Source organism: Psittacula echo (genome assembly GCF_963264785.1).
Source record: "Psittacula echo genome assembly, chromosome: Z".
Lineage (NCBI taxonomy): Eukaryota > Metazoa > Chordata > Aves > Psittaciformes > Psittacidae > Psittacula > Psittacula echo.
The window spans coordinates 16,788,040-16,924,167 of NC_137742.1; the positions used below are offsets into that span (position 1 = coordinate 16,788,040).

General features: G+C 40.3%; 3 protein-coding genes across 3 annotated transcripts; 2 read left to right on the forward strand and 1 right to left on the reverse strand.

Moving 5' to 3' along the window:
- Window positions 1-10,506: 10,506 nt before the first annotated feature.
- Window positions 10,507-88,401, forward strand: GHR (growth hormone receptor; the record flags this gene model as incomplete). The annotated part of the gene is made up of 8 exons (XM_080637660.1): window positions 10,507-10,576; window positions 74,888-75,017; window positions 76,969-77,129; window positions 78,143-78,321; window positions 82,059-82,230; window positions 84,313-84,403; window positions 87,116-87,185; window positions 87,445-88,401. 8 exons carry the CDS (start codon window positions 10,507-10,509, stop codon window positions 88,399-88,401), a joined length of 1,830 nt encoding a protein of 609 aa, XP_080493786.1.
- Window positions 88,402-106,954: 18,553 nt separating this feature from the next.
- On the forward strand, window positions 106,955-122,141 carry CCDC152 (coiled-coil domain containing 152; the record flags this gene model as incomplete). Its single annotated transcript, XM_080638268.1, has 6 exons — window positions 106,955-107,017; window positions 108,525-108,630; window positions 117,149-117,217; window positions 118,208-118,272; window positions 119,759-119,861; window positions 120,510-122,141. The coding sequence occupies 6 exons, from the start codon at window positions 106,955-106,957 to the stop codon at window positions 120,698-120,700; spliced, it is 597 nt and encodes a 198-aa protein (XP_080494394.1). The 3' UTR covers window positions 120,701-122,141.
- A 204-nt stretch (window positions 122,142-122,345) lies between these two features.
- On the reverse strand, window positions 122,346-130,332 carry SELENOP (selenoprotein P). Its single transcript, XM_080638721.1, has 5 exons — window positions 130,290-130,332; window positions 128,648-128,851; window positions 126,568-126,780; window positions 125,009-125,126; window positions 122,346-124,125 (listed from the first exon to the last, which is right to left on the reverse strand). Exons 2-5 carry the CDS (start codon window positions 128,836-128,838, stop codon window positions 123,526-123,528), a joined length of 1,122 nt encoding a protein of 373 aa, XP_080494847.1. The 5' UTR covers window positions 128,839-128,851; window positions 130,290-130,332; the 3' UTR covers window positions 122,346-123,525.
- Window positions 130,333-136,128: the final 5,796 nt, after the last annotated feature.

The following is a 136,128-nucleotide window of genomic DNA, read 5'->3' on the forward strand; positions in this document are numbered from 1 at the left end:
AGAGAAGGACTCGGGGGTGTTGGTCGACGAGAAAATGAACATGAGCCGGCTTCAGTGTGTGCTCGCAGCCCAGAAAGCCAATTGTGTCCTGGGCTGCATCAAGAGGAGCGTGACCAGCAGGTCGAAGGAGGTGATCCTGCCCCTCTACTCTGCTCTCGTGAGACCTCACTTGAAGTATTGTGTGCAGTTCTGGTGTCCTCAGCGTAAGAAGGACATGGAACTGTTGGAACGAAGTCCAGAGGAGGGCCACAAGGATGATCAGGGGGCTGGAGCACCTCCCGTATGGAGAGAGGCTGAGAAAGTTGGGGCTGTTCAGCCTGGAGAAGAGAAGGCTGTGTGGAGACCTCATAGCAGCCTTCCAGTATCTGAAGGGTGCCTATAAGGATGCTGGGGAGGGACTATTCATCAGGGACTGTAGTGACAGAACAAGGGGTAAAGGGTTAAAACTTAAACAGGGGAAGTTTAGATTGGATATAAGGAGGAAGGGTTTTACTGAGAGGGTGGTGAGGCACTGGAATGGGTTGTCCACGGAAGTTGTGAATGCTCCATCCTTGGTGGTGTTCAAGGCCAGGTTGGATGAGGGCTTGGGTAGCGTGGTTTATTGTGAGATGTCCCTGCCCATGGCAGGGGGGTTGGAACTAGATGATCTTAAGGTCCTTTCCAACTCTTAACTATTCTATGATTCTAATTAAAACAACAACTTAACAGCATCTCTCCTATGGCTCTTGATGTAAAAGTATCAACAGCTGTATCATAAAAATGTGTATCAGAAGTGATTGGTTCAGTATAAAGGTTCTAGAGTTCCTGTTTGGAAGATACCTAAAAATGCTGATATGCTTTTAAGTCACGCTTTGTTAAGTGTGGACATTGTCTACTTTTGTATGTGAAGTGCTTCATCAAAACATACTGTAAGCTTAAAAGTTGGGTGTTTCCAGGTCTTACCAAGTGGAGAGAGAAGTTAACTGCCTTCTTAAGATTTTATGAAAGGTTTGAACAGAGATCAGCTTTTCTTCACAAGCTATTCCTTACCTCATGAAAACTTGTTTTGGTAACGCTGCATTTAAAAATACTGAATAATCTGCTACTGGTCTAATTTAGTATCTCTTTCAATTTAGCACTGATTCACATTAATAAATATCAACCTCAAGTTCTTTGTCTATGGCTATATAAAGTGGTTTGCAGTTGCTGAATGCAATACAGTACTTTTTAGTAGGTGTCCACAGGTTTTATATTCAGATTTATACAGACTTAAAGCATCAAATCAGCAGAGAAACAGCACCAGGTATGATCGTACAGAGGGCATAGAAAAAGCAATTGCAGTCTCATTGTTTCTTATTAACAGAGACCTTCTTAGAAAGAGATACTTGCAATTATTCTGAAAAATTGTTTTATTGAGTAGACATGCTACTCTACATTGGTTGGAATGAGATTAAAATTAACATCAATCTGTAAGTTACAGATGCAAATTAAATCAGTATAGTTCATATTTTAAACTGAACTGAGCTTCAGGACATGTAAAATTGCACCTATTTAAAATGTACTGTTTACTCTTATATCTTCTGTCTAGCTAATTGATCTTTGTATGCTGATCAAATGATAGTAAATACGTGAGTACTTTGAGTCATGAGTGGCTGTCCAGAAATGCTGTGCAAGTCCTTTGTCTGTCATTTACCAGCTTTCACGTAATGACTTCGTACATGCCATACAGGCTTTGTTATGTAGTCTTTAGTCTGATTAGGAGCACAGGAATAATTTAGCATGCAGTTAAACCATGTAATTAATTTGGCCCATAGTAGTGGACCATTAAGTGCTTCCATTAGTCTAAGCTAAATACCAGAGTCTTGAACTTAAATTTACAGCTTCTTGAAAGTGTTTTTCCGTGAATAAATATTTTTTTTTGTATATAAAATATTGTTTAAAATTAAAACCCTGCTTCCCCCTGATTTCCTGAAATTGCTCTTCAAGGTCTGAAAAGCAGATTTGGCTTCAAGGTGAAGAAGAATCTGAGGATGCTTTGTTCAAAACACTGGTCTATAACCTAATGCTGTTTCAAAATGACAAAGCTCCTGCTGAGCTCCTGTAAAACAGGATTTGGTTGTAGCCCAGCATTTTGAACAAGTTAACAATTTCAGGGAATCATGGGGTGCAGATCTTTCATGTTACAGAAAAGCTCCAAGAGATCAGATGCAGATTTATGGTGTGTACAGAAATGTAACTGACTATATTTGCCCAAGTTACTAGGTAGTATGCTTTTTTAGTTTGAGTGATACACAGGTACTAGCACACAGGAGAAGGCTTGCAAAGAAAGTGCCAGTTGGAACAGTAGCAATCCAGCAGCACATGTAAGAAGGCTATGTAATACTACGTATGTGAAAACTCGTGTTTGTTTTCCATTGTGTTCTAGCATTACTCCCAGTAATGTCACATAGGTGGCTTTCCACCACAATTTCTGTGCTTCATCATTTCTTCTTAGTTTCTGCAAGGTGCTAAGGACCCTGGCTGTGCTAGGGTTATTACTTGGCCATGTCCTCATGTTAAATATTTAACCTTGCCTGCTCAAAATCGAATGTCTTTAACTGCTTTGCTGGCTCTGGTACCACACTGCTGAGTCCTGATAGGATTTAAACTTTAATGCTAGAAAGACATTGAAGAGTTTTTTGGTTTTGATCTTTTGGGTTGTGAGGCTTGGGTTTTTTTTGGTGGTGGTGGTGCTGGTTTTGTTGGGGTTTTGGGGGGGGGGGGTTGATGGTTTGGTTGTTGGTTTTTTTTTTACACTGGCACAGAAATGTTTTACAGCACTGGAAATATTTAATCATAAAGTGTGAATAAATGTGTCAGTGAAATCTTTTTCTTCGAGTAAGAACACATTTTTAGTACAGATTACGATGGGGTAGGTTTGTTTTTTTTTTCCTTTTTTGTCATGATACTTGACATTAAGTTAATGTATTATACTTCTTCAGACAAATTGGAGTATGCTTTTTGCTTCTATAGAGAAATTCGCTTACTTTCCTTTGCAATTTAATTGTGAAAATAACAAAGAGCTATTTCTTTTTCTTTTGGATGACTTAGCTAAGTATTAATCATAATTAAAAAAAAAAAAAAAAAAAGGTAGCTTAGGAAAAATTGCTACTAAAAGTGAGAGAAGTGTTTATAGCCTGAAAAAATTACCAGTCTGATAAACAGGCTTGCATCCTCTTCCTTAATCATACAAGTACATGTAAAGCTGAGTGTCAGCTCAGCAGTTCACATCTGCATGATAGCAGCTAAATGTTGCAGTTTCTTTCAGGTGAGATGCATGTATTTTACTGCTTCAATGTGTTTGGGGGGCTAAAGGCAAACAAGTGTTTTCCAATTTAAAATTTATCTATGCAGAAGACAAAAACTTAAGATGATAACTTCAATTCTCTTTTAGCAATTTTCTTCTCATGGAGGTGATCTACTAGTCTTACAGCTAAAGTCCTCACTCTGTTTACCTAGTCACTTATGTTACTGCTGTCAAAGCATAACAGATTTTATTGTGAATAAAGAATTGATATGCCATATGCCACAACCATCCTTGGACTTTATAGCCCAGTTCTGGAGTATGACTTTATAGCTGGTTTAACCTAGAACAGCTTTTTGTACAACCCCAGAGCAACATCCAAACTCAGGATTCGTTGTCGGGCTCCTTAGCTACATCCAAGAACTGATAACTATTTTGCCTGTTACTGGTTTAAGTGCAGTTTAAAACAGAGTACTTAGCTGACACATCTATCTGCGAGGAAAAAGAAATCAGCTCTGGTAAAAGTACTGAATGTGTCTGTTACAGTGGGAATACAAATAAATTCAGTGTTAAAATGAAGCTTTCATTTAGTCTCTCTTCCAAAACTAAAAGGTTGTTCAGGTGTAAAGCAACCGAGTTTTCTAAATCCAAAGTGAGCAATTATTTTATTAGCTTCAGTTTTCAATTTTAACAATTGAAACTATTGTAAATTATTTAGCTTAAATAGAGCTTTAATTAATAACATAAAATTGCCTTTTCCATAGTTTTAGTTTGTCAGAATGATGTACCTTTTAATAAACTTGAAATTTGCATCAAACCATGCATAAGAAATGCAGCTTTATGCCAGCATCCTTCATTCTGTTCCAGTGATGCTGTGTTTCATTGTTAAGCTTTGGTTGGTTGCTTGGGGTTTTTTTGGGGTTTTTTTTTCTATTTTCCATGAAATGTGCCCTTTGTAAGATCTGGGGTTTTTTAATTTACCACACATCATTTCTTCTTCTGTGGTATTATTCCTTGTTCTTTTCATATCCTAGCTAACCTCACGCACTAGGTGAATAGTGTGTTATTCATGCCAACTGAGACAATTTGTTATTTCTCTTTCTTAGCAAGGCTGAGTGTATAGCACTGACAAGAGTTCTATAAAAACAGGCGTTCATCCAACTGCCACTGATGACTCAATCAAGCTGTAATATCAGCAAGCAGAGGAAGAAGTCTTTAGGTCCATGGCAGTTTTAGATTGTGTTGATTGGAAGGGCTGTAACTCATTTCGTCTGCAGAATGACTCTGTCCTGTTGGCATTCAGGGGGGTGAGGGTAAGCAGGCAAAATTACTTCAGCTATGTATGATTAGTCAAACCGGTGTGCGTGTTTTTATGCAAGCACAGAAAGGTATTTCGTCTTAGTGTCACTAATCATGCTATGAAATAGCTGATAAGGAATATCCATGCTGAAAAATAAAGGCCTTTCACCCAGAAAAGTTCAGCCAGGGTATGTATGTATATATGTCTGTAATGGTAGATGTATAAACAAGATTCAGGACAGATCTGGAGAGCTTGCAGTTAAATTCCCTTCTCAGAACTTGTTCTTACTTTGTAGTGGATGCATGTATTGGTATGTATTCACCTGCATTGCAGTCTCCTGTGTTCTTGTCTGTGATCTGATGGAATGATGAAATGTAGCAATGTACAGAAAAGCTCCTCGGATTAATGCTTCCCTCATTAATTTTGTGGTTTGGTTTGCAGGAGGGAGGCCACTTTTGGTTCTGGACTAGCTGCATTTGTTCCGCTTTGGCAAGCAGTGCTAAACTGGGGGTGGTTACTGGGGAAAAAACTCTCTCTCGTATTTGGAGTACAGCAAGTTAATAGAGATGGCGAAAGCAGAAGTCCCTTCACAGGCTCAGTTTAACAAGGTATAATGTCCTTGTCCTTTCTTTAGGTCCTTTCAGGTTAAGCAGCTATTTAAATGTCAAGATCTCACTTCAAACAACAGTTTATGAACAAAACTTCCGATGGTTTACTTTGAGTGTTAGCATTGTTACCTGACCAGAGTAGATGCAAACTGTTCAGCATGCTGTGACTAAACTATTTCTTTTCTCAGGGATTTTCTTAGCCCGGTTTCCCCTATTTATGCTGACTATGTTCATGTCCCACTGGAGAAATGTCGTGTTTAAAATCACTTGTGATTGGCCTTACTCCAGCATTGCTGTAGAAAAGGGCCAAGAATTTTTTTTATCCTTTTTATAACTCCTGGCTCCCTTTCTGTTCTGAAGCAATTAGCCTGAGCTGACCCCTAGCCAAATGTTCCTGTGGTCAAGTTTCAGCTGGCTTGAGGACAGTCAGCTGCTGTATTTTTTATTTTTTTTCCTGGTTTTAGCTCTCTTCATTCTGACAAACTGCTGGAGTTGGTAAGATACAGAACATTATTCTTTAGAATAGTGCATTTCAGACACTGAATTTTTTTCCTGCTAAATAACAGGGACTTCATTAGTGGCATGTGTCTTTCATTTGCATACAGGAATAGTGTTGGAAGGTAAATATGACTAGATAGTAAAAGGTCAGTTTTGTCTTAGAGCTGATAGAAAAGCTGTTTCTTGCTAAATTAACAGTGCAGCTTCTGAACAATACTGTTCTTGTTGGCAGCAAGCTTGCAAGCGCCTAAGAGGAACAGCAGTGGATAGTGACAAGACAGACTTGTAAGAACTGTGCAAGGCAGTAGTCGGCTGGTGGTGAGGCATGTGGCACTTCAGAGAGCTCTTCTTTCAGAAGTTTTATTCTGTACCACCAGAAGTGGTACATGCTGGAACAGCTCCTGCTTTGTGCTAGGTTTTCTTCCATGATGGAGCTGTGGCTTTGTAGCTCTCCCTTGGCCTCCAGTACCTCTGGATGCGTAAGTTCTACCCGCAGCTCAGCCATGCGTTTGATGCAGAGCAGTCACAAAGTCCCTGGTGCTTCACAGCCCCTGTAGAGTGAGAAAGACCTTGCATATGAGCACTACCCTAGGGCCTGTGGGTTTGAGCTCAAGGAGACTAGCTCAGCTTGCACTTTCCAGAGGCTGTTTTGCAAAGGGTGAAGCGTGGCCCATCCATATTTTCAAAGGAGAGCAGTTACCATTTTTGACCTCAGTCCTGTCTCTGTTGGCAGGTTAAAAGTACACCTGTTGGATTTTTCTCACATGTGCAACTTGTCTGGATGGATAACTCAGTAGAAGATGCCATGTGGATTTAGACTGAGCAAAGACACTGTTTCTTTGCCTTGCTAAGTGTCGTGGTTTAAACTCTGTCAGCTGCGCAGTCTCGCTCGCTCACTCCCCCCCCTTCTTCCCCCACCACTCCCAGAGGGATGGGGAGGAAAATCGAAACAATGTAACTCCCACGGCTTGAGATGAGAACAGTCCGGTAACTACTGTATAACGCAAATCACTACTGCTGCCACCAATAGTCATAATGATAAGGGAAATAACAAGGGAAGAGAATACAATACCACCCACCGACTGATAAGATCAAGCCCGACCGAGCGGTGAGTCAGCCCTTCTGGGTAATCCCAGTTATGTCCCGGGCATGACGTGCTGTGGTATGGAATACCTCTTTGATTGGTTTGGGTCAGGTGTCCTGTCTCTGCTTCCTCCCAGCTTCCCTTCCTCCCTGGCAGAGCATGAGGCTCAGAAACTCCTTGGTTAGGTTAAACATTTGAGCAGTAACTAAAAACATCAGTGTTACCAGCACTGTTCCCAGGCTGAAAGTCAAAACCACAGCACTGCACCAGCTACTAAGAAGCAGAAAAAATGACTGCTACTGCTGAACCCAGGACACTAAGGTAGTGCATTTGTGAGAATCCGCAAAAGTATGATTTGTTTCTATACCACATTTTACTAGTAAAAAGGCCAGGAATTAAGCAACAATTTCGATCGTCTTTGAGGTCTAGGAACACAAACTAATCCTGTGCCCTGTTTCAGAGACCTATGTGTTTTAATCAAAGTCTGGCTCAGCAGGGACTTGTGCATAATTACAGAATCCCTCTTAAACAAGTAGTAGGCAGCTGGCAGAGTGCTGTGTCCTCCCCTCCAACCTGACTGCTCACTCTCATGCCTTTGCTGCTCCTGATGTGCATCTTTGTGGACTCCTGATAAAGCTGGTGAGCAAACAGATTTGTTACAATAAATGTTTATGGATTAATTTCAGCTGGACCAATTTTGTGACAGAGTTCAGTGCGTGCAGGCATGTAAACAAGTCTGCCGGTGCAAGGGGAAGAGCAGTACTGTAATGAGATTGTTTTTATCTGCACCAGCAACACCTTTTCGGAGTTCAGACATGATTTTTGACCGCTGGGATGTATTTCCAGGCTCTTGGGTTGGTGTTCCAGCTGTCAAACCACTCTTCCTGGGAGGAAGACGAGATGGCTGCTAGTCACAGTGCAGGGACAAAGGGCATAGCCATGCTGTGACAGCTGTACATGGGGGCTCATCCTGGTCCCACCACAGAATTGCTTGATGCTGTTATGAAGAAGGAGACAGTGTTCACAGATGTGCTTTGAATGATCGACTCTGTTGATGACATTTTTTCCTCACGGGGGAATTCCTGTGAAGGTTTGGTCTTTTCTTGTGGATGTTGTTAGGCAGGAAAAAGTAGGAAAGCTTGGAGAAGACCGGTAGGAAGATCAGCAGAGGCTGCTGAACTTGGAGAACAGGGACATGTGAATATGGACCAGCAGGGGATGCTTGGGTATTGATACAGGAAGGGAGCAGGAGAGCTGTAGATAAAGTGACCTTGTGCTTAGGCCTGTGAAAGAATAAACAAAACTGTAAGGAAAAAGTAGAAGGGCTGAAGGAGAGGGGGAGACTGTGTGATGGGTTAGAATCGTGTAAGAGGGGGGAATTGGCAAATACAGGTGATCATTTCAGTGATTTATTAATAAGAGACAATAAGAATATTTCAGACAAAAGTACAGATGGATCAGGAGAAGGATTGAGCTAGCTGAAAGTTTAGCTGATCTCAGGTGAACCTCATGCTGTGTGAGTGTAGCTGCTCTCTGAAAGCATTGTTGGCCTGTGATTGCTTTATTAACTCTTCCCAGCGGCTGCAGGCTTCACTGCTCCCGGTCCTGCTCCTCAGGCTGCCTCTCTCTCACACTTCCCCAGATCCTCCCTAACATGCCTTCAGCCTCACCATATCCTTCCCTTCTTCCCCGTCCACTTGAGATTGTCACCTCTGGAGATACCCATGCACTGCTTGGCCAGGGAGAGCCCTGCCCAAAGCCTGACAGGTTCTCAGTGCTCCCTCAGCTCTTCTGTCCATGCAGCGGGCCTGTGTCTGCTCACACTGGCCGCAGGGTGCAGTGGGAACATCCCCTGGCTTCCCTTAGCAGGTCTTGGTTAGACTCTGCCAGCCTTGAGCAGCTTCAGTAAATGCCTCCTGTGCTGGGCCTGAAACTCAAGAATTATTGAACAGCTGCAGTAATGAGAATGTGAGAAATACCTTCTGATTTTCCAGTTTTGTACTAAACAGCATGAATGAGAAATCTAGTAACAGCTTTGGGTTTTTTCGGTAGTGTGATTCAATCTGTTCTCTTGGGGTAAGAAAACGAAGGGGGAAATTATCTTTTAAATGCAGTGTTAGCATAGTTTTACATACTCGGTGTGCACATGTTTTACATTTTCTGACTAAATTCAAACTTTGCTGGTTCTATGAGGAGACTGACTTGTTTTTGATACCCAGATTTGACAGCACCAGTTGTTAATCAATATAGATTGTTACTCATTCGTGGGCTTTGTTATTTGAACACTTGTGATTTAGTCTCCTGTTAGATGGAGAAAGAAATGTCCAACCGAAAACACTCCAGTGTCATACCAAGTTTGCCATACCAATGTATTGTCAAATGTGAAAGTGGAGCTATTAGACTCACTCTTTGCTGCCTCACTGAGCTGGGGTGTACCTTGGCAGTTCTGTGCCACAGAAGAAGAAACTGCTGCCTGACCTGCTTCAGCGTTTGTGTTCATTTTGGTGTTGTAGCTTTGTTTTTTGAAAGTCTCCAGTGGTCTCTGTGCTCCACTGGCATTGCTGTAAAGTGATCTATGCCATGTATGTTTTCCCCTACTACATAGGGTGACTTGGTGAGCTTTTGGAGGCATGGTGAAATTCTGTGCAGAAGGCTGTACTGTCCACAAGTCCAGTGTATCCCAGCTTCTACCCTTCCCTGTTGTTATCAGATGCTGGTGATGATAGCAGGAGCAAAGTAGTGATGGGGTTGTAGACTATGTGTGTGTCGTCCAGGTAAATTAGGGAGGAGTGTGGGGAACCTGTAAGGGCCTGTTGGGTTATGCTTGGGTTGCAAAAGTTTGTATGGATGTGCTCACATCCATGAGAAGGTGCTGTCCAGGAAGTATCTCAGGTAAAAGCTTCCAGCATGAGACAGCCTCCATGGCAGCCCCCAGAGAGCATCCAGGCCAATGTTCCAGGTTCTGCAGCGTGCCACTAGGGAACAAACCAGAGAATTAGCCTGGGTAGCTCTTATTCTTGCAGTACCATAGCTTCTGCTGCCCTCCCCACTCCTGGCATGCTGCCTGCCATGAGCAGTGATTGTAGGTACTAAGCCAGTGTTTTGCTGCTAGCACCCACTTGGCTTTCTGGTGTGGCAGCTGGCTTATTAAACTGACATCATTCCTCTCAGCTTTGCTGCATGTAGTTAGTTCTAGATCCAGGAAGGATTATACATAGCATAAAAGATGAATACAGCTTCAGAAGAACATGTGCTAGAAACACAGTCATCATATCATAGAACCATAAAATGGCATGGGTTGGAAGGAATCTTTAAAGGTTATCTAGTCCAGCCCCCCTGCAATGAGCAGGGATATCTCTGAAGGAGATACTGCCCTTTTCCTACTTTGACATTTACCCTAGCTCAGTCATTGGAATCCATCCTCCAAAGACTGCTGGGGGAGAGTGTGGCTACTGCTTGGAAGCAGGCTAGAGATCAGCAGTACTTGGATTTTTTTCTCTCTGTATATTAAATGAACTAGAAACTCATAAAGCTTGTTCTCTTATAAAAATAGTATTTACTCTCTGTCCTAGACTGCAAGATGACTTACAACTTCATGTGGCAGTAAACTGTAAACTAAATACCGTTCTGGTTTAAATCCAGTCAGAAATTCAATAAAACTAGATCATACTTTAAATGTCATGTTATATTATTTAGTAATATTGGTATATAAAGAAACTCTCTTACTGTCTTCTTTCATTACAGAATTAGAGGTATGGATCTTCGGCATCTGCTGTTTGCTTTAGCACTGGTCTGTGCAAATGACTTACTTTTTGCAAGCGATGGTAAGTTCTATCATACCTTTTTGTGCCTTTGTGTGTGTACATATATATGTTTCTATAAAGAGTATTTTTATACTGTATGTGTCACGACTATGCAGGTTCCTTGATTTCAGCAACTTGGGTACATAATGTTGAAATGTGAAACATACATCAGTTGATCTTGTAAAGATAGTGGCTGCGATTGAAATATGTTGCAGAACAAAGCTGAATTTCATAGTGTTAGATGTGTAATGTGTGAGCAGGCTGGATCAACGTGGTGTTAGATACCTGGGTTTTCTTTGATCAGGTACTGAAGTAATGAACGAGTTGTACCAGGTTAATTTTTTTTTTCTTTTTTTAATTGAAACTGGTGGGGGTTTACCTTAAGTCTTTTTAGTACATTCGTATGTTAAGTATAGAATTATTTGGGTGTACAGAGGAAGCATTTTAAGTCTGTACACTTTGGTTCTGAGGCCAGTATGAACAGGTTTCGTAAGAAATACACTTAGAAATTCTTGAGGAGAGGTTATAGAAGGGATTTGAAAAGAACATGTAGCCTCAACCAGCCAGCTGGCTGTGGGTAGCCAGCAGAAGCCTTTTTAGCAAGAAGCTCTGAAGGCACGTCCTGTCGTGTCCATGATTCAATAGATCTGCTCAGAGTTCACATCCACTGGACATTTCTCTGGTTTTCCACAGTTGTTCTTCGATCCTTATTCACCTCAGTTCTTCTATCTTCTGAATTAAATGCCAGGCTAGAAAGTACTTGGTTCAGCTGAGCTTTCTCTGATGTTTTTTCTTGTAAACAGCAATGATTTAAAACCATTTCAGTATCATCCTGAGTCTGGTGGGTCCTCTGGGACTGGTCTTTTACTCATTTAACAAAAAATACCCATTAACTCTGGCAGGAGTTTTAGGTTGTGTTAAACTGATCTGCTTATGCTGGTTATGATCCGCTCTATAAGCAAATGCAACTTAAGTCGGTCTGCTCTGCCTTGTTCTGGCCTATGGAGAGCAGTAACAGTTTCCCATAGTTACTAATTTTATGCAAACGTGTCACTGCTTCTTCCAGAGCTACGGAGCAGAAAAGTGGCTCCTTAAGCCCTTCCTCACTTTCTAGCCAAAATCAGTGTGAGCAGAAAGGCAGTTTGACAAGTAATTTTTTGGGAAACTGGATTGGAAACAGCTTCCATAACAAACTGTAAGTCAGTGAGGATTTCTGACATCTCTCAGTGTTTGTTGGTGGAGTTTTTTTCTTTAGTTCCATACTTTATATGTAACTGAATGAAAATTAAATACCTGTAGAGTTACAAACCATGTTTCATTAGCATTTTTAGTGATAGTTTTAGAATATGTTACTAAACCAAACAGCTATGGCATAGTGGCCTGTAGGCATAACTGTACTAGAGTTTAAAGGTATAATTGCCCTCCTTTGCACTGGTACAGTCCTATATTTTCTTGGAGTTGTGTATTTAAAACTTCTGGATGCCGATATTTGGAGAAGCGCTGGAGAGATAAAAGGGGTATTACCTCATGGTTAATGGAGACATTAAGGTGAAATAAGATATAATTAGAACTAAAATGATCAGTTTTCAGACAATTCTTCCATAAAGGTAATTTTGTTTATTAAAAAAGGGGCTTGGATAGGGAAAACACAAGTTTCTGTTACTTACTTCTATGTTATGTGGCTCAGAGACCTGTCTACTGTGTTACCAGGAAGAGATTCCCTTCTACCTTGAAGGCTTTTTCCTTAACATTTACCAAATTTGATTTTAGTTTCTAGTGTATCCAGCCATTGAAGGCAATGAATGAATCAAGTTTTCTCTTTTGTTCCCTACTTTCATTTCTTACTTGCAGCAGCACTTCATTCTGGGAAATAAGAGTGCCTGTTTAAGAAGTGCCTAAGGAAGTGTGTGGCAGTGTTTATTTTCATATTGTAATCGGGATGAAACAATATGGGGCCTTTAATGTGTTTTGAATCCTTCTATGCCTTCTGGTAAGGTTAAAAGAAGAAGAATTTTCAGATAGTAATTTGCAGAATTAAGCTTTTTCTCCCTTTGTGTAACCAATCTCTTTAGTTAGACCTGTCAACTGAAATAAAATTTGCTAATTCTTCCTTGGTTCTGCTCAAATGTGGAAAGTCAGTATTTCACAGTGAAATATGATACGTGTACCAGCTTCTATTCATTGCCTCGTACAGAATGGTTAGCAGAACAAAAACGCATGTGTTCCATCTTGCTGCTTACCCCACAGCATCTGCATTTTACAGTACATTCATTCAATAGACAAAAATAATCCCTGCCCAGACGTAGTGTGCTGGACCAATTGATTTCTCTCTTGAGGATTAGGAGCACATGAGGATTTTTTGATCATTGGCAGATGAGGTGTGGTCCAGATGTCCTGCGTTCAGTAAAAATCTGTGTTATGAATAAAACTTAACCACAGCGTCGCCTTTGTGTGACAGTGTTTATACTGATGAAACAGTAATTTCCATGAGCTTACCTTCAGAAACGAAAATTGATGAATATTTCAGTTGTGTTCTGTGATTAAATCTAAGACACAATACTAAATATATATGTCCTGTTTTGTTTCATTGTTAAAGAACTGTGTGTGTTGAAGGGAACTGAGGTTTGTTGTCCCAAGAATAAATTTCTAACCACTAAACTGCTTGTAATACTAGAACACATTTATTCTGAGTAGCAGAAATGCTCCACTGAAAAAGTCAGACAAAAAAGTGTAAGTTGAACAGAAATATTTGAGAGAACATCCATTTGCCATTCTTGCATGATTTAGAACAGTGTATTATATGAGATCTGTTTATTAGATGTTTTGTTCTTTTTATCCTCCATGTGAATGTGCTTTTACCTGCAAAAGTTCTTAAGAGCATCCAGCCTCACTCAGGTGATGTATTCTGGCAATCTTACAGAGCTCTGCCCAGCTTAGTATTGCGGAGGCCTTCCCATAAACTTAATTAGATGTGCTCCATACCTTCATGATATCTGATATGTTGCCTGAGGGACTGATCTACAGTCTTGTGGTTCCCTAAAAAATCCACTTCAGTAATTGCATTCCTTCTGGCAGCACATGAAAAAATTAGATATACTTGCTAATCTTGCACCAAAGCATGTTACTGAGACAGTGTAATACTGACTTGTACATGAAGGCTTTTATGTCTCAAAGGTAAGTAAAGCTTACATGCAGCCTTACGAGAGCCTGTGCTTTAAGCTGTCTGGCTACTGTGGGGCTGGATCCACCCCTGGCAGACAGTGAAATCCCATACGTGTTTCCTCCTGGCGGGATAGAATGTGCGAGGCTAGCAGTTGGCCAGGCAACGGCACAGCATTTGAGACCAGATACTGCAGATTTAGTCATCTATTTGCTGTTTCCAGGCTTGTGCCAAGTTCTGCTGGAGGCTTTCCATAGATTTAGCTCATTTTCATGCTCTCATTTTGCAAAAAGCTTGACTTGACAGCTTCTGAAACTGAGGCTGTGGCTAGCATGAACTGACAGGGGTACCCCTCATCTCTGAGGTGACGATCCTAAATGTGTCTGGTGCGTGTCTACTTCAGGTCCTTTGTAATTCAGAGCTGATCAAGTCTGGGACTTCCAGCGTCCTACCAAGGCACACTGGCCCACACACTGTCCATGTCCTCAAGGTGCATGCTGCACAATGGTTAAGAGAAGAACAGAGGCAGTGGTAGAAATCAAGTGTAAAGGCCACAATAACAGGTAATTTGTAATAGGTTTGTATTACTGTAGGTAAATGGAGTTTGTGCCCTAGGGGTTCAAAAGCCCTAAGGCCCATGTTCACAGCTAATGAAGACATTTTTGTTAAATCAACAGCATTTATTCTTCTAGAGAGTTTAGGTTGCTTTGAGGATGCAGAATTGTGTGATTGTGAAATTTCATTTAATTTAGTTAATTAGGTACATGAACAAGAAAGAGTACTGCTTCAAGACAGATTACCTGCATCTATGCAGTATTGGTGGTTCGAAGAAAGAAAAAGCTTATATTCATGTACACGTACACAATTTCTATGTGAGCTATTTGTATTAGTTTAACTGTGGTGTTTCAAGTACACACCCAGCATACACCTAGGTATTTTGGTTTACTGTACCTGCTGACCTCAAAAGTATTTGAGAGGAATTGCTTAGGAAACAATTTTTGTCTGCTTGTTCCTTCTCTACAACTTATGAGTGTAGGTCACATAAGGACATAGAGGAATGATCTGGGAATTCGTCCCAGTTAATAAAACAATACATAAGCTCACACAGTTCCAAAACTAATTTTTTCCCAGTGAAAAGTGGGAAATGTCTTTTATCATTTTTTTTATACTAGATCAAAGTTAATTCCAGACTGTTACAGCTATGCTAATGCAGCCTCTGAAGCAGGTTTAGAGAGACATTCATATTTAATATAGCACAATGAAAATATTTGAGTGAACTGGTTTTGTGCAATGATTATTTTAAGAGCTACAAGCTTGAATTTATTTTTCACTTTATCTGATTTTAGAAATGTATTTATTTTTTCCATCACAACTTTTTTTAAATTATTGTACAAAACTTGATTTCTGTTATGCTCGAATGTTCTATTTTCCTTCCTTTTACATAAGAAGTAGGATTAATAATTTTCCCTTCTGAGACATATCAAAATATAATTTTTTACTTCCATAAAAATGTTCTTCTGTTATGCTAGTGTCTGCTCACTTCTCGAACTTGAATTCTTTTCATGCATTATACGTCCAGGTTAAACCATCTAAGTGTAGGTGTGCAGTGGATATCAAGGCTCCCACTTACAGAGCTCCAGATGGAATCCATATCCCGTGTATAAGACTTCAGTGTCATTAGAAATACCACAGGGGAAGACATCTGCATGGGGCTCACAGCGATGGCACAGGACCTGCAAGATACCTACATCCTTCTGTAATGGCCAGAAGCTTAAAGAACTCCATAAAAACCTTAAGGCTCAGCATCTCATGTGTACCCAAACATCTGTTTTCAGGCAATTCAGTGAATGCTATTGGCTGTTCTTTGTTCCAGAGACTGTATTGACTAGCTCTCCATTGACTATTGAGTGCTTGGACACCCATGTATGAATCATATGGATATTCTCTAGGTACTCAAAAAATCTACATGAGACTTGTAGTCAGGATATCTGTGCCTTTTGAAGCAGACACTTGAAAGCAGGAAAGATATCCTAGGCTGTCTGAAATACCTTCAGCTATTTAGGCAACTGATTTTTGCCCCATTTTGCGTAGAGAGAGCTAAATATAGTTGTTTTCATTTTGAACTAAACCTCACACCTTTAGCTGCCTTGTTTGAATATGCACAATTCTGCATTCTTTTTTCTGTGTAGTATCATAGAATAGTAAGGGATTCCAACCCCCCTGCCATGGGCAGGGACACCTCACACTAAACCATGTCACCCAAGGCTCTGTCCTGCCTGGCCTTGAACACCACCAGGGATGGAGCATTCACAACTTCCTTGGGCAACACATTCCAGTGCCTCACCAGTGTTACAGTAAAAACCTTCCTCCTTATATCCAATCTAAACTTCCCCTGTTTAAGTTTTAACCCATTACCCCTTGTCCTATCACTACAGTCCCTAATGAATAGTCCTTCCCCAGCATCCTTATAGGCCCCAACTGCTCAGCCACAAGCTGTAGGCTTGTACAGCTTGTACAGCTGGAGGCTGTAGCTTCAGCTACAGCCAAGGTGAGGGGTCTTCTCACTGGATTTATAGGATAGCAGTGGGATGAAGTGACAGAGGGGAGTTATGTAAAGTCATAGATTTGACTTTTGTGATACATGGAGAAATTCTTAGTCTAAGCAGGTAGGTTCCTTTGAATTGCAGCATATTATCTGCTGACAAAGGGGAATTTGTCCTTCTCTTCGTGGAGTCAGGAGGTACGAGGGCCTTTGTGGCTTGGCTTGAAATATTCAGAAGAAAGATCAATAGCTGTGTGGAGTCTGAGCTGACAAAATGTTTTATGATTTAGAACTCAAGTTCTATAGATTGGAGTCCGTGTAATGGCAAACTGTTTCTCACACATGAAGAGCATTCTTTTATTTTTAATTATTTTTTGATGATCAGGAAGACTAGACATACCTGCGTATGGAACAATTCTAATCTTGTTAGGAAGGGACAAAAGATGATGAAAAAGAGCAGAATCTTTCTTAGCTTAAGCTGCGAACTCTCTTACATCCTCTCAAATAGTAGTGCCATAATATGGTTGGTAGTAATTTTTTTATTGTGGTCATTCACTCATCTTAATTCTTCTAACTGGTGTGTCTTTGCTGTGGCCTTTCTCTGCGTTACGTATTTTCTCAAGCATAGTCAACTGTCTAGGTATGAAACACAAGCCAAAGCGGAGCTGGCGTAAAACCTGAAAAGCTCAAAACTGTGATCCAGCATAGTGCATCCTGGTTTACGTGGATGGGGTGGAACTGTCGAGAATGTAAATTCAAAACTTGTACCTGCAGACAAGGCCTTCAGAATAGCTGCCTTATTTCCAGAGGTTTCAAGTGTTTCTGAGCAAGAAATATGTTTCATAATGTAGAAGAAATTGCTATAGAGTCATTCCAGGAGCCAGGATCAGAAAGCTTGGCACAAGGAGGTGTAAGTTATACCACTCTCTTCTGGCTAAGCCATTTCGGCTGGAGTGAAGATTCATTTTGGCAGAAAGCAGAGTAGTATTTCCGTCATCACTTTCCACTGTGATTAGGCATGGCTTTGATGGCTAGCAGAAAAATCCAAGGGAAAGCCTTAAATCTGTGCTCTTCTGAGTTTTCACCACTCTTGCTTCCTAGCCAATTGTATATATTTCAAATAAGCCATTTGTCAGACCTCTGTGATAGTATGGGTGCTCTCATATTGGTAAGAAAGGATTTCACTTTTCTTTCTTCTCTGTTGGGAGCATACATAGACTTTAACAGGAAGGGATTTGGGATTTCTGAGAGTGGAAGACACATACTGGAAATTAATTACAGACAGGCCTATATTTTGTAAGAAAACACAGAAAAAACCATAGTGCTGAAATTTTCAGGTATAGTAATCTTAAATTATGCTCCCAAAAATCTGTACTTAGGCTTGTAACTGAGTGGATCCAATGTTTCAAATGCTAACCTGTGTTGCCAGAGACTTCTCTCTTTTTGTCAGTTCCTCCAAACTACATCTGTGACTCCAGCATCTACCGAAGTTTCAAGCCTCTGGATATCTTCACCCACAAGCCTGCCAAAAGCACTTCATGAACAATCAGCTTTAGTCAGACACGCTGCAAAATAATGTTACTTGCCATAGTTATCCCATTCACTTATCTCTGCTATTGTGTTTATTTCCTTCATTGCTCTATAGTTGCCATTGTTATTTTTTTCTTTTTTGAACACAAACTTGCCAATTTGCTGTCTTTTGATTGCTAAGTTTTGAGGCCATCTGCAAGAATTGGCCACACCTCTGTGGTTAGTGCCAGATGAAGTAAAGTTAGTCTTTCTGCCTCTCAACTGCAATATTTGTAATCCCAGTGTACATCTTCACTCTCCCAGACTGACCTATAGAATGCAGCCAAGCCACCAACATACATACTGTTCCTCCTGTGAAACAGAACTGTTCCTACTTTACCAGTGATGAGCTGTACTGAAAACTGCTGGCTGGCAGTGGCCACTTGTGTCTTGATTTTTGAGAAGAAGCAGTGAGGCTAGTTTGAAACATGAACTTTTGCCCATTGTCTAAGAAGCTAACAAGTGGGAAAAATCCTAGTTTCAGTTTTTGCTTTAACTTGTTTTCATTTTTAAAATGTCGTTGTATGTTTAACTGATGGTCAGGGGTAGAGCAGTTGATGTCATCTACTGGACTTGTGCAAAGCCTTCGACACTGTCCCACACGGCATCCTTGTCTCTAAATTGGAGAGACATCGATTTGATGGGTGGACCACTCAGTGGATAAAGAACTGGCTGGATGGCCGCACGCAAAGAGTTGTGGTCAATGGCTCGATGTCCGGCTGGAGACCGGTAATGAGTGGTGTCCCTCAGGGATTAGTGTTGGGACCGGTCTTGTTCAACATCTTTGTTGGTGACATGGACAGTGGGATTGAGTGCGCCCTCAGCAAGTTTGCCAATGACACCAAGCTGTGTGGTTCGGTTGATACACTGGAGGGAAGGGATGCCATCCAGAGGCACCTTGACACACTTGTGAGGTGGGCTGATGCCAACCTTATGAAGTTTAACCATGCCAAGTGCAAGGTCCTACACCTGGGTTGGAGCAATCCCAGGCACAGCTACAGATTGGGCAGAGAAGAGATTCAGAGCAGCCCTGCAGAGAAGGACTTGGGGGTGTTGGTTGATGAGAAAATGAACATGAGCCGGCTTCAGTGTGCGCTCGCAGCCCAGAAAGCCAACCGTATCCTGGGCTGCATCAAGAGGAGCGTGACCAGCAGGTCGAAGGAGGTGATCCTGCCCCTCTACTCTGCTTTCAAGAGGCCTCACTTGAAGTATTGTGTGCAGTTCTGGTGTCCTCAACATAAAAAGATCATGGAACTGTTGCAACAAAGTCCAGAGGAGGGCCACGAGGACGATCAGGGGACTGGAGCACCTCCCGTATGAAGACAGGCTGAGAAAGTTGGGGCTGTTCAGCCTGGAGAAGAGAAGGCTGCATGCAGACCTCATAGCAGCCTTCCAGTATCTGAAGGGGCACTATAGGGATGCTGGGGATGGACCATACATCAGGGCCTGTAGTGACAGGACAAGGGGTAACGGGTTCAAACTTAAACAGGGGAAGTTTAGATTGGATCTAAGGAAGAAATTCTTTACTGAGAGGGTGGTGAGGCACTGGAATGGGTTGCCCAAGGAAGTTGTGAATGCTCCATCCCTGGCAGTGTTCAAGGCCAGGATGGACAGAGCCTTGGGTGACATGGTTTAGTGTGAGGTGTCCCTGCCCATGGCAGGGGGTTTGGAACTAGATGATCTTAAGGTCTTTTCCAACTCTAACTATTCTATGATTCTAAGATTCTATTGCATGTGAATTATTTGAACAGTTTGTACTGCACTAGCCAAATGAACTTGGTTAATAAAGAGACTGTGCAGCAGAAGAAGGAAAAGTAGCTCAAGCAAACACTAATCCATATTATAAAAGCATATTGCATAGGTTAGAATGAATCATTCCATGCGGCAAAGCACACACAGAGCAAATTGCTTTCAGTACACCCATCTGTACCAGGAAAAAGAAATCCTTGTTACTACACGTTCATGGCATACAATGAAGTAACCATGGGAAGGGGTAGCATTTTTTCATTCATTTAAACAATGATGCAGTTATTGTGCAGTAACTTGCAGGTTTTTAGAGACTTTTAGAACCAAGAGGCTGTCTGCAGCATTGCACCTTTTCTTTCCATGCTGTGCTGTTCAAAAGTGGCATTGTGACTAGGAATTGGAGAGCCATCATCGAGCAGACCTGGTTCCCACCAGTATAAATGAGGGACTGTTGTGTGCATCTCAGCAATATTTTGGCATACCTGGGTTCTCTTAAGGTATTCCAAGGGATCAGACGTCAAAGGGAAACATTTTAGCGTAGGAGTTCACAAGATGCCATCCTTGAAACACACAGAGCGTCCCTGAAAGCTTTGTGCTGGTCACCACCCCCATCAGAAACAGGATTCTCAGGGCTGCAGCAGCACTTCCAGTGTAGTTGGATACTTCATGAACTGGAGCTGCCATTTAGAGGATGCCTGGGTCCAGCCTTGCAGAACATTTTGTCAGCCTGGCTCCACGGAGTTCCCTAGTTGCTTGTTTCCAACCTCGGCTACTACCCAAGTTTTCACTGTTGCACTCCAGCAGAGTACAGGTACCCAGGTGTTTGTCTGCTTCTGAGGGTAACAGAAATGAGAACGGTAATGAGATAGTGCTGGGAACTTGGCTGTTGTGTTTCTCTCCACAGTGGCAAGGTTCCCTGCGGGGAGTAAAAATACTTGACCTAGGCTGTTTTCTTTTTCTGTTGTTGTTGAAGTGCTGAAATAAGCTATGATGCTGCAGGTGGGAAGCAGAGCTGCAGACTACCCATAAGGACTCTCCAGACTCTCTGCTTTGTTTTCTGCAAATTAGAGATTTCTCTACTTAGCAGAGAACATTCCCACCTATTGCAGAAGCATGCTGTAAAATTAAGTAGTAACAGCAATGGTTAGTTTTCTGCAGAACTTCTAGAAAACTCTCATGCTGTTAGGGATTTTGAATTTTTCTTGCATAATGTGGTGAAGACTCTTTCTCAGAGAGAATTATTTTATTATAGATAGTTTAAAACCTTCTACAAAGTAGGAAATTCCATGCTAAAGGATATAGAATACACATAAAGTAGGGTGATTGGTCTATTATCTAAAGAGCCATGCATTATGTCAATTTAGTCCCATATTTCATTCTCATTAAGTTGTTCAAGGAGATCTTCCTGGGATTTTCAAAGAAAGCAACAGGAAACTATTAAATATTGTGTAGCTAGGAATTTATATTGTATCAGCCTTGCACCAAAGAAGTGAGATGCAGCAAACTTCACACCAACTTTAAAAAAGGACTCAAGGAAATCACACATCACAAAATTTGTACTCTGGGCAAGGCAAGTTGGAAGAAACTTGAAAAAACCTTATATTGGTAAATTAATTGATAAATATTATATATTTGGGAGTCTGTGTAAGTGATGGTTCTTTCAAAAGACACTTAGTGTCTGTCACCTGTAGCTACTGACTTAAAAAGAGATTTCAACATTCACACAGAAGGTGGTGGTTCAATCCCTCCAATGTGGATTTTCAGAGAGCCTTTGATACAACACTGTAGTAAAGGTTCCTTAAAAAAATGCCAGGGGATAAAATGGAAGGATTTCCATGGATTAAAAATTAATCAAAAGGGGAAACAAAGACCAAATTATGAACTCCCACTGCAGAAACATGGAAGCATGTTCCACCTCAGTAGACCATACAAGCAGAAACTAAATCAGCAGGACCTCTGCTGCTGGGAAAGCTCCCTGGCAGAATGGAGCAAAAAACAGTGCAGTCCTGCGTGGCGGCCAGGGAAGAGAAGAATGTGAGTGAGCAGGAGCCCTCTGGTGCTGCTGGAGCGGTGCACGCACACATGCAAACTGCAGCACTGCACTACAGGAGCAATGGAGTGCAGCCTGGCTGGGGACATGCAAAAAATCCACCAGATTGAGAGGTGTGTCTTTTGTGGGCTATCCCTAACTGTTACCCAGAACATATTCAGAGAAAGACCCTGAGAAGAGATCTGTTTATTCTGTATTTGGTCTGTGATTTTGTTTGTGTTTTATTCCCCTAGCAATGTATAGTCATGGCATTAGGGCTGACACAGAAATTTCAGAAGAAAATTTGAATCCAGAGTTCTCTCTTGACTCTCTGCTAGGACTCATGGTTTTTACTTTTTAAAGACAAAATAATCAGAACAATTGCATGCCTGCCTGGCAAACACCTTGTGCTTCAAGTTTCTTTTAAGAGGCACTTAGTGTTTGCCACCCATGCCTACTCTAAAGCAGAAAATATGTTAACATTTCATAAATACAGAATCTTAAACAAGATCATGTACAAAATAAAATAATGTCATTATGCCCTTTAAATTTGTGTTCTGTCTCTTCATCACTGAAGCACAAAACAAAGAATAATGTGATAATTTGACCACAGATAGGAAATTGCAAATGTTAGGGAAGCAAATGTAGGTAATATGTATAAATCTTAACATGGGTCTACTTATTATTTGCTGTTAATAATAGATAATACTCAAATAGTTAATAATGCAATTCATTTAAAATGCTGATGCCAACTACAGTTACTGTTGTAGAGGATTTTATTCAAACCATCTGTTTTAATCCACTTGCGTATATCCCGGGTTGATCTTTGCTTGCAGTGGAGTGTTTTTCTGGAAGCTAAAATAGTAATTATTAAAGGAATGGAAATTATTAGTGGTTCATGGTTTGGCAAGAAAAAGAAATGCCTTTTTAAGTTCTTAGTGTCTGTTTTAGAAGGCTTCTACACCAGAAATCATAGAATCATAGAATGGCTTGGGTTGGAAAGGACTTTAAGGTCATCTAGTTACAGCTGTGCTGCCATGGGCAGGGACATCTCACAATAGACCATGTCACCCAACGCTCTGTCCAACCTGGCCTTGAACACTGCCAGGGATGGAGAATTTGCCATTTCTTTGGGCAACCTGTTCCATTGCCTCACCACCCTCACAATAAAGACCATCTTCCTTATAGCTAACCTAAACTTCCCCTGTTTAAGTTTTAACCCATTGCCCCTTGTCCTGTTGCTACAGATGAAGAGTCCCTCTTCAGCATCCTTGTAGGCCCCTCCCTTCAGATACTGGAAGGCTGCTATGAGGTCTCCACGCAGCCTTCTCTTCTCCAGGCTGAACATCCCCAACTTTCTCAGCCTGTCTTCATGTGGGAGGTGATCCAGCCCCCTGATCATCCTCATGGCCTCCTCTGGACTTGTTCCAACAGTTCCATGTCCTTTTTATGTTGAGGACAACTGAACTGTGCACGTTACTCCAAGTGAGGTCTCACGAGAGCAGAGGGGCAGGATCACCTCCTTAGACCTGCTGGTCACGCTCCTTTCAATGCAGCCCAGGACCTGGTTGGTTTCTGGGCTGCGAGCACACACTGAAGCCAGTTCGTGTAAAGTTTCTGATCGACCAACACCCCCAAGTCCTTCTCCGCAGGGCTGCCCTGAATCTCTTCTCCACCCAACCTGTAGCTGTGCCTGGGATTGCCCCCAACAGGAACATGTTGAACAGAATCAGTCCCAACACCAGGCCCTGAGGGACACTGTTTATTATTGGTCTCCAGTTGGACATTGGGCCGTTGACCACAACTCTGCATGCAGCCATCCAGATAGTTCTTCATGCACCAAGTAGTCCATCCATCAAATTGATTATGTCCAATTTAGAGACAAGGATGTTGTGCAGGACAGTGTCAAACACTTCGTACAAGTCCAGGTAGACAACATCAACTGCTCTGCCCCTGTCCATCAGTTCTGTAGCCCCATCATAGAAGGCCACCAGATGGATCAGGCATGATCTGCCATTAGTGAAGCCATGTAGGCTGTCAGCAACTACTTTGTTGATTTTTGTGTGCCCTAGCATGGTTTTCAGGAGAATGTGCTCCATGGTCCTGCCAGGCATAGAGATGAGAATGACTGGTCTGTAGTTTCCTGGGTCTTCCATTTTCCCCTTCTTGAAAATGGTTGAAGATGGGGTGTAAAGCTATCATAATCTATGTATTGATATTTAGGGTTCATCCCAGTGAGGTGTTCGGAAGTATAACTTACTGCTCTGATTATTCTCCTACACTTAATTAAGTCTGTTTATTTCACAAGGGAAAGGAAATATGAGTGGTTTATTAAAAAGGGGGTATAAAATACATGGTGAACAATGTGGAGAAAGAATTTATCTTCTAGTGAACTATTTCATTTTCCAGTGTGTTCTGCAGTGGATTTGTAGGGAATATTTCATCTTGCTAACTAGTTGAGTTAGCTTTGAATGCAACTGACTTAACTATTTTAGTCAGAAATTTCCCTCTTATCCAGGGATGCCTCCACTTGGCTCCAGAGCTCAGCTCTTCATGCTGTGAAGATCTATCAAGCCATTTCACAAGAAAAACACTTGCATCTAGAGCATTTCCACAAAAAATGAAATGGATGTGAAATCAATAACTTATTATCTTTCCTTTCTGACTCTGTAGCATTTGCACTATAGGAAGCTGTAGAAGTTAATCAAAAAAACCCAAGGTATCTCTTCTTACTCTTGGCTCATGCCTTTCAACACACTTAGGGCCTTTGAGAACTAAATTAAAGTCCTGGCTGGACTATGCTATTCTTTACAGAGGTAGAAGGCAAAACTTGGCTCTTGAAATGATGCACTGGGAACCCTCCATGATATCCAGCCGCCACAGCTGAGACTGTTTAACCTACCATTCCTGAGCAATCCAGTTAAGTAGTTACATCCTTGTCTACAAAACTCCTTACAATAATATTGCAGAACCCTTCCTACCAACACTTCGTGTTAAGAGAGGTAGCAACGACAAAGCCAGCGAAAGTTAATGTAGTTGCCCAAAATATCCAACTGCTATTACCTACTTTTCCAAGGCCAGGAACACTTGTTCATTGAGGTAGGTTTTTCTCTGGCTTGCACTTTCTTTCCTCCCCAGATCAAGAAACATTTTTTTTTTTTAAGAGGAGGAACAGGCGTTACAGAATTTGGCACGTTTGCATGTGGTGCAATCTTGTGAATGTTTTGTTAAGATAAGTGAGTGACAGCTTCCAGTTGTTGTTCTGCAGAAGGTGAAGGCTTCTTTCCAGAAGTGCACACCATCTCAATATAACCAAAATAACCATATTGTCCTTGCAGAGCTCCCAGCCTGACATGTTATCTTATCCCCTCAGTACAGCAGGTTTGATATTCTGCCATGCCAGTTTATCTAGCTAATAGACTTAAGTAGCAGTTCTAGTTGCAGGAAAGACTGTGCAAGGATTACATCTATCGGAGTTAGTGGTTGGTCTGTGTTGTCCAACCTTTTAACAGAAGACTTGATTGTAGATTATTGTTAAACGCTGTTTTTCAGTTGAGATCTTCTTACCACTGGAATTCAGCAGAGGTTTTTTTTCTTCCAATTTATTAAGCCAAAAGTGCAATTTTTCTTAGGAGAATGAGGTTGTTTTCTTGTTTAGAGAAGTATCAACAGTTAAAGTCTATTTAATTTCATTATATCCCCTTGAAATCCCTTAAGAAATCCCTTAAGAAACATGATCTATGACCATGTCAGTGATTCATGGTTTTTACATCTCAGCAACTTGCGAAGATGCGTGAAATACAATTAAGATCTCCAGTAATCCCAAAATACTAGTATATACGCAATGGCTTTCTAGAAACAGCGTAATTTTTCCCAAAGTCGTAGCTATCCCTAAAGGAAATAGAATATTAAACTTAGTATGTGACTCAACCCTGTTTAATGACAGAAGTGTCCAATAAAAATCAATAAAAATAATATATGTCTTACATTGATAGGATTCCTGGATTTCATGAGAAATGGTCTCTATATGTTGTTCTACTTGTCTGTGGCAATCCCATCATGCATTCAGTTGCTGTTTATGAAAAGCTTCTGTAGTGCTCTTCCAAATTACTTTTAGAAAAGCACTGAATCCATCATGTATCTGCTATACTGGGGGTAAAGTAGAGGTAAGCTGCCCTGACTTCTTATACTGATGGGAAAGTCCCATAGCATTTCCTTGTTGTCAGCATAATACACTGTAGCTTTTAAATGCAGCACGTTAGAAAGATACCTTCCTTTAAATCAGGGCAAGGCTTAGGTCATAGATAAGGAATAAAAATTGTTCCATATTTGGTATGACTGCAGAATGGACATGTCCCTAAAAGGAACAGAGCTGGCATATTCAAATCCTTGCAGCCCAACATATGGGATGTGTCAGGAGAGCTGCTGTATGGAGTGCTTTGGCTGTGCTCAGTTCTCAAGTGCTTTTTTTGGTGCTGAAACTTGAAATTTGTTCTACTGATTAAGCCTATTTTGTTTGGGATTCTTTTTATTTCCCACACAAGTGGTATGAAATTGACATTTTCATTCTTTTTGTTTCCTAGAGGAAGCATGCCCCAGTTACCTGAGTTGTCAGTAGCACTCATACCCGTCATGGGTCTCAGCAGAAAGGCAAAGGGGTGGCAATAAGCTGAGCCCTTGAATTGAGTCTGAGGCATGTTGACAGGAATGAGTGAGCTTCCAAAGCCACTTACTTGTTCTAAAGTAGGAAAAATTTCTGTGACTTCAGGAAGGGTAATAGTTCTGTAATAACGACACTGGTCTGAAACAAGCTTTTAGCATCTGGCTGTGCCACAGAAATTCCTCTGTGTCCTTGAAAAATTGATTAATATTTGTGTCCTTAGCTGTAAAGTGAGAAGGCGCTTTAAGGATAAACTCCTTAATCAGTTTGAGTTGATTAGATATTATGGTGATGAAATTGCTGCGGTTGTGCAATATCCTCTGTCAACAAATTGCATTTATTGTGCAGAGCAAAACGATAGAAAAATACCTGTTCTTCCAGAGCTCACAAAGCTGGCACAGTGCCTCCAAGGCAATGGAAGGTGTCAGTGTGGTTCTCATGAGGCAGGGAACACCACCAGCAAGCAGAGAAAACACTCACATTTGATCAGCACATATTTTTCTGTGTAAATCTGCATACTTGAAGAAATTGTGAGTTTCTTCCAACAGGCAAGAACGTGTGCTAAAGTGGGCCCATAGCTGATTGTTGCCATGGAAAACTCTGAAACAACCACCCACACACTTTATATCTGAATGGAGCTTGTGTTCAGACATAGTCTTCAATCTGTGTGTCAACAAATGCATGTAATGTGTGTGTTTGTGAGTGTGTGTACATTTCTTCCCTGGTGTAGCATGGCTGAGTTACAAAAGGTTGCTTTTGATGTTGAAGATTTTGGTAGTGTCAGCAGCACCTGGAACACTGTGGGGCTGCTCAAGTGGCTGAGATGCCCTCAGTACCGTTTTGTGTTGCATCAATTTATTGATGTGCTTTTAGCATATGGAAAGGCACAGCCAGTTATAAGAATTTCATTTTTCTTTTTTCAGTTGTGTCCTGGGTGGTTGTACATGTGACCCTGCAGTCCTTTTCCCCACAGAATAACATGATCCAAAAAACTGGAAAGATGGAGCTTTTCAAAGAACAGAGTATTTTATTATGAATTATGAGCCTATTTTCCCCTTGTCTTGTAGTCAGAAAGGCTGTATTGTCTTCTGTGATGTTTTCTAAAATACTTCTGTCATGAGACATCCACCTGATTTAGAAAATCTCAGCTCAGGTTGCTAACACTTGGAGAAGCTGTGAGCAGCCCAGTTGCCCACAGCAGCAGGTAGTGACTGAGATATCTCTGCTGGGACAGGAGAAGGGGTGTCACAGGTCTGTGGTTTCTGCTAGCTACGAGTTGGTGCTTGTCAAAGCTGCTTGTACAAGAAGGTGGTGCCTGTATCAATTCTAGATACCCTTTCTGACATGTTAAATTCTACTTATTTTTAAGCTGCTTGTTTATGAAAGTTTTTAGATATGCTGTTGAAGCTAAGCTGCTTGCTAATAAGCCACATTGGAAAATCACTGGGGTCAAGAAATGTAGTTGTTTCAGTATTATGTGTCAGCAGAGCAAGGACTTCTCTAAGTCCTGTCAGGATCTGTGTGAAGCACATTAAAATGTATTGATGAAATGTTGTGGAAAAGACTGCATTGTCACTGGCTGAGCTGCACATTTGTTTTGGACTGTGGGTTTGGCACCATTTATTGAGACGAAAGAAACACCAGCACTAGAGTACAATGCTTGGCTTCCTTCCTGCCTTCAAAACAGTCTAACCTGCCAATTCCTTCTGCATACCAAGATACTGACTGGATTAATATAAATGTCATCATTTAGGATAGCAAGCAAACGCTTGTTCCTTCCTGACACTTCTGTGGTGTGTGTGAGCCCCTTTAGCACCAGCAGGTCCTTTGCTAAATAGAGGATGAGCAGTTGTCACACAAGCATAGACATTAGTGATCTCATAACTGTGTGGCTTTATGCCTTTTATTAGGTTGTTCCGCTCCTCTCTTCCCTTTTTTATTTTGAGGGGGTATTTTTACTATGAAAGGATGGAGACTGTACACATTATTAATCTGATAGCCTTTGATTTTTAAAGATGAGAAGATAACTACAGATTACCAGATGCTAAGTGGGATTTTGAGAAGTCACAGATATGTAACTGTCATCTAATGGTTTGTGTGCTTATATTTCAAAGAATCATAGAAAAGCATGGATTGGAAGGGACCTTCAAAGGTCATCTAGTCCAACCCCCCTGCAATGAGCAAGGACATCTTCACCTAGATCAGGTTGCCCAGAACTACATCCAGCCTGACCTTGAATGTCTCCAGGGATGGCACATCCACCACCTCTCTGGGCAGCATGTTCCAGTGTTCTACCACCCGCATTGTAAAGGATTCTTTCCTCACATCCAGCCTGAATGTCTCCTCTTTTAGTTTAAAATGATCACCCTTCATCCTGTCTCAACAGCCCCTGCTGTCTCTTCCCATCTTTCTTAAAGGCCCCTTTTAAGAACTGAAAGTTCACAATAAGTCTCCCCAGAGTCTTATCTTCTCCAGGCTGAATGAGGAGATCTCACGTTGGACTAAAATTCTTTACATATCATTGTGAAAGTAACGTCTAACAATATTGAAAGTGAAAGTAAGAAATTAAACATTTCGTTATGAAGCTGCCTGTTACATATTACCTCACTTTCTTAGTCTGAGTAGTTTACTAATGAAGAAAAGATATTACTAAAAGCATGTGAATATGAAATATTTTATTGAAGTTTTACACTTTTTAAATCGTCTTAAAGAATTTTGAGAATTTGTTAAGCTAAATTGCTTAAATTCAGGCAGAAGACAGTTCAAGTTACAAAAGATTTTAATGATCCTAGAAAGTATCTTTCTCAGTGAAAAATCAATATTGTAGCTTTTGAAGGAGAATAATTTTAGTTGTCTTTTCCACTCTCAAGGTAACTGTAGTAGTAACAGTTATTGTGACTGTTATCTGTGTTTTGATGTTACTTTAATATTTTGTATGTGCTATGTGAGCCACTTGAAACACTTCTTTTTATAGATCTCTGAGTAGGTAAATCTCTGCTTTCAGTTCCTTGAAATTACATAAGAGTATCCACGTATCTGTCATCTTATAGTTGTGATTGTAGAACTGTGGGCAAAATGGGATTTTCTAATAGACTCCATTTTACTCTCACATTGTAAAATACCTTCATGAAGAAGATGGATTCTTAGGAGCATAGTTTACTTTAAGCATTAAATGTAATACATAAGAACATTTTCTAGATGTCATATTTGATACTTTTGCCAAACTTATCTTTTGAAAAATGAAGAAAACTTTGTAATCACAGAATTATAGAGTCATAGAATAGTTAGGGTTGGAAAGGATCTGAAGATCATATAGGTACAACCCCCTGCCATGGGCAGGGACATCTCACACTAGACCATGTCACCCAAGGTTCTGTCCAACTTGACCTTGAATACTGCCATGGATGGAGAATTTGCCACTTCTGGGCAACCTGTTCCATTGCCTCACCACCCTCACAATAAAGACCATCTTCCTTGTATCTATCTAATCTAAACTTCATCTGCTTAAGTTTTAACCCATTGCCCCTTGTCCTATCACTACAGTCCTTAGTGAAGAGTCCCTCCCCAGCATCCTTGTAGGCCCCCTTCAGATGCTGGAAGTCTGCTATGAGGTCTCCACGCAGCCTTCTCTTCTCCAGGCTGAACAGCCCCAACTTTCTCAGCCTGTCTTCATATGGGAGGTGCTCCAGGCCCCTGCTAATCTTCGTGGCCCTCCTCTGGACTTGTTCCAACAGTTCCATGTTCTTCTTATGTTGAGGACACCAGAACTGCACACAATACTCCAAGTGAGGTCTCATGGGAGAGGGGCAGGATCACCTCCTTCGACCTGCCGGTCACACTCCTCTTGATGCAGCTCAGGACCTGGTTGGTTTCTGGGCTGCGAGCACACACTAAAGCCAGCTTGTGTTAAATTTCTCATCAACCAACACCCTGAAGTCCTTCTCGGCAAGGCTGCTCTGAATCTTTTCTCCACCCAACCTGTAGCTATGGAAACCAGTCCTTTTTAATATGAGAAAATTGTACTTAGTTGTGTTTTCAACAACAAAATTCTGCAGATTTACAGGTTTGGAAAACAGTTTGAAATTTTTGTTGTGTCACGTTCTGTTTGGTTTAGGGTTTGTTTTCTTTTCATCCTTTACTCTGAACTTTAATTGTGTTGAGCTTAGCCCAAAGGTTTCCTTGTTCCAGCTTTTTAAGCTGCCTAACCTGTGTAAATACATTAGGGCAGTTCTAAACCATTAAAAACAAGAGGAGATGGATGTGTACAAAGTTCAAATGTGTTCTGCTGGCTTTTATCATCAGTGTGAATCATGTGGCAATTTAGATGCTTAAAATAGTTTGTTGTTCATAAAACACAGCAAAATACAGCAGGTGAAATTTCTGTAAGAGAGACAGAAATGTATATTGGAAAAAAAAATATATATGGTGTTGTGGAAGGTTTCTTACTGGAAGGGAGCAGGGTTTTTACCATTTTTGTGTTTTCATTTATATTTAAAATGGCTTTTGGGGTACTTGATATGGTGTGTGTTGAAAGCTATGGAAACTGAAATCCCTCTTTTGTCCTCAAAAATGAAATAGTGTGGGAAGTTTAGAATATATTTTTCCAGGACAAGGTTAAGTCACAACCATTTCACGAAACAGGATTCAGTATTCCTGCTGAATAGGTTTCTCACCTCTCTCTGTTATTTCCCTGTTATTTCTATATGTTCTCTGTTATTTCTACATTGCATGCAGAACTGGTGAATAAAAATGTTTAGAAAAATTACATTTCTTGGGCCAGACACACAGCCTCCTCCCTGGATGCAGCCTGACAGCCCGTGCTTAAATACTGCAGGCAAAACCAGTAAAGTCTTACGGGAGAGTACAAGTTCAGGTAAGTAGATAGATTTTAGTTGATTGACTGTGATTAACTGGAATTTTTTTCATCTTGAATTATCATTAGGGTGCAGACATAAAACAATAGGTACTTAAGAAGCAAGCATAGTAAGGTGGAATCCATCCAAATCCATGTAAGGAAAAATTAATCCCTAGACAGAGTAGGCAGTGCTTGCATGGACAAGCAGGCTAGGAGACAGCTGGAGGCATTTGTCCTGGAATCTGTTCTTGTCTGCGTATTCAGAAGCAACTCTGCAAAGGAGCTGAATGCTGAGGTTTAGAAAATAAGAAGTTTGCTGATGCTCCACTAAACCATGAAGGGCTAGCTGAAGAGCTGCAGAAAAGCCTGACAAGGCAAGTGCCTGTGTAGTAAATCAGGAAATGATATTCTGTGTCAATAAAATAATAAAATAAGAGAAAGCTCAGGGGAGACCTTACAACAGCCTTCCTACTCTAGGATCCTACAGGAAATCTCGAGAGGGACTTTTTACAAGGACATATAGTGATGAGACAAGGGGTAATGGCTTTAAACGGAAAGAGGAGAGATTTAGATTAGATACTAGGAAAATAATTCTTCACTATGAGGGTGGTGAGGCACTGTAACAGGTTGTCCAGAGATGTTGTGGCTGCCCCATCCCTGGCAGTGTTCAGGCCTGGTTGGATGGAGCTTTAAGCAACCTGGTCTAGTGGAAGGTGTCCCTGCCTGTGGCAGGGGATTTGGAACTAGGTGATCTTTAAGGTTCCTTCCAACCTCAGCCATTCTGTGATTCTGTGAAATGTAGAACAATGCTTGTAATCAAAATATAACCCTAACTTGCCATGTAAATCCACAGGCTCCGAAAGTTGCATCTCAGAGCTGGGATTTTGCCATTGTGGCACCCTGTCTCCTGAGGTCAGCTCGCTGCTTGTCGCAGCTCTGCTCATCCCCACCCCAAAAACGTGCAGCAGAACTGGAAAAATGCAGAGAAGGTCATCAAGGATGATCAAAGCTGTGGAACAGGTTCTGTGGAGGTCTCCCTCTACATGACCTTCCCTGAGCTGTTACTGCTCAGATGCCGCTGTAATTGATGTCCTGACACGAAGAACCAACAGCCTCAACAACAAAGGTGTCTCTCACATGCACTCTGCTGGACTGCAGCTGGGATGCTGAGTGCAGATGCTACCTGATGGCAGCACTGAGGCTGCATCAAGCCATACCCTGGAGGGAAGAAGCCCACTGGTGTAGTTAATTTTACACTGTGGTTCCAGTCTGAAAGTAGTTCTGGTTGGATCTAGTCTGCTTTATACTAACTATTGCATCAGATACAAGGTTTTTGGAGTAACACATTTAAAAATAGTTTTAATTCAGATAAAGACTTCACAGCAAGTTTTTAAAAGAAAGCAATAAGAGCATAAGGGTCTCAAAAGTCTTACTTTTCCATGGATCTTTCCTTTGTCTGCCAACCTTGTGCTAGAGTTTACAGACATTATGCCTAAATGAAGGTTCAGTTGTTGAGCAGAAGTAATAGAAATGCAGTGCAGAGTAAGGGCAGCTCCTGTGTTGGTATGTCTTCCTGTGTTCTGGTATTCGTGCTATTTCCACAGAAAATACTGGAAGTAGTTGGGTCTGTAGTCAGCATGAGGGAGTCCTTGGCTCCTTTTCTTCTTTTGGTATGAGATGAGTGCCATTCCAGTTGGAGTAAAAAAAAAAAAAAAAAAAGGGACAAAACAAAACAAAAGGGGGACAAGGGGAAAAACAGCACAAGAAAAGCTTCAGAACATTTCAGAACAAGGATGGGCAGCACTCAGTCACTCTTCTGGTAGATCCTTCTGCAGCCAGATTTTTCCAGCTGAGGAGGCTTTATCCCTCCTCGGGAATTGCAGACTCGTCCAAGAACACATGCTCTTGGCAGTGAGCTGATGCTATCTGATGTAGCCGGAGAACTGAAAATAATTTAAGGGAAAAACTTCAGACATAAAAGATGTCAGGCATGGTTATCCAATGCTATTAGGTTTTAGTATATTTTGTGTGATTAAGGGAATTGGAGGCTGAGAGTGGGGTTTTGTTTTGGGTGGTTTTTTTTTCTTTCCTCTCAGAAATAAGCAGCTGAACAGTTTGCCCACAAATATAATACAGGGCATAGGGAATTGTATCCAACCTGATGTCACTTGTGAAATCCAGATTCTCTCTCTGCCTTTTTGAATTACATGGAAAAAAATCAGTCATTGTAAGAAATGTTCGGTCTTTGTTTTGTACTTCTTTGTAAGTGCAATTAGCTTATTTTCCAGTTTCTTCATTTGTGTTAAAAGCAGAGTTGTACAGCTAACCCTAATGTTGGATAAAACATTATCAGTAAAGCTTTAGCACATCTGGCACAGGGAGAAAAAATGTAATTGTGAGGTTTGAATCACCACATTATTTTAATAGGGAGAGCTGCTTTCAAATAATTGTTTGCAGTGCCCATTAATTTAAGGCAATCTCACCAGCTGCCGCTCTGGGAGGATTATGACCTGGTCACCCCTCTGAGGCAAGTGCAATATAATTTGAAAACAAAAAATCCCTAGCCTATACTAGTGTTAAAATTTGATTTAAAATAAGTGAAATCATTTAGCAGCAGCAGCAGCAGTACTAGTATAGCATATTATGGTAAATGATCTTTAGAAAGCTCTTGATGCCTTCATATACAGTGCAGATTTGGAAACAGAACCATACATATAAATTAAAATATCCATGGTGTATGCTGCTTGTGTTTGAGAATATCAAAATACTTAATGGAGATTTAAGATAGAATCACAACATGTTTCACAGTATTATTTTCATTTAACTGCTGAGGGGAACAGAGATACAGAGAAACAGTAATTTTACATAAATCATGAGGAGAATGTGGTGGAGAAAAAAAAAAAAATCCTAATAGTGAGCAAGCTTTTTCATTTTATTGGGTTTTGCATTTTCTATTATATTAGTAATAAAGGTGATGTTTTTATAGTATGCATTATCCTGATAGATTGTAATCCAGTAATACTGCGAACAACCTTACTTGACATTTCAGTTATTGAAAGGGAAGATCAATAGAACCTTGTGTATACAAGTCAAATCTGGTGTTCTGGGAAGGGGTGGAAGAAAATTTCTCATGTGTTTGTTTTTATTTTATGTTTTACTTAACTACACATGCTATTCCCCTCACTGAAAGCATGAAATAGATTTTGTGTGCAGTGCTGGTCACTCTTCAGATTTTATTAGCTCTTAGTTCACTGAGATCAGAAATTCCTGGCAAGTAATACCTTGACAATTTCACTTAGTTACCATATATAATTTATGAGAATACTTTGGCACTTCTGAGAGAGATGTGTTTATGAAATTATGTGAAGGATGTCTGAAACCTGAAAAAAAAAAAAAAACATGCAAAATGTGCAAAGAAAAAAGTATTATGGTACAGATCATGCTGTATATTTTCAATATTGGCTTGGGAAGGGCCTTAGCAGCCTGATCTAACTTCAGAGTTGGCTTTGAAGGTGAACTAGATAGCCACTAAAGAGACTTAACATTTTAATTATTCTGTACTTGTGTGATCCCAGATGGGCTGAGCTGGAGAGTGGTCGGAGGTGACCTCTGTTGAGTATCAGATACCCAGCCATTCTGTAAACAGCAAGCAAGCCCATTGTATAAAGTGGTCTTGTATGTAGGTATGCCCAGGTTGCAGTACTCTTTTACTAATTAGACAAATACATCATCTTATATATATTGCATTGAAAGCTAGGAACAGCGTATCTGTGTCCTGAGAGAACAACTTTCAGAGTTTACTGAGTTTCAATTGCATTAGCATGTAAATACTTGTAGGAGCAAGGCTTCACCAGCGCTCTCTACTGCAGTTTGGAGTCCTATAAAGGTAATTTATTAATCTCAGACAGAACATTTACATTTCAAAGGACTAAGTATGACTGTCAGGCCCTAATTTCACTCAACAGGGAGCTGAGAACCCTTTGCACCCAACAACACTCAAAAATTAAGGGTTCTTCCTGGATTTATTTTCTTGTGTGGGAGGAAATTGCAAGGATTGCTAAGTGACTCAGGGGAGCTAATGCTAGAAAATGGTAAGTTGTGCTGAAGGACAGCTATTCTGCCAGATCCATGGTTCTGAGTGCTCCCTGGGCAAAACATGGAAATGCAAACAGATAAAAGACTGGAAGGCCAGAGCAGTTTAAAAAGGTGAACTGAGTATGGAACTTTCTGGAAAAGGGAGGAATACATGAAGAACAGTGATACTGGGTTTTCCTGCATATGAATGGCAAAAATGGGTTTGGCAAAAATGGGTTTAGCAAAAGCTATTTTAGGCTTTTTCTTTTCTAGTGGAAAAAAAGGAATCTGTAGCAACTGCATCTTTTTAACTTAAGTCAAGATGACAAGGTAAGCAATATTTTCAGTTGGTGAACATCCAAAGCTCTATATATGAGCTTCATTCATACCACAGTCAGCATAGGTACCCATTTCTGTGCTTCTGAAATTTGGGTTGCAAGACTTGAAATGCATTGATGCGTCGAGTTAGGTTGGCTCCAGAAACAAGCAAACGAATTCTGTTCAGGTTTAGGAAATAGTAAGTTTCTCACCACGCTGAGTGATTTGATCTTTCTGCCTGCAGTCACAAGCTGGATAGTCTTGTTTACAGTTTGGAGAATGATTAAGCATCTTTATTAAGATGATTCTCTAAAAAGTAGACATTCTACTCTAAGACCAAATCATGGCTTAAGTCCATCAGGCTCATGATGCTTTAACGTGATCTTAATGAGCAGACACAACTGGAATCTACATGCAGCATTGTCATGGAAATTGGAGATGTTTGTTCCTGTGTCAGACTAGTGAACCTTAAACCTCTGCCTGTCATAACTAACTGTTAATTTATCACATTTGTCCTGAACATGACAAGATGTTCCATTTGTCAACAGGACTTAGTTCTCCTAATTATGGCCTTTCCTTCTTAATGAATGGCACCACTTTTTACTGACTGAGGCAAAAGCATTTAAAGTAATGTTTTCCAGATTTGTTTTCTTTTGCAAAGAATAGCAAGATGTTCCAGAGGCACAGCTAAGTTTTACTGTTGGAAACACTCCTCATGGGTTTAGAGATATGCAACTATCATTTTCCCAGTCTTGCTGCCAGATGTCTAAGGAGACTGTTTCTAAATGTTAGAATGGTGAAAAACCTGCAGTGAATCACCAGAATTTTGTACACTGTTACACAAATACCCTTTTCTAACTCTGTTGTGAACTGTGTAAAACTCTTTGGAATAAGACAAAAAGTAGACCGGTGTATGGAAGATGAGGAAAAAACCAAGTATCATTTGGCCACTAGATGGAAACAGAAGGAGCAAGTGTGTGTATATGTGAGTGTTAACTATATGGTTTTGCATTTCACCTGGATATTTTAATATCTTCACATGAATATAGAGAGAGTAAGTAAAGTCATTTTTAGTATTGCTGTTCAAGTCAAGAATAAACTGGACAGCAAAGTATAGCTGGAGTAGATTAAAAATGTGTAAGGTTGAGAGCTGAAGTAGGAAGGGTAAGAATACTGATCTGAGAGAAATCAAACTCAGGGAAGCTCTAAAAAAATATTGTATTCCATGAGAGCTACATAATGCTGGCTCATCAAGAGGGGCAGAGTCTGCAAGATTGCCTTCTCCTTTTTTTCTTTTTTCTTTAGAGTTTTACCAATTTTGTGTTCCTTCGCAGCAGCAGCGAAGAAATCACCTTGGATCTTCAAATATTTCAGGAGTGACTTTCTGTGAGGAAACCTTGCCCTTTGAGAAAAGCCCTACAAGTTCTCACTGTGTCTCCAAATACTACTGTTTCCATTCAAAGTTGAATCTCTGAACCCTGCATTATTAAACTGTGGAACCACAGCCTGCTTAGTTTACAGTTAAGCAACTGCTCTGCATGGTCCGTATTGAGTCACAGAATTATTTGATCACAGAATAACTTAGATCGAAGAAAACTCTCCAGGTCTCTAGTTCAACTGAATGCTGAAAGCAGGGCTGATTTTGAAGTTACACCAGGTTGCTCAGGGTTTTGTCAAGTTTTGAATGTCTCCAACAATGGAAACTCCACAAACTCCTGGCAAACTTGTTGCTGTCCTTGACCACCCCCACTGTGGGCTAAAAATCAGTCTTTATGTCTAACCAGAACTTCACTTAACACAATTTCTATCACCTCCACCAGCTCTGATGCTGCTGTAGAACTTCACATTTCCTATGAGCAATTCCGTAATTGCAGGCATTGCAAAGCATTTCCTTCAGTTGGCCTTGTCCAGTGTCTGCAGTAATAAGTTGTCACATTGGGAGTCAGTTTGTCTGGATTTTGAAAGTAATGTTCCTTCTTCAACATTTCTGGGCAAATTTGAGACATCTGTAGCTAGAAATGCTTTAAAAGATAGATTAACAGCAACACAAGAATGATGGGCATGCTTCAACCCTGTTTCAATTCATCCTGAAGTAGATGTCCATAAAATGCTATGTGAACTGCAACTGTTTCTCTCCACTGATCTAAAGGCTGCTGACTTTGCTCTGTACATTGTGGGTGTCTAAAACTGGATTAAATGAATCTCACCTTTGCTAACTTCAATAGATGACCACATCTTTCTGCTACTTGTGGATATTGAGATCCATTCTGCAAGTCAGGGTGCAAACTTCATGAATATGATAGATGCTGTATTTAGAAGTACCTCTCCAAGAGGGGAATGTTATCGTGGCATTAACAGCACCATATTTATCAATTTAACATTCACATTAATTTAACATTCAGTAGAATGTACTCTAATGTAGCACAACACTTTTATTGGCACTAAATATCCCGTTCCTTTGCTCCAAAATATTTGCAAAGCCTTTTAAATTAATGTAGGTTATGAGGGCTTTCTCTTTTGTTTTGCACATTTTCTGACGCATTGGTAACTTTGTGTCCTGTTTCTGTTCCACAGTGACATTCTATAATTTTTGGCTGGGTTAGGCAGGATGAATTTGTTTTTCAGTCTGTGCAAGCCTAGACAGAGTTTTAACAACTGTTGACAGAAAAGGTCCATCATGGACAGGTATGTGGAAAAATGCCAGTATGACTGGGAGTTTGAAGGAAAACGAAAGAATTCACTTCCTAGCATCTTGGGAAGAAACCTGAATCTTTGCACAGATGCTCTGGCCTTGTGGAAGAGGTTCATGGGTGCTTTTTATTGTTTCAGCATGTATAAAAATTCATAGAATGGAGTGAGAAGTTTTTTCTAACTTGCAAGCTTCCTTTTCCTGCTGAAGAGCCCCATTCTCAAACCAGCTAAATATCTCTCCCTAATCAGTAGCAGATGCAGCAGTACGTGCACAAGCGTGTGTCAAGAGGACATTTGGAAATCATAGCAGAAGGTACCATGCCAGATAGGAAAGGAATATGCAAAGCTGAGACAGGCATTTGTTAGGAGAGTTTAACAGTTGTTTTGTGAAGATAGACAGGAAAGGGGAAGAGCAGTTATGGGCTTTTAGGTAACCTAAGCACATAACCCACACTCCTCTTCAGCAGTAGTCTTCTGTTATTTAGATAAGTCAGAAATGCATAGAAGAGACAACTCCAGAATTCATCCTCAAAAATATGTTTTAAACATTTACAAATTTTCCTCCTATCCCCAAATCCAGAAGCCTTATAGCAGTGTATTGTTCACATTTTCATTTTCCTTTCTTGCTATCACGTTGTGGTGTAAAAGGCAGACCAACTGCGAAGATACTAAACATCTGTCTTGGTATGACTGTACCAAGACAGACACGTAAACTTCCTGCTACAAAGAACAGAGAGGAACACAGAATTAAGGAGAAAAGAGTTTTGTGTCACCTCTTTTAGCAGTGCTAAAACTGTTGTTATTTTTGTTACTTCTAATGTTGTTAGAAGTGATTTTCATTACTTCTGATGCTGTTAAAGATAAACTAATACAGTATATATTTGATTGAAATTGTTATTGAACCCTTAAATGTAGCTGCTCCAATCTCAGCATACATAGCCCTTCAATTTCAAATACATCATAATGCTAATTCTTATAAGTTGGTTTTCTTTTTTTTTTCTTTTGGTGGGGTTTATTTTTGTTTTAGGATCGTACCGCCAGTAAATATTTGGAGTTACATTGCAAGGATTCTATTAGTCTCACTCAACACCATGACTATAGTCCTTTACATACCAGATAGACTGTGATTTACAAATACGGGTGTTTTCAGTGCATTTTTTACCAGCCTTTGTAGCCTTATCTAAAATAGCTTAATTTCAGTATCTGAAAAGGAGATTAAAAACATATTTTTAAATAGAGTTGGAGAAGTAGGATCCATCCTACTCTATCCGTGGGTGATACAGTTGTGGAGGTCTATTATAGACCTCCTGATCAGGATGAAGGAGTTGATGAGGCTTTCTACAGGCAACTGAAAGCAGCCTCGCAACTACATGCTTTGGTCCTCATGGGGGATTTTAACTACCCCGATATTTGCTGGAAGACTCACACAGCCAATCATTCACAGTCTAGGAGGTTCCTCCAATGCATTGATGATAACTTCTTAATGCAAATGGTGGACAGACCAACTAGGAGAGGAGCGCTGCTGGATCTAGTACTCACCAACAAGAAGGGTCTCATTGAAGTGGTGATGGTCAATGGCAACCTTGGCTGCAGTGACCATGAGATTGTGGAGTTTAGGATCCTGTGTGGGAGGAATAGAATACCTAGCAAGGCCACAATTCTGGATTTCCGAAGGGCCAACTTTGGCCTCTTCAATCAATTGCTAAGGGAAGTCTCATGGGAAAGGGTACTAGGTGGTAAAGGAGCTCAAGATAGTTGGTCAGCATTCAAGGACCATTTCTTCCAAGCTCAGGATCAGAGCGTCCCAATGGATAGGAAATCAAGTAAGGGAGCCAGGAGACCAGCATGGTTAAACAAGGAACTGCTGGGCAAACTCATGTGGAAAAAGAGAATCTATGGATTATGGAAGGAGGGGCTGGCCACTTGGGAGGAATATAGGACAGTTGTTAGAGGATGTAGGGAGGCAATTAGGACAGCTAAGGCCTCCTTGGAACTTAATCTTGCAAGTCGAGTTAAGGACAATAGAAAGGGCTTCTTCAAATACATAGCGGATAAAACTAACACAAGAGGCAATATAGGCCCACTGCTGAACAAGGTGGGTGCCCTGGAGACAGAGGATATAAAGAAGGCAGAGGTGCTGAATGCCTTCTTTGCCTCTGTCTTTACTCCTACAGACTCTCCCCAGGGGCCCCAGATTCCTATAGCCCCAGAAGGAGTCAGGATAAAGGAGGAGTTTGCTTTGGTAGATGAGGATTGGGTTAGGGATCAGTTAAGCAATCTGGACATCTATAAATTGATAGGTCCGGATGGAATACACCCATGGGTGCTGAGGGAGCTGGCGGAGGTCATTGCTAGGCCACTCTCCATCATCTTTGGTAAGTTGTGGGAAACAGGAGAGGTGCCTGAGGATTGGAGGATGGCAAATGTCATGCCAGTCTATAAGAAGGGCAAGAAGGAGGACCCGGGTAGTTATAGACTGGTCAGCCTTACCTCCATCTCTGGAAAGGTGATGGAACAACTTATTCTTGACACCATCTCTAGACATATCAAGGATGAGGGGGTCATTAAGAGTAGCCAACATGGTTTTACCAAGGAGAAGTCATGTTTGACCAACTTTATAGCCTTCTATGAGGAAGTAACTAGGTGGATGGATGATGGTAGAGCGGTAGATGTGGTTTTTGTTGATTTCAGTAAGGCATTTGATACTGTCTCCGACAGCATCCTCATAGATAAGCTAAGGAAGTGTGGGCTTGATGAACAGGTAGTGAGGTGGATCAAGAACTGTTTGAAAGGAAGAAGGCAGAGAGTTGTGGTCAATGGGGCAGAATCTAGCTGGAAGTCTGTGACTAGTGGAGTCCCTCAGGGGTCGGTGCTGGGACCAGTGCTGTTTAATATTTTCATCAACGACCTGGATGAGGGAACTGAATGTACCCTCAGCAAGTTCGCTGATGACACTAAGCTGGGAGGAGTGGCTGACACGCCAGAAGGCTGTGCTGCCATCCAGCGTGACCTGGACAGGCTGGAGAGTTGGGCAGGGAGAAACTTGATGAAATTCAACAAGGGCAAGTGTAGAGTCTTGCATCTGGGGAGGAACAACCCCATGTACCAGTACAGGTTGGGGTTGACCTGCTGGAAAGTAGTGAAGGGGAAAGGGACCTGGGGGTCCCGGAGGATAGGAGGATGACCATGAGCCAGCAATGTGCCCTTGTGGCCAAGAAGGCCAATGGCATCCTAGGGTGCGTTAGAAAGGGTGTGGTTAGTAGGTCAAGAGAGGTTCTCCTCCCCCTCTGCCTTGGTGAGGCCGCATCTGGAATATTGTGTCCAGTTCTGGGCCCCTCAGTTCAAGAAGGACAGGGAATTGCTTGAGAGAGTCCAGCGCAGAGCCACAAAGATGATTAAGGGAGTGGAACATCTCCCTTATGAGAAGAGGCTGAAGGGAGCTGGGTCTCTTTAGCTTGGAGAAGAGGAGACTGAGGGGTGACCTCCTCAATGTTTACAAATATGTAAAGGGTGAGGGTCAGGATGATGGAGCTAGGCTTTTCTCAGTGATGTCCAGTGATAGGACATGGGGTAATGGGTGTAAACTGGAGCATAAGAGGTTCCATGTGAACATCAGGAAAAACCTCTTTACTGTGAGAGTGACAGAGCACTGGAACAGGTTGCCCAGGGGGTTGTGGAGTCTCCTGCGTTGGAGATATTCAAGGCCCAGCTGGACAAGTTCCTGTGTGATGTACTCTAGGTTACCCTGCTCTTGCAGGGGGATTGGACTAGATGATCTTTTGAGGTCCCTTCCAGCCCTCGGGATTCTGGGATTCTGTGATTCTATGGGTCATGAATGAAAATCACAGAGCAGAGCATTTGATGGGCACTTGACCCACACAGCATGACGAAGAGTGTCACCTGTGGTGTCATGTAGATAAGTAGCATCAAGCAGTACTGATGTCAGCTTCCCTTTCTGAAGTGCTCTGTGGAGGAAGGATGCTTGCAGGAAACCTGGTCTTGCATTTCCCCAAACGCTCTAACACAGTTTTGGTGTTAAGCATACAGAATCATAGAATAGTTAGAGTTAGAAAGGACCTTAAGATCATCTAGTTCCAACCCCTATGCCATGGGCAGGGACACCTCACACTAAACCATGTCACCCAAGTCTCTGTCCAACCTGGCCTTGAACACTGCCAGGGATGGAGCATTCACAACTTCCGTGGACAACCCATTCCAGTGCCTCACCACCCTCTCAGTAAAGAATTTCTTCCTTAGATCCAATCTAAACTTCCCCTGTTTAAGTTTGAACCCGTTACCCCTTGTCCTGTCACTACAGGCCCTGATGTATGGTCCATCCCCAGCATCCCTATAGCCCCCCTTCAGATACTGGAAGGCTGCTATGAGGTCTGCATGCAGCCTTCTCTTCTCCAGGCTGAACAGCCCCAACTTTCTCAGCCTGTCTTCATACGGGAGGTGCTCCAGTCCCGTGATCATCCTCGTGGCCCTCCTCTGGACTTCGTTCCAACAGTTCCATGTCCTTCTTACGCTGAGGACACCAGAACTGCACACAATACTCCAAGTGAGGTCTCTTGAGAGCAGAGTAGAGGGACAGGATCACCTCCTTCAACCTGCTGGTCACGCTGCTTTTGATGCAGCCCAGGATACGGTTGGCTTTCTGGGCTGCGAGCACATGCTGAAGCCAGCTCATTTTAAGTTTCTCATCAACCAACGCCCCCAAGTCCTTCTCCACAGGGCTGCTCTGAACCTCTTTGCCCAGCCTGTAGCTGTGCCTGGGATTGCTCCAACCCAGGTGTAGGACCTTGCACTTGGCACGGTTAAACTTCATAAGGTTGGCATCAGCCCACCTCACAAGCGTGTCGAGGTCCCTCTGGATGGCATCCCTTCCTTCCAGTGTATCAACCAAACCACACAGCTTGGTGTCATTGGCAAACTTGCTGAGGGCGCACTCAATCCCACTGTCCATGTCACCGACAAAGATGTTGAACAAGACCAGTCCCAACACCAGTCCCTGAAGGACACCACTCGTTACCGGTCTCCAGCCGGACATTGAGCCATTGACCACAACTCTTTGCGTGCAGCCATCCAGCCAGTTCTTAATCCACCGGCTAGTCCACCCATCAAGTTGATGTCTCTCGAATTCGGAGACAAGGACGTCATGAGGTACAGTGTTGAACGCTTTGCACAAGTCCAGTAGATGACATCAGCTGCTCTACCCCTGTCCATCAGTTCCATAGCCCCATCATAGAAGGCCACCAAATTGGTCAGGCAGGATTTCACAGTATCACAGTTTCACAGTATGATAGAGATTGGAAGGGACCTCAAAAGATCATCTAATCCGATCCCCCTGCCAGAGCAGGAGCACCTAGATAAGGTTACACAGGAATGTGTCCAGGCGGGTTTTGAATGTCTCCAGAGAAGGAGACTGCACAACCCCCCTGGGCAGCCTGTTCCAGTGTTCCGTCACCCTCACTGAGAAGAAGTTTCTTCTCAAGTTTAAGTGGAACCTCTTGTGTTCCAGTTTGTACCCATTACCCCTTGTCCTATCATCGTTTGCCACTAAGAAGAGCCTGGCTCCATCCTCGTGACACTCCCCCTTTATATATTTGTATACACTAATAAGGTCACCCCTCAGTCTCCTCTTCTCCAAACTATAGAGACCCAGCTCCCTCAGCCTTTCTTCATAAGGGAGATGCTCCACTCCCTTAATCATCTTAGTTGCCCTGCGCTGGACTCTCTCCAGCAGGTCCCTGTCCTTCTTGAACTGAGGGGCCCAGAACTAGACACAATATTCCAGATGCGGTCTCACCAGGGCAGAGTAGAGGGGAAGGAGGACCTCTCTCGACCTACTGACCACCCCCCTTCTAATACACCCCAGGATGCCATTGGCCTTCTTGGCCACAAGGGCACAGTGTTGGCTCATGGTCATCCTGCCGTCCACTAGGACTCCCAGGTCCCTCTCCCCTACACTACTCTAACAGGTCGTTCCCCAACCTATACTGGAACCTGGGGTTGTTCCTGCCCAGATGCAGGACTCTACACTTTCCCTTATTATATTTCATCAAGTTACTCCCTGCCCAACTCTCCAGCCTGTCCAGGTCTCGCTGGATGGCAGCACAGCCTTCTGGTGTGTCAGCCACTCCTCCCAGCTTAGTGTCATCAGCAAACTTGCTGACAGTACACTCAATTCCCTCATCTAAATCATTGATGAATATATTAAATAATACTGGTCCCAGTACTGACCCTTGAGGCACTCCACTAGATACAGGCCTCCAACTAGACTCCGCCCCATAGACTACAACTCTCTGGCTTCTCTCCTTCAGCCAGTTCACGGTCCACCTCAGTACCTGATCATCCAGGCCACACTTCCTCAGTTTAGGTATGAGGATGCTGTGGGAGACTGTGTCAAATGCTTTGCTGAAGTCAAGGTAGACCACATCCACCGCTCTGCCATCATCCATCCACCGTGTTATTTCCTCATAAAAGGCTATGAGGTTGGTCAAGCATGACTTCCCCTTGGTAAAGCCATGCTGACTGCCCCTCATAACCCTCTTATCCTTGACATGCCTTAAGATGGCATCAAGGATAAGGTGTTCCATCACTTTCCCAGGGATGGAGGTGAGGCTGACCGGTCTATAGTTACCCGGGTCCTCCTTCTTGCCCTTTTTGAAGACTGGAGTGACATTTGCTTTCCTCCAGTCCTCAGGCACCTCTCCCGTTTCCCAAGACTTGGTAAAGATGATGGAGAGTGGTCTAGCAATGACTTCCGCCAGTTCCCTCAGCACCCGCGGGTGCATCCCATCTGGACCCATGGATTTATGGATGTCCAGATTGCTCAACTGGTCCCTAACCCATTCCTCATCGACTAAGGCAAACTGCTCCAGTGACCTGGCTTCATCTGAGGTCTCAGGAGTACAGGGCTCTTCAGGACTGCCTCCGGCAGAGTAGACTGACACAAAGAAGGCATTCAATGACTCTGCCATCTCTGTATCTTCTGTCACCAGGGCACCCATCCCGTTCACCAGTGGGCCTACCTTGCCTCTGGTGTTAGTTTTATCAGCCATGTATTTGGAAAAGCTCTTTCTGCTGTCCTTGACCCCTCTTGCCAGATTTAATTCTAAGGAGGCCTTAGCCATCCTAGCTGCCTTCCTACATCCTCTAGCAGCAGCCTTATATTCCTCCCGAGTGGCCAGCCCCTCCTTCCATGACCTGTAAACTCTCCTCTTCCACTTGAGCATACCCAGCAGCTCCTTATTTAGCCACACAGGTCTCCTGGCCCTCTTCCTTGACTTCCTATGTGTCGGGATGCTCAGCTTTTGAGCTTGGAATAAGCAATTCTTGAATGTCAACCAACTATCTTGGGCCCCTTTACCTTCAAGCAGCCTTGCCCATGGGATTTCCCCTAGCAATTGCTTGAAAAGGCCAAAGTTTGCCCTGCTGAAGTCCAGGATTGCAATTCTACTTGCTATTGTACTGGTCCTACCACACAAGATCCTGGATTCCACCATCTCGTGGTCGCTGCAACCAAGGCAGCCCTCAACCTTTACTGCTTCTACCAGACCCTCCTTGTTAGTGAGGATGAGAACCAGCAGCGCTCCTCTCCTGGTTGGCTCATCCACCATTTGCATGAGGAAGTTATCATCCATACACTGGAGGAACCTCCTGGACTGTGGCTGGGTTGCTGTGTAGTCCTTCCAGCAAACATCAGGGAAGTTAAAATCCCCCACGATGACCACGTCCTGTGACTGTGAGGCCGCTCTCAGCTGCCTGTAGAAGGCCTCGTCAACTTCCTCACCCTGATCTGGTGGCCTGTAACAGACACCCACAACAGTATCGCCCCTGCCAGCCTGCCCCTTAATTCTCACCCACAGACTCTCAACTCGCTCATCCCCTGTCCCTGGACAGAACTCAGTACATTGCAGCTGCTCTCGCACATAAAGAGCAACCCCACCACCCCGCCTGGCTGGCCTGTCTTTCCTGAAAAGGACATAGCCCTCCATGAATATATTCCAGTCATGCGAGCTGTCCCACCACGTCTCTGTAATTGCCACCAGATCATAATCTGCTGACTTAACACAGGTTTCTAACTCCTCCTGCTTATTTCCCATGCTGCACGCATTGGTCTACAGGCATTTCAAGGAGGGAGCTGAGCTCACCGATTTCACCCTAGGATTATAGGAGGCCTCCCAGTCTTCATCAATTCTAGAGTGCTGCCCCACTGGGGCAAGCCCAGTTACAACCCCATCCCCCTTCGAATCTAGTTTAAAGCTCTCCAAATGAGCCCTGCTAATTCATGCCCCAGCATCCTTTTGCCTCTGTGACATAAACCTTTCCCACGTGCCATTATCCGGACTGGAGCCTTAAAAAACCAGCTGTTATCAAAGAATCCAAAGCCCTGCCTGCAGCACCAGTCTTGTAGCCAATTGTTTACGGGCTGAATTTCCCCATTCAGTCCCACATCATCACCGGAAGATGGAAGAAGTGAGGAGAAGATTTCCCCTTAGTGAAGCTGTTCTGGCTGTCACCAAGCTGCTTGTTGTTTTCATGTGCCTTAGCATGCTTTCCAGGAGAATCTGGTCCAAGATTTTTCAAGGCACGGAGGTGAGACTGACTGGTCTGTAGCTCCCTGGATCATCCATTTTCCCCTTCTTGAAAATGGGGATTATATTTCCCTTTTTCCAGTCGTCGGGAACTTCACCTGACTGCCATGATTTTTCAAATATGATGGCCAGTGGCTTAGCAACTTCATTCACCAGCTGCTTCAGGACCTGCGGATGGATTTCATCAGGTCCCATGGACTTGTGGATGTTCAGGTTCTTAAGATGGTCTCAAACCAGATCCTCTCCTACAGTGGGCCCAAGGTCTTCATTCTCACAGTCGCTGCGTCTGCCTTCTGAGACTTGGGTGGTGTGCTCAGAGCATTTGCCAGTGAAGACTGAGGCAAAGAAGTCATTAAAAACCTGAGCCTTCTCCAAATCCAGGGTAGCCAGTTCTCCTGATAGCTTCTGGAGAGGGCCCACGTTGTCCCTACTCTGTCTTTTGTTCGCAATGTACCCACAGAATCCCTTCCCGTTATCTTTCACTTCCCTAGCCAAGTTTAATTCTAACTGGTCCTTAGCTTTCCTAACCTGCTCCCTAGCTTCCCGGACAACATCCCTGTATTCTTCCCAGACCACCCGTCCTTGCTTCCACCTTTCATAAGCCTCTAATTTCCTTCTTAAGTTTCCTCAGCAGCTCCTTATCCATCCAAGGAGGTCTCCTGGCCCTCCTGCTGCATTTCCTTCTAGTCGGGACACAACACTGCTGAGCTTGTAGCAGGTGATCCTTGAATATTAACCAACAGTCTTGGGCCCCCCTGCCCTCTAGGGCTATATCCCATGGAACCTTACTAAGCAGGCTCCTGAAGAGGCCAAAGTCTGCTCTCTTGAAGTCCGGGGCAGTGAGCTTGCTGCATGCTCTTCTCACTGTCCTGAGGATCTCGAACTCAGATATGAAAGGGATGTTGGTGGCCTTGCTACTTGCAGTGGCAAGTATTGTCAGAAATACATCATTTTTATTCTCCATGGGGAATATCATAACTGCTGCTACATGGTCCGTGCTTTCCCCATCATTTCTTTGCATAATGAAAAGAGAGACAGGCTTTGTGATGGCAAGAAAAACTGAACTGTGGCCTGGCCAATCCATAAAACCATGTGTGAGTGCTACAAAATAATGCCGTAGGATAAGCTAACTGCCCTCCCTGTACTAGAAGAGTTTTCATCAGTTGCTGTTTCCCAAGGTTGAGGATTGAATAACAGAAAGGAATTGAAACTGAAAATGTGTAACCTGTCCTTACACCAAATGTACTGTCAGTTACTCATTTTTAAAGTTCCCAAACTCCTCAGTGTATTTTCTAACTAATATTTATATTCTGACAAAAGCTTTATTTTTTAACCTTTTTGTAGAACATACCTGCAGAAACTGCTCTGAGCTCTGCTGGAATTACTACCCAGATCTACTTTGCTACCAACTGTTTTCTTTAATGAATCATGAAGGATCCATAATACATATCATAATACTTATTTTACTGCTGTTAAGTCAGTGTGTTCTTATGGGACTGTGCCATCTGGAGAGCTTTATAAATACTTGCAAATATTGCTCACAAGCTGGAGGCAGTCCAGCGGAAGGCCACTGGGTTGGATAGAGGGCAGGAGCACACAATACACAAGGGGAAACTGAAGAAACTGGGTTTGTTTTGCATTACCTACAGGGGCTTCTTGAACAAACTGGTTTCTTCTGAGATGTACACACAAAAAGTAGCGAGATGCAGACTGAAACAGAAGATGACCCATTTGAACATAAGGAAGAGAATTCTCCCCCTGCAAGTGGAGCAGGTTTTGCTTGAGAGACCGCAGGATCTCCATCTTTTGTCAAGGCAATCAGCAGCTTGATCTAATTTTGAAGATGGCCTTGTTTTGACTACGGGATTGGAATAGATGAGGTCCCTTCTAACCTAAATTATTCTGTCATTCTCATAAGTAAATGCATCATACTGTCCTGGGTTCAGCAGTAGCAGTCATTTTTCTCAGTCTTAGTAGCTGGTGCAGTGCTGTGGTTTTGACTTTCAGCCTGGGAACAGCGCTGGTAACACCGATGTTTTTAGTTGCTGCTCAGTAATGTTTACTCTGACCAAGGACTTTGTGAGTCTCATGCTCTGCCAGGGAGGAGGGGAAGCCGAGAGGAAGCAGAGGGGAAGCAGGGACACCTGACCCAAACTAACCAAAGAGGTATTCCATACCACAGCACGTCATGCCCAGTATATGAACTGGGGGGAGTTACCCGGAAGAGCTAGATCACTGCTCGGGTCGGGCTGGGTATTGGTTGGCGGGTGGTGAGCAGTTGTATTCTCTTCCCTTGTTATTTCCCTTCTCATTATTATTATTGGTGGTAGCAGTAGTGGTTTGTGTTATACCTTAGTTACTGGACTGTTCTTATCTCAACCCATGGGAGTTACATTCTTTCAATTCTCCTCCCCATCCCTCTGGGAGTGGGGGGAGGAAGGGGGCGGGGGGGAGTGAGCGAGCGGCTACATGGTTCTGGATTGCCAGCTGGGCTTAAACCACAACACATACATAAGCACAGCTTTATGTGCATCTCAGTGCTTCCAAGCTCACTGATGATAGAATGACTGCAGGCAGTGTTGCTAACGCTTTGTGTGATAATGATTACCTAAGTCATCCTACTGAAATGTTCCCGCTTGCCTGTAGCTCACCAGGGAATTTTTTTACTGTGTTTGTGAAAATGTGTTCAGATTTTGGTACTCCCACAGGAATTCTCAGGCTTGTGTGTGTGCACAGTAGAAACTTGTTTGTATTTAGTAACTGAAATCTCCAAAGACCCTGACATCACGGTTTGCTTAGGCTGTCCTAGCAATTAGCGCTGATGAGGCTGCGTGCGCTGCAGATGGAGGGTGTCTGAGCACACGCTGTCCCAGGGCTGCAGAAATGAAGCAGAGTTTCTCTCAGTGGCCACAGCCAGCTGCTGCAGGCTGGGTTGTAGCTAAGCCCTTGAAGCGAAAGCAGGAAGTCCGTGTCTTGTGTGCGTTCAGTGACCCCCTTGTTGGTGCCAAGGCAGTGTGGAGGAGGGAATAGGTTCAAATTTAGTAGGGACAAGAACCAAACTGGGGGAAAGGGATATAGGCAAGGGTTGTTTATGCAGCTGTTTACACATGAGCTGATGGAGTCCCAGTGGTCCTGTAGATGCCTGTCTGCATTATTTACCTGGTTGCATGCCTCTTGCATGGACTTCTGGAGTGACTCTCTGCATACTGCAGGGGAAGCTTCCTGAAAGTATTGAAATTTTGTTTGGATAAGCTTTAGAGTAAGCTTACCTGCCGTGCAGTTGGATCCAGCTCTCTGTACAGTCTCTACCTGAGTTACCTGTTGCTGGCTTGTTGGCATCATGCAGATAGTCCCTAAAGGTGATCTAGCGTTGTGAAACTTACAGGCAGATGAGATAAGAAGCAGACAGGGTCTAAGTTTTACTATTAACAAGAGACATCCAGTACTCTACCCAGGGGCAGTACAGGACAGCAAGTGTGAAGGATATGCACCCAAGGAGCTAGGCTGGACTAGTTTAGATGGGGTGGGAAAGAAGGCACCTGTACAGCATCTTGCTGTGTGTTGGAGGACCACTGTGGCAAGCAAAGAAAAGATTAGGGTTGTTGGAATGGAAAAAGTGGGGCTGAGCACAAGAGCTTGAAGACTGGGTCCTGTGGTAAAGACAAGTCAGAAGCAAATGAGAGATTTGTGATACTGAGACACAAGGGATCACACTGGCAAAGTGCCGTGGTTTAAGTCCAGTCAGTAACTCAGAACCATGTAGTCGCTCACTCCCTCCCCTTCCTTCCCCCCCTGCTCCCAGAGGGATGAGGAGGAGAATCGAAAGAATGTAACTCCCACAGGTTGAGATGAGAACAGTCCAGTAACTAAGGTATAACACAAACCACTACTGCTACCACCAATAATAATAACGATAAGGGGAATAACAAGGGAAGAGAATACAACTGCTCACCACCCGCCAACCAATACCCAGCCCGACTCGAGCAGTGATCCAGCTCTTCCGGGTAACTCCCCCCAGTTCATATACTGGGCATGACGTGCTGTGGTATGGAATACCTCTTTGGTCAGTTTGGGTCTGGTGTCCTGTCTCTGCTTCTTCCCAGCTTCTCTTCCTCCCTGGCAGAGCATGAGACTCAGAAAGTCCTTGGTCAGACTAAACATGACTTAGCAGCAACTAAAAACATCGGTGTTATCAGCGCTGTTCCCAGGCCAAAAGTCGAAACGACAGCACTACACGAGCTACTAAGACTGAGAAAAATGACTGCTACTGCTGAACCCAGGACACAAAGAAATGCACAGAAATGCTCTGCATAAGCCCTACAGCCTACTTTCTTCCAGAGCCTGAATTAGAACTGGATTTCTTTGTCTTATCAGTCTGCTGCTTCATACCAAATTGATGCAAATTTCACTGGCAAAGCATATGTCCAAGTCAGCTATGGAGCACCAGCAATTAGTCCTTTCCCATCCAGGCAGTGTTGCTGCAGTTGACGTTCAGGAAGACTGGCTCATATTTACTACCTGTTTTCTTCCTCTGTGCGTACTTCTCTTTTCCACTGTGCACTAGAGCTGCAGGAAAAAAAAAAAAAAACATAAATCTGCTGGTGACTGAGATTCATGTAGGCACAGCACTAGACATGCACCAGTTTGGTCTCATTAGAAGTAACAGATTAGCATTTTAAGGCATTAAAAAGGGAACATTTTATTACAGTTATTTTTTCAATTTAATCTGAACAGGCCTGTACTACATTTTGCAGGAGGGTGCCCTGAGGGAATTGTCTAGGTACACCCTGTTCAGCATGAGTAAGCATGGTAAAGCCAGTCCCACCCGCTGTTCATTTCATCATGAATTAGTGTCTTTATTAGTGTGAGTGCTAGGACTTAAATTGCTCAGAAGTCACTGTGATCCTGGCATTTTTAATTTATAAGCCAGCTTTCTAAAAAGCTGTTGAAATGTTAATGGCCATTCAGTGTTATCATTGATGTGAACTTAAAAGGTGGTTTACACAGAAGAAATTTGCCATTGTCTGTGTCAACAGGAGGTTTCTCACTAGAATGTATCAAAAGGTAAATCCATTTGTAAATTCTGTAACAAATGGCTAAATGCTCTGAGGGCTGCATTGTACAAGGCTTTTAGAAAGGATGACAAGGATTCTGTGGCAGCTGCTTGGAGAGAGCGGTGCAGAATTTTAGGGACTTGGTGCCTTTTCACTTACGTTATTTGTGAGATTCATTTGATGTTTTTAGTGTTGTGCTCTTTAAGCAGGCTTCAGTAAGTGCTCATGGTCACGTAGCAGAGCTGTAGTCCTCATGGGCCCTTCTGGACTTCAGAATGCACAATAAAGTTCACACAAATGTTCACCAAAATTCTGACTTTTTAGGAATTGAGTTTTGTTGACTTGATAGTAAAGCTCAGTGGTTTCTGTGGATAAGGCAACACAGTTGTCAAATGCACCCTAATTGTACTGCGTCAAGATGCCAAGATAGATCCCTTCAAAAATCTTTGGGTTTGGTTGGGTGTTTTGTTTCCCTCTAGATTGAGCTGAACTAGCCTATTTCCATCCTCCCTCTTCACGAAGTTTGCTGGGAACTTTTTGGCCCTGAACAGAAAACAGATCTGCTGCATGGTAGGGTCCCAGAATCTATCCCTTGGCAGCAGCCTGCTCTCCTGGGCATTCAGCAGTGGTACATCACGCGCTATCAGGGGTGAAAATCAACTCAGAATCACAGTCAGGAAGTGTGGGATATCGAAGAGAAAAGGAAAAAAAATAAATATAAAGGGAAGGCATCTTGGGAAAAGAGGCAGGGAATTCATTGGTGGAAGCAAAGAACTCAGGGAGGGAAAGAGGGAACAAGAGAAGACAAAAAGGAGGAAATGTGAAGTGCAGAATGATTTCTGTCACTAGGTTAAGTGATCAAATCTGAGATCTTCACTGCTCTGGAACAGCATGAAAGGGAATTTGTTCTCTGATCTTCCCATCGTATGAATGTTTGTTACTCATTTTTTGAAAACTGGACTTAAAAAATGCCAATGTTGCCTTTCCTTTGAGTCTCGCACTCCTAGGAGACTGGCACAAAGTGTGCTCAGTTTCAACTTAAATGCATAAAAAGTAATCGAGTACTTGGATTAGATTATTCCACTAATCACATTTCCTTACTCGTGTGTGCTTGGCCCTACTGCACTATCACACATCACTCATAAACAATACCACATATTTGATTCTTCAGAGCTTGAAAACAAGAGGTATTTCTGGCTCTTCTCAGTTTACAGACTTACAAGCCAGGTTGGCCCCTTCCCTTTGTTAAGCTCTCCTGTTCATCTCTCAGACTGATCGTGGTGTATCATGAGTGACTGGATCCCCAAAGCTATGCATCCTTTGCCTTACCTTCACATGTAGTGTTGAAGCCACAGAGAGAGTTAATGCTGCGTGAACTGCTCCACAAGATTTACAAGGAGGCTGGGAAGGAAAGACCATAACCTGCAATAAATCTTTTTCTGTTTTTCTCTGGTGCAGCCTCAGCAGCAGAATCAGTGCATGGCAAAGTCAGGAAATACTCTGTTACTTCAGTTCTTCCAGTTGGTTTTGCTTTTCACAGTTCTGCATAGGGAGCAAGCTGAAAACCACCATGAATGCTGTATGAATTCTGGTAAGCTGACAAATCAGGTTCTTTTTTTTTCACAGCATCAGGAATACCAGTCTTGTCAGTGCTAAATTACTAGATGTTGAAGGGCTTTATTAAACTGCCTGTCTGTACAGTTTGGTATGTCATCCCATTTGACATTCTTCCTTTTTTTATAAAAAAGACCGAAGAAATTACTTTGCCGATGGGGTGAACATGGGGATGTGGCTTAGAATGCCCCATGCTTGGCTACACTGCCAGAGCAATGCTTATATGGTAACTTGGAAGCAAGCCTGAGGAGACAAGGTATAGTTCAAGAGAGAGAACAGGACTTCACATCTTTCTAAACCCTTAATTTCACACTATCATTGCCATACTGCTCCTTGTCAGCTCTCTATATATACATTATACATAACTCAGGTTTCCTAGCAGCAGTAAAATTGTACAGCAGGTTTTGGCAGGGAAGTATGAATGGACCTGAGCTTGCCCAGTAGTTCTTAATGAAAGTAGAAAAGTAAGTTTGTATCATGTTGGTGCTACATAACAGATGTTACAAGTTTGTTACTAACTGATGAGGGATGTCGAAACTAGGCTGATTGATGAATGTGTAATTTATTTTGTACCAGAAAAAATATTTTAAACCACTATATACACATCTGTCTTCCTGGCAGGCTTCTCTTTTCAAAAGCATTGTAAAACAGTAATATCTGAGCCAAGGAAGACCTAAAATTCCTTCTGCCTTGTAACCCATCTCCTGTATCTTCAGTGGTTGCTTACCAAATGCACACTGAAGAGCAGAAGAATAGATCAGGCACTGAATATTCTGCCTTCTGTGTTGTGTGTTCAGGTAGAGGAGGCTGGAACCAGAGGTGGTGCCTTGATATTTATCACCCACCACCTGTGAGGTTTCTTCCTGCAAACTTAACAATTGTCCTCTTGAGCATGCAGATGTATAAAATTTTAGTATCCTAAATGCCATGTCATAAGGACTTCCACAACTCAACTACAAGTTGAGTGGAGGAATGTGTCCTTTTTTCCTTTGAATCTGCTACTTAAAAAATGCATTAGCATTTGCCCTTTTTTTATTTATTTCAAGAAACAGTGAATAGTCAATCCCGGGTCATCTCTTCTGTTCTTTCTAAAACTAGAAAGATCTCCCTACTAAGCTATCTCTTTTCCAGGCTGGAAAGTCCTAGCTCATTTAATCATAAAAAAATCTCTTCCTTAGCTTTTTTGATCGCCTTGTCTGAAAACAATTCAGGATAGGAAATCATTTTCCTTTCCAGCAGTGCTGAAGGGAGGAAAAAGAAATATGTCTATGTAACCATGCATGTGTACATACACTCCTGCCCTCTGCACCGTGGTGGTTGTATACTCACAGGTAACACCATTGCAGGACTGGCACAGCGCAAGTGGGTGAGGGCAGCCCAGAGCACAGAGTCGAATCATGCAAATCCACTCTTAAATACAATGGCAGCTGTTTGGAAGAAGTTTACAGGCTTTCTTCAGTCAGAATGGGTAATGGCTGTTTGTCTTATCTTCTGGAAGGCAACATTAGAGACACTCCTTTGTAGTGCTGCCTCTCTTAAGTGCTTAAGCAACTGATACTTTAATCTGCTCATCAGTTAACAGGTTTTGAAAAGGGCTTGGCACTTTTATGAGAAAAAGGATCCTGATTCGAGCTCAAAATATTTGCTGAGTGATTTCTAAAAGAAGAAAACTTGTAAAAACGTATTTCATTTATAGCTTGGTGAAACTTACTAGGTATGTTTGGGGCCAGGTGTAGATTAATCTGTCAGCATTTTGCCACTGTTATAGGAATTTCTGACATGTGCCACCATGTTCTGTGCCCTCAGGGCTCAAAAGGGATCATTCCTGGGCTTGGTTTCCCAGCTCAGATAACAACACAAACATCTCACCAAGAGACTGAGACCTATGCTGACCTGCAGTAGCATTATATAAGCAGTCACTTTAATAAAAGTAATAGGTATGTCTGTGCCTGTTGTGATAAACCTATGCCCTGTACAAGGAGAAAGTGCAAATCTAGGCACAGTATGAAGCCCTCACTGTGGTGAATAATGGAGTTGGGTTTCCACCAGATGATGGTGTGTTCCAAATTGAAAAGCTGTTTTCGAAATTAAGAACACCTAAATATTTCGCATGAGCAAACCGCTTTGTCTGATCTGTTTAGGATTTCCATAAAAACCAGGTGTCTGATACTGAAATTGTCATCTCAAATGAATAAATTATAGCAAAACATCAAGCAGTTGAATACCAGATTTTGTAGTGGGATGTGTAAGGAAGACTTAGGAGATGGCGTTCTGCTACTCATACATATTTTAATATGTTTCTGGCCTCTCACATCTGCTCTGTCATGTGGACGCTATGTCTACCCACACTACTATAACTGCTCTTCCCATCTTCCTGTTACTACTCTAACTACTCTTCCCATCTTCCCATTTTTCTCTGTTATGCTAAGATAAAAGTCCAAAACCTATGGAGTTTGAGGTTTTTTTACAATTACAGCTACAGTCTCTTGACTACCATAATTCTTTTTTCTCCTTTGAAGTGTTGTGATTTAATTTGGAAGCTTACCTCGTAGTCATCTAGAAATAAACCCGTTTTATAATACATCAGTATTTCACATGTATTTCCCATGTTCTTTGTCTTTGTTGGAGCAATTTACACTTTGTTATGTATCTTCTTAATGATAATTTGACATTTCCATTTATTCGTCCTTGTATAGCTAGAAAGTGTAGTTAAAGAGTAAGAAAAACTGTAAGAGTGAAAATAAAACCCTTCAGTTTTTCAGATTTCAAACAAAGCAAAGCTGGGTGGCAAGCTTATATAGAACTTCATGCTGTTGTTATTTCCTAAACTGACTTGCTTATTCCTCTTTAATATACATGTTTCTCAAATTTGTTGAAGCCAGAATTGCTGGAGCTGGTTATATTGTCAACACAGACCTGTTACCCAAAATTTCAGGTTCATTTAATCAATATAAATTGCAGTCCGTAAGTCCATGTGTGGCAAGTGCAAACCATGCAAGCTGATTTCTTTTATCTTTTTTGCTCATTCCTGCTGCTGGAGTCACACCATTAGTCAGGACAAGGGACCAAATGGATTTCTGCTTGAGCCTCTTACTCCATACCACATGCCCTCACATCATTTTTAAGCTCGCACTCAGCTTAAGGCACATCATAAGGAGCAAGGATGGTTGTTGACTTTTTCTCCCAAAATGAGCCAGTGAAAAAACTGGGCTCATATGTGCCTGGCTGCTCCTTACCAAACCTTCACTGGTTCCTCACACACATGCTGGCACAAGCCTTTTTGCAGTCACATTGAGGAACTGATTTGGCTGAAAAATATTCTTTTTTTCCCCCTTAGTCTTAGCTGTCACCTGCTTCCCTTCCCTGGTTTAATGTACCACCTGGTCATACAGGCTCTCGAAGCAAGAGAGAGTGAATGGCCCTGGAGCCTTCTTATTCCAGCCTTCTTTCCACAGCCAGCCATGCCTGCTGCAGGAGTTGACTGAAGTCAGGAGGAGAGATCAGTATCTCCCTATGGCAGATCAGAGCGCCTCAGCTCCTTCCTTAGGGGTATGAATTATGGTCTTTGAAGTTACAAGGCAAGAATCCATGTCTTCGCACCCAGAAAGCATGCTTAGAAGCCTAGGGAGAAGAAAGGTGGTAGATCCCACCCTGAACAAGGAAGGCTTTGGGACAACATTCATGGCATGTGTCCATAACACCCTGGGAGGCATTTGATTGAGGGAGTTTTCACAACACTGTGCTGGGGTTGTTAAAGAAGAAATGCCAGGCTTGTTTGTAGAGATCAGACACAACAGATTGGAGCCTGGAAAGACTCCCTGCACTCTTTTGCTTTGATACTAGCAGGGAACCCACAAAGAGATTGCGTAGCCTGTAGCTGTTGTATATACTATTCCTCCTACTTAGTGGAAATACATTATTTTAGGTCATGATTTAGTTTACTGTTCAGGTTTCTTGTCTTCGTATGTTCAAGAAAATACATGGTAGCATTGGATCCCAATCAAGGGACCAAACTGAGCTAGGTCTGCATAAATGAGGTTCTTGGGAGCTTGACATAATGATTAAACTGCATCAGACAGTTGTATCAAAAGGCATTGCTGGTCCTGTAAGCACGAAGAAGAGCTTTGTGAGCTGTGGGTTGTAATTGCACCATTAATTTTAAGTTTACACTGCCCGGGAGCAGCAGCATTTACTCAGAAATCCCTTGCAGAGCCGATCCTGGCCACCCATGCTGCAGCACGGGGAACACTGCTCCTGATCACTATCATCAGGATCACAACCCTTCGCAGCTCAGTTGTCCTCTCATCTCGCAAATGTTGTCATTTCTTTTCCACTGTAACATCTGGAGACTTTCACCAGGACAAAGGATATGAAGAGTGAGCTGTGTGATTGCCTGGACACTGCCAGATAAGATCCATGGTTTTGCTTACTTTTTCTAAGAGCAGCTGTAGAAAGGAAGATTTTCATGTTTCTTAAATTATCAACAGTTTTTTCGTATTTTATAAGTAAAATAGTATTCTTTGTATTTTTATTGTCTTGGGCCTGACTCTGCTGTGCTAGGTCTACACAGAGTTGGTAATCGTACATCCTAATACCATATTCTATACAGATATAACAGAAGTGGTTTGCATTTTATTTCAGGAGTAACTATCAGAATGTGATGGCTTATGTCATTCACTGTAGTGTTGTCTTGGTCACGGAGATAAACAGGCTGACAGAAACATTGACATCTCTCATAAACTCAAAACTTTGCAGATTTTGGTGCTCTTTTGAACCTCAAACAGCCCTTGTACAGTTTGCATATTGCCTCAGGACATTGATCTTTATATGTGGCATGGTGCTGAGTGTTTCAGAGTAGGTAGAAGCAATCAATATAGCCTCCCTAGGCATAATTATTTTTTCCAAAACATAAATGCATTCCTGGTTCTAGCATTACTTTTAGCCCAGCTATAAAAGGAGGGTGATGGAAGTCACAGGAGGGGCCTTGCTCAGGGACTTCCAACTCAGCTTTTGCAGGCCATGGGGCAAATCCTCTTACACTTGTGTCGCTAAAAGCAGCAGGATTGCAAGCTGAAGAAGAATTTGCCTCTAGAGAGAAGGCATCCAAGTTTGAAGTGCTGAGCTCAGCTTTCCTGACATTAGTCCATCACTGTGAGCGGCATTTAACACTAGTGAACATCTGTTGAAGAAGGACTTTTTAGTGGAAATAGTGTTTTTCTTTTGGTAAAGTCTCTACTGCAGTGTTTCAGGAGACAAAGCCATGTTTTTCACAGTCTGCAGGGTTCAGTATTAATGGTTGATGTAAACCTGTCTGACTGTCCAGGATCATTCTAGCCTCACAATCAATGATGAAGAGCAAACATTACGGGCTTTTATTGATGAGTTCACTTTTCAGACATGCCAGTAAGTACAAGTGGGTCTGAAATGTTGCAGCATATACAGACTGTTTATTAGCTTTTACCATCTACTTTGTGTCCTAAGCTTTTTGAGATCTAATCTTTGCTGTAGCTAATCTGTTTGTGTTGTGCTTCTTGAATATCAGCCTTCCACAGAAATACTTTGCTCTTTCTTTTTTTCTGTTTTCATTGAAAAATAGTGCTGTAGCTACTCGGCATAGAAAAGATTGAATTTTCTGAAGGAACCAGCATTTGTTTCAGATGAGGATTTTTTTGTCTGTTAATGACAGCTTGTGCATGAGCTTTGGCTGGCTCTTAAGGCAAACACCAATTTGTGCAGTTTTTACTTTCTGACTTTTTTGGAAAAAGCAGACTAAGTATTTCCTGTGGCTGTAATACAGAAGAATTGGTATCACTGTCAAGTTCAGTTGAATAACCATATGTGCATATTTGTGCATGGGCTTTCTGTCCACAGGCAGGTGTATGTCACTGAAATCTTACCTTCTTCTCTTCTTATGTAAAATTATTTAGCCAATCTCCTTTTATAGCTTCTGGCTCTCTGATGTTTACTGAAGCACTCAGCCAAGTGTTTGTTTCACCAAGTAAGGCAGCAGGAAGAGCTGGCCTCCTTCGTGCCATCGAGTTTGTATGAGGCTCTCTTGCTGTCCACAGTTGTAAGTGGCTTCAAATCTCCTACCCTTGAAGTCGGCTTGGCACCAGGCAGCCATTCTCCACTGGCTGAGAAGCATCACCTCGCCCTGCTCTGCTGCCGTGTGTGGTGAGAGACAGCAGAATTGCGCACAGAGCTGCAGCTTGGTGCCTGGGGCAGGTGGTATTCACCCAAATGACAGGGTCAGGGAGCAGGGAGACTGCACAGACAAGCAAACAGCCTTCTAGTGCAGGGATGGGCAGCAATGACCCCTCCAGCAGGCAGAAGCAAACCTCTTATTGCAAATACAGCCCTTTGGGATACAAAGAATCACAAAATTTACATTCACTTTTAGCAGTTGCTTTCTATAGCATACATTTAAAAACAAGCAGCTTCAAAGTATAGGTGTCAGGATTTATAGCTCATGGTTGCAATTTTTTTGTCTTGCTTCTAAGTGCCTTTTTTCTTTCTCTGCCTTTTTCCACCTACTTATTCTGTGCTGTTTGTAGCTCAATGTAACCTCTAAAGTAACTGAAAATACAGAGTTATTTAAAGGTTAGATGAGGAATTCAGCACTATAATTCTGAAGGTAGAGGTTCTGCAACTGTCTCTGACCAATTCTGGTGAAACATGGCCCATAATGTATAAATAATGTCACCTTTCCAAACTTGTGCTGGCCCTGCAGAGCCACCAAGTTTAGCATTTGCTTAAATAAACTGAGGCAGTATGATTTTAGTGTATAATTAAGAATTGTATTTAAGTAAAAGGGTGACATTTTACAAGGTCACTCTTTTAACAAAAGCAGATGTATGTATAGTGTGAGAACAGCAATAAAGAAGAAGACTTTTTGAACCCAGTTAAAATTGCAATCAAGAAACGTAGTATAATGCAGAAAATATACTGGGTTAGACATCATAAATGTTAGTTTTCCCCTCTTCAGGTACTGCTTTATCCTTAAAATCTGAACAATGAACATATGCTTATTGCAGATTTTTAAAACTCTACCCTTTAAAATTTTGGAAAATATCGCTATCAAAATCTTCCTGTTGAAAAAGAAGATAACATCCTTCTTTATTGAGGTCCATTGCATTTGGACCTACGAGGACTAATGTGAAAGATCTGTGACTTCGTGGCATCATGATGACATCTATGAAACTTCCTTACAGACACATTCTGGGGCAATTTTTTAGAGAAATTTAAAGATCCTGAGCAAAATTGGTAAATCACATGGGATATTAAATAAGGCTGCCAAAATTAAATCTAGTAGAGTAGCCTTCTACCCAAAAATAAACTATCTCAGTTTTGTCTCTGTTTGTCTTTGTTTCCGCAAGTGTAAAACACTCATGTAAATCCATTTTACCTGCTGATGTTGATTCATACAATTGTAAATCCAGCGCCTGTTAGAGAGGAATCTTCCACCAAAGTGGAACAGTTTCCTAAAGCAAAACCTAATAGCATCGCTCAAGGATGGTCTCACATGAATTATCCTTATAGCTACTTCCATTTATTGTTTTAAAGACTAAACCTCTTGCACCCATCATGTGTTGCTGCTCACCTGTAGAGGGGGTGAATCAATCACTTAATCTCATGTGCCTCAGTGTGCAAAAAATGTAGTTTTGGTCATTTTGTGTAACTACAGCTTGCAGTTGTTGTTGAGGAAATAGTGTGATTATAACTTTTTTCTTGAGACCTGTCTGAGTAGCAAAGTCTTTCTCTTACTGTGCAGGGAATGTAGATGGAATTACACTTGCTGAGGCCATAGTCAAGATACCGAAATCTGGCTAAATGCCAGATTTAGGGGATTGTGGGCTGATGTAAGCTCAATTTTCTCTTACTAAGGCATTGGAGCAAAATCAACAGAAAGACTGCCAGCTTAAATGGTTCATTTGTTAACACTTACAGAATAGCAGAGGGATACCAAAAGAAAAATTAAGAGAACAAGGAAAGTTGGGACAGAAGTGAAGTGGCATAGTCACTGTGGGAGGTGAGTCTGCAGTACTTGCCCTCAGGCTTTCTGAAGCTACAGGGTCTCCAGAGCAGAAAAGGTGTAGCTCATAGTAGTAATACCTCATGCCAATCTATAGCACATATATCAGTGATTAACATACGGACTTAGAAACCTGAATGTAAATGGAGCTTCCTAACTGATTGGCAATGCAGTTCTAACACACCAAAGTAACTTGTTGGTGCCAGGATTTTCTGAGTAATCATTTTGGCTTTGGCAATGGTTCTTTCATCCCACTTTCTAAGCTCAGTTTGGATTCATATAATGAACTTCTCTTCTTCTTCCTTTTTCCCACTGCAAAAAAACAGAGAAATGCATATGTCACAATAATTTTAGGGAGATTATGTGTGATTATTTAAATGACAGCTTGAATGAGGACATGTACAAAGCTCTTAATGTATTGTGTATTGAATGTCCAGAACCTGCTGACTTCAAGTGTGTACTGGAAAGCTCCTAGAGGATAACTATTCTATGATTCTGTGATAAGCAAGTACTATTATAGGTGGTATGTAAGATGATATTTTGACTCACCTATATTTCTTTGATTGCTTGAAACAATCATTAGTTGTACCCTTATTGACAGTGCCTATTAGTCTTTTGCTAATTTAAATAAACTGTGAAAACTGTGTTGCTTCTGCATAAATGTCACTCAGGTGAATGAACATAATATCCTTTAAGTCTGTGCTTTAATATCCTTTAAGTCTGTGCTTTTGTCAGAAGTGGAGTCTTCTTGGGCGTGCTAAAGACTAATATAACAGTAATTCTAGAGACCTAGGTTGGTTGTTAGTTAACTTGAATGTTTGCTCTTTATTTTGTCCAGTAAGGAAATGGCTGTTTTTTCAAATGAAAATCAGGTCTTTTCTCTACACTCCTACAGTTATTTGAGAAGACTAGTTTATGAAAAGACACTGGAAGAAAATGAGAAACAAATCAAATGAGAAATGCTCATTTTTTAATAGTGATAAAACTTCAAATCTGTCCCTGGAGCCTCTGTTTCAAGTACTGAGAAGGAAAGCCCACACCACCTCTGCCAGTGACTCTTCCCTCACTAATCTCTGAAGCCCAGGACTGACAGCACTGGGTTCTCACCAAAAGGGAGTGGGTGTTCGAGAAAGTCAGGCTCAGCTGAGGGTACATACAACTTAAATCACTTTTGGCAGTTTGTCAGAAAAAAAATAGTATTTTCTTTATAGATCACTGTGCTTTTGAATATGATTGTTTTGTCCAAATCTCCTCTGCGATAGTGAAATGAGTCTGGAGGCTTACTTCAGGGCACTCAGCACCATACAGATGATCAGAAGATTCTTTTAGACTTATAGTCGGATCATAGAAATAAAAGCTGAAGGAAAATACTTATTATTCTGTTAAGCTCAACTCCCTTCTGAGTCATGAATCCCCTCCCCATTTGCATTTTCTCTAGTGCTTTGTTCATCCTGGAGCTGAATCGCCAATACTTTGGGGAAGGAGGGATGAGTGTTGTTTTTCCACTGCTAACTTAATTCCATCAGTCTAATATCATTGGCATGGTTTCTCTCTCATTTGGTATTTACATCATCCTGGATTTCAGAGTAAGTTAAAATGTATCCAGCTCAGCAACTTTCCCATTTTGGGAAGAAGGTCGAATACTCCCTGTTTGTAACTTTAAATGTGTCAAATACATTTCCTTTCATGTGCATGAGTCCAGCTGGGATCCAAAGTCATGGCCAAGAACTGATTGGTACTCTGGTTGGTTGGGTTTTTCCTAGTTTGTAAATTAGCAAGATTTTTACATGATATACCACAATACCGGCTTAATTTCTAACAATTAAGAATGGAGATTGTGCTTTATAAATAATGTTAAAAGGACAATCTGGTCCCTTCCAACCCAAACCATTTTATGATTCTGTAAGTCTGTTTAAACAGGGGACAGAACTGTTGTGACAATCATTTTCCTTTTGAAACCCAACTAGGCAGGATGCTCTTACAAGAACACTGCAAAATGCAAAGAGGATAAATAAAGTGGAGAACAATGCTTTTGTTCTTCTCTAGAGTGTTTCTAAAATTTCACTGGACAACTGGCAAAAGGGAAATATAACCCCCGTTTTCAAGAAGGGGAAAGTGGATGACCCAGAGAACTACAGACCAGTCAGTCTCACCTCTGTGCCTTGGAACAGATTCTCCTGGAAGGCATGCTAAGGCACATGAAAAACAAGGAGGTTGGTGACAGCCAGCATGGCTTCACTAAGGGGAAATCCTGCCTGACCAATTTGGTGGCCTTCTATGATGGGGCTACGAAACTGATGGACATGGGTAGAGCGGTTGACATCATCTACCTGGACTTGTGCAAAGCTTGTAAGGATCCTGAGGAGGGATTCTTCATTAGTGACTGTAGTAACAGGACAAGGGGTAACGGGTTAAAACTTAAACGGGAAGTTTAGATTGGATATAAGGAAGAAATTCTTTACTGAGAGGGTGGTGAGGCACTGGAATGGGTTGCCCACGAAAGTTGTGAATGCTGCATCCCTGGCGGTGTTTAAGTCCAGGTTAGACAGAGCCTTGGGAGGCATGGTTTAGTGTGGGGTGTCCCTGCCCATGGCAGGGGGTTTGGAACTAGATGATCTTAAGGTCCTTTCCAACCCTATTTTATGATTCTACAATTCCTTGAAGCTGGTAATTTATAGTTCATGATCTATTGCAATAATAAAGCTATGAATTACTGAATGAGTAAATATCCTGGCTACAGTAATAAAACAAGACACTTTAAAAAGCACAGGAGAAATACTGCATGCCAGAATGCTCTAAAATATTAAAATCAATTAAGTTTTATTTGGGATCAAAGAAAAGTTATTATGGTCCAGACATGCAAAACCAGTGAAAATACCATATAAGCACCTGTACACTTCACTGTCTCTGCAAAGATTAAGTTGAATGGTTCTTATAATGAAGAATTTTAAAGATTCAGCATGACTTTCAGTCTTCAGGTATTCAAAGCGAGATAATTTTCAGTTGTCACTGTCACTGATCAGAGTATGGGAAGGAGCTCCTCTGATTGCTTTGGAGGTTCAACTTTCATTCAGTGCACATGCCCTTGTTGTAAGCAGGACTTCTCAGAGGAATCTCTGAATGACAAGTCAGTGATGTCTTTTGGAGTTTCACTGCACGTTTGGAAGGTAACAAATGATCCTCCTGATAACAGCTCCTGAATGTTTTTTGCCTCCTTAGTTTCTATATTGACTGTATGTATGTGGTGACTGTAACAGGGAACTTAACATCTAGACTGAAGAACAAGATAGCTGTTGACTTTTGGGAGAATCCTTCAAAGACATCGGGTAGTTGTTCTGTGGGTAAAACTGGCATTTTTCCTTCACTTATTTCACTTGACTAAAAAACATACCAAATTGTACTACTTCATATTTCAAATGGAGATTGATGATTTGTACTCCATGACAGTCTCTGTAGAGTACTAGGTACGATTCTTCTGTTGTGTGTTATTGCACATAATTCAGCAGCCATTATTGAAGACTGGTTAAAATCTGCAAAAGCGAGAAGTAGCTTGAAAGTTCAGCAATGGGAAGTACAAAAATCTACAGCTTTATACCGCTCTTTCAAAAGCAGCATGAATTAAAAGACCAAATGTCAAGAATGAGACCGGATTGAGGGCCAATATCTTTGTGAGTTACTTAATTCAAATGTAACGGGGGGGGGGGGAGGGGATGATAAATAACCAGAAACATCAGTATGCATTTGTACATAACCAGCATTGTTTCAGTGATAAAATAGAGGGTTTGGGATGTGGTGTCATTGTAATTTACAATACACAGCTCCATCTGTCTAATGAAACCTGGCTAGTTCATGGCCCTGCTTTTGTGGAGCACTGATTATAGGGCACCTAGTTATTGAAAATTTGTTAGATTTGTGAGGAAAACCTCAGTGTTTCTGTCACACTGCCATTATTCTGAAGGTGTCCTTAAATGGCAGTACACTGCGTCATTGCTCGCGTGTTTCTTTTCACATTGTTGTTACAGCCACCTGCTTTCTCCTCATCTCTTACCTCAGAATCAATTTTCGGTGATCCCAGATACATGCAATTTATTCTCTGTGCTATCAGAATATGTATGTGCCAGACCAAGAAACTGTCATCTTCACTGTTCAAGCTGACAACTGTGATAGCAAGCTTGCGTCACTTTACACGTTTCAGTTGCATTTTGTCAATATTAAGTTTCTTCTGCTTTTACTTAAAGTCTTTCGCTACCCTTTTCTGTCTCCCCCTTACACACACTGACGTGTCCTCTCACACTTTTCTTTCCAAACATATAGTCTTGTTTTCTCACCCTTTTTTCTGTCTGTGCCTTTGTTCTTCTTTACCTTGTGCTCTCTGCTTTTGCTCCCTTTGTCCACTCCCACCACAGATGTTATTTGTGCTGTAACTTTTCCTTTGTAAAAACACCTTCTGTACAGCTGTGCCATTGGCAGCACCAGGGCTTGGTACTGTATTGTACTGTACTCAAGCCGGGCTTGGAGCTGTCTTGTCCTAGGTCAGACTGGAGCATGGCTGTCCTGTGCAAGCACTCACACCAGTGCTGTTGAAGCCCCCTCTCTGCGTAGTGTCTTGTTGATGGCACATGGAGTAATGTTAAAACAAGGGAGCTGAGTTGTCTGATTTAGCCAGGATCATCAAGAAGTGCCCTAGCATGACTTTTCCGTGAAGGTGGTTGTAAAGCTGCTGTTCTTAACCTGTTTTCGTACCTAACGATCTCCCTCCACCCCCCGAGTCTGGGGTGGTGAGTATCAGCTTGGAGCCCAATTTGGGGATGCTGGATTATACTTTGGCTTGTCTTTCTGGAAGAAGGCAGTCCTGGTTCCAAGCACCCATACCTGGCAGCTTTAGAGGGCCTGTGTCTCAGCTAGGACATCCCTTCACCACTGCGTAGAGGCTTCACTGTGGTGAGCAGTGGGTTGGCTTTTAGGCAGCTGTTAGCTTTGAACTGGGCTTCAGACTGGGAATGCTAGTACATGTGCAGAAGAAAGAAGGTTGCTGGATATGTTTGTCAGTACTGTAGTATTTGTTTGCTATGAGAAGGGCATGGAAGACCTTTGTGATGTTTGCTTATTGCACATACTGTTTGCCTGCAGGACCTCATTTGTGCTTCTGTATTTTCTCATATGCCCTACTACATAATGTGAGTCAGTACTGAAGAGCAATGGCCATAACAGATAAAATCATTATTCATTATTATTTTCATACACACTTTATTGAAAATGTAATTTCAATTTGAGTTACAACTATATAAGCAATTAAGAGATAATTGGAAATGGGGTTGTTACATTAACTGCCTTCCATTTACAAATACTGTGACCTCCAGTTCTACTCCTCTTTATATGTTATACATCAGGGCAGGCCAGTTGATACAGCTTGCCTGTGACAGAAATCATGTGATTCCACTACTGCACATGGGAAGGCATGATTTGGAAGCACACATACAAGACCATGGAACATGGCGCATGTTTATTCACATCCTCGCTTATTCATGTACTGTCTTATGGGCAATACTACTGAACAATACTGCATGGTTGCTTTCACCCTACTCCTGAGTCTTACTTATTTTTGTGTATACCCTTATGGACACCACATCCATGAACCACATTGATGGCTGATCCGTGGACACAGAAAGTGTGGGAAACCAGTAGTGTAGCCACTGAGCTTTGATGCTGTGGAAAAGTTCTGCTTCGGCAAGGTTTTTATTTTTTAACTGTATCAGTCTCACTCGACCAGAAAAAAAAAAGAAAAGGGAGAATTTTGTTCTGAAAGAGAGCAACATGATATAGAAGAGCCATTGCCTCTTCATTCAGTGTTACCAAGCTCCGTGGTTGTTTTTTTATTCTTTTGTTCATGGATTATGTTGCAAACTTGCTAAAAAAGTCTTCCTGGCTTTCCCCAAAACATTGTGCACACCCCCATCTGTTAAGTGGGGATGCCCGCATATTATTGCTCAAGGTAGCTGTCATCAAATTAATCTTCAGCGCACAGGTGACAACATACTCCTCTTTCATGTTCCTTAGCAAAACACCTGTATTTATCAAGAAGTATTATAATATTTAGACCTACTCCATAGTCAAAATATTCCCTTGTGCAGCGTTTCTCTTCACTTTGGACTCCCATATAGCGTCTTAGAGTTGCAAAACTTTGCTTTGTTTCTGTTGAGTACTTTCTGGTACTGATGTGAGAAAAAAATACCTCCTTCTCCCCAAGTTTTTCCAGTACTTTACTGTTGGCCCTCCAAGAACAGGTTGTACCTAGAGCAAAAGCAGAGTTGGACTAGCAAGCAGCATGATGAAGAATTGGCCTGGCTGTTGTCTCCACTTACTGCATCCCACTCTCTCTGTATATGTGATGTCTGATAATTTATTACTACTAGAATGTACCTATTCAAAATATCATCCCTTGACAACAAATGTTCATTTTGCTGCGCAGCTTGAAAGACTCAGAATTTCCTGGTACCAGAGAAATCCACCTGCCCTTATTAAAGTAAATTGCCTAACATTTGTTGAGCTTGGTGAATTCAGGAGAAAAACCTAGTTGATGGAGCATTCACTTTCAATGTACAAATATGAGCTACAGTAAATAACATTCCAGGTCTTTGTTTCCCATTTTAAATGTTGCTAATTACCCTGCTTACATTTCCATTTCCATCTTTTTCTATTATGCTGTATGAATGATGAGTTGTGTATGCTTTGAGAGTGCGTATACACTGTTGTCTAAAGGTCATTTTGCCATTGATTTGCACATTGGAACATGTTATTCTTCTGTAAGTTTAAGTTTGCACTAGGTTTGATAGGTATCCTACATTATGATAACTGATAATTCTACAGAAACCTTCTACGATTACCAAAACCTTTTGTTTTGATTCTGCCTTTTTTTTGGTACTGCCTTTGTACTGCCTTTTGTTCAGGAAAAAAAATTATCCTCTTTTTTAATTTTCTGTTTAGTTAGCTTGATTATTTTGGGATCATTCATATACTCATTATTGTCTCAACTAAGTGCCATAGTAATAGACATTTCCGTACAACTTGCATACTGCTCCACTATTGCTCCCGCAGAAGTACTAGAGCCTTGGTGACAGTAGGACTTTCCTCAAGATAATGATAACCTATTTTGTTACACCCTGGTTATAAATTTCAGTTCCTTACTCTTCCACACTCAAGGCTAGCTCCCTCTGAAGTTAAATTTTACTAGAGGGACTTTAAGAAAAAAAGACTAAGGGAACTTAATCTCTACAGGAATTAGCCTTCTGACACCTCTAGATTATAGGGGTTTTTTTGTCTTGAAGTCCCTCTCTATATAACTTCCAGTAAGCTACAGTTAAATACCGTATTCTTTTTTTAAAAAACGATAAAGAATATATAGCATTGAAACTATGCTAAATGGAAAACTGCAGTCTGGTGACCCACAAATTAATGTAAGTAGAAGAGATGGCACATCTGCGTTGCTGATTCTTTCCGTAAACTGCACTATTGTCTTAGCTACTGTTTTGGCAAAGTTTCTTCTGACTGAGCAAGTATTCAGACCATGGCTAATCTGTGGTCATAACATAATGAGAGCAGAATGTGAAGAGATTTTACTCTTTTGCAGCACAGTTGGGGCAGCTGAACATTTACTTCCAGCCAAACTGAGGCGCAGGACTAGGAACCTTTCTACTTGTCCTGGTTTCAGCTGAGATAGAGTTGATTTTCTTCCTAGTAGCTGGTACAGTACAGTGCTTTGTTTTGCATTTATTATGAAAAAAATGTTGAGTAAAGCCAAGAAGGAGCACAGCCAGGACAGCTGACACAAAGTAGCCGAAGAGATAGTACAGCACGTCAAGCCCAGTATATAAACTGGGGGGTAGCTGGCCAGAAGCCACTGATGACTGCTTGGGTACAAGCTTGACGTGGGTCAGTGGGTGGTGAGCAATTGTATTGTGAGTCACCTGTTTTTCTTAGGGTTTATTCCTCTCACTCTTTTTCATTATTATTGTCATTATTGTTGCTATTATTATTATGTCTTAATTTATTTCATTATTAAGCTGTTCTTTTCTCAACCCACGGGTTTTACCTTTTTCCAGTTCTCCTCCCCATCCCACCACAGTCAGGGGGGGAGTGAGTGTGCAGCTGCATGGTGCTTAGTTGCCAGCTGGGCTTAAACCACAACAGTACCAATCCTTCATTGTAGTCACAGCTAAAACCACAGGTTTTCCCATGTGTTCTACTACTGAATCTGTATATTCTGCAAAGCTATTATCTTGATTAAAATGAGTGGTCTTATTCATGACAATTTGACCAGAACTTATTGGATCAGGTAGGAAAAGAGCAATTGTGTATCCATGTTTTGTTTTGTTTTTCTAGCCTATTTAAAATCTCAGTTTGACAGCCTTTACTTTCCGTACCCTGCTGCCTTTATGTCTGAATGCATTCTAGCTGTGTGCTATTGTGTTCATTTATCACATTCTGGCACAGTTTGCTCAGGAGATGGAGCTCACACAGAGTCCTGTACAATGTTGGTAATTTACTTGGATGAGAAACAAGGAATTCAGGAGATCTATCCCAAAAGTGCCAAGTGTTACATAAGTCAATATGACAAAAGGTTTCTCCAGTCAGTCACAAAAGCCTGATGTTTTGGAGGGTAGAAACTTGACATGGAAACAAGCCATCAGAAGATAATTTTTCTTACAAATGCAACTTGTCCTAAATATATATGAATACATATAAAAAAACAGTAGACCAAGAGTATTTGAATCCCAGGCAAACTGCTTCCTGCTCAGAAACTCTTGTGCCTGTTGAAGGAATACTTGTGAGACAAGGAAAAGTCCTGTCATGAGGAAGTGGAAAAGAGATACATTCCTCTGAATTTAAAGTGTAAGAGAACAAGTCTTGATCTGTATACTGTATGCATTGCTAATCCTCCCCATTGTAACTGATGCCACTTCTGGCTGTGTTATGATTCATTTTCCTAGAAGCGTTTGTACATCTTGCAGTCCCTAACTTGAGTATGAAGCTGATGAATTCAACAGAATTCAGTATTAAGACATTGTAGAGCTTATGTCTGAGATCCTGCTGAACCTCTCAAAATGTAAGAGAAGTTTTATTCTATTCAGTTCATTTCATTGTATAAAAAAGTGACAGTGTAACATTATTGATCCCTGGAGATGAGGACATGGTCTTCATGGGCTTTACATATTTTACGTTCTAGCTATAATATGGTGCAGGCATCAACAGAAATATTCTAATTTAGGATGGTTTTCCAGTGTATCATTTTCTTAAATACTTAACCTGTTTCAGTAAAAATAGCTATATTTGTTCTTGATGCATGTAGCTGAGGATAGAAACAGGAAAAGCTGTGACATGTACTTATTTGCACCCTATCTATTTATAGAAAAAGGGAGAGACTCCTCTTTTGTTGATTATAGGTATTATGCAGTTGAGGCAATTTTACTTATGTTCTCAAAGTAAAGGCACAAAAATTAGTTTATTTTCCTTTGTTTTGTTTTTAAACAATGATTTTGTTTTCAATTAAACAGAAAAAAAACTTTAAGTTTGAAAGCTGAACATATTTTAAAAGTTATAATACTGTTCTTGAATCTTTTATTCTGTTTTATTTTGGATGTATGTCATGACAGTTTGTAATTTCATGGTCACGTTCTGGTTTTAACAAAGATATCTATCACATGAAAACTGTTTAATAAATGACTTAAAAATGTGTAAAAGCTCAAATCCAGGTCAGTCAAAAGCATTTTGGGATTTAGGCCAAAGCTGTTAAATACTGAATTCCATACCAAACAAAATCACATGTAATTGTAAAAATTGTCACAATATTTTCTGAAAAAGAACTGTAATATTTTCAATTTGCTGCAACACTTCATTTCAAAATTTGTTTCAATTCCAAAAATTTATTTAAAGTTCAGTGAAGTGGAACATGCTGGCTAAGAAAGAGAAAGAAAATTACTGTTTAAATCTTTCCAAGCAAATATCAGTTATTTTAGGTTGGCAAGAAGTATTCTTAAGGCTTTGGGGGTGGAGGTGAGGGATATAAGCTGCCGCCCAACTCATGAAATCTGTTATTAACGTGTATGTTCAGGCCTTGTGAAATGTCCAAAGTGTGAAATGAGGCAATAATATGGGATGAGCAAAACAGAAATTCCTAATATTCATATATTTTTGGATGCTTGGGAGCGTATAATTTAAAGCACACCATTTCAACCACTTAGCGCAAGAAATGCAGATTGCTCTGGTGTGGAGTGGCTGTGTCTGTCTGAGCTGTAAATAAAGGACTTGACATGCAGGAAGGCTACAAAATCCTTACGTGTAGGAGGAAGCCTCTGGTGTGGATGTCTGAACCTTAATACTTTTTCCAACTCTGAGTGTAAATATTTTGAACCAAATATAGAATCATAGAATAGTTAGGGTTGGAAAGGAAATTAAGATCATCTAGTTCCAACCCCCCTGCCATGGGCAGGGACACCCCACACTAAACCATGCCACCCAAGGCCTCATCCAACCTGGCCTTGAACACCACCAAGGATGGAGCATTCACAACTTCCGTGGACAACCCATTCCAGTGCCTCACCACCCTCTCAGTAAAGAATTTCTCCCTTATATCCAATCTAAACTTCCCCTGTTTAAGTTTGAACCCGTTAACCCCTGTCCTGTCACTACAGTCCCTGATGAATAGTCCCTCCCCAGCATCCTTGTAGGCCCCCTTCAGATACTGGAAGGCTGCTATGAGGTCTCCACGCAGCCTTCTCTTCTCCAGGCTGAACAGCCCCAACTTTCTCAGCCTATCTTCATGTGGGAGGTGCTCCAGTCCCCTGATTGTCCTCGTGGCCCTCCTCTGGACTTTGTTCCAACAGTTCCATGATCTTTTTATGTTGAGGACACCAGAACTGCACACAATGCTCCAAGTGAGGTCTCTTGAGAGCAGAGTAGAGGGGCAGGATCACCTCCTTCGACCTGCTGGTCACGCTCCTTTTGATGCAGCCCAGGATACGGTTGGCTTTGTGAGCTGCAAGCGCACACTGAAGCCAGCTCATGTTCATCTTCTCATCAACCAACACCCCCAAGTCCTTCTCTGCAGGGCTGCTCTGAATCTCTTCTCTGCCCAACCTGTAGCTGTGCCTGGGATTGCTCCAGCCCAGGTGTAGGACCTTGCACTTGGCACGGTTAAACTTCATCAGGTTGGCATCAGCCCACCTCACAAGCGTGTCAAGGTCCCTCTATATGGCATCCCTTCCCTCCAGTGTATCAACCGAACCACACAGCTTGGTGTCATCGGCAAACTTGCTGAGGGCGCACTCAATCCCACTGTCCATGTCACTGACAAAGATGTTGAGCAAGACCTGTTCCAACACCGATCCCTGAGGGATGCCACTCGTTACTGATCTCCAGCTGGACATGGAGCCATTGACCACAACTCTTTGTGTGCAGCCATCCAGCCAGATCTTTATCCACCGAGTGGTCCACCCATCAAATTGATGTCTCTCCAATTTAGAGACAAGGATGTCGTGTGGGACAGTGTCAAACTCTTTGCACAAGTCCAGATAGATGACGTCAACTGCTCCACCACGTCCGTCAGTTTCGTAGCCCCATCATAGAAGGCCACCAAATTGGTCAGGCAGGATTTCCCCTTAGTGAAGCCATGCTGGCTGTCACCAAGCACCTCCTTGTTTTCATTGTGCCTTAGCATGCCTTCCAGGAGAATCTGCTCCAAGATTTTGCCAGGCACGGAGGTGAGACTGACTGGTCTGTAATTCCCTGGGTCATCCATTTTCCCCTTCTTGAAAATGGGGGTTACATTTCCCTTTTTCCAGTTGTTGGGAACTTCACCTGACTGCCATGATTTTCCAAATATGATGGCCAGTGGCTTAGCAACTTCATTCGCCAGCTCCTTCAGGACCCACGGATGGATTTCATCAGGTCCCATGGACTTGTGGGCTTTTAGGTTTTTAAGATGGTCTCGAACTAGATCCTCTCCTACAATAGGCCTAGGGTCTTCATTCTTACAGTCCCTGCATCCACCTTCCATGACTTGGGTGGTACAAATATTATCAAAATATAACCAAATAGAGCCAGAAAATTGTTTAAACCACGACAGGGTTGACACTTGTATGTATGTGATCTCTATCTCATCTATCATCTATCTCTGTGCACGTGATCTCTATCTCATCTTCTATGCATGTGATGCCAAATAGCATCAGTCACTTCATGGCTCTCCATCACTGCAGTTCTGACAAACAGGAATTGTGAATATAGAAGTGACATGTGGCAGAACAAGCACACGCTTAGAGCTTCCCTTGTCACACTCAGAGCAAGGTTGTATCTACACAATGTCATATACACAAATCTAAACTCAGTTCAAGGTAGCTACTCTAATGAGTAGACACACTGCAAACTGCTCAGCTGTGTAAATACTAAGCTGTGGTTAGTCTAATGCCAAACTCTGCAGTACTACAGTTAAATCAAGTGCAGGGCTAATTCAGGTTTATCTGTACTGAACTAATCAGACACAGCATCACCAGCTGATCAACAGAGGTGATTCTGCCACAGTGTTCAGTGTTGGTGCAGCCTCCCCTGGAGCACTGTGGGCAGTGCTGGGCCCCACCATTTGAGAAGGATGTGTAGGTCCTTGAATGTATCCAGAGGAGGCAGCAGAGCTGGTGACAGGGCTGGAAGGAACGTCCTGTGAGGAGTGGCCAGTGGCTCTGGGCTTGCCTAGTTTGGAGAGAAGGAGGCTGAGGGGTGACCTCCTTGATCTCTTACAGCTTTCTGAGGAGGCAAAGTGGAGAGGGAGGTGCTGAGCCCTGCTCCTTGGTATCCAGGGACAGGATGCATGGGAATTGTTCAAAGCTGTACAGGGGAGGTTCAGACTGGACATCAGGAAGCATTTCTTTACCAAGAGGATGGTCAAACTTCCTAGAGAGGTGGTTGACGCCCCAGGCCTGTCAGTGTTAAGAGGCCTATGGAAAATGCCGTTAACAAAGGCTTTAACCAGAAGCTGTCAGGCAGCTGGACTAGATGATCGTTGCAGGTCCCTTTCGTTTGAAATAGTCTATGCTATTCCATTCAACTACAGCGATGGGGTTGGCAGATCGCCATGCTGTGTGTCAGGTTGTGATACTAACACTTCTACACTGCACAATAAAGAGCTTGCCCCATCTTTCAAATATGGCTTCCTACAGGTATAGTCATTTACATATATGAATGTAAGAAGAATTTAAGTCCCGACTCACTGTACGTATAAAATTTGGAAAAAATGTTAATTATTCATAAAAAATGCTGAGTTTAATTTTAACAACATGTTAGTCAGGCTTACGGATTTGTTTAATGTGTCTGCTTCTGTCCCCTGCCGTTTTTCCTGACAGACCTTTCGCAGTGGCCACAAATCAGCAAGTGCAGATCACCTGAACTGGAGACATTTTCATGTTATTGGACTGATGGCAGCTTTTATAACCTCACTGCTCCAGGAACAATACAACTGTTGTACATGAAAAGGTAATGATATGGAAACAACAAAAGAAGGAGAAAAAGAGAGAGAAGTCATACATTTTGCTATGCTTGTTAGCTCATTGCTGTTAATTTTTTGCTATGACATGAGCCATACTTTTCTAAGGGCATTAAGCTGTGTTTTAAGTGCATATTTTTCAATGTCAAAATTTGTTGTTAAGTATGAAATTATTTGTGGCAACAAGCATTACTTGGAAGATAATTACGAGCATGATCTTACTACACTTAGGTCCAGGTTGCAGAATCCAAAACTGAACACTGTATGGCTTTGGGAATTGAGATTTTAATAGGGAGCTTCAGTTTATTCCTCATCAGCCTGATGTAGGACTGTGAAATTTGTTGTATCTGTGCACAGAAATGGAGTTTCAATACAAGCCCATTCCAAATTTTTATTAAAGCTTTTTAAAGCTCCTATTGATCAGTTGCCGGGGTTAAAGTCTATGTGTGTAGGTCCAGGTGAAAAGGGTGCTTTGAGACTGGGGATTGTCTTTCATTGAGCTCTGTTCAACTCTGATCCACATTCTACTTAAGTTCTTGCAATTTTCAGGTTGTTATAATGATTAAACTGAGAGAGGACATTGATGTTACCAATAATGGCTATTTAGGAAAACAGGCTTTTTGTTTACAGAAATAGCAGGATGTAAGTTTTTGTTCCCTCTAATGGGAGAGTTTCAGGCTGTTGTATCTACAGGCACAGACTACTAGTTATGATAAGTTTGCATGGCAGACTTAAGCCTAAAGGCAAGGATGACCTTCTTACTTTTCTGGAATCTCTGAGAGATAATAAAGATCCAAGTCAGAACCACTATTTAAATGCAGATGTTTAGCTGACTGTTGTCAGTGCATGTACTATGAGGGTTCAGACTTCAAAAATTAACTAAACTCCATGATAGAGCAGTACCACGTACACTGAGCAGACCACATATTTCATCTTTGTACTAGAAATTAGGCTAGTGCAATGAAAGATGTGAATAGAGAATCCACATTAAAAGTATTTACATTTCAATGTGTGAGCAACATTTAAGGCTCAGGACTGAAGTCTGTCACCTAACCCAGTCTCCTACTCAACACAAGCCATAGTATCTAACCACTTACACCGTTACTAAGTCCTGATTCTGCAGAGCATTCCCTTTAAAAAAAGTGTCTGGTCTCATCAGCTAAGCACAGGATCGGTGCTTACTGGCAGAAATGCTTCTTACTCAATTTATGTAGCATCTGCCTTTTTACTCCTTAAGCACTCACTCCACTACTGAAGGCTGCACTTGGCATAATTGATTTAGCTTAATCCTCCTCCTGTACAGCTTCAATTGCTCTTGATAAGAAAAGGCATTTACAGTATATTTTAACAAACCAAGACTGAAGTTTTAGAAGGTTCCTGTTAAGTCTGTATTTCAGCTGATAGTATCAAGGTAAAGAACAGCAACAGCAGATCTGTTTCCTACTAGATCTGTTTTTCTAAAGTGACTTTAGAAATACTGAATAAATATCTGTCACTTTTCCTATAGACTTATTTCTAACAATTTGGTCATTCCCATTTTGCTTTATCTGAAGACATTTTTGGTTTTGGACCTGCTGAGTAGTTTCAGCTTGGCTGCATTAAAATGACCCTACGCAAGTAGCAGTTTTTCTCAGTCTGAGAGTTCATGCCACTGCTTATACCTTTGGTATCTGCAAGATACGCTTTCTGACTGTTTTTTGGAAGCAGCATCCAAAGCAGAGAAGTGCCACTTACAGCACATGAGAACCTAAACACATTTATGCAAGTTGCTTACATAGTGGTTTGGTTTCATTGTAAACTATAATCAATATTGATGTGTTTTTCTCACTTCCGTGGAAGTTGCGAGTTATAAACAATGTGTCTTGTGACATCTATAATTTGTGTTTTGTAAGATCTCAAAGTCCCGCTTTCACATGTGTTACATTTTTGTTGTCATTCTAGGAATGATGAAGACTGGAAAGAATGCCCTGATTATATCACTGCAGGAGAAAATAGCTGTTATTTCAACACATCCTACACCTCTATTTGGATACCGTATTGTGTTAAGCTTGCCAATAAAGATGAAGTATTTGATGAAAAATGTTTCAGCGTTGATGAAATAGGTATAATTCCATTATGCATTTCACCTTTATATTTTTATATTGCAATAGGTGTGATGCTGTAAGCTTTTATATTATTTAATTTAAATTTTCCATTGCAGAAAGGTTAGTTTCTAAAAAATACATCTAGGAAGGGATTTGAGTTTTTAACAAATGTAAGGTGACCCACCCCAGAAAATACTGCCCAAATCAGAAGAAAGCTGAAACGATAAAAGCAAATACATGGTTTCTCTTTCTGAACACCAGTGATCTCTCAAATGTGCGCATAGGAGCTTGCGTTTGTTGTCACTCTGAGCCATTTCTAAAGGATGCTACATACCCTTCTTCAGTTTGAGCAAGGGTAGCATGAAAATCTTGATTCTGCAAAGTTCTGGAGCTAAACAGGTTTTTGTTCCTGAATCAACACTAATCTACAGAATCAGGATGTTTAGCATGTATAAGCTAGAATTTATATTTATTGCAATATGAATTGTAACTGGCTGGCACTTTACAAATGTTACTGCTTTTTCAGAGCGGTGGTGTACGTATTTGCAATTGATTTGTTCCTGCACATGACTAGAATACCCACTGCTCTCTTCAGTTGAGCAAATTTAGATTAATTTTTCAGATGCAAGTGTACATCTATATTAGTTACTAAATATTTAATTTATCTTACTGTGTTACTCCAATTACTGTTTTTATTTCTAGTGAGAACCCTAAATTTAAATTTTTATGAAGAATTGTTTATGTCTTAGTGTTTTATAAGCTGCTATTAGGAAATGTGGCCTAACATTCTTAGTCTTCTTTATTAGTCACTAAAGTATGATTTATGCAGAGCGACTCTACCACCAGTAGCAGGGTGCCTTCTTGTTATCAAACCTGTAGTGACTTGTCATTGACTCATAGCTTTAGATTTTAATCAGCAAATACATGCTTAGCATGCTTTTTTAGTCTTGGAATCATTTAACAGTTTATAGTAAAATGATCATTTCACGTTGAAAACTGGCTGTTTTATTCCAAATACTCTGTTTAAACAGTACTACCTGATCCCCCTGTCCACCTTAACTGGACTCTGCTAAATACTAGTCAGACTGGGATCCATGGGGATATCCAGGTAAGATGGGATCCACCGCCAACTGCAGATGTTCAGAAAGGATGGATTACTCTGGAGTATGAATTGCAGTACAAAGAAGTTAATGAGACAAAATGGAAGGAGGTATGAAGCAAATATTTATTATGCAATAGTCCTAGTACAGTGAAGGCTCGTTCTGTCCCTAACACTTCTGTACTACTATGAAAAGTCAAAAGCTTTGTAATTGCTAATTAGATGATAACCTTAAGTCTTACACAATAGACCCATGTTCCTCTGAAGTTTTCTAGCAAAAATTATAACTTCATGTGTCAAGATAGTTGGCATACAGGATAATAACAACAAACCCTGAAATCCCTGTGTCGGATTAGAAATTATAGTAGCAATAGTCAGATATCTACAAGTTTTTTGATAAATTGTTTTTTCTGAATCTCAGTTGTTTGAAACTGTGCTTGGTAATTTTAGTAGTTGGAACAGGAATATTTTGCTTGGAAAATGTCACCATGTCAGTCCAGATTCTTTGGGATACCTGTAAAGTTCTAGTATTTATAATGATCATTTAGGTAGATTAAAAAAAAAAAAAAAAAAAAAAAAAGCTTTGGGTTATAATTTAAAATTTAATGCAATAATCAAATAAAAATAAAGCAACATGGATCAGATAAACAGATTTCATACCAGATACCAATGGGAAATTTCTGACTATATAGATAGTCCATGAAAATATAAAATGTATATACCCCAAATCTTTTCAGTTTTCTTTTTGAAAATCTCTTTGCTTTTTATATAGTCAGTTTTTCTATATGGGGAAGAAATTGCACCCAGCAATTTCAGGCCATGCGCCAGAGTGTCATGGCATATTTGCACATGGATAATTCTTCCTGAATACCAGTTCAATGCAATAAGTACATCATTTCAGAACAGAGCCCTTCCTTTGCTTTTTTAGCAATATGAGCTAACTGACAGAAGGCAGGCAGATAATACTGTTATGAATTTGTCATAATCTACAAAAGGTAAATTTACCAGTTGAAACATAAACTGGTTTGCTTGCATTCATCTCTGAAAGACCTTGGACATCTCCTTATTTCTGATCCATCTCGATGTTAGCACTTTCTGTGCCAACTATTCCTTCTTAGCAAGTCTGCAGCCAAATTGCCTATAATGTCTATAACTTTTTCCTAATACTTGTCTGAATTTCTCTATATACTGGTTTAAGCTTCACTTACTCTATCGCCTCTGTATTTTAAACCCTATAAAATCAGTTAAGTTTAGGCAGCAAATCAATACTCCTTAAGAACTTCAAAATCTGCAGAATATTTATAGGATTTACAAAAGCAAGTGGTAATATGGAATACCTCTTAAAAAATGCACACTTTTTACTTTTTTATAAGGCTTTAGGTATCAGTTGCATAAATACCCTAATAAAGCTTTGTTCTTGCTCCTGTACCATCAATAATTCCAGCATGCCTTGAGAATAGCTCTTCTCAGGAGAGCGAAGGTTTGAAGTTCAGTGTTTTTCTTTCAGAAAACAGATAATGAATTGCTGAGTACTGTACTTGCCTCAAGAAGAATAGTACTGTAGATTAGGTTATGCTGCAGCTGTATATATTGTACGTTATTGTGCCTTTCAGTTTAAAAGCATAAACATGGCATAATTGCCTTAGACACTATCAGAGCCCAAAAGAAATTTCTGAACAAAAACTTGGCCTGGCATAAGACAATACCAGAACTCACTCAACTCTGCACTTTTTGCTACAAATATCTTCTGCAATGAGAATTGAAACAGCAAAGAGATGTCCAGTTATACTCTTATTACTAGTTTTTCACAGAAATTATAATCTTTGCTTAAAGACACCATAATGCTTTGTACATATAACTGATAAAAATTATAGTACTTAAAATTGTACTAAGCCTCATAATCACTGAGAGTTGATTGCAGTTCTTTTAGATGTTTTGGAATGTCCCTGTTTGATTTTTCATTTATAGCATTCATATCTTTCAATCTATTTACTAATTGAAAATAACTTATGAATTGAAAGTAAAGTATTGTAACACTAAGTTATAGTGATAAGAAGATCTACCTACCCAGGGTACTTCTGAACCTTTCTGTGGTAGTGCTCATCTCCCAGTTTTCCACATTTTTCTGTTAAAACTGATGAAAGCCATTACCTTTGGCTGCTGTGTTGCATGTCATGCCTAGGTCAGCCTCTGCCTCTCATGCTCCCATCCCAGTGGGCACTGTCAGCATCCCAGGGGCTCCAGGTGACTAGTGGCAAAAAGCTGTGCTGCAGTCTGCCTTAAACACCCTCTTGCAGGGCTAGTCTCACACAAGCAGGGCAGGCACGCAGCTCAGCTTGGTATCAGGTTTGTCACACATTTCTTCAGTACAGCTATCACAAGCCATGCACACTGACTGAACAGCCTGCATTAAGTCCAGCAACCCAGCGGTCTGGTTCCAGGCTCCCCTTCACATACTTTAAATGAGTTTGCTATTTGCGGTCATGCATTTTTATTAGTTATCAGTTATCTTTTAGCATGTCTCTCTCATACGGCTTTTAGTTGATTTAATCCATATGACAGACACCATTAATGATTCAGTTCATGGGGAACCTTCCCCAGTCTGTGCAGCTTATTTCGTCCAGGTGTCTTACATGAAGTTTTGCAAGTTCATTGATGGTCTAAGGACATCCTGCCCATTAATCAATCATCTGTTCTTTAGCAACACTTGCAATTCCAGATAAGCAGCTACAATAGTTTTACCTCATATTCTTCGGGGCTCTAAATTAGCTTGCATACTGCTTTTTCAAAGTGCTGCCATTATTTGGGGTACATAAAATTTTGTATTGTCCAGCATCCCTAAGAACCCCCACTAATGGTCTCAGGGAAAAAAAAAAAAAAAAAAAAAAAGAAAAGAGAGAAAAAGAAACAAATTAAACACAAAAAACTACCTGTAAAACTTTAGGTTTTGTACCATTTCTTTGGGGCTTCATAGCACGAAATATGAAACATTTTTAATTCTCAGCCTATGACAAGTTTCACCAGTATCATCCTTGATTCAGAAGTAAAAGTAGAATATAACATCTGCCACATGCATTTCTATTTTAAGCACATTTATTTTTACATATATTTGCTTGGCTGTTGGAGCTAAAATACACGTTATCAGAGGAGTAATAGAAGAAGAGAGGTTTCACAAAATAAGACCTCTAATGTAACTTCCTGTATAGTTTGATATGTGGCAGTGTCTAAGTATGTTGCAGTTAATACTTAATATAGAAGTCTTAAAACTGACAATTGGATGCCAGAAACTCTCACAGAGTTTCCATTATCACATTTTATTTATATTTGAAGTTTCTGGGAGCTAGGCAGTGTTCCCAAATGAACACATTTGTAAGATGCAGTACATCTGATTAGAAGGCCTTTCAATCATTCTTCTTTAGTTCAGTAGTTGAGATTGCACTAGTTTTAAGACTCCCATGTTATTTTAACCATGATCTTGGCATTGTGAAGTCAGTAGTGTTGTATTACAACAGTAAAAGGGATTTACAACTTGGTAAGTGAGAGAGGTTCACACCAACTACTAAGGGCAAGTAACTAAGTGGGGGCTGCTTGCTTTCTTCAGTATTTACAGGGAGCTTGGATTTTCCACTCATGGTCCCCTGAATCAAAGCAAAGTCTGATGGCTAGTAAGTCAAAAGTAAAGGGTATGAATTTTCTCTGAACTCTTCTTGTAATATACGTACAGTTCAAAGTAGCAAAAACACCTTCAAATGGTTATTTATGAGGTGAGGAAGCAGTGAAAAATTGACAGTACAACTCAAACAAATAAAACTTCTCTAATAATAAAACTCAAACTTGGTTTTTTACAGTTAGAACCCAGGCTCTCAACAATGGTTCCACTGTATTCTTTGAAGATTGGAAGAGATTATGAGATACGAGTCCGATCAAGACAGCGTACCTCTGAAAAATTTGGGGAGTTCAGTGAAATCCTTTTCGTATCTTTTTCTCAAACAGGCCTTGAACTTGTTCAATGTGCTGAAGGTAAATAAGCGAAGTGCTGCAACTGTTCTTACAACAGTGCTGTCCTTTTGTCTTTCTGGTGGTGTTGCTTTTCTTCTTACTGTTGATGTTGTATGCTTGAATAGGTTGATAATTCAGCCTATTATGTGAAAATCATTTGGCGAGATTGAGAATGTCCAAGTTCACAAGTAAACTCAGCAAGACTGTTTCACAGCTCATCAGAGAGCAAAAATAAAGATGGCTTTAAGTATCAGAAATAATAACTGTTGTTGCACATCTTGCAGCTAAATCTCATACTTCATTTAAAACAAGTACTCTGATAGTGAAGAGAGCAGTCACTTCTAATTAAGTGCTGTACTCCTGACTAAGTTTGTTACCAGAATGTTGTGCTTTTCTGATCTGACCAATGCTATCAAAGACAGTGTTTTTCTGATTTTTATTTCTGTCTTGCACTTGTTTTTAAAGTGCTCTTCAACACAGAAGAAGCAGCCATTGAGCACCACATTTTTTTCTTTTAAAAGAGTGAGATGGTGCCTTTTCATAAAGCATTCTCAGGTCTGAGTAACTAAATTAATTAATTAAAATATGAGGTCTTCAGCAAATTATTTTAACAAGCTGCTTCATTTCATTTTCCAGGGTATTAGTCAAGGTGTTAAATAAAACCATTCGTAAGCCTTATCTTTATAAATCTCTTTAGAGTCCCCTTTTTTAACTCTTCTTATTACGAGTTATCATTCCTAATGTATCTGAACAGCTAATGTTCTGGACATGTGGCATTATTTTATTAACCCCAGCTGCATTAAGTTGTCACGGTTTTCGTATGAACAAAATTAAAATACTATGAAAATCTAAGACCATCAAACAAGCGCAGTTTTCTTCAGTTTCTACAACCCAGATTCTGCAAGTTGGTCCATATCCATCCATCTCACACAGCAACAGTGATGTAATTTGGTTGAAACTTTATTCTTACTTGGTTTGTATATCACCTTTAGGGACACATAATTAAAGTTTAAATTTTCTATGTATTAAAAATTTAAAGTAGTTAAATGCAGTATTCTGACCTTTTGAAGCAGCTGGCCGTTCACAGGTCTCACATGGCAAGGTGTTAATGGTTCTCCATTAAGATAGGGACCTGTCTAACAGAGACACATGCAGATAGGATTTTACTCATGCCTGAAAACATGTCCAGTCAAAATCTGAGCTGGGAGCACAGGTATAAAACTGGTACCTAAATTTTATTTAATTTTTTTCCCAAAAAATTACATATATTAATGTTCATGTATACAATTCTAAAGCTTTCTGTCCAGTATTCTTTGGCCCCAAAAACCAAGTGAAATGTTAATGGAAAATTTAAAATTGGAAACAAATGAGAAGAATCTAAGTCTACAGCCAGAATAAATTTCTCTATACATTGTATTCTACAGTGTCAGCTTAAGTATCTTGGAATTGCCAGTGTTTTAAAAGATAAAATACTTAATTTATCAGCATTGTTCTTCATACCTACCAGACTGGATTTCTCAATGACTTAAACTCTTTGTAACCACCTGCAAGGTAAATAAAAGGAGAAATCTGTATTTTTTTACTTGGTAGTTCATAACATAATTCATGTTCAGCCTTTATAAGGAGGAGTAGTATGCTTTTTGACATAACCATATTTTAGACATTTTAGTTTCTGTGAGAAAACAGTAGTTTCCCTATGATTCAGTAGGCTATTAATAATGTTCTCTCAGCTTGGGCGAACAAGCACTAACATGGTCTGCAGCATTATATGCCAACAGGATTGCATGTTCCAAGCAGGCAGAATGTTCTTCATGGTGGTTTTGCTACATATATTGTCTGTACTAAGATCTTGTTTATATTTAAAATCTCATTCTGGTTTTGCAAGGAGTTTGAGTGGACTCTCAAGTGCAGTATGGAAACTGTTAAGATCAAAATGGCATTTTTATTTCTTCTTAAATCAGATTTTTCACAATTAAGTGACCAAAAGTTCTCCTATCAGTTTTTACCACTTTGGAATCGTCAAGTGGTGAAAGAGGAGGTTGAGATAAAAGGTGCAACAGAGATGTAAATTCCTGCTAACATGATTTTGTTCTGTTGTTTCAGAAATTGAATTTCCATGGTTCTTAGTTGTTATCTTTGGAACATGTGGGCTGGCCATAACAGTGATCTTGATCCTGCTGTCTAAACAACCAAGGTAGAGAGGTTTTATTTGTCAGAATTTATGTACTTGTAGCCTGAAAAATAGGAGGCTTCAGTTGTTTCAAATCTGGGGGACTAGAAGCTATTTTGAGCATTGTAGTCCACTCTCCTAAACTACATGGATGCTGGTATATATACATTCTGGGCCTTAAGTGGTGGGAATCTGATTACCATTGACATCTGCTTTCTGGGTTACAGAACATTTTCTTCTACAGCATTTATGTAGTTAATTTACTTAGGCTTTGAAGGGGATTGGTTTTTTAGCCCATTCAAGTTTTGTAAATACTATTTTGTCCACATACTATTCAAAAGTTTCACACAAACGTATGTCTATATATTTCTTTTTTGTTCCTAGACTATTCTACTAATCTCTATTTCTTCATTGAGCATAGGAGAAGAGCTTGAGGCATAGGGAATATTTGGTCTCTGTGGATAGACTGCAGCTTCTACAAAATCAAAGGAATAAAATAAAAGCACAGGATTGTGTCATTTATGAAAATTACTAAATTGTATCATTTATAAAAATGAAACAATGTCACATATGTAAAAATTACAAAATGGTCTCAAAGTTAATTCATCCTGTAATAAGTGTGTTCAGGGATAGGTTTTGGCTGAATAATTCAGCTTGGATGTCATCCCAGGACTGTCCCAGACTATGGAGCAACACCATGGTCAAGTCCCAGTGCATACATTCTTCTTGTCAGTGGTCTTGTATATACACTTCAAAAATTAACACTAAGGTGGTCTGCACATACCAGCATCAGGACAAGTCATTGAAGAGAAAACAATACGGTACAATTGGAGCAGCTAAAAATAATTCAGGCAAGCAGCACTATGCTTCAGCAGAGCTTCATTTCAGGAAGCCGCTCCCTGCAAAGGCATCCCAGTCCCAGAGTTAAGACCAAGGCTTCTGATACAATGCATGACAAAATCTTGATGTGTCAGAATAGAATAAGAACAACCAGCACATGGGACCAGGAGCTCACTAAGGTCAGCACACTGAGCTTACAGTGTGTCACAGAGATCGTGAGGGCTGAAGCATGTCTGTGATCAGGGTTTATTAATACATACCATGCTAATCACGTCTGCTGGAGAAGGCTTTCCTCCACTAAGGACGCTTCACGTCAAAAGTTTTTCTGGACCTGTGGGCCTGCACCCTTTCCTTCAAACTGGTGCACATGGTGGTGGGAGTGGCAATGTCTTCTGCAGATGAGTGGGCTGTGTGGGTTTCCCATCATGGAAAATACTCAGGTTCAGTTTCCTCCTGTACCTCAAAAGATATTAATTCATATTTTCCTCAATTCAGATCTCACAAGATCTGAACAAGGCTCTGTAGAACAGATGCCGTAGAGTTAGGTCATCCTCTTTTAGATTTGAGACGCAGGCTTGAATTATGCAAAGCTAAGAAGGGAGCAGAGCCTATTTCTCCCTCCTGACTGATTTCTCCAGGCAGCAAGTGATAAAATCCTGTGTCTGTTTCATTAGAAGCAGTACCCAGTCCTGTCAGAATAGCTGGTTTGTGGATTCAACTGTAAGTGCAAGTCTTCAACTGATACCCCGAGAGCCCAGCCAGTGCACAGCTAGCACAGTGCCTCCAGGAATTAGGTGAAAAATTACTGGATTTCTGGCTCTCATTGAGGCTTGCTGGGCAGACCTTCAAGGGTCTGCCAAAAACAGAAACAGATGGGGAATGTGAATCTGCCATAGTTATGCAGAACCTGTCCAAATTCCTCTCTAGCACTCTTTTAAGACTTTTCTGATCCTCTCTGGACCTTGCCAAGGTCACTAACAATGCAGCAAAACTAAAACTTGGATTTGGATCTACCATTCCCACAGCTTACTTTCTAATATAAGCTAGTAATCCACTATAAAGAGACTGTTGAATTTTCCTTTTAGGAACTACTGTTTATCAGTTTGCAAAAGAAGCAGAGAGGTAAAATGGAGGAGATAGGCATGACTTGCTAGTGTTGGATTATTATTTAATGGAAAATCATCCTTCCATTTGGGCTTTTTTTTTTCCCTCAGAGAATTAGAAATTCACTTCATGAAGAGTTAGGACAATATGTATTTCCACAGTACGCAAATGCATAAGCAGGTTACTAGTCCTTGCTCCCCAAGGATAAAACCCTATCATTATTATATATTACTTGTTATGCTAATAATTCAGAAAACAGAAATGTTATAAAGATGGCAAAATACTAGCTTAAAGTTTTGCAGTTGTGTTTCTGTTTTATATATTATTTCTAAGGTAATTCACTCTTTTCTCCCAACTCTCTTTTTCTAACCCCTTGTTTAAATTTATTTGGTTTATGCAACAATATACTACGTCACTGAAAAAATAATTGGCAGAGTCAGTCTGCACAGTGAGTATCAGGTTCCCCTCAAAATTATGTGAAAACGGAAACTATTGGCAGAGCTCTAGGAGTTTGCTGTCTTCCTATGAAACATTAAAATATCAAAGACTGGACTACAAAATGGATTCTCACATAAATGTATGTGTTTTCAACAAAGAAGGTTGCAGAAAACATGGTTTCTTATTTGCAATGAGATAAAACAGTCATTCTTTTCCTTAGGACTATTTGAAATTGAATCTGCAAACATGTCAGTTTTGAAGAAATTCAGTATAAATGCAGATATAAAGCTGTCTTTCTCTAACTTTCTCAAAAAGGACCTCTGTCAATTAAAAGCTGTCATTTATTTTTTCCAGGTTGAAAATGCTTATTTTTCCTCCTGTGCCAGTTCCAAAGATTAAAGGGATTGACCCAGACCTCTTGAAGGTAATATTGTGCTCTGAAGTCTACAATGGAGATCATTGTAGTGGCAGCAGGTGACAATTGTTACCTCAGGCAGAACAATTTTTTTTGTAGGAAAAAGTTATGGGAGGAGTTGCCACAGAACTTGTTTTCATTAAATAATAAAAAAAACCCTTGCAATTATTACATCAGCTGCAGTTACCTTTCCTTAAGTTATCATCATAAAAAGCATAAGCATTTTTACTATTTCCTTTATAATACTAATTTTTTTCTTGCTTTGTAGAAAGGAAAGCTAGATGAAGTGAACTCCATCTTAGCCAGCCATGGCAACTACAAGACACAGCTTTACAATGACGACTTGTGGGTTGAGTTTATTGAGTTGGACATAGAAGACCCTGATGAAAAGAACAGAGCCTCAGATACTGATAGGCTCCTGAGTGAAGATCATCTGAAATCACACAGTTGCTTGGGAGCAAAGGATGATGATTCCGGACGGGCCAGTTGTTGTGAACCAGATATTCCAGAGACAGACTTCAGTGCAAGCGACACATGTGATGGCGTCTCTGATACTGATCAGTTCAAAAAGGTAACTGAAAAAGAAGATGATCTCTTGTGCCTTGATAGAAAAGATGAGTCATTTGCAAGCCTTGCCGACACAGACACTGGACATCTGCATATGAGTGCCCAGTCCGAAAATAGCCTGCCATGGTCACCTTTTGCAGACAGCATTGATTCAGCTAGTCCATCGGTCCATATCCAGCTAAGTAACCAGAATTCACTGACAAGTACTGACTTTTACGCTCAAGTGAGTGATATTACTCCAGCAGGCAGAGTTGTACTTTCACCAGGCCAGAAATACAAGATGGGGAGAGCACAGTGTGAAGGCTGCACAGAACAAAACTTCACCATGGACAATACCTACTTCTGTGAGGCAGATGTGAAAAAATGTATTGCCGTGACTTCCCAGGAAGAGGATGAGCCACGTGTTCAGGAGCAAAGCTATAATGAGGATGCTTACTTCACCACAGAGAGCCTTACCACTACTGGTGTAAATCTTGGAGCTTCAGCAGCAGAAAACCCAAGTTCAGAGCTGCCTGTCCCAGACTATACATCTATTCATATCGTTCACTCTCCACAAGGCCTTGTGCTCAATGCAACTGCACTGCCTGTGCCAGAAAAGGAATTCAACATGTCTTGTGGCTATGTGAGCACAGACCAGCTGAACAAAATCATGCCGTAACTCTTCTTCAACTAGATGTGCGCAGTATTTCACAGCAGAGAGTCAGCTCGGGCTTCTGTGCTGAAACCAAAATGAAGTCTAAAAGTTTCTCGTCGTTCTTATAATTTTACCTGAAATGTTGCAACATAAAATAGTCATCAAAATATTCCTATTGTGCTCTGTAAATATCATCTGTGAATTTGTCTTGAGACTGTTTTACTAGCAGTGACTGTCTTGTTCTTGTGGGTGTTGATTTTTGTGATACTAAACATTGAAATCACTATGTTTGATGTACAGTAAATCATGCATTTTGATAAAGCTAAAATTCAGGTGGTTTAAAGTCTAAGAACTTAGTAAAAACCATGCTGTTGGCGGAGATCTTTGTATCAGTAATTGGGAACTGAACATACAGGTGAAAAACACAAAAGTAGCTTGAATAAATAACACATCTATTTTGATTTATATAAATTAATAAAATATATTTTAATATTTTAGTCATAAAACAAATGCTTTCTATTACACTACACACCGTAATCCAATTATGATAGCCCATCTAAGGAATGCAGCTGCTGCAATCTTAAGGAGTTTTCTGTTTTATAAAAGCTTCTTTTGCAGCAAAAAAAAAAAAAAAAAAAGAAAAAAAAAAGATTTTTACAGAGCCATTTTATACCTCCAAAGAATTCTGTAGAGAAATTTTGAAATATTGTAGAAACAAAGTAACTGATTCTATTACTTTATTATAACTAAGATGGAAATACACATTCAATTTAAAGTTTTGTGGAAAACTTTAAAATACACAAAAAGTTGGCAGATTATTCTGTTCTTCATCAGATTCTGATTAATGCTACTAATATACCTTTTTATAAGCAAAATCTTGTCGACCACAGCATTAAACAGTGTGCAACTGTATTTTCACTGAAAATTTTTGAGAATACATAAATAAGCTCCAGCAACTTAGCAGCATAACCTCTTCACATTTCAGCAACTTGTGAACCCCTACTACAGCCAAAGGTATCACTACACTTACTAGTTTGTGCCACATAAAGACTTGATTAAAAAAATAAAATAAGGACTTCAGGACTTAGCCAGCAGTTCATTTTTAAAGATACAGCAGGATTAAAATACTTCAGTGGAACAAGGGGATTGAATACAGTATTGTTCAAAAATGTTTGTTTTTGCAGCCTAACTGCATCTTCTCTGACAGCGTTAGGCAGACTTGCAGAAGGACAGGAGAGAAAACTGAAACTCAGTGGGAAAACTCCCTTTGTTCTTGTGTTTATAAAGAACTTAATGGAGCTTTGCAATGAGCTATTACTGCTTCAAAAGTTGCCTTCCTAGGCCGTGTCTTCATCGTAGTAGGGTTCTTACTAGACAGTAAATAAGGACGTTGATTTCCTTTCCCTAACCCTAACAGAAGTGTATGAAGTGCAGCATATGCAGGTCTTGCTCATGATGTCTCCCACTGAACTCACTCATGCTCTCTTTGTGACCAACCGCTACAGGACTGGGCCCAACCATTGGGTGGGGTTTTTAAGTTTAGCACAAACTTTATGGTAAATGTGCATTAGTCTGCTAATTTGCTGCTATATTTTTCTAACAGCTACATTATTTAGTTTCATATAAAATTTCATAGATGATAGACACTAATGCAAGTAATGCCTATGTGTGTGTTTGGAAGAAGTTTCTTACTCTGTTTCTATTGCCAAAAATAGTTAAATACCTCAGTCAAACTCAGAATGTCATTTTGGTACTTACTGGTCACACAAGCCATTATACGCCGGTCAGAAGATGTATCTTTCAGTTTCTATTTAACTTCCCTTATGTCAGTGTTTTGTTTGTTTTTCTCAAAGTTTAATAAATGTATTGTCTTTGATTTGTCCTGACACAGTGTGTTTTATTGCACATAAGTTGTTTGTTTCTTTTTTTAATGGAAAATAGATATTTTACTAGGAGACATCAAGTATTTCTCATTAAATAAAGTAAAATGCAGCTGTGCTTGGAATAGAAGCAATGCCTAATGAGATCAGTGTTTTCACTGATTGATATGTATACTGTTAAAAATAGAAACACAACCTAAATCTGTAGATGGAGATAGGACATGCTGTACCCAGAACTGGCCAAGGCATGTGTTACTAACTTAGCGGACCAGTTTACCTTTGCCTAGAACAGCCTGAGGTTGCAAATATATAAGCCACACTAGTTCAAGATCTACACGTACAGTTCAATCCACAAATCACATACTCTCACAAAACTTGGTAGTATCTTGCATTGAGCATGAGCATCTTGGTCCCATTCAGACACCAAATATATGTGTTAATTAAGGCATCTTGATGGAAATTTCACCTTAACTGTTGGACAAGATAAGTCAGAGAGGGGTGCTGGTGTTCTTTTATGGTTTATAATGTCTGTAGAAACAACTTTGTAGAACTCAGTGCAAATGAGCAATTACTATGAATATGTATGCTTGCTTATACCTGCTGCTTGCAAAATTAAGCTTCAGAAGGCTTATGCCTTTAATAAGGCTCGAAAAATACCTCAGCTCGAGTGGGAGTTGGAGGATTCACAGTTGGACTCAAAGAAATGGCAGGAACACCAACTCTATGTGGGGAACTCCTGCGCCCACTAGTCTCACCTGTGCCAGTTCCAGTGCTCTCTGCCAGTGCCCTTCCATGAGCTGATCCAGTTTCATAGAATCATAGAATATTTAGGGTTGGAAAGGAACTTAAGATCATCTAGTTCCAGCCCCCCCACCATGGGCAGGGACACCCCACACTAAACCATGCCACCCAACTTCCTAAAGCCTGCGAAAGTTGGGACAGTATCAGACGTTACCTGCTGTTGAACAATGAGTTAAACTGATGGAGCAAAGTGTCCAATGAGCATCAGGGAAGAAAGGCAGGACTACATAGCCAGGAGCAAGAGAACAGAGAGCCAGAGTGATCTTGCCAGGAGTATCTTCTTGGTGAAAACAGCTCTGTCATGCAGCTCACACATGCAGACAAGAAACAGGAAGAATACGCAGCTCAAGGTAGGTGTGTGTTTGCAGGGACATAGTGTAATGACCTCTTTTGATAGTAACTATCACCTAGCTCAGCTTAAAGGGACTTTGGAAAGCCAGCTTGAGCTCTCTCCCGCCTTCAGCAGCAGCACAGCTCAAGTAATCACAAGCCTAATGACTGCAGTCTCTGTACAGTTCATATGTGGGTGCTTAGAAGAGAAATCCAACTGTCAACCTCCAGTTGTCTGTGAACTTTAAATTTTATGCCGGCAATCTACTGTTCTCCTACAGAACACAGCAACCTATTATTTCAAGATACGATGCACTCACCAGACACAGAAAAGCTTGAATTAATGTTCCAAAAAGCTTGAATTAATGTGGTTCCAAAACAACCTATTTACTTTCACCTTTTCTTTGAAGTGGGCGAATATATAGCTGCTCTACAGAAAGAGACCCTGGACCAGTAATTTTTTATCTTCTCTCTTATTCACACTTTTAAATAATGCTGTATGTTGTCTCACTACCACACATGTAAGTCAATGTAAAAATGACAGAATTCATTATTTTAGAAATGCCTACTAAAACAGTACTTTCAAAGTTGAATCAATGATTAGAATGTACAAGGTGAAAAGAAATAGACATCACAGAAGGACGCTGAGTTTTTTGGGGGTAAACCTAGCAACTAACTGAATTGAAGCTTTTCACACATAAACCGGACACACTTCTTCCCATTCTTGGAACAACATTTTATTCATGTATCACCTGGCAGAGGCTAGCGTGCCTGGCGATATATACAAATATACATATTCTGCCTATAGAGATGTAGGTATATCTCCATATACAGGAGATACCTACATATACGTATATCTCTATATGCAGATCTGTATTTGGAAACCATGTTGGTTCTGAAAAGCAAGGAGGACTCAAGTTGCTCTACTCTTTGCCTTTTTGTGTCATCAAGAAGGACGGCCAGTTTGGAAGAGCCTCTTTTGGCTTTGAACTTCTTCTTTCCATCAAAGAAAATGTGCATTTCCAAGGCTTCAAGTTACTGTTAAAAGAGCATGAAATAGCAACATTTAGACCAGTTTCCATTAAGATAAACAATTTTGTCAAACATAGTGACTTATACTTTACTACTCTGAGTTGAAATATTTTTCCTGACTGATGACATAGGAGGTGAGATCAACAGATTATGAGAGCTGTTAACTTTTTCTGCCTCAAAATTAGCATTATCAAAGGTATGTTTTGTGTTTCAAAATAGCAGGAGTATTAAAGAAGTGATGAATGTACGTTTTTAGAAATGCTTCAAGTTAATGATGGCAATCTGTGTTGGGAACACTACTGCCATTCATTGCGCATGCACCAGCACAGTTGTAAGAACTGGAAATAATGCTCTGCTTCAAAGAGAAACTTAAAACCATTTGACATGCAGCCACAGGCAAACATTTTTCTTGCACTGAGATGCGCTGTCTCAGGGTTTTGTTACCAGATAACACTATAAAAAAGGAGTGCCTGATCTGAGATAAAATGGGAGAAAACATTTAGAGCATGTTCTTGTTTTTATTAAAGAAGCAATGCAAACCTGGGGGCGAGCAAAGAGGTAAACACTACAGAAAATTACTTTTTCATGACCCATTTTTCAGTTCTAATTCAGAATATCCTGGTTCACCAGAACAGTGTTATTGGTAAGAATTTAACTAGCTTTTATAGCAAGTTGACTTTGAGGAAATATCAGTGGATGTATTTCTCTCTTGGAACTGCTTCTGTTTAAATGTAATTTTACAGTACAAATTCTTCTTTCTGACTAATCACTATTAATTTCACATGGTGCTTTAACTGCCATAGAAAACATGCCCTCATGCCACACAGAACCAAGATGCAGCCCAAATCTGTTTCCATGATTTGCATATTACTTAAACACTCTGGCATAACTCTCTTGAGCAAGCATTTCCCCACCTTCTCTATTCAGGGCTTTTAGAGAGAGCAGACGACATTCAGAAACAGATGGAAAAGAAGAGAAACAGCAACAGTGGTTGCAGAATCCGGTGCAGTGGAGTAGCTGCCAGGACTCACAGCTCACAGAGTAAGTAGCTGTAGGTGGAGCTGTAGGAGTGCTGTGGATGACAACTGTGGCCAGCAGCTGTAGTGAAAAGCAGATGTACCTGCTAAAATCGATGCATCTCGTAAATCGACACAACTTTCTGACAGATTTAATCTTTTTCACTACAGGCTTTGGCATTTCTTTTGTGTAACATGAACTTCCTTATCCTAATATACGAAATTTAGATGACTAATGATACATTATCTCCCTGAAATTAGTCAAGAGAAAGCAGAGGATCCTTACACATTGTGCTACACATTGTTTTGAGAGAACCTAGCTGAACATCCCTCCTCCAAACTGGAAGGAATAAAAGTCTACAGAAGGTTTAGTGGGAGTAAAAGCAAAGTTGAAGAGCTGACAACTTTGTGTAGCTTCCCATCACAGATGCTATAAAAGATACTTCCACTACTGTCCTTGCTCTGCTTTCAAGCTCATGCTGAAAGAAATAAAAATTTGTACCAAAAGAGACACCTGAGTCCTAGGCATGCCAGGAAACTGATTCCTCACACCTGTTTTTTCAGTAGTAAAATTAATAGAACATATATTTTCCTTTTCCATTTTTTTTTTTTTTCACTTGCATCTGAAATCTTAGGACATTATACCACAAAGACATAAAGTATAGAACCATGCAGTGTCAGGTAATTTTCTCATACTAAGAAAGAAGTTAAATTTTCTGATCTGTTTCACAGCAGCTGTCTGTGTAGTACGTACAATGCTACAGTCTTGAGTTACAAACAAAGGAAATGCCAATTCTTTCTGAATGGAAAACTTCAGTAACTAATCCTCTGAGCCAACTGAATATACTTCACTTAGAAGAGTAAGCACAAGCTTGGAAAGTTAAAAAAGACAACATGATTCCTCACAAAACTGTGCTACCAAATGAGTGAGTCCAACCCTTCCTCATATGCTTGTTACCCAGAGATGTTTCAATCATTATGAGCATCCTGACCTCCATCTGTAGCCTAGCTGTCTAGGATTCCTTAGGCTAAGTTTTTAACTATATGTTGGGATTCTTGCTTTGTCATCTAATATTTTTGCATGGAATCAGAAAGATTTGCAAGTGCCTTGAAATGCCATGAAAACTTTCAAGTGAAATATCCTGAGCCAAACTAACAATGAAAGAATGTAAAACTCTGGGCAAGGACCAGTGTTGACTGAAATTACATTTGTAAACCTAGAGTATTTAAAAATGCAAGATTTTACTCAAGTGTGGCTCACACAATTTGTACTATAGTCAGGCTACAAGAACAGACTAGCTGAAGAATGACCTATACAATAGTGTTCATAAACCATGTAGACAAGGCCCTCAGTGACATGGGTTAGTGGTGGCCTTGGCAGTGCTGGGAAATGGTTGGACTTAGAATCATAGAATCAAAGAATAGTCGGGGTTGGAAAGGACCTTAAGATCATCTAGTTCCAACCCCCCTGCCATGGGCAGGGACGCCCCACACTAAACCATGGGCACTCAAGGCTCTGTCCAACCTGGCCTTGAGCACCGCCAGGGATGGAGCATTCACAACTTCCTTGGCCTACCCATTCCAGTGCCTCACTACCCTTACAGTAAAGAACTTCTTCCTTACATCCGATCTAAACTTCCCCTGTTTAAGTTTTAACCCATTACCCCTTGTCCTATCACTACAGTCCCTAATGAAGAGTCTCTCCCCAGCATCCTTATAAGCCCCCTTCAGATACTGAAACACTGCTATGAGGTCTCCACACAGCCTTCTCTTCTCCAGATTGAACAGCCCCAACTTTCTCAGCCTATCCTCATACGGGAGGTGCTCCAGTCCCCTGATCACCTCGTGGCCCTCCTCTGGACTTGTTCCAATAGTTCCATGTCCTTTTTATGTTGAGGACGCCAGAACTGCACACAATACTCCAAGTGAGGTCTCACGAGAGCAGAGTAGAGGAGCAGGATCACCTCCTTGATGACTTGATGAACTGAAAGGTCCTTTCCAACTTGCTTGATTCTATTTCATGAAAAGCTGTAATGATATAAAGTCTTCTGCTTTCATGGTGTAATGGCAAAGTTGTATCACTTTCTTCAGAATGTGATTAGGTTTAATGATCTGGTTTCTACCAATCAGCAATCAATCAATTATAACAACCTTTTGAGTTCACTTCATCAAGTGTCCTGGTTTAGCAGTAGCAGTCATTTTTTCTACCTCTTAGTAGCTGGTGCAGCGCTGTGGTTTTGACTTTCGGCCTGGGAATAATACTGATAAAGCCAATGTTTTCAGCTGCTGGTCAGAATGTTTACTCTGACCAAGGACTTTGTGAGTCTCATGCTCTGCCAGGGAGGAGGGGAAGCCGGGAGGAAGCAGAGATAGGACACCTGACCCAAACTAGCCAAAGAGGTATGCCATACCACAGCACGTCATGCCCAGGATGTAGAACAGAGAGTACTCCGAAGGGCTGGATCACGGTGGGGTGGGGGCGAGTTATTGGTCGGTGAGGTGTTGTATTCTCTTCCCTTGTTATTTCCTTTATCATTATTATTATTGGTGGTAGCAGTAGTGATTTGTGTTATACCTTAGTTACTGGACTGTTCTTATCTCAACCTGTGGGAGTTGCATTCTTTCGATTCTCCTCCCCGTCCCTCCAGGAGCAGGGGGAAAGAAGGTGGGGGGGGAAGTGGACTGCGTGGTTCTGATGTACAGCCTGGGCTTAAACCACAACAATCAAGGAATGTATTAAATTACTATCTGGATGTAAAATACATGCTTTAACCTGGCACTGATAGTTGAGCACTGCCACAAATACAACAAACCGGAAGCACATGTGTATTACAAATTGTCATCCGGCTTCCTTAGTGTAGCAAACGATGCTTTAAACACAAGAATTCCTTTCTCACAAGACTACCCCCAGCTGTGTAGCTTCCATAAAAGAAGCGCTAGGAAGAAATTAATGGAGAGAAATGTAAAAAACAAAAAAACAAACAAACAAACAAACAAAAATCCAAAGGAAAGTAAACAAAATACTGTCCAAATGGACTCCTTAATATAGGATTAATTAGACCAGATTTCCTGATGTTTTGAAAATGTAGTGCCTAACACAGAAGTATGTTCTTGTGATGTATTAGATGTATTTAAGAAAACTTGCTCCTTGCCAGTCTGACACATATGCACACATTTGTGTGGTTCAAACCCTCACTACCATTGTGATATTTTTTTAGGAGGACAAGAAAATTAGGTCAGAATTTCACCATTATTTTAAAAGTACAAGAGATCCACAATTACAAGTAAATTATAAAATTGTAACTATAATAATTGTGCTTAAAAATGAAATTACAATAGTTTGACCCATCGGTATGTCAACAGAAAAATAAATCTGATGCAAATGGGAAAGCAAAGGAATTCTAGCTAGGCTACTTAGGAAGCCAGTGGAAGCAATATAATTACAGTATCACAGTATCACAGTATGTTAGAGATTGGAAGGGACCTCAAAAGATCATCTAGTCCAATCCCCCTGCCGGAGCAGGAATACCTAGATAAGGTTACACAGGAATGTGTCCAGGCGGGTTTTGAATGCCTCCAGAGAAGGAGAATCCACAACCCCCCTGGGCAGCCTGTTCCAGTGTTCCGTCACCCTCACTGAGAAGAAGTTTCTTCTCAAGTTTAAGTGGAACCTCTTGTGTTCCAGTTTGTACCCATTACCCCTTGTCCTATCATCGTTTGCCACTGAGAAGAGCCTGGCTCCATCCTCATGACACTCACCCTTTATATATTTATATACACTAATAAGGTCACCCCTCAGTCTCCTCTTCTCCAAACCATAGAGACCCAGCTCCCTCAGCCTTTCCTCATAAGGGAGATGCTCCACTCCCTTAATCATCTTAGTTGCCCTGCGCTGAACTCTCTCCAGCAGGTCCCTGTCCTTCTTGAACTGAGGGGCCCAGAACTGGACACAGTATTCCAGATGTGGTCTCACCAGGGCAGAGTAGAGGGGAAGGAGGACCTCTCTCGACCTACTGACCACCCTCCTTCTAATACATCCCAGGATGCCACTGGCCTTCTTGGCCACAAGGGCACAGTGTTGGCTCATGGTCATCCTGCCATCCACTAGGACCCCCAGGTCCCTCTCCCCTACACTACTCTCTAACAGGTCGTTCCCCAACCTATACTGGAACCTGGGGTTGTTCCTGCCCAGATGCAGGACTCTACACTTTCCCTTGTTATATTCCATCAAGTTTCTCCCTGCCCAAATCTCCAGCCTGTCCAGGTCTCGCTGGATGGCAGCACAGCCTTCTGGCATGTCAGCCACTCCTCCCAGCTTAGTGTCATCAGCAAACTTGCTGATAGTACACTCAATTCCCTCATCTAAATCATTGATGAATATATTAAATAATACTGGTCCCAGTACTGACCCTTGAGGCACTCCACTAGATACAGGCCTCCAACTAGACTCCGCCCCATAGACTACAACTCTCTGGCTTCTCTCCTTCAGCCAGTTTGCAGACCACCTCACTACCTGATCATCCAGGCCACACTTCCTCAATTTAGCTATGAGGATGCTGTGGGAGACTGTGTCAAATGCTTTGCTGAAGTCAAGGTAGGCCACATCCACCGCTCTGCCATCATCCATCCACCGTGTTATTCCCTCATAAAAGGCTATGAGGTTGGTCAAGCATGACTTCCCCTTGGTAAAGCCATGTTAACTGCCCCTCATAACCCTCTTATCCTTGACATGCCTTAAGATGGCATCAAGGATAAGGTGTTCCATCACTTTCCCAGGGATGGAGGTAAGGCTGACCGGTCTATAGTTACCCAGGTCCTCCTTCTTGCCCTTTTTGAAGACTGGAGTGACATTTGCTTTCCTCCAGTCCTCAGGCACCTCTCCCGTTTCCCAAGACTTGGTAAAGATGATGGAGAGTGGTCTAGCAATGACTTCCGCCAGTTCCCTCAGCACCCGCGGGTGCATCCCATCTGGACCCATGGATTTATGGATGTCCAGATTGATCAACTGGTCTCTAACCCATTCCTCATCGACTAAGGCAAACTGCTCCAGTGACCTGACTTCATCTGAGGTCTCAGGAGTACAGGGCTCTTCAGGACTGCCTCCGGCAGAGTAGACAGAGACAAAGAAGGCATTCAATAACTCTGCCATCTCTGTATCTTCTGTCACCAGGGCACCCATCCCGTTCACCAGTGGGCCTACCTTGCCTCTGGTGTTAGTTTTATTAGCCATGTATTTGAAAAAGCTCTTTCTGCTGTCCTTGACCCTCTTGCCAGATTTAATTCTAAGGAGGCCTTAGCCATCCTAGCTGCCTTCCTACATCCTCTAGCAGCAGCCTTATATTCCTCCCAAGTGGCCAGCCCCTCCTTCCATGACCTGTAAACTCTCCTCTTCCACTTGAGCATACCCAGCAGTTCCTTATTTAGCCACGCAGGTCTCCTGGTCCTCTTCCTTGACTTCCTACGTGTCGGGATGCTCTGCTCTTGAGCTCGGAATAAGCAATCCTTGAACGCCAACCAAAAATTACTTTTCTTGAGTTCTTATTTCCCTATTATTATTCATCTCTAAGGTTTATCAGTCATCTTTGTCTTGTCCTATTTAAACTGTATAGAATATCTATCTGTTAAATGCTTCCAAGCAAAAAAATTTTTTGTAAGCTCACACCATGGCTTGAAGGACTGAGCTTTGGTAAGGTTGGAATGCTGACATGGCTGTATATATTATATATTATATATATAATATATATTATATATATATATTATATAATATATATAATATAATATAATATTATATAAATAATAATTATAATATAATATATAATATATATTATATATATAATATATATATAATAGATATATATAATATATATAATATTATATTATATATATAATATAATATATATATTATATAATATATATATGTATATATTATATATTATATATAATATATATAATATATATTATATATTAATATATATATTATATATTATAGCATAATCAGTAAATATTAATTTGTAAAGTGAAAATCTTTTGAGGAGAAAAATACTCTAGTGACTTCAAGTTTTACAGAAGCAAACCATCAAAACCAACAACCTATTTTTGCATAATTACATTCTTTCTGAAACTGACTCCATGTAAATTATATTAATATACTCTAATGGAGAACACAGGGCATAAATAAACTGTGCAGATAGAAACTTCCTTCCCTGTGGCATAGGCTAAACTTCTGTATTGATGTAATTAAATTATTTAGTCTAAGTATGTGATTTCTGTTTAGGCATGGACACCTATGTATATCCTTGAGAAAATTTAAACAAACTCAACACAAATGATCCTCTGTCTCAAACAAAGTGCAAGGAGGCTGTGCTACAAATCAATGCTTTCATAGAATCACAGATTAGTTGGAAAGCACCTTAAAGATCATCTAGTTACAACCCCTCTGCCACAGGAAGGGGCACCTTCTGCTATACCACGTTGCTCAAAGCCCTGTCAGCCTGGCCTTCAACACTTCCAAAGTCAGGCCTCCGGAAGTTCAGGGCACTGAGCTTGCTGTGTGCCTTCCTCACTGCCCCAAAGATCTTGAACTCCACCCTTTCATGGTCACTGCAGCCAAGGCTGCCCTTGAGCTTCACCTTTCCCCCCCTGTTGGTGAGAACAAGGCCCAGCATAGCACCTCCCCTCATTGGCTCCTCCACTCCTGGGAGAAGGAATTTATCATCAACACATCCCAGGAACCTCCTGGATTGCTTATGCTCTGCTGTGCTGTGTGTCCAACAGGTATTAAGTTGATTGAAGTCTCCCATGAGGACCAGGGTCTGTGAACATGAGGCTGCTCCTGTCTATAAGGGGCCTCATCTGCTTGATCTTCCTAGTTGGGTGGCCTGTATTACACCCCGATTATAATTTTACCTGTCCCTGCCCTTCCTATAATCCTGACTCATAAGATCCTGGTCAGCTCCTCAATCATTCCCAGACAGAGCTCCACACACTCCAGCTGGTCATTGACACAAAAGGTGACACGCCCTCCTCATCTCCTGTCCCTGTCCTTCCTGAGGAGCCTATATCCTTCCGTTCCAACACTCCAGCATATCACAGGAGTCATCCCATCATGTCTCCATGCCAGCAAGACCATAGCCCTGCAGATGTACACACATTTCTAACTCCTCTTGTTCATTCCCCATGCTACGTGCGTTTGCATAGAGGCATTTAAGCTGGGCCCCCCACTGAAGCCGATTTACTGGCTGGAGTGGCTGGATTTCCTTTGTGCCGCTCTTCACTCCTTGTGCTGTTTTCACTCTTGCTTGGGTGATGGTTGAGACTTTTAACACAAAAATATTGTTCTGACAAACTAAATGACTGCAAAGATCTCTTAGGCTGTAATGATGTACGTGGGGCTTTACTCCTCTTGGAAACAGCAGATACTAGTCTGCCTGTGCAACGAAGTGCTGGAACATGTCTACCTTCAATACCATATGGCTAAATATTTTCTTAATATTTATGCTGCAGACAAACACAGGCTACTCCAGACAAAGACATGTAGACAGCATAAAACAGTGAGCTGGTTTTCCACCTGTAGTAATCGATGAAGTTATTTCAGAAGGCAATCAAAGCCATTTTAAACTGATCACATCATACGGCTAACACAGAAGATTGTGTCATTTTTAGAACAGACCCTGATCACTCCTTCTGAAGATTACAAAATCCAGGTTTTTGCATAGTCACAGAATGATACACATTTTAGAAGATTTCATTTACAATTTAGCTGGTGTTTACCTGCCCTTTTTTTTTTTTTTTTTTTGCTTTATCCTGCATTACAGAACAGTCCTGTTGAGATTACAAGAATATGCAATTCATATAAGCAACATCAGAAATTTATTACTTACCAGTGTCCTGTTACAAATAATTAAATATGTATTTTGATACATATCATAAACATTACTGCTAAGCCGTTATTTTTTCAATTACTGAAGCTATAAAGAAAAGATTAGGTCATTCTTTGCCAAGCAAAAAGACACAAAAACGTAAGAAAAAATAATTTGTGGAAGAACATTTCTTTTTTGTTTCTGAACAAAGTAACAGCTCAAGAACATGCTGAAACTAAGTAGCCTTTTATGTTGTTTGATGACTCCAGTTATGAGGATAAGGTCATATACCTAGTTGTTTTTTTTCTTTCACAAACCCTTCAACTCCAAGCAAACAAACATGCATGAGTGATGGTAACATGAAATCAACTATTTTTTCTGAGGTCACTTTAATGGTTAAAGGTATTATTTTAATAGATATGTTTGCCTACACAGCTATATATCTCTTTATATTTAAATATCTATACTTAAATGTGTTCTAGTGTATTAACCTGCTTACTAAAGACAGATTTCTATGTATTTGTGTATATTTCTTTTCATTCTTTGGACAAATACAGAACATTTAGGATAATGAAACAGAAATGGGTGCTTCCATACCAAATACCCTTTGTGACAGACAACTTTCATCTCCTAAACCAGAAGAATAAATCTTTTTAGCAAGAGGAATACAACATAGCAAACAGCATGCTGGTGCCCAAGATGTACATTACTACAATTTATCCCTGTTTTACTAAGCTACTCTGCAGCCTGACACTATTTTAAACATGGTTTTAAACATGGTGATGAGTGCTCTAGCAGTCTAGAGCAGATTAAAACCTACGGTCTTGCTTCCATGTGCTCTTCAGAATAAGAGAAAACAATAATTTTGTAAACTGAGTTGGATCTTGGCAAACCTTAACTCTGTAAATGCAGCTGCCATGTTCTCCTGGCATGGCTGGGGTTGTAAAGAAGGGTATTAAAGACCATAAAAATGCAATAATAACATGAAGATCAGTAAAAAATTGCTCGAGCCTATGCCCAACCATGACATTTTAAATATACACAGATGATGCTCTTTGTGAGAAACTGAATAGGAAACATGGCTGCGACTGCCATCTCATAGGTCTTTGCACAGAAGTTTCTCACACAGGGATGCTTATAATGACAATAAAAAGTGTGAGATACTGATCTGAAATCAGACTCCACTGTCCATTGTCTCAAAGAGTGGTATGAGAAGCTGAGATGAAATTCCAACAAGCCATTATCTCAGAGATGAGTGGAAAGGATTGATATAAGACTCCAGTATCCATTGCTTGGGAGAAGGGTGTGAGGAGCTGAAGTGGGACTCCCCCATTTTCCTGTGGGACCACATGGCTTAAATGCATCTGATTTCATGGGTATGTTATTCAGCAACCAGTGGGTAACTATCAGTCTTAAATGTTTATATAAATAAAAAAAAAAAAATAAAAAAAAAAAGTATCCTGGCACAATACTAAGTATTTTAGGACAGAGCAACCTTAGCAGGACTTGCTACTAAATTTCACTTACAGAAAACAAATAATGGCATTAACTTGCTCCTTTTCATATTTAAGCAGAACAATCAATTTCTCAGCAGCGTAACCCTCCATTACCACCAGCAGCATCTGCATACAGCGCCCATCACAAACAGAGTCCTGCCTGTGGAATTGACCTCCAGCTCCACAGCCTTGGGATTCAGAATCTCTTCTTGCTGCTTTGGCTGTTGTTTGTGGGCTGGTGAGACCTGAGTCCTGCTGCTCCCTCCTCCCCCCCCCTCCCCCCCCCAAGCCTATTGCCCTGGTACAGAAAAAGCAACATGGTAGCCTGGAGAGAGCACAAAAGTCCAGGGGATGGTTCTTCCCTCCATAAACGGCATAATCCTCACAAAGCTGCTCTGTCTTCTTGCCTTCAGAAAATGGAACATTTGGAAAGGAAAGCAATAAAGGGAAGAAACCCAGCTCCGTACATCTTCAGTACTTCAGATTTGGAGGACTCCTGGGTTAACAGCTGACTTGATGATCTTAAGGGTCTTTTCCAACCTAACTGAATCTATGATTCTATGATTCTATGTCTTGGAAACTTTCCTCAGAAGCCTTTTGTGGTAATTTCCCTCAGGAAAAGGACTGATAGATAAGGGAGCATCACGGCTTGGTTGCCATAATTACAGGAACAGTATAAATACTGAAAAACCTGAGATAAAAGCAATCGATCGATTGATCGATCTACCACTCACAGAAGTGCTCCCATCCAGCGCCTATTTGCTGCTGTTCAAAGGAACATTCACTCACACACGAGGTCCCCCCTGAACTGAGGTTACTGTCGACGTGAGGAGCCATTTGATAAAACAATTCACGTCTACAGAGAGGAGTGAAAACAGGGCCTCAACAGATGCTCTGCTGGGGTATTTGAGGTTTGTGTGGGTATTTTGGTGAGGCAGGGAGCAGCTGCACTGCCCTTGGGGCTGTGTCAGGGCAGCATCAGGGCACACTCCCCCAACTCACCTGTCACGCTGCTCCGAGGATCGCCACCTACCCCATGCCACTTCCTCTCAGCTCAGCCCTCAAACACTCCCGCCTTGAGGGCCTCAAACTAGGTCCCACTGTGGACGTGCGGTCGAGCCCACCACAGGATGAGCGGGGAGGGGGAGCGACCCCTCTCCCTCCCCCGCCACGGTTGGTGGTGGTACGCTCCGTTGAGCTGATTTCCCGCCTTCCAATGGGTGTGTTGAGGTGGTTTGTAGCTAGTTATATCAGTGCACTGAGGAGAAACAGGCGGTCCTTTGGGCGCCCGGTGCTCCTGACCTGTGAAAAGGTGTTACTTCTACCTACAGCATTGTCTATAGACTGATTTCAGAAGTGGGAGAGGGAAAGGAGGTCGTCGGGGCTTTGTGGGCGCCAGCGGTGGGGTTTGCAGTGGTGCCGCTGATGGTTCTGTGCTATTGGGGCTATCTGTGAAACCGGATGAGGAGGTGGGTGGGGCCCACAAGTAGGTGCTGCTTGGGAGGCAATAACTTTGATCTGTAAACGATGTTTTAAGTGTGCCCAGGGTCTTCGAAGAGTAGTTAAAACGAGGTTATAATCAACGCAGATAACTGTCTCAAAGAAGGGTAGAGTCCAGAGACTATTGGAGTGCCTGTTATTGAGTAATTAAGATATTTGATTGAGTTATGCAGTTAAAAATTAGTGCTTACTAACATTCTTTTTATAAATGCAGGTTTCACTGTTACATGAAGTAAAAATGAAACCTTAAATTCCAAAATCAGATAACCAGCTACACTACTTAGGAGAGGTTACTTGGAGAGCATGGACAGCAAGTGGTTAAAGAAAGATTAAGTAAAATTGTCCATTTCATGACATGGTTAAAGAAAGATTAAGTAAAATTGTCCATTTTATGACAGACAAAAGTACATTTTAAATCCTTGATTTTCCCCTTGAGAAATAAATATCATAGTTCAAAGCAGGGGTGGGAGGCTTAGCAAAAATTTTGGAAAATGTATGCAATAATTATATACACAAAAATTAAAGTGATTCGTTTTCCTGCTGGAAGAAAACCAACATTAATAGGACAACATATTGGGCTCTCCATCAGGGACTGTAGTGTTAAGACAAAGGGTAATGGGTTCAGACTTAAACAGGGGAGATTTAGGTTAGATATAAGGAAGAAGCTCTTTACTGTGAGGGTGGTGAGGTGCTGGAACAGGTTGTTCAGAGAAGCTGCGGATGCTCCATCCCTGGAGACGCTGAAGGCCAGGTTGGATGGGGCTTGGGGCCACCTGGTGTGGTGGAAGGTGTCCCTGCCCATGGCAGGGGGATTGGAACTAGATAATCTTAAGGCCCTTTCCAGTTCAAACCATTGCATGATTCCATGATTTAGTGTTACGATTCAACAGGAGTTTTCAACAATTGGCACTGTTGCCCAAAGTTCTGTCTTCAGAGAAAACAAATGATGTCATGGAACTAGGAAGTACATAAACAAAACAGGATGCAACATGGCAGCTCCCATCCTCTGTCAAAATTTAGAGGGTAAAAGAGCATGATGAAAAGAAATGGTGATTGACAGATCACATACTGACCATGAAAATGACTGGAAAGGTTAGGGCTTGGCATTTATAGTGTGAAGAATAGATTAGATAATTTATCAATTCATAGAATATTAAGATATGTAATTGTTTTGCAGAATTGAATGTATTGAATATTTTAAAATACACTTTAACAAGTCCTTATATAGTAATAACAGAAGTCAGTAAGATTGCTAACTTTGTAAAAATGTCCCTAATTTAACTTAGAAATGTGAGTTCTTAAATGTTACATACATTCTTGAAAATTATTGATTAAAAAAAAGATAGCTTTATCTAATGAATTAGTTTTAATCAGTTTGGGGAAACAGTGGATACAAGAGAAAAAATAGTATTAAACACACAGAACTGATATCTTCATATTACTGCTTTGGTGAAAAAGTTATGTACACATGAAGTCTTACAAATATTGAATGACTACGAAAATGATTCAGTTAGGTAATTTTGGTTCCTGCTTAGTAGTTGTTCATTTACAGATCTGTTTCCTCCTAACTTTACTGTAAGTATTTCTGCCTGGAAACCCATTCAGTTTCTGGGTAGTGCACGCTTTCTAACTTCTGCTCCATTTCTCTCATTGCTATTTTTTCTTATTTGTAAAAAGGCAGTTCATACATTAACACATAGAAGTGATGATTTTATCTGGAATACATGAGGTTTGCTTGGCACTGGTGTTTTTGCTTCATGGAGCCTGATGCTCAGAGATAGTTTCAATATTCTCAGAAGGATTCATACTGTGTCTTTCAGATCCATCTTACAAATATATGTTGAAGATTCTGTAAGCAGAATGTCTGCTAAAAATAGGGATTTATCTGGAATATATGGGTGCTTTTCAAAAATTTTGTCTATTTACTCATATGGTAAGGTTTTTGTGCTGCAGTGTCTCGTCACTGGTATTAATGCAAACTGTTTCTAAGAAAATGTGTAACTTGAAACCTGAGTAGTAAAGTATTAAAGAATCTACACAGATGAAAGATTCTGCATTAATGTGTGCCTGGTGAAATCTTAACTTTCTTAAGCAACATTTTTGAAGTTAATCAAACTTAACAAAATTTCATCTGTTGCCAACAAATTGTGCACAGTAGAGAAGAAGTAATTGTTTCTATTGATTTAAAGTGAGGGCAGGAAGACAAATCTGCTTTAATAGAGTATCTAAAGAGAAATTAGTCACATGTTTTAAAAGCATCCTATGTGCACATCCCTGATATATTTATGTAAAATTGCATCCACTATGGAAGTGGATTCAGGTTTATTTTTTAATTGCAGAAAAAAATTCCCAGTTCATCTGTATCATCTTACAGTTTGGTAGATGTTCCTTGCACTTTTTAATATTCACTATGTATTCTAGAAATGCAAGATCTTAGGTTCAAGTTTAACTACACATGCAAAAGTGTTCTTTTTAAAAAAAGGTTAAAAATTTTAAGTTTGAAAGTTTAAAATTTTTAAAAAATTGTTATTCTGATCACATTTGTGCATATGAAATCTTTTGACATTATATGAATAAGAAGTGTGTGAATTCATAGATCTTTTTTTCATATATACAGTGATCACTGGTCGAGGAGAAAAATGAGTCACAGACCTGAAGAACCGATGAAGAGAATCAGTGTGGTCAACCTTGATAAACTTTTAGATAATGTCTCAGAGATAGAAAAGGTAAGTGTAGAAGGCAAAAAATGTTGAAACTGCTAACTATAAATATTCTGTGACATTTTAATAAACTTTTTGAGTGAAATTACCTCTAAATGGTATCAGCTTATTTTATCATAATGTCTTGTAGTACTGCCTTCAGAGTGTTTGAATTGACTGTATTTCAGTTATGAATGACTTCTGTGGAGTCAGAGAAGCCTTTGTTTCTGTGCTAGAATTTTAATGTGCAGAGGCCAATTTAGGCTCCTCATGAAAAGCATGGAAGTGTTCCCTTGTCTCAGTAGCTGCTATGGGAGATAACAGTATTGTTATGGAGGTAACAGATAACAGCTGTGAGACCTCACTTGGAGTATTGTGTGCAGTTCTGGTGTCCTCAACATAAAAAGGACATGGAACTATTGGAACAAGTCCAGAAGAGGGCTACAAGGATGATCAGGGGACTGGAGCACCTCCCATATGAAGACAGGCTGAGAAAGTTGGGGCTGTTCATCCTGGAGAAGAGAAGGCTGCGTGGAGACCTCATAGCAGCCTTCCAGTATCTGAAGGGGGCCTACAAGGATGCTGAGGATGAACTATTCATCAGGGACTGTAGTGACAGGACAAGGGGTAACGGGTTCAAACTTAAACAGGGGAAGTTTAGATTGGATTCTATTTTTTACTGAGAAATTCTTTACTGAGAGGGTGGTGAGGCACTGGAATGGGTTGCCCAGGGGAGGTTGTGAATGCTCCATCCTTGGCGGTGTTCAAGGCCAGGTTGGATGAGGCCTTGGGTGGCATGGTTTAGTGTGGGGTGTCCCTGCCCATGGCAGGGGGTTTGGAACTAGATGATCTTAAGGTCCTTTCCAACCCTAACTATTCTATGATTCTATGATTCTATACTCTGTTAGAAATCATTCCTTGTTCTTGAAAAATGTCACTGCCACAGCAGGAACATCTGTTTTTTTGTTCAGTATGCATTGAGCTATCTGTATTTTACATACATGTCAGTTCTTAAAAGATTGATCCACTGAGGAAAATCAGTACTGTATTTCTTGTTAGACCCACGCTGGCCAGCTCTCTGGTGATTTCCTGATCTGTAAGTCCATGCAAGAGATAATATAAAAGGGGCATCTGAAATGAATTTTGCATTTCTCATGGAAAAAATATACCAGTTCCTATTCACACCCATTACTTATGTTGGTGCTCAGTTAAACCACTGACAGCCTCATATGCAGAGCAGTAAAAAGAACCTTGCCAAGGATTGATCCAGACTGTGGACTACCAAATTGAAAATAATTTATAACTAGTGATGTGAGTTGGCATTCTTAGTTCTAAAGAGTAAACTCTTAATAGCACAGGTTCTCAAGTCGAGCATCATTCTTCTCTATTACAGAATTTCCAGAATGGCCAATGAAATGGGTTTGTGACTGCACTGTTGCAAAATTAAGTTTTATATTAATGTAAAACTCAAGATTTAAATTTAAAGATATTGTATCATTTGTATAACTAGTATAATTTTTTTCTAATTTTCTAGAAAATAACAGAAGTTAATGATGTAAATAACCTACTGGGTTTTAAGCTGGAAAAATGTAACAGATTGTTAACATTAAGCCAGTCAAAGGAAGAATCAGTAAGAGAAGGTAAGTTATTTTTTAAAAAACTGTATGGTTTTTGCATCTATTCAGGAAATTCCATTATTTTCAGCCATATAAAACACGAAAATAAAATAGCAAGGATCTAAGATACTGTGTGAAAACCAGTAATACTTAATCCTGGTTCATGTAATAGAATCCATGTCGTTTGCATAAACCAGATAACTTTAACCCACAGACTTGCCTTGAGAACTGCAATAAAGTTACCAGTTTCCACCTGATGTTAATATCCATCCACTTAAAGAGATTTTTGAATGCATGCAGTACCTATGCAATAAAAACTTCTGTATTTTTTTTTCATCTTTTTTCTTTTGACTTTTTGCCTTTCCCATTCGTGCAGGCCTCTTGAGCTTCTAGTGAACTTCCACAGTTTACAAAGGCAGTATTTTTTAAGCAAACTATCATCGGCAGTTTTACTTCAAATGCTAGCCTGTGAGTTGGATTAATCCACAAGCAGCTCAGATGTCTGTGTAGAACAATAGGGCCAACATTTGGGAAAAATAAGGTCAGGACTGACACTATCGTGCCTCCAGCTGAGCTGTTCTCTAATGGTATCAAGATGACAAATGTTATGTTTCACCTGGTCACCAGAAATGTTTTGCCCAGTGAGAAATGAGCCAGGTGCATTCTTGGATGCATAATTTGCTTCCCTCTGAAATGTCAAAGATTGCCTGTAATTGGAGATGGCATGTCAGGCTGGTGGGGCTGTTGCTCTGAGGTAACACAAAGAATTATGTTTCTTAGTAGCTTGTGTGATTTGGTTTGCTTAGGGACAATCCAATAGCCCAGATTGCCTGGGAATATATTTTCCTTGTACCATGTTGACTGGTATATTGAAGGTTTAGTATTCCTGTCTGAATTCCATTCACATACATGGGTTATTTAAGGACATTGGGTGTTGTTGGAATCTCGGTGTGTTCTGCCTATACAAATGTTCAATCTCTAGAGGACTAAAAAACTGGCTCAAGTGATTATACTTTCTATCTGTGTGAGATTTAATCTCTGAAGAGGTCAGATTAAACAATGTGACAGCCCATTTTGTGTTTTTAATGTCACTGTCAAGATTTTATCTCATTTCCAGTTAGGAAGTATAAGGAATTGTATATAGTCATGTAAGGCTGATTTCAATTAAGCTGATATCACTGTTGTAAATTTATTCCACAGGCTGCACTTGTGTTACTGTCAGCTTTAATGTGATCAGCTGGGGCTCTGTTTTGCTTTGTATACCAGATGTCATTATGGTGCTGAATAGTAATGAATGGTAGTAACAGTTTATATTAATATTAAGAGAATTCAAACTGTTCATAATGAAATAATCATATGGCATTTACTGTTTCATAGGTGGAAATTGTAAGCCTATACATCATAATAAAAATGATGTATAATCCTGCCAAATGAAGGAGGATTTTTATTATTGTTATTCTAGAAGTATATCTTTTCAGATGAGTATTTGAAAAGAGAAATAGTATCTAATACTTAGCATACATTTGTGGTTGCTTATTCTCTATAGAGTTGCTGAAAGATTCGTCTTTTTGTAGAACTTTGGTCTCTGCCAAATCAACTTGCTAAGTGTTAGGAAACAGAATAAAACAGAATAAAACTTATAAGTTTAAGAATAAAAATTAGTTTCATGCTGAAGTGAGGTTGCTACTTGGTTTCACTTAGAGATGTGATGGGACTTAAGTAATTCAGCATAATCAGAAATTAATTGGAAAAGCTATTGAGTAAGTAAGTGAAGTTTGCTCATGATGCCAGTCAATTCCATTACACCAAAAATCCGGTACACAATAAAGAGTGATAAAAAGGGGAAAGGAAAACCAGTAATAGTGCATATGGGAGCTATTTTGTGCAAAGAGTGGCAGGTGCTAGTTTGCTACTTTTCAGGGAAGACAAACCGGTTTGTTTCTGGGTAGTTCTCTGAAAATGTAAGTGGTCAAAGAAGCAAAAACAGTGATAGGCAAGCTTATGGGAGAAGTAGAGAAATGCATATCATGTCCTTGTAAAGTCTATGATTTTCATGTAAAGTTCTGGTCTGGATGTTTCAAAATCGGCATGCCAGAACTAGAAAAGGTAACAGAGAAGGTGGCAAGGTTTGGTATTATCAGGGAGGAGCAGGGGATGGGCAATCAGGAACCAGTCATCTAACAAAGCCCACAGAAGTAGGGACTTCACCAGCTGAGATTCACTCCCACTGTACCCGTGCAGGGCTGGCCCAAGTGAGGGCTGTGAGGGTCAGCCAAAAGTCCACATTACCAAACAAGCATGTAGTGATGGAACAGGTCCAAGGTCAAGACAGGAGGCTGAGGCAGGATCAGCTTCAGAAATAGTAACAGGGGCCAGACACTGTCTGTAATGAGGCAAATTTGAAATCAAGCCAGGAAGTCACTCCCTAGGTCAGGAGGAGGCTATAGATCTACATGGTATGTAGATTGCTGCAACACAGCTGTGCCATAGATAAAGACAGGCCAAAAGCAAAAGCCTCAGCTTAAAAGCAGCTGGCAGGGGAAGGAGGGACAGCCCCTTCTGAGTCTTCTGACAGCTTTCTTCAAAAAGCTTTTTTCAAGGTCACTAGAGATACTCTTTCTAAGTTGGCCTTGAGCCCAGCAGAACACCCAGAAGGTGGGGGGGGGCGGAGTGCACTTGAGGTCCTTACAGGTTTGGTCACAATTTTGGAACATCATTGAAGAAAGACTTAAATTGACTGGGTCCTTTTCAGCCTGAAGAGAAAGAGTAAAGCTGATATGACTTACAGCTGTAAAATTATGAACATAAAGTGACTAGGAGATGAATAGTCACTGCTTAATAAGAGAACTTGTTCATTGATTTAAAGCAAACAAAAGGAGTAACTTTTCCATATATTGCAAAATAAATTTGTTAAATCAATTCCACAGGAGCTTGTGGAAACAGAAGAATAGATTAGTCCAAAAAGATTTTTAAAAATTGTTTATCAAAACTTAACATCTTTGTTAAACATTGTGGCAGTACCTCTCACTCAGGTCTCCCTTATTTTTTGTGAAACTGTCAGAATAGATTAAGGGTAACGTTTATCCAGTTTTTTTCCTTCTTTTCTGAAGTATCTTCTACTGGGAATTGTGAAGTGGGATAATGAACTGGGTTGAACTTTGGTTTGATTCATTAGAGGCATTTGTTTCTCTAATAAGCACAAAAGACAATGCAGGACAGTCATTCAGAAACAGATCAAGAGGCCTCATTATTGACAAAAAAAGAGAGGAGGGGGATTATACAATACAGATTTTTAAAAAAGGGAAAGGAAAAGGTGGACAACAAAACTTTTTTCAACAGAAACTATGGGACAAAAGATAGCAGAAAAGTCAAAGTGACAACTCAGGAAATCAGAGCAGCTGTGCTGACTGAAACAAGGATTGCCCAAGTAGGACGGACTGAAAATGCTATAAAGTCAGGAGAGAGATTGCAGCATTGTAAATAGTAGTGCCTCACTTTGTTGAGGTAGGAATGAAATGATTTGAGGAGTTAGTTACACAGATACAACTGAAGAAAATGACCTCTGGATCTGTTTTGAAACACATGATTGGAAAAAAAATGTGAATGGCCAAAGTCCAAAAAAGGAGAAGCAGAGCAATCAGCATGAAAAATTAATTCAAGTTTTAGCAGCAAGGATAGTCAAGAAAAAACAAATCTCAATAATATTGAAGTCATAGTGGTTGTACAAATTAGTACGGATGAAGACAAGAGACAGAATTATTGGAATGCAAGGATTCTGGTCAATGAGGGAGAGAGACTGCAGAGCTGTTAGTAGCAGTAACAAAACAAAGTGAAAAGCAGGAACTTGAAATAGATGGAACATCCAGGAGGTATCCCCTTTTACTTCAGAAGGTGAAAGGTAAGTAAGAGATGCCAAAGGGATAGAATGCATTTAGAAATTAGACAGTTATTGTGGCTGTTTTATTAGGTTAATGTGCTTACCAATAAGGCAAACACTTCAAGTATCATGTCATAAAGTGTTTATAAGTTTGCATTTTTTAATTGCATTCATGAATGGTGATCAGAAAGCAGATATTCACAAAACATTTTGGGCAGGAAATTGCCATAATCTACAGCAGATGCTGTCAGAGGAATCTTGAGGTAAACATTTCCCATTTTACAGGAGATCAGCAGTGACCGTAATGTTAGAAGTATTTCACAAGGACATTATGGTTGGTGTAGTGATTATAAATTATAGTACATATTTATAAAACATTTTGGATTTGTGGGGTTTTTTTCATTTTGAAATGGATAGAAATGGGCTTTGCACCTTCATCAAATTCACCTGCAACATTGACCCTTCACAAGGGGTAACAGCATACTGTGTATTCAGAATCAGACCACTGCAATTCCTTGTAAAACCTTTTTGAAAGCCAAAGCACTGTGGTATTAAAAGCAGTCACTGTTATTGATGCAGTTATAAAAGGATCCTCTGCAGAACTGGAGAATCTATAAGGGGCCACATGGAGCACTGATACTTCCATTCTTACTCTGGCAACAGCTATCCTACCAGACTCCAGTTGTGCGAATTTGCAGGATAGGTAAACCACTCTTTTTTAGAATATAAGGTTTATCAGTAAACCGCAAAGCAATTCACAGAACAGCTAAGGAAAAAACCATGAGACCACATAGTGATGAATAATTCACATACGATTCCAGATAAACATGCTACTTACAGCAGAGGAGCAGAGTGAAAGGGCATTATGGCAGGAAAAGCTGTTTTGTCTATCCTGAGGGGTTTGTGACTGCCAGTGGTGGTTGGGTGGAATTTTATGCAGCCTAAGAACTCTTTGTTAGTATGAGAAACAGAAGTAGCACCTGGAAAGTCTCCAACAAGTATAAGTGAGAACCTGAGGACCTTGTGACATCCCTGATTGCAGGAAGTTTCTCTCTGGATCTGTTTAAGGTAAAAGGAGACTCAGAATTCTGAAGGAAATGCAAAGGAAGAAAGAAAATTTCTAAATTTCAAGGGAGGGGGGAGAGTGAAACACCTGAACCAAAGATAAGATGAGAAAAGATGAGCAACTGGGCAAATGTAGTGACAAGACAAGGGGTAACAGATTCAAACTTAAACAAGGGAAGTTTAGATTGGATATAAGGAAGAAATTCTTTACTGTGAGGGTGGTGAGGCACTGGAATGGGTTGCCCAGGGAGGTTGTGAATGCTCCATCCTTGGCAGTGTTCAAGGCCAGGTTGGATGAGGCCTTGGGTGGTATGGTTTAGTGTGGGGTGTCCCTGCCCATGGCAGGGGGGTTGGAACTAGATGATCTCAAGGTCCTTTCCATCCCTCACTATTCTATGATTCTATGAAATGTATACATGTTCTGAAGGGTCATAAATGAGCTTTTGTGAGAGACTGATCCAAAATCAGACTCCAGTGTCCATTGTCTCAAAGACTGGTAGAAGCTGAGATAAGATTCTTCCTTCCATTGCCTCAAGGATGGGTGTGAAGAATTGAAATGGGACTCCACCGACCATTGTGTCAGAAATGGGTGGGAGGAGTTGAGATAAGACTCTTCCATCCATTGCCTGGGAGAAGTGTGGGAGGAGTTTAGACTCTTCCATTGCCTCAAGGATTGGTGTAAGGAATTGAAATGGGACTCCACCATCCGTTGCCTGAGGGATGAATGAGGAAGAGCTGGTAAGACTCTTCAGGCCTTACCTTGAGGACTGGTGTGAGGAATTGATGTCTGTTATCCCAAGAACTGCTGCAGACACGTGTGTGTGCAGACATCGCAGTTGAAGAGCTGGCTGCAAGACCGGGGAATCTGGTCCACCAGGAACGTGTAATACGTGACATGAAGAGCAGAGGTACTCCCCCCCACTCTTTACAAAAGGGAAAAGGACATCACCAAGAGACACATCACTGGGGAGCCATTGCCAAGAGGATGACTCCAGAAGGACACCTCTGTGAGAATAGTCTCTGCCGATGACTACTCCGGACCCTGAGGGACACCCTCCGTGAGATATCGCCATGAGGGCACCTCCATGAGATGCACTCCACGAGGTACCTTCAAGGGGATTCCAGAAGGATGCCTCCATGAGGACAAACCACCACCGACGGACTCTTGAGGGACACTCTGCTCTAATACTACAAGACTACGAACCCTGAAGAACTCCCACCCCCAAAGACAACAGATCCCCAGGACACAGCTGGATCCACAGTGGTGACTATCTACCTCTGTCACTCTCTCTGCACCCCAAATTCTTACTTCATTTTCTGCCTCTTTTCCAATCTGTCCTATCGCGATCCCCTTTATTACAGTAATATCCCTCTTTTTTACAATAACTGTCTTTTTGGAATTTGTAATAAACAAAGAGTCTGATTATGGTACTTGACCTTGTTTGTGTCTTAATTTCACTATTGGGATCACAAACTGAAACAGGGTACAGCACTGGGGTTTTTCTCTAGTCGGACCCTGACAGCTTTATTTTGCCTTGATACGTTCTTTGCTAAACAAAGGTGAGATTCAGAACTGCAGTTTTTGTTTAGAGTGAATCCTTGCAGATGGGCGTGAGACAGTCACAAGCCTGGAATTCTTGTCTTCTGCACCTAAACCTTTTCTCTGGTGACTGAACGGACTTTTGTGGTGCAGGCTACAATTCTGAACTAAAATCTACTGTAGTTTCTAAAAAGAAACCAATCACATTATTGTCTTATGAGTACTCAAGGTGGCTCTACTTAGCATCTTTAGGACTGCATATTTCTTGACTTAGTGTTTCAGAGGTGTTAAAGGACAAAGTGCTTGGTGTGATTGTCCTTTAAAAGAAGCCAATAGCTTCAGTCATAAATGCGGACAGAAGCAGCTGCAAGAAATTGTAAATATTAAACAGGGAAGAAGAGCACCTTAGGCTGTTCAGTCTTTCTGCATGTAGACAGTATTCTTTAAAGGGAAGGAACTACACAGAATCCGTAACAGATGCTATGCCAGTGACCCACAAAGCTGCAACCATGTAACAAAATTTTGCTTTTTCTTCCTTAACGTAGACAAGAAAAACTTTTGGGTTTCCAGTATTCTTTTCCAGTCACTAGAATCGCATAAGCGATTTGCCAGGATACATCCTTTAGAGATAAGAAAGATAAGCAGATATAAAAGAGTGGCTTGCACTTAAATAGCAGTGACTCATTGTGAGAGTAGCTGCTTACTGTTTACTGAAATGCATAGGTGTCTTTCCACTTTGTCCATGAATTGCAAGCATTCGGGTTTATTTCTGTACGTTCTCAAATTTTTAGGAGGGAATTTGTAGTGTATACACTGCAAAACTAGTTGGTACAAATTGGCATGCTAACTGCTGCTTCCGCCTTCGATTAGGATTTTTCGACAAATGCTTTTCGATCCAGCGCAGGAACTGAGGACAGGCAATGTTTCTGTGCTGTTCGTGCTCCCTCTACTGGCTTCTTGGAAGCATGGACCGGGAGAATACAGATGACGTACTCTGCTGCATGAAAAGCGGAGTTGATGCAAGAGTAGACTAAAGGTCAAAAAGATTGAGTGGAAAACTGAATCTCTGAGCTGGGATCTCAATTCGTCTTCCTGACTCCATTATTTGTAATCTAATCTTTAATTATGTGATCTACAATTTGCAACAGAGCTTTGGTGTCATGAGAAAAGTAGCTGTTATTTAGCATAATCTATCTGTTGCGGAAACTGAAAGTCCCTTAAATGCAGTGGTACTCTGGAAATGGAGAGAAAGGTTTTACGAGTAAAGTAAGAATAAGTAAGGAACCTCAAGTTTAGCGTTCCCAGTCTTCCCAGTCTTTGAATGTTTTGCTACTTTACTGATAAGTTTACAAGGAACAAATATAAGGGATAAAACCAGCATTTAAGGAAAACCAAATGTTGTATTACAGGCAGTCAGTATGGTTTTCAAGTACTAAAAATACAATTTAAAAAATAAAATAATTAAATACACAGGTATTTAAACTGATAAGTTGCATGTATGTGCACACAGACATCATTACTTTGTTTGAAATGAGATAATGGGGTTATAGTAGCATATTCTGCATCTCTCCAAGTTTATGTTGACCCAGAAGATGAAGTTAGTATGCTCTGAAAAGGGAGTGAGAAACTGCAATAAGTGGATAGTGCTGGTCTTGTGAAAAAGAATCCTGGCAAAAACGCTATCAGGAAAGTAAGCCTCAGTTTCATTAACTACATCAAACTGCTGGAATGCTGATATGGAAGACTTCCATTATTGCCCAGAAAACAGTAACATCTCTGTTTTCTGGCTAGAAGCAAAAATGTAATAGCTTTATGAAATTTTTCATATTGCTTGACATAATTGTTTTTAATCTCTCGCATACTGAAAGCTAAAATTAAGCAGTAATAATAATCTTATTATTAATGTAATAATAATCTTAGTTATTTCTGTAGTCAGCAAGAAGACCTAGACTAATATTTAATCAAGACAATTATAAAATGTTTGAGAAAAGTTTATAAAAATATAAAATTAAAATTTTGAAGTAATTATTTAAAAATACTGGATTTTTAATTTCTTTTAGAATGTGCTACTCTACAGAATGTGATGAAGGGTTTAATACAAACCATTGAAAAACAGTGTAATGTGAAAGGTAAAAGCAAAAATGTTTCTACATATATATTGTACCGTAATTTTGAATGAGCAGGTATTTAATTTTTTATTATTATATTTACTGTTCTTTTTCAGAGAGAGAAACTCAAACACAGCCAAGCAGAAAGGGGGGAAAAATTGCCTAAAACCAATCTTGTGCAGACTTTGGTGGTCTGTGGTGCTTAATGAATGTCTGTTGCTATTATCCTCCTTAGAATCCACGTGTAAAAGAAGTTCTGCCTCAGCGAGTTTTTTTTAATCAATAGTTGGACTTCAAATTTACTTCAGCATAGCACAGGCAGTTTTACAAAAAGTGAGATGTTATCATTCAGCTGTTGGACTGTAGTGTATTGAAATGGTTATACATAGTTTTTATCACTTGGTTAAAACAAAAAGTCTTAATCCTCAGTGGCATGTTATTAAAATGTAGCTGTTATCTATACCATGTAGCTAATTTTATACCCATTGTGTTTTTAAGGCATATAGGCATAAATATTAATAATACTTTAAAAATTTGAAGTATATGGTTGCTTTTAATACTCAAAGAGACATTTAATAATACTAAAAATTAATAATATGCTTTTTCTAAATTCTGTTTTTAAGATACTAATTTTAGGTTTGGAGAAACAAGTACTTAAAAAGTTGCATCTTCCAATTCAAAACTGTTGTAGCCATGGTAATAATCTTTAATTTTCTGAGCCAAAAAAAAATTGTATCTAGATTTTCTTGAATGCAACAGTTATCAGAAGGCTCAAGACAGTTCAATATAGTAACACCAGGTAGGTATTATGATTAAACTATTAATTTTCTTGTTAAAGAAGAAAATGGAGACTATGTAGTTCTGTAAATGATGATTAGCATGTCTACGCAAAAAGTTTCTTAAAGGTAAGGAAAGTCAAAAAATTGAATTAATTTCCTGATTTTGCTTTCCTGCTAATAATACTGTCAAAATGTACTTCTTAGTGTGTCATATAATTTTTCATTCACATAGATGAGAATGATAGACTAAAGGGTACCATTCACATCTTGGAAGAGAAATTAAAGACTTGTGAACAGGTATGTCACAAGTGATCGTTCTGTATGTAGAGGCATATTTGTTTATGTCCATGTTAGCAGTTCATATACCTTTATATTCTTGGGTTTGCTACTGATACCGTTATTGTTGCACTTTTTCTAACATTTATCATGTGTAAAAAGAGAAGAGTTGTTCTCATGAAATATTAATATGAGAATGTGTTAGAGGGACTAAGAGGTCAGAACTCCTAAGAGCTGAAAAACTTGGCTCAATCTAAATTGCACTTTTTTTTTTTTTCCCTGTATTTAGCTTCAAATTCAACTAAATTCATTCAAAAATCTAATCTCTTGAGTAAGACTATATTTTTATGTGGGACTAAGGTTTTGATATTCACAATGCGTGCTATACTGCCAGAGAATCAAGAACTGTCTGAATTTTGACTATAGTTTCTTTTGGAGTAAATGCTACAAAGATAATAGGTCTGTACTTTTTATCTGTATGTCATAATAAATTCCATTTGTCATCTTTCTACTTTTTATCTATGCCATTCGTTTTTGGAAAGGAGGTAACACCAGCAGTGCTAATCACTATTTGTGTTAGTTCCCTGTGCTCAGATTGCAGATCTGTTACCTCTGTAGGATTAGGAATCCCAGTGCTGATTTTCTTTGTCTGTGTTTGTACTAACCATGAGTTAAGATTAAATTTTTATACCAATAGAGGTGTCATCTTGACAGCTTGAGAATAAAAGAAGTAACACCTTCTGACAGATGTGAGAAAACTATGATTCTGTGCATTATACAGATGTATGGCATGGCGAAACTTCCTACTCTTGCCCTGAAGGCACTTACTTGAATATGTCCACATACACTATTACCACTGATCAGTAACTGCCTTTCTCAGTGTTTCTCTGTGTCAGAAGGCTCTGACAAGAGTTTTGGAGTAAGTACTTCTACACTGGCAGCTACTGCCAGTTCCTTGATAATTCTGGAGTAGTAATTGGAGCAAACTTAACAATAGGCGTGCTCAAACTCTTCTACTTGAGTATCAGTGCTATCATCGTCACTGCTGCTGATATCACTGAGTTTTGGACTGCTGCCAGTATGAAGTTGTGAAATCCTTGGGATAAGCAATACTAAGAAAATTCATACTTTAAATACGATTTTTGTTGTACAATCTTACAGTCAAATACCCAGAAATATAAAACTGTATCACTTGCGTAACTGCAGCACTGTATCAGATCCTTGGGGAAAGGAATGTTACTTCTCCATTTGCCTGTTCTCCTAATGAGTACAGTTTCTGATTTTATATTAACTGATAGCTGCAGTGCAAAGAAGTATGCTGTAATTTTTATCTGTGGACTTCAGCCAGATTGTGTAAGAAGTAATTGGGCATTTTGAATTTACTAGATGGAGGATAAAGCACATACTGAATTACAGAGTATTGTACATTTCACATGAATGTTGTGCTTCACAGAAGACTGAGAGCACAGAAAACTCAGTATTCTTATGAAGCCTTTTACATTTGCAGGAATATAAAGGTCAGATTGAGAAACTTAGGAAGGAAATTAAAACCAAAGAGGAAGACCACAAATCAGAAATAATGAAGCTGAATTGCGATATGATGAAAAAAAGTAAGTGTTCTGAGGACTGAATCCTATGGCATTAGGTAAAAAATATTGTAACCTGTAGGAGCTACACCTTCATCTAGGAAAAGTACAAGTTCTGCTTCATTGTGGAAATATGAAAGCTAAAGATGGGTAGTATTCAACTCAATTTTATCTTAGCTCAAACGCAGACAGTGGCAATGAGGCATTAGTACAGCAACACAGGACGAGCAGAAATTCCCAAACAGGTAGAACAGACAATGGGAATTTGGACCTAAAAATCTGAAGGAATTAAAGTTTGGTTTAATTTGAACTATTAGCTAGACTGCTGTTAGAGTGTTCCAGCTATGCTCAGGGAAGTACGGGCATATGAGCAAATGAGCTATGCGCATTTTCACAAATAAATAATACTGCAACAAGAAAAAAAATAATTTCAATATTTATTTTTCCCGATACTGACATAGCCTTGAAGAGGCTCATCCAAGTAGCTGAAAAAAGCCAAACTCTTTGTAAAATATGATGCTTCTTCAAGGAGACTTCATCTTGCTGAGATAGGATAGGGGGGGGTTTCTTATGTTCTTTGCTTGAATTAAATTGTTTTCCTGTGAAATGTTGATCTGCTATTCATTAAATTTTTAATATTTGGGAAATTATGTCATTTTTCCATCTAAATGACTTCTGTCATCATCATATTTGGTGTTACTGTGTTACTAGTTGAAGCAAAAGAAAGGGAGTATAAAGAAGAGAGAGAGAAAAAAGACCTGGAAACACAAGAGATAACTAGACAGCTGAGAATTCAAAATGAAGAGAAGCAGAAAGAAATCATTAAACTGCAGATAGAGGTATGCATTACAAAGCTGAGTTAAGATCAGTTGGGCTTCAGGTAAACCTAGAAGAGACTGTGTTGTGAAAAATAGTAATTAGTACTTAACAAAGTAATATGATGGTATCTGGGGAATTTCAAAAAAGATTGTCTTTACAAAGCTCGGTGGCATGCGCTCCCTTCCATAATCTGAGTATCTGAGTTGCTTCTGCTCAGGAATCAAGTTCTGCCTGCTCTGGGGGGAGAGTGAAGTTTGCAGTTTTCTTGTATTAAATAACTTTGACAATTTTGCTAGCTTTTGAGCTATACAAAAAATGTTTTGCTTATTTTCATTCTGTTTAACTTCCGGATGCTGGAAAGATATTATTTTATGTAAACTTCCAGGAGCTTAAAGACTTCTAATCCTGTGGTGATTTTAGTCACAGAATACAACACGTATTTCATGGCTCAGATTTTAAGCCACTGTCATTACAGAAACAACTAAGGAAATACTTCAAACCTTTTGCATATCAAAAAAGAAATAAGGTGTTGAAGTGTTTGGGCTGAGTTTTCCTTAGGACATGAGGGAAAGATGATGGTTTCAGAGGTTTTTAGTATCCTTTATATTTTCTCCTGCAGACACGCATGGTGGAGACTTCAAATATTTTAGTAATCATCTTGCTTTGCAGTATTTTGAGGTATTTTTCAAAGAAACGTAACTTGTAATTGCATTCTTGTTTTAAATAAACTGAATTAGCTTCACTGTCCTCGTATTAAATAGTAGATAAGCTTTCATATACAAAATCCAATTTAAAAAGAAAAAGTGAAAATTATATTAGTATTATTTAACATACTTTTTTTTTCCTGTTCGTATTTAATGTTTTGCTTTTTCTTGATTCTTTCAGTTCAATGCTAAACTGGCAACAGCTCAGGGTAGAAAAAGATCATTTGGGGAATCTTCTGCATTTCCACAAAGTATCTATAGAAGAGTATGTGTTTTTAAGTATCTATATTCTGTAGATACCAAACACTGTTAGAGCCTGTTTGAAACAGCAGCTCCCTGCAGTTTTACTGTGTTTCTTCTGCAACAAAACTTTGGGGATTGGGGAGCTGGGGGTGTGTGCAGTTTCATGTCCATCTTACTCTCTACATTACCTCCCACCTCTAGACAACTGGTTTCCTTGTCTCTCTGCACTGATGTTGATAAAGCTCAACAGCAAAAGCCCACACATGAAGTGGGTTTAGTAGAGAATTGTTAACCTGGGAACTTAAGATAGAACTGACATAATTTATTGTGCTTTAAATTTCATATGTGCATTATCGGTTTTGTAGGCTTGGGACATTGGGATGTCACAAAAAATAGAATTTTGGGGAAGGCAGCTTTGTAGTTTTGTGACACAAAATAGTTAGAAAAATATTCTTACTAGAATATTTCTTAGTAACAGCGTATTGTGTTGGTACATAATTCTGTGTGATGTTTAACAATGAAGCCTTTGATTGCATTTTTACAGAAGCTGCAAAATTTCCAGGAGGAGAAAAACCAAGAACTTGAGCGTCTTCGAAACACCATAAAAGAATTAGAGAAACGTCTTCTTAAAGAGCAAGAGCAGCACTTCAAACAGAGGCAATTCTGAGTAAATGACATGACATATTTCAGCTCAGTGTATTTCAAAATGTTTACATAAAAGTAAAAATAAGATATGAAGAAATGCTGAGTATTATTTTTATTGAAAAAACTCTTGTCAAATATTCCAAAGCCATGCATTCTGTGTATATTGAGTGCTACTTTCTTGCTCATCAGCATTCACAATAAGAAGATTCAGGTTTCAAAGGAGTAATAATTTCCCTATTAAACCATCATTAATTATCGTGGACACTTCCAGAGCAGTTTTCCTTTCTTGACTAATCTCTTCTTCGTCCAGGAATCCTTCAAACAACTGTATTTTTACTTCAACTCAGTTAATCAAAGGTTAGGAATGCTAAGCTACAGACAGAAAAGTTATGCAAGGTTAAGTGGTATATTATCAATCAATTCAGATTGATCAAATTCAGCACTGTTATAAATGAAGATAAACATTAAGCTGGGATTAAATTTGTCCTGGCTCTCCTCTTTTTGATACTGTTCTTGATTCTGCATGAAGAGTTGTTAACACTGTTTTTCATTTTAGGCATGATCTCACCAAGTTGGTTGAATTTCTAAGCTGTTATAGTAAGTATTAATGGATCCTGATACTGTATCTAAGCCACAAAAGTTAAGCATATAAATCTGTTACTTTAAAATAATGCAATTAACGCATGTATCTTATGTTTGAGATAAACAGTGGTTTTGGCATGTTGCTAAAGAGCAATCTTTTCTCATACATGTGTATCCCCAGGTTAGAAGGAAAAAAAGATTTGGAATATATTCCATTTTCTTAATAAAAAAATTATTAAAATGTCTTTTTTTGGTTATCTTCTATTCTTGATTGCAAAACATCAGATCAGGAGCCCCTAGGTCACAGTTTGTGCTCCCGTCCTCACAAATGCAAGCAGAATGTTAGAAGAGAAACAAGAAAGACAAATTAATCAAGACACCTTTCCACTGCAACTGAAAAACAAACAACAGGCCAATTAAATTCCTTGAAATTATGAAGCTTTTCACTGATGGGATTTGACAAGTATTGTGTAATTCTATGAGCACTGCTCCGAATGTCTATCTCTTTATAATATTTTAATTCTACATACCTCTCTCTAGTATAGTTTTGAACAGGGGGCAATGAAAACACATAATATGTTAATTTTTCTACTCTCACAACTCTACGAATTTAGGTATTAGGACTCCCTTGTGTTTTTTTAAGGTGGTGCTTAGTTTGTTTTTCAGGCTCAGTTTCTTGCCTTTTCCTCTCACTGTCAGGTGTCACTGGTTTCACTTGCTCCTGCTGCTGGCGACTGTCAGGCAGCAGGAAGCAGACGTCACTGTCAAGATTCAGTGATGTCTTCTGCTGACAGCTGGCCGTGTCACCTGCAGGAATTTGGAAGTGCTCCGCGACACTGTCAAGTGACAGAATTCCCTAACTCTTCAAACAAAAGGTGTCGACAATGACAGCATCAGCTACTGGAAGTCGAGTCTGATGCTATCTGCCAATTTCAACTTAACTGGTTTTTACAGGTGGTTTTCCCCTTTTTTCATAGCTTTTTATCTTGTACAGTTTCTACACCTTCTCCTGGAGGAGCAGTGTCTACCTGCTCTTGACTGCCTGTCTTACTGTGTCTGTTATGGCCAAAAACTCTATGAAACTGACCACCATGAGGATGATGTCTTTGAGTTTCAGAAGGAGCCTCATGGTTCTCTTTTTTTGAGTGACGACTGCCTTCATGATGGTGGTGGTGTCTGTTTCTGTGCAGGCTGTGGTGAGGTGAATGTTGACCAGCTGGTTTGGGTTCTATCTCCGCTAGCTTTTCGTCTGCTTTCTTCGTGGTGTTTTCACATACAACATCAGTATCAGCTTCCTGCAAAACAGAAGCTTGCATTAAATACAAAGCATTATATTTAATGAAACTAGTTGCAAAATATTAATTAGCTTAACATTTTTGCTGAAGAGAAGGCCCAGTTTTACATTATTTATGCTACTTTGCTGAAAAAAATATATGAATGTGTCAAAAAGAACCTTGTTTTACAACACCACTGATGACAAGACAGGCTCTCAGTGCAAACTTACAGGAATTTGAATTCAAGTAATTGCTAATAAACAGCAACCTTTTTCTAAGGTCTCACATCTGGCCTGCCTGAGAAAACTCCATGATGGGATCAAAAATTGTTCATATCATTGAACTTTCATGACTAGGTATGAGCATTTCTTGACAATCCTCAAAGCAGTTCTGATCTTCAGTTATATGTAAAACAATGCTATCTTTTTATAATGGTAACCTTTTATAATTTGTCACCTTGTATTATCACTTTTTTAAAGTAACTGTTATATAAAGGAATAGTAACTATTATATACTTTAGTTTGAACGTGAACTAAAAAGAACAATAACTCAAACGAGCTTCGATTTGATTCCGTATGTTTAAGGATCTACCTGCCCCCAAAATCTAGAGCAACTAATTGCCCATTAGCTGTACATAAGAGACGGATTATCCTCCAAGATTGCATTTAGACTTCTGAAAATTATTTATATTTCTATCAAGGTCAAGAACTCAGATAATCAGTGTATTAGGAATTAAATCTAATTCACTTTGAAAAATGTTTAAAAGCTCTATGTCAAGACACATGAATTGTGTAAATTCTAAATCAGGTCTTATTTTGATTAATCACACTGAAATATTTTTTTTTAACTATCAGTCAAATCCAGTTTCCTTTCCCAGTGTATATAGAATGAAATGAAATAATACCGCATAAGAGCAGTTTCCACACTTCTTTTCACAGTACGCAATTTTAATAGATTCTTCTACATAGTCAAAAGACAGGAAGGAGTAAGGCAGACCGAGATGATACACCAGACGGCCACATCTAAGGAGAGAAAGAACTTTATGATTACATATACATAAACATAAATATTTCATTGTACTTTATTTTATTCACATCAATCAGCACACATTGTACAGCCCCATGGTGAGTGCTTCTGTCCAAGGAATTTACAGGCAGAAACAGTATGTGCTTTAGGAACATTTGCCCACCCAACTGCATTGGTCAGCAGTGTGTAGCACGATTTCTGGCTGATGTAATAACTCTACTGGCAGAAGCCTCTAGTTTAGTAGCATTTAGACTAGCAAAGGCACACATTACAGATCAGTCTTGCTAATGAGGAGGGCTGTTTGCATGTTGGTACAGATCGCCGTATGTTGTTGCATCCTTACAAAGAATGCTCTATGCAACATAATGTATTTTGATTGGAATGTGCATTATGGATCATCTGCATTACTAATTTAGTGTGCATTAAGGGAACTTTTATGGTGCCTATTTGTCCCAGATCTGTACTTGAGCGTTCTGACATGCTCTTGGCTACACAACTGGTACTGTGAAAGGCAGAACTTGTGTTCAAGGGCACCTGGTGAAGTACCCCACCTGCAGTGTCAACACACAGTCCTCAAACCCTCTCTTCCTACACATGTGCAGTGCATGACTAGAACCAGCAACAGGCAAAAACTGCATTGCCAGTAAAGGCACAATAACATCATATACTCCTAGAACCATAATGGACCACAGCCATACCAGTTCATAGTGCAGGTGTACCCTATGTGTCAACAGCACAGAACCTTTCAAACGCTATGGGCCAAACATTAGCTTTGGAGTCCCTCCACAGACTCCATACAGCTGCCTTCTATTTGTCACACAACAGGAACTTCCCATACTTAGGCATACTTGCTGCTGTAACATGCAATCACTTTCTAAAGTTCATTGCAGTGCTAGTTTCATCCCACAGAATTAAGCTAATTTGTTCCATTTCATCATATTACCCAAAAGCAGTTAAGTAACTAATTCTGTATTAGAATTAACTGTGCTTCAGTATGTACAGAGAATGTTCATTACAGTAATGTAATAGTAATTAGTATGGATGTGTTAGAAGTGCAGGACTTGTCAAATAATTTCCAACACAACAAGGCTCAAAAATCAGGATTTCAATTAAAGCGCTATTACTGGTTCTGCTAAAAGGTACATGTCCCCGATGCCTATGATCAAAAAGACACTTTCTTCTGAAGTCTGAAGTTTCATCTAAAGACTAATTTTTCCATATGGCTACAAGACATTTTCAACAACTTTGGTCAAAATGGTTTCATGAGAACTCAGATAGCTCTCCTCATCTGATTCTGCTTTCACATGCATTGATGTAATGAAGTTGCCTGAAAATAAAAACCAGTGTAAGTCCAGAATTTTTGTAAATCCAGAGATTTACAAAGCATTAGTCTATAAATACACGCAAATATTTTCCTGTGTTCCCCCCTAAACAGACCTGTCATAGATGAAAAAGTCATCTTTGTTTCCATTTAATTTAGTCCAAACATCATCTTGCTGCTCATCTTGCTGGTAGACAGTAATGTATTCTGAAACGCTTTCTTGCAGTAGGTGAAATTTCCTCTGGGAATAGGACCCCTGATGATTGACAATGATATATGAGATGTTGACCAGTCCTTCATTCTCTAATTTCACTCGCAGGTCTTCCAATCTAGTGGAGAGTGTAAAGAAGCCAGACCATAAATCACTAGAGAATCATAGGATTTACCACATTCAATGGAAGTTTGCACGCTCCATCTTGCTTTTATTACAGTGAATGTTATTTTCTCCTAGTTTTAATGACAAAAATCTAACACTACAAAAACATTCTTACCATTTGCCATGACTACCAACTATGCTGTCACCAAACCAGGCTCTACAACAGCTAACATGCCCTGGGTCTGGTCCTTGGAAGTAGAATGCAGTACTAAGTAAAGCAGACATCTGTTTTCAGACTGAATTCAGTGTTATTTTTATTTCAGTTCTTTCACACTCTCCATGGTCTAATACAGTTAGTTTATCTTGAGGTCTTTATTTAAATGCTGAGGTTTTGGTCACATAATTGGCCAAAGAATGCACACTGTAAATACAGCAGGGAGGTGAATAATAAAGAAAGCAAACCTCCAGTAAAAGGCCAATAGCTCTCTCACTCATGTTGACTTAGCTATTTTCTATAATAGCCAGAAAAAAAGGATATTACAGTAACAGGGTCAAAAGGATAGCTGCAGATTATGTGCACGACCTGGCTGGCAGTTGCTAGTCTTTCCCTTTGGCATCCAATCCTAAAAATCATCTTTGGTCTATAATACAGAAAGCTGCTTTCTTGCTCTACAATGTGGTTGGGGGGTTTATTGTTTTGGTTTGTTGTCTGTTGGTTTTTGTTTTGTTTTGTTTTTTTCCTTTTAATTTCCTTTTCTTTTAATATCCTTCCTATTGAATTGCTCTAGAAAACTTAGGGGTTTGGTTTTGGGTTTTTGTTGGGTGTTTTTGGTTTTGTTTTTTTTCCCCTCAGTTTCGGGAAGTAATCCAGAGCTTGAAAGAGTCTTTAAAACCATCATTAAATATACAGAATCAAACCTAACTACCTTGAAAGCCAACCACAAAGGCCACTTTTGACTTTGATGGAGCCAGAGATTTACCACCACTTTTTTTGTATGTAGTTCTTCAAAAACTAGTAAAGACTTTTATAATATGAAGTTAGGCAGCCAAGAGGGGGAAACTAAGATGCTATTACAGTGACTAAAATGAAGCTCTGAAATGAGCATTACAAATTTTTAAACCAAAATGATTTCACAATCATTAAATGAATCCAAGATAAGGACTGTATGAAATTCCTCTTTGGGTCAGCTCAGAATTATTTTCTTGCTGCTGTTACTATCATGTAAGCTAATTACTTGCACAGAAGTAGCTTCGAGAAAATAGAGCACAAATGTCCCAGTCTTGTATGAAAATGTAACACTGATGGTTCCCTCAAATGCTTCATCTCTTTTTCAAAAGGCCAACCTTGACCTTGTCTTTTTTCTTTAATACATAGGACCTCTGAAGAGGTGAAAGCACATTAAAAGCACGTGGGCTTATGTGCCTTCCCTCCTACAGATCTCTCATGAGAAATGAGTGATCATGGATCTCTGTTTTACATGTTCTAGCCATGTCAGGGAATTATGATGTTTCTTGGCCTCAGCATCTTGGCTACATTAATCATCTGTGGGTAATTAAAGTGTGGTCTTGAGAAACTGTTTCTTTTGGTTTTCATTAAAGTCAAGTTGATCATACTTCTGTGTAAGGACAATCTGGAGAGACTATGTGTCAGTCAGGACTAAGTCAAGAGATAAAGAATCTGAGCCACTGGCACAGAACACTACTGCTGAGAGTTAACCTGGTCACTGGGTCCTACATGCCGGCTAGGATGGCAGTATTTGAGGAAGCTAGAGTTCATGGAGTCCATACGTATGTAGTTGGACACATGTTATCCTCAGATGACATTAAAACGTTGACCAGTTCGTGTTTTAACAAAAAACAGGAAAAATATTTACACTTACCTTGAAGCCTGCAGCACGCACAAGTGTCAGCTAGCTTGGAGGAGAGCCACCACTGTCACCGACCCTCTAGAATTCAGCATTGGGTTTTCCTCCCCAATATGCCATTCTGGGGGCTCCCTGCAGTACTGGCTCTCTGTCCCTCCCCCTGGGAGGAGACAGAGAGCCAGAACTAGCCCCAGCCCTGCCCACATGGCTGGGCTTTGTCTGAAAAGAGAGAAAATAAACAAAATGAGAAGAAGCTCAGGCTCTTTCCATAACAAAACACAGTGGAATGTTGGCTCCATCCAGTTAAAAAAACTAAAATAAAATAAATTCATCTTCTCTGTTTCCTGCTTGATGTCGTATCTTCTTTCTCTATTTGCAATGGAATCCCCCAACAATAATTAGGTAGTATTTTTTTATTGTTGTTGTATATAAACAGCTGAAAAGTGTTCAGAATGACTGGATTTTCTTTTAATGCTACTATTCAGACTATGCTTTTTTCCTCCTTGTAACTTTTTTCTTGACTGCTTTTAACATTTCCATGATTGGAAAGTGGCCCTACTACTTGTGTTTCAAAATCAGTTTTGCTAAGCCTGTTTATGCTACTAAGAATCTAGACTAGTTCACTCCAGATTCCAGAGTAGTTCCACTGACTTAGAAGTACTTGCATCAACAGGCTATTGTGGTGCACAGCACTACAGAACCTGGCAGAAGTTATATAGAAAAAAAAAAGCTTAAAGATTTTTACAATTCAGTCTGTGGCATTTGGGTACCATTAAGAAAAATCTCGGAAGGACTCAGGCACTAGAAACAATTTTGCAAAAACAGGAAGTGAAAACAGAGTTTCAGGATTCCTCAGATCTCACAAAATCTCCTACCGACACTTAGTGTGGATTTACAAAATATTTATGAAAATCAAAGCATACGAGAAACCCTGTAATTACCTTTTCCTTTTATTCCATTAACTAGTAATTTTGGCTTAATATGTTCATAAAAACCTCATTATTGAGAAACATATAAAATATAAAACTGCTCCCCAATATGTCCTAGGTTGTGGAGCTGCATAATTTCACCACTTTCATCAAAGTCTCACAGTAAACACAGAATGTTTTGGAAATACTGATTTCTGATAAATAACACTTGTGCTTACATCAATCTTGTTATATTTAAAAAAAAAAAAATCAAATATTTTAATAATTAATTTTTTAAAACGAGAGCCAGCTGCAGAGCCAACATCATTTGTGACATCTGTCTGTACCTAATGTTTCTTTCTTGCAGTTGTACCAAAAGCATTTTAGGTACAGGACTCTGAAGATTAAACTGCGGTCCAACAGATACCGACACAGGCAGTTTTTCACTCTTTCCGCACATCTGGAGATCTGCCCACCTTTACACCCCTTATAAACACACGAAACTCCTGTGACACCTTGAGATCCTTCTATGCCTTTATGGCCTTCTGCAGCACTGGCATAGAGCACCCAGCAACAGCTGTCTCACCCCGTGAGTGAAATTCTGGATTATACTTCCCTTCACGTTTCAACTCTCTAGTTGGTTTCCAATGGGAATTTCAACAGTCAGCCCTTTCAGCCAAAGCAACAAGCAGACACGCTGCCAGACCTTAAGTCATGGAGTTATTTCACACCAAAAAGAGCACACTTACCCGCTCCTCCTCCCCCTCCTCTGCAGCTCTGCTTAACGCTGCTGCAGAAGAAAACTGTGCGAGGAGAAGGGCTGTGGTATTTATACTGCTCTTGTTTATCTCACTTTGCAGATGCGGTTCAAAGTTCAGGGAGCTCATTCTGCATGACCTTGCAAGCAAAGCAAACCCCTTTAGCAAAGCAGCCAAAATACTTCCCAGTTAACTAATTCCATGTGGAAACGGTTCTGTTGCAGAACAGCAAGATATTTTTAATACAAGGACTTTGAATATCAGTGTATGTATTTTGTTGGTCTCCCCAGCCAGCAGGAGTTAGTGGTACAGTCAGAGGAGGGGCGTGGGCCAAGGACTCATTACTTCCCTAACACAGTGGTAACCACAGTGAGGGGGGAAGGTACTTTTCCATTTATAGAAATGCTGAGCTAGCAGGTTTTTTCTCATGTTCTTTATCTGGTATTTGCCTTACAGAATGGCACGCTCTGTCTGAGGGCATGTGCAGTACAGAGCTCCTTTTGCCCAGCTGCTCTTGATTATGTCACTCAGCCTTAAAACTGGTTTCTATAGAACCTGTCAGTTTAACAACTTTGGTTGAAGCTTAGAGCCTGGATCTTCAGCCATTGAAATCAGTGTAGCTACATGAAAGTCATGAAGCTCTACCAACTGGCAACAGCCACTTAACTCTGTATTACTCTGTCATGATTTCTTAACACCCCCATCACTGAGGTCTGTGCAGACATTCAGGTTAAACTGTTTCCTTATTCTCCTTCCTCAGAGAATTGTTTATGCATGGAGTGTTTTATTTTGGCAGCAGTTTGCTTGAGTTTCATTTCCTTCAATGTACATGTTATGTGTGTTTATAGAAAAATAAATGTGTGCTCAGAGTTTAAGGTGGTGAGATTTATATTGCTTAGTTCTATGGCCTGAGACTGTCTCCTGCACAGATGAGCTTTATGCTTCTGGTTGGGTGTGTGAAATGGAACTGCGACGTTGGGGGTTTTCCTCTAGGAGTCCTATGCTCAAGTCAGTGAAAGGAAGGAAGAAAGATCTGAAGTTTTATTCAGTAGTCTTGGAGAACATGTTGCAGAAAACAGACATCAGAATGGGACTGAATTTTTTTAAAGGGTAGAATGTGCTCATATTCCTGATATTGTTAGGGAAACACATCCTTATATTCTTTGCCAGGTTGGGAACAAGCCCTCATAAATATGATGATGTCCTTTACTATTACAATGGTAGACTATTTGGTGGGCCTCCTGCCTCAAGATAGGGTGTTGATTTTCAGTGTCAATGAAGGTCTGCAAGTCTGGCTGGAAGTATTTGGTATGCATCATATCTGTCAATTCCTAAATAAGCACTGACAAAGCCAAAAAGAAATGAAGCAGGTACCGATCCATTAATAGCGTGAGGAATAAAGTGCAGCTCAGTAGTGATCTACATATTGTCTCTTGCCAATTGCTGCAACACAGATGGAGATACTACCAAATGCAGAGCAAGAGTACACTCCCATTTCTTTTTTCAGCTTTGTGGAGAGGGGTGTGCACAAGACTTGGTAAGTGCTGAGCCTACAAGCTATATCTAATAGCTAAGGGCTGCTGAGACTAGCAGCTCACAAGCACTGAAGAATAAAGTGTCCAGAGGGAGTAAACTGAGCTGAAAAAGCTAACTTAAAACCAGCTACCTTGCTATGGAAAGCACATTGAGGATGGAAATGTACAGTGGTCACTACTGAGAAGCTGGTATTTCCTCCCATGTAGTATGCAGAGACGCCTGCAGACCCTTGGTTCCCGTAGAGAGAGATGAGAAGCAGCTGCTGTTAGCAATTATCACTGTGCTGATAGATACTATTTATTGTATTATTTATTATTACTTTATCTTTACTATAACTTTTATAATATTAAGGAGAGCTTAACTACATCCATAGTGATAAGCCATAAGCATCTTGCTTTATAACATTCACTTTACCTTAGATCACTGTTCTGCTTCAAGATTCATTGAGGGAAAAAAGTTCCTTTGTCTTAAAGCAAATATTAGGGAATTTTATAATGTTGGCTGTGGGTGTAGATAGATCTAATTCAGCAGTTCTGGAAATTCATTAACTCTAAATAGGTTTAAACTTCTGTCTGATGCATTACCCCTTCTGACTGGAAAAAAATCCCCTTTTTTGTTTTACAAACAGTAGAATAAAGTGTTAACAATTGTTAATTACAGATTACTTTTAAAATTGTCTGACCATTCCAGTTCTTATATTAACCCCTCTTAGATTTGTAGGCCTCTGTAGCACTTTGTTCATAGCTTCTAAATGAATTGTTGTCTTAAATCTTAATTTTGCTTTCCACTGCAAGTATATTCTTTGTTGCTGAGTATGTTCCAATCTCACTGCAGGAGGCAGTTATGAACTCTAATATGGACAAGTCCCCAATTTAAAACAATAATATTTATAATTATCATCTTGTTTCTACTCACTTTCTTATCTGGGAGGAGTAATGGTCCTGGTGGAAATAACAGCCCCTTTCCCATCTTACTGAACATAAATGATCCCCCTTTTTGACATGTTACAAACTGTTCAAAGCATCACAGCACAGAAATATCAGTGACCTTGGAAATCAACTGATGTTTGTAATTTCTGTTATATAGATTGGAAATGTATACATTTCTTTAAAAAGAAATCAAATGGATATGGAATTATGAGGCTGTCAGTAACTGTATGCTGGTAATGTCTGCTGGAGCGATTTGCAACATTTGCAGTTAATGAGAGGACAGAGATCCAGCTTGAATTTTATCATAAGACATTAGAACTTCAGCATCTGTTTTGCTCTTGTGACTGTCACAAACAGGGAATTCAAAGTCCAGTGGCAGATCTTAAGTCTCTACTGATTCTCCTCATGTCTCCTCATTTTATAACAGTGTCACTGAGTCAACTCAGTGGAGCTACTCATGCTTTATTGTGGAATAAACTGCAACAAGAGCAGGCTGTGGAGGTTTACTTTAATGCCTACATAAGCAAGTTTCCACTTGTTTTTGAGGCCTTAAGCTCTTGATAAATGCTGTAAATAAAAGTGTAATTTGAGTGAAGACCAAGAAGATACATTAAAGTAAATACAGCAAAATAATCAGAACCAAAAGTTCATTAGTTAAAGTAACTCCAGAAGGAAGGATCATGGTGCAATATTGGTCTCGTGCTCCCATCATGTGAGATCTGGGGTAGCGTGAGATAACTAAATGCATACTTCTCTGAATTCAAAGGAAGCAACAAAAGCTGACATCCTCTGATACAAGCCTGGGGATTCTTTCAGTGAATGAAGGAATAGCTGATACATGCAATTATCTGCTTAAAAACAATATGAGACTTAATGGAGTTCTGTTCTATTACATAAACATTTTGTTTTTCTGTTGGGAAATTCCATCATAATAATGAAGTGTCTTTCTCTCTTTAAACCAATCTGAAGCACACTGTAATTAGCAAGGGAAATATGGGGTTTTATCAGACGTGTCTTAAATCATAATCACTACACAGATTACAAATGCAGTCTGACCCTAGTTGCTGAACACCTACGTGTATTCTGAGTTCCTTATTGTCTCTGTTTATTCCTTGCATTTATCCTGCAATCATTCTATCTGCCTGTAAGTTCTCCATGTCACCTCAGTGGGCCTAAAACCAATGGTCCTCTTATCATTTGAAGGAAGGACAAATTAGCTGATGATACCCAACAGATGGTTAAGAAGATCATAGCTGTACAATACCTTCTGTATTTTTGTATTTTTCAGTGTATTTAGTTACTACTTGGCAATCCTGTGACCTACAGAAGAAAACTGAAAATTCCCTCAGTTTGGTGTGATTCTGCTTAGGCTCCTAGTGTTGGGGATAGTAAATCAGGAAGAAATAAATGTAACCATGCAATACCTAAAGCAGGGTATCTCTACAGGTCTCCTATATGCATCTCATACCCCCCACAATGATCAGTGATCCCTCCTACAGGAATAATACAGTTGCACCAGGAATCCAGCAGGCAGCTTCAGGCTTTCCAATATGGTGCCTTGAGTCAATGCATAACTAAAGTGATTAAGGATCTGGACCAATGAATACAAAGTAAATTAAACAAAACCTTGGGTTTTTTTCTGTATTCTCTTTACATTAACAGAGCATGTCTTCAAGAGAGTGTAACTATTACCATAACTTCAGCAATACCTACAATTCGCATTAAAGTCTTTATATCAAATAACTCTCTTAAGAAAATGGGAATGAAAATGATTCATCAGCTAAATCCACAGCAGTTCATTCCAGGTGACTAGAAACACTTCTCACCAGAAATACCTGTACAAGCAAGTTCTTGTTAATGACTGGTAACAGGTCATGCAAGCATAGTTCACTGCACTGAACCCTACCCGTGGAATGGAAGTCACAACAGCACAGTACATGGGATTCAGTGACAATATGCAGTGAACCTTACAGGAAGTTCATGTCTGTTCTTTGCTTATTTGTAAAATACAAGAAAACTGAAGTTAAAAGTGGGTTCAGCTAATGAATAAGAGGGATTTGTATAGAAAAGTTCTCTTTCAAGAACTGTTGAACTGTAATTAAAAGTGGATTACATACTTTTGGTTAAATTTATTTTTGTGGCTCTACATTGCTTTATTTTCCTGAGAGTACAGCAGTGGCTGCAAACATCATGGTCCGCAAGAGATGTTAAGAGAGCTTAGGGACAGATTCAGATAGCCAAGTGCATGGTGGAGATTGTTTTACATTAAATGGAGTCTGACAAACTAAAATAATTATGGCTTCAAATACATGATATTCAAGGTTATCTGTTGTTGAGACTTTTCAGATAGCATAGTCCTGGAATGCTGAACTGTGGAAAAAGTCTTGTGTGCTCTTCTTAGGACAAGAATATGTGAGTGTGCCACCATGTACAATGAAGGTACATCTGACTAAATCAACCACTTCCTACTGTTCTGTACTTCCCAGAAGTTCAAAAGCAGCTACCACTTCAGCATCAAAGCTCTCTAAGTAGTAAACTGTGAACTCCTGAAACAATTTGCAGATTAAATAAAAAAGTAGATAAGTCTAAGGGACAGTTTTTACTCAAAATATACTTTGCTGCTGCAGCACACAGGAAGCTGAGGCTGACAGCCATCTACTTCCACCATGAGTAAACACCACTTTCACAAAAAAGGGGCCTCCTAGCACAATAATAAACTCCAAACACAAGACCTCATATGTTCTCTGTAGATAAAGAAATATTGTAAGCCAATACTGGCCTTCTGAGGACCGGTAGAAAAACTGAACTGTTTATTATATGTGTTATACATAAAAGCAGAGGGAGAGCTGTGCTAATACATATGCTTGCAACAATCAAAGCCTGAACAGAGTGGTTGTCTCCTGATCTTTTAATGCTGGCAAAAGTCTGGAAGAGTCAGATCTTTATCTGATTTATATTAGGAAACATCATTTGATATGTAAGGAGGACCTCATACCAGCTCTCTCACAGTAACACCTTTCCTGTTGTTTCTCAGTTCCATTATTTAAAAGTCAGCAATAGTGACTAGTATTCAGCCCTGCCTAGATTTTATTTCTGTTAACAAAGCTATACTGGCTTACAAGCTGTGCCTTCAGCAGAAAGTACTTCATTAAATATTCAGCAGCCACAGTCCAGCTACTGCTATACAGCTTTTTGGTATCTGCAACCCACACTCAGACTGTAACAGCTATGCCTATAGCCAGCTGGATAACTGCACACACCCTGGAAGTGCTACATTCTCACTGATTCAATAGATTGGAATAGTTCCAATACAAGATATAATGTAGCTGTAATAACTTCATATTAACTGGTCAAAAAACTAAAGT